This window comes from Mya arenaria, chromosome 3 (assembly GCF_026914265.1).
Source record: "Mya arenaria isolate MELC-2E11 chromosome 3, ASM2691426v1".
Classification (NCBI taxonomy): domain Eukaryota; kingdom Metazoa; phylum Mollusca; class Bivalvia; order Myida; family Myidae; genus Mya; species Mya arenaria.
Window position 1 is genome coordinate 83,105,995 of NC_069124.1, and position 108,706 is coordinate 83,214,700.

Here is a 108,706-nt window from a genome sequence, read left to right on the forward strand (position 1 = left end):
ACTTGACATTTAATATACTAGAAATAGACACTTTTATTTTATGTAGACATGGAAATCTATAAATATTAAATGTTATTCTAAATAAAATAGGCGTGTCTTCTTATTGGAGTTCTAACCACCTTATTGGTTAGAAAACACACATATACACACGGAAACATCCATGTCAGATAATTGTCTATATATGTGGATAGATTACCAAATACTTTGGAAGTGTCTGTTTCAATAGAAGTCAATTCAATTTCAATTCGAAGTCAAAACATAACCGAAGTGATGTTAGTATAATCTACTGTTGCTTTCGTGTATTTGTTTTGAAACACACCTGCTGACTATAAATTCTAAACGCCATTGTGACTGATCTAGATACAGGTTGACTAAGACAGATCGTGTTTCTTTGAATGTGCCCATATTAGAATCAACAAAAACATTTGTCAAGCAATAAAATAAATTCTTTTTCCATCAAAACCTTGAGAGCCTTTCCGCATCTAGTGACAATATGGAAGCAAAAACCGCATTGGACCTGTCGTATTCCATTTATAAGTATGACAACCTATAGACGCAACAGAGGTCACATTCTTTCTTTCTGTTTGTTTTACTCTGATACACATAAATTGAATAAAAGAATATGACAGAAAATGACAGTTAAGCATATTTTACTTTTAATAGATAAATGAAAGTTCATTTATGGTTCGAGATAGAAAAACTGCAGCTTCGCTGGCATAGTGACGTTGACGTTCATAACGTGACTTGGTCACGGTGCGTTGCCGGGCTTTACAAATTAAGGTGTGTTTGAAATCATTCAAATGAGAAATGAGATGAGAGTTACAAATCCGAAATTTAAGTGGCTATAAAATGATTAATGCTTTTGTTTAAAACACGGTCCATGTTGGTCAATGTTAAACCTTGAAGTCATTATTGGTTTATTGCAAACATGGGTTGTGAAGGCTCAAAATTAAAACGTTTCAAAACTGTTTAATTTGGTTTGAGGAAAAATATTTTTAAGGAGAAAAAAAGACATCCTTTAAATATTTTAAGGAGATAAAAAAAAACATCCTTTAAATATTTTTAAGGAGAAAAAAAATACATCCTTTGTATCATGTTTTTGGGGAATTAGCAGTTGGCCAAGCTTAACGAAAGAAGATTTTTATCAGATTTTGGACCAAAAAGCATTTTCTGAAAATTCTGTCGACAATATAATTATGTTTTTGTGTCAAAATGCCCTGGACTAATCAGCAATGCCTTATGGTCATTTTGACAGTAAGAGAATGTTCCAGATGATGAGAATAAAATGCCAATACATGCGTGGGTTATTACATGCTTTATTTCGTTGTCCTTATAGAAATTCTGAGTATTTGAAAACTGGCCTTTTATGGAGAATCTGGCAATGTTAGCCTTATTTAATATAACACTTAGACCATTGCTGTTGCTATACTGTGAAAGTTTATTTAGACAACCTTGTAGTCCCTTTTGACTAGTTGATAATAACACATGATCAACATCGAAGTCGACAGTTCAAGTCAGCAGATTGAAGAGATACCTGGTCATCTGTCTCATTAAAACTCTGTGGTAGAACATTTAAGAAAAGTTTAAAAAGATTGGGACTAAGGTTGTCACCTTGTCTTAGACCTATTTTAGATTTTTTTTAGTTAGGATATCATTTATTCGCATATGTAGGTAATTTTAATGTACCTTTTTATTGTGTAGTTTCCAGTACGAGCATATGTATAGTATTCATATTGATTTCTTGGCGCAAGTCAAATGACACATTAAACATGATATCACTTTAACGGACAGAAAACAGTGGAATGACCTTTGCCATATAACCTTCTGTAGGCAGTAAATAATCTAAGAATTCAGCTTTTGTATTCAAATCCTCTGTTTAGAGAAGATTACACAAAGTTCTTAAAGGGACTAAACACCAAACGTTCCAAAAATTGGCAGATAAGTATTTCCTCAAAACGAGCCTAACGAGACTGTCAATGTGAGCTAGAATGAGGCCGATATAACATCATCGTACATGCTTAAAGAATAAACGCAATGTTACAGCTGAGTTTTCTCCGTTTAAAATAGCGCTTAATGGTTTTCCAGTTATAAAAGCGCGGAATAGTTCTTCCAACAGCTTGCAAGTCATGTGATCGTTTCACACACTTAACTGTCAATAAGCGTTTCAGCATTATGTTGTCATTTCCAGCAGAGTAAAGCTCCTTTAAAAGTTTCCTTTGATCAAAATCGTCACCGATGTTGATCTGTCAGGCTCTGTGTCTACGTTGTATCGCAGCAGTTTTCCGCAATGTCCATTCCTCCGGGAAGCAATGAAATGTGTATATTTAGCTTGTGAAAGTCACGTGATTAGTACAGATACATATACCGACGTTATTTTTAAACCGACTGGATTTAACGAGGTAGACAACCCCAGTAAATTTCGAATTGGAAAAATGTGCAAAACGCTGCAAAAGATGCATGTGTCTTAAGCCATGTAATACATCAGTAAGTAAGATTCAATTAAATTGTACTCAACACTATCAATTTTATCGTGGTTTTCGACAATTTTCGTTTTTTTTCTCTTGCAATTGAAACAACTGGTGTCTAAGTCTCTTTTATTAATAATCGCAGACATATCGCTAAACATAAAGTTAATCGTTGAAACGGGTGAATTCACGAAGGCTCCACTAATTCTCCAAAAAAGATCATTTTGGTGTTCTAAACATATTTTTAAAAATATGATAAACGATGCACATATGACTAGTGTTATATTTTCTATCGGCAAACAATGAAGAAGAAATGAAAATAAGGTACAGATTATAAAAAAAAAGTTGTTTTTTATTCCCGTTATCCATCACCGGCTTAATTTTAAACGTTTCTAATGATAAGTATGTGGTTTAAATAATTTTGATGGTTATATATCAATTTCTCTATTAAACTGATTAATAACGGCAAAAATTGGCAAAATTACTAATTTTCATCTTTCAAAATTGTTTTTACAAATTGTAAATTTAAATATTTTAAGATTTTTGTGTGCATTTTATATTTCATGAGGCTCATATTATAATTTGCAATTTTACGGGTTTGAAAATGAGTCGGTGATTATCATCAATTCTCCAATAGCAATACAAACCTTCATTGAGAAGGGCATTGAAAAGGTAAAACGACCAAAGCTATAATAGTAGTACCTTTTCTGTAGACAAATGTTCCGATTAAACTACATTGGAACAACAGGTTTCAACAACGTCAACATACACACAGGGTAACATCCCTGAAATAGTTGTATTTCGTAGTCAAAATAATTATGTCCATTTCAAATGTATTTTCGTTCACTTTCTTGAAATTTTACTCGGTTCAAGTTCGAATTAATTTACTTATGTTTTAGTTATGGGGCATCTGGACAGACAAGACGCATGTCCATGCAAATGTTAGCATGTTTAGGAATTATACATATACTAGTATCTTTTAAAGTACTAGTATTATCTTATACGCGTGTTAAAGAAACAGACATATAAATGTGTCATACTTGTGTTAGAAAGCATAATGGACAATGATGGAACCCTCACCCCAAGGTCCCAGGCATGTCCAAGAAGTTATAACAGCTTTTTACAAGCACAACTTTTGAGCTGTTGATTATGTTGTTGATACACAGACGACAATGATGAATGGTAATCGTACATGTTGCAGCTTCTGGTCGCCATGACGCCGAACTTATAACAATTAAGACGACATTAAGAATATAATGGTAAAGATTACATATTGCGTTTTGATTCTGTTCGAAGAGCTTTATATCATTATGCATATGCTGTATGTTCATTATGACAAACGTTGTTCTTGATGTTTTGTAAATTATTTCGCTCTATCATTGTTTTGTTTTTTTCTCATTATATTTTGTTATGACTGTTTGTAAAGCCTGGCCTAATATATCTCTTTATAATTGTGTTCTTGGCCTATATAATTTTGTTATGACTGTGTGTACGGCCTCTTGTAATGACTATATGTATGGCCTTTTATATTTTGTTATGACTGTGTGTACGGCCTCTTGTAATGACCATTTGTACGGCCTTTTAAATTTTGTTATGACTGTGTGTGTGGCCTATGATATATTGTTATGACTGTGTGTATGGCCTATTAAATCTTGTTATGACTGTGTGTATGGCCTATTATATCTTGTTATGACTGTGTGTGGCCTTTTATATCTTGTTATGACTGTGTGTGTGGCCTATTATATATTGTTATGACTGTGTGTATGGCCTATTATATCTTGTTATGACTGTGTGTGTGGCCTATTATATTTTGTTATGACTGTGTGTATGGCCTATTATATCTTGTTATGACTGTGTGTGTGACCTATTATATTTTGTTATGACTGTGTGTATGGCCTATTATATCTTGTTATGACTGTGTGTATGGCCTATTATATCTTGTTATGCCTGTGTGTACGGCCTATTATACCTTGTTATAACTGTATGTATGGCCTAATATATACTTTTATGACTGTGTGTACGGCCTATTATACCTTGTTATGATTGTGTGTACGGCCTATTATATCTTGTTATGACTGTGTGTGTGGCTTATTTTATCTTGTTATGGCTGTGTGTACGACCTATTATATCTTGTTATGACTGTGTGTGTGGCCTATTATATTTTGTTATGACTGTGTGTACGGCCTATTATATCTTGTTATGACTGTGTGTATGGCCTATTATATCTTGTAATGCCTGTGTGTACGGCCTATTATATCTTGTTATAACTATGTGTATGGCCTATTATATATTGTTATGACTGTGTGTGTGGCCTATTATATCTTGTTATAACTGTGTGTATGGCCTATTATATATTGTTATGACTGTGTGTACGGCCTATTATATCTTGTTATGACCGTGTGTGTGGCCTATTATATTTTGTTATGACTGTGTGTACGGCCTATTATATCTTGTTATGACTGTGTGTATGGCCTATTATATCTTGTAATGCTTGTGTGTACGGCCTATTATATCTTGTTATAACTGTGTGTATGGCCTATTATATATTGTTATGACTGTGTGTACGGCCTATTATATCTTGTTATTACTGTGTGTATGGCCTATTATATCTTGTTATGACTGTGTGTATGGCCTATTATATCCTGTTATGACTATGTGTATGGCTTATTATATCTTGTTATGACTGTGTGTATGGCCTATTATATATTGTTATGACTGTGTGAATGGCCTATTATATCCTGTTATGACTGTGTGTATGGCCTATTATATCTTGTTATGACTGTGTGTGTGGCCAATTATATCTTGTTATGACTGTGTGTATGGCCTATTATATCCTGTTATGACTGTGTGTATGGCCTATTATATCCTGTTATGACTGTGTGTATGGCCTATTATATCTTGTTATGACTGTGTGTATGGCCTATTATATCTTGTTATTACTGTGTGTATGGCCTATTATATCTTGCTATTACTGTGTGTGTGGCCAATTATATCTTGTTATGACTGTGTGTATGGCCTATTATATCTTGTTATGACTGTGTGTGTGGCCTATTATATCTTGTTATGACTGTGTGTACGGCCTATTATATCTTGTTATGACTGTGTGTACGGCCTATTATGTCTTGTTATGACTGTGTGTACGGCCTATGATATCTTGTTATAACAGTGTGTACGGCCAATTATATGTTGTTATGACTGTATATGGCCTATTCTATCTTGTTATGACTGTGTGTACGGCCTATTCTATCTGGTTATGACAGTGTGTACGGCCTATTATATATTGTTATGACTTCGTATGGCCTTTTATATCTTGTTATGACTGTGTGTGTGTGGCCTTTTATATCTTGTTATGACTGTGTATGACCTATTATATCTTGTTTTGACTGTGTATGACCAATTATATCTTGTTATGACTGTGTGTATGGCCTATTATATCTTGTTATGACTGTGTATGACCTATTATATCTTGTTTTGCCTGTATGACCTATTATATCTTGTTATGACTGTGGGTATGGCGTATTATATATTGGTATGACTTTGTATGGCCTATTATATCTTGTTATGACTGTGTGTACGATCTATTACATCTTGTTATGACCGTGTATGACCTATTATATATTGTTAAGACTGTGTACGACCTATTATATCTTATTATGACTGTGTGTACGACCTATTAAATCTTGTTATGACTGTGTGTACGGCCTATTATATCTTGTTTTGCCTTTTATGACCTATTATATCTTGTTATGACTGTGGGTATGGCGTATTATATATTGGTATGACTTTGTACGACCTATTATATCTTGTTAAGACTGTGTATGACCTATTATATCTTGTTAAGACTGTGTACGACCTATTATATCTTGTTATGACTGTGTGTACGGCCTATTATATATTGTTATGACTGTGTGTACGGCCTATTGCATTTTGTTATGACTGTGTGTATGGGCTTTTATATCTTGTTATGACTGTGTGTACGGCCTATTATATATTGTTATGACTGTGTGTACGGCCAATTATATTTTGTTATGACTGTGTGTATGGCCTATTATATCTTGTTATGACTGTGTGTACGGCCTAATATATCTTGTTATGACTGTGTGTATGGCCTATTATATATTGTTATGACTGTGTGTACGGCAAATTATATCTTGTTATGACGGTGTGTATGGCCTATTATATCTTGTTATGACTGTGTGTATGGCCTATTATATATTGTTATGACTGTGTGTATGGCCTATTATATCTTGCTATGACTGTGTGTATGGCCTATTATATATTGTTATGACTGTGTTTATGGCCTATTATATCTTGTTATGACTGTGTGTACGGCCTATTATATCTTGTTATGACTGTGTGTACGGCCTATTATATATTGTTAAGACTGTGTGTACGGCCAATTATATCATGTTATAACTGTGTGTATGACCTATTATATCTTGTTATGACTGTGTGTATGGCCTATTATATCTTGTTATGACTGTGTGTACGGCCTATTATATATTGTTATGACTGTGTGTATGACCTATTTTACATGTATATTGTTAAATGGGCGGTTTGTTAAGTTCCTTTTATATTTAATTTTGTACTGTTTTTTTTATTATTATTGTTACGACGAGCAGAAAAGAACGTCTGACGTGAAAAAATGCAAATGAAAACAGTTTTTTGAGATCTTAGTTTTGTGGATCGGATTAATTAATTTACTTGTTTGCCGCCTGTCAACGCATCACTTTTTTCTATTGGCAAGTATTCCATTAACGAAACTATGACCTAAGGATATAAAATCATGCATCAATTATTCTTTATTTAAACTATAAGCAATGACCGCTCGGCTGAATGAGCGCATAACAATGAAAGCGCTCAGAGATTTAATGGAAAAGAGTGACGTCAGATATCACAGTGGAAATGAGCACAATCAGGGGTTTGGGATGCTGCAAGCACCGCGTGTGTCGTTCAGCCGCACGCATCAGGCTCGCGCATCCCGGAAATCGGCTTCAGAAATCAACCTTTACTGCAGGGAGCTTTATTCATTTCCAGTTTGTCTCAGAACTGTACTCAATCGTCTACGCCTTCATAACATAAGACCGCGACGCCATGCAAACCTCCATGTCTGACGTCAACAAGCGAGGTTAGATTGGTTTGAGCAGCATCTACATGTACTTTGCTAGAAATGACTTGTCTGGGGCAAGATTCATGTTCCCTGATAAATGTCGATTTCATTTGGATAGTAGTGACGGCCGCAGGGTGTATCGACGTTCTAGTAAATGTTTTAGTGAACCCTTTGTCGTACAAGTCTGTAAGCTGCTTGGACGGCGGAAGTTCTACGGTGTAGGGAGTAACTTCAACACATGGCATAACCCCTCTTTGAGTCATACCTCTTCTTTTAGGCATTCCAATGACTTCGGTGGGGGATCTCTACAGGGATAATATTATTCGGCTTAATCACTGATTCGTGTGATGGACGTCACAAGGCGCTTCAATACGACAATGCAGGACCACACTCTGCGCTTGTAGTAAGACAGGTCAGTAAGGAACTTTACATTGATGTTCTACCAGGGCCTGCTGTCATACCAGATCAGTTACCAACGGAACACGTGTAGGACAAAATGGAACGACGTTTACGTCAACTACCAACAAAGCCCGCTACGTTCGACGCATTGCGTCAATCGTTAATTCAGTTATGGGACAGAACGTCTTCGCAAATCAATTCAGATCTACGAGATGTCGTGGCCAAGCGTACATTGCGGATCATGTTCGGCATTCCAATATCGAATTTGTGAACTGATGATTACGAGGGTTTTAGCTTTGATACTCATTAAATGTGTTATAGTATAAATTGAAACTCATTAACGTATGAATAAATAAGTCATGTTTCAAATTTCAACCATAACTAGTATTGGCTACTTTAGAATTAATAGCTCATTTGCCGAGGAAAACTTTCTTTTCTCCGTTATTAGTTGTTATAACATACCAAAATGCTTTACAGTGATCTGAATGAAAAAAGGTTCTAATATATACAGTAAGTTTTTAAATGACAAACATTTGCACACGAGGAAAATCTGACAAATTTGCCTCTAGGGTATTTTTTAGACAAATGAAAAAAAATATGAATCAAAATGGTGTTTTAGACTGTTTAACATCAAAAGTTCAGTGTATTGACGGAATAGAGGGCCGTAGTTTTGAGCATATTGAATATTGGAAGGCTTAAACACTACATTTTGATACGTTTATACATGCCTCATTGAGACCAAATAACTACGCAATATGTAGATGCGAAAAAACATCGCTTTTAAAAACCTTTTTTCCCAAGCAAGTTCGTAAAAATATTGATTAAAATAAATTATTTTGTGTTTATAAGTTCGATTTATTTTTAAAATATATGCTGAGAACCACAAAAATCGAAATACCTCCGGAGCCAAATTAGTTTGCTGGATTTAAATGACATGAAATACTTCAATGAAATATTTACTGCACCTCCAAACATGGGGCAAATTCGCCCCGAAGGTAAACTTTCCTCAGTGGTTATTTGCGTTTATATGCATATACTTGCCCTTGGGGTAAAATTGTCCCCCGATGGTAAAACGCGTCATATAAACGGCGTAAAAGTGTAACGTATTAAATGAAATATGCAGGACTGTTTAAACGGAAAACATTTTTATGAACGTAACAATTAGTATATGGTTGTAAAGCAATCTAGACAGCTATCAGTATTGTAACTCTCCATGTGTACAGTTCAATACTGTCAACGTATGAAACAGTAAATGACAACACTAAACATCAAACGACGAATGTAGTTTGTTTTGCATAGCATGTGTTAAAGGTAAGGTAATCATCAATCCCAAATAGTTACGCTTCATCTTATTTAAATTCTCGAGAAATCTTCGTTGAGGTTCTTCATTTTACATTCGTGTACATGTTTTCAACTAACAAAACATCTAACTCATTGTTACGATAGGTAAATAATGAGGCTGAACTTGAATCTATGTACATGTCTTGACCGGCCTGCCATTTTTATGTTGTTGTTGGTGGTGCATGGTTGATTACGATGATGATGTTGTTGTTGTTGGTGCATGGTTGATTACGATGATGATGTTGTTGTTGGTGGTGCATGGTTGATTACGATGATGATGTTGTTGTTGGTGGTGCATGGTTGATTACGATGATGATGTTGTTGTTGGTGGTGCATGGTTGATTACGAAGATGATGTTGGTGTTGTAGTTGTTGTGGTTGTTACACGAAACCTATGAATACTCGTAGTACTTATATCTTCTTTTGTACACCAATAACGTATAACTTCGGGAAGTGACTCCAAATTAGAACTAGTTTAGGCTTAGAACAGTATCTAAATAGAATTAATAAAATAAAAATATTACCCTTAGAGTTCAGGTACTGTTCAGTGTGCATATTTTACAAAGAACATTTCGGCCCTGTGAATCATAGGAAGGGACATGTTATTAAAGTTGTTGTACAATATTGCACTTGTTATCCTCAGGACCTCTTAAGAACATTGTGGACAGGCTAGCTTGAATTGACGTGATCAAACTCACACGATATTTTTTTTCTCAGTATCAGTACAAGTATTTAATAAACCATTTGAATAGCAGATCTGGTTTTGTTATGAAAACAAACTCATTTAACACAATAACAAAACATATTCCAAACATAAGTTTTGTTTAGAAACACATGTACATGTATTAAACTGTTTTGAGTGTCATCTTGTTATATCTTATCTGACTTAAATGGTCCTTAAATAAAGAATAAGTTAAACATCCATAACTAATATACAACTTACTGAGAAGTTATCCTAAGCACATAGTTCCGCGAGGGTTAACACTTATTCCGAGCGATTCTGATGACCATTTGAACGTAAGAAACGCTCATCGGCAGAGTTACAGTAGAACGTTACCGCTTAACGTAAGGTGGCTTCCGTCACGACTCAGTGAGCCGCGGCCGTTAACGTGATGAATGGGTCATTCGTCACTGTCAACCGAACAAACGCTTACTTTAAAAAACTTGGTATTGCAACTTTAATGGTCATAAAACATTCCTTACCTTAGTACCGCCATTTATTTCATGCTTAAAGTAACTTCAAATTTATGTCACAAACAATAGCTGAGCATTATTCAACGAGTGTTTGATAAAGGCCGTGAAGCTTTTTAGAACTGATTTCATGAAATACGGAGGTTCTAAAGCGTTTCTTTCATTCGGGGCAAAATTTAATTACTACTGTATCTGTTCCATACCTAGATATTGCTCATAGCTTTCCAACAGCCTCTGATAATTAATTAGGAACTGAGGGTTGTTCCAATAACAACTTTTCACCCACCTCAGATAAGTAGATCCAAACATTTTACCATGCTAGAAATTCTTATCATGCCCACGGGCAAAGATAAAACAAGTACCCGTATGGAACTCCTTTTTTATTGTCCTCACTCATTTACCTCCCTTGTTGAAGACAGTCATCTATTACATCATGGGAACCTTGTCTTGTGGCAATATTTAGAATGCTAATTAATTATTTCTCAAATGGCACCATAAAAAGGTTTTCACGCACCATTTAAGAAATAATGCTGCACTCTCCTCAGAACTATTTAAAGACCGATTTGACTATTGATATAATCTGAACCACTTCGCGCAGATCCATGACAACCACGTATTACCACATATCCATACGCATTTGTGTTCACTACGCTCAAAAGAGTTCCAGCAAAAAATACATTTTTACTTTATTTTGTTTAACTGAGGTGGGAGAAAAAGCATCTACCAAAGCCGCTCGTGTCAGACATATTCATCCCAACCCTGGCGCAGGGTGTTTTGCTAAACACCCTATGCTCGGGTCAGGATGAACCTATCTTGCACTCTCGGAAAGACCTATATATCACTCCATGGAAGATACTAATAATCCTTCAGGGGCGCCCTTTTGGAATTTATTATTAAAGGCGCATTCATACGAGTGAGCAGATATACTCACAAGTTCAATGCATGCGAAAAATACCGCCAAAACATAGCTGCAATTTGATACATACAAGTGTATGTTACTTGTACACGGTCATCATAATATTAACTGCTATGGATTTTGTGAAGGATTGTAGAGCATGAAACTTACTGTAATACAGTATCTTTTATTTTCTAGCTACAATTGTTTTACAAAATCACTCTTTTAATGAGTGATTATTTGTTATTATTTTACCTCACTTCTATAGAACATACAGTAAAAACGCCAGGGCAATATAGAAACGCCAGGGTAATATTTTCGACTATCACCCTGCACTATCACCATCTGCCGCACTGTCACCCTCTGACGTCATGACAGTGTTAATAATGTTCGGTGTAATAAAATATAGATATTGACTGCCCTGAGGGTGCCAGTGCATATTCAGTGTGTGTATACCCACAGGCATCTGGATCATTGTCACTTAAATGTTGTTTAAAACCATTTGGGGTAGATACAATGAGATAAACAACACATCTGAAGATATTTAGTCTCTTTGATATACAAAAAAGAAACAAGGTATGTAACTCAAACTTACCCGAGTTCACGGTAGAGTCCAGTTTTATGCAAATTTCTCAACCAACATATAAGCAATCCATTTTTAAATAAGTGACATGGAAAGAAGTCAATTACCTTTAAAATGGTGTGCGATATGTTGGTAAAACTATATTGTCTTTAGACAAACAAGCATGATTCAATGTCCAATTCTCGTGTTTTTCTTTAGTCGGAAAGAGTACAGCAAATTCAAAACTTCAATTTTCCCCGTGTAAACAGTACTAATCACAGACCTATTGAAGTTATTTTATGCTTCAGTGTACAGATAAATTAATTCCATTCCATAATATCACGAACAGACTAAAATCACAATGTTAGAAACAACTGTATCAGTCTTTAAAGGGCCAGCAATATCCCTATTTCTATAATGAAGCAGTACCTATCACACCAAAAACAATCAATTCCGATATCAATGTGCAAATATTTTTAGTGTTTTACCCGTTGTGTTTACCCTTAAAAGATGATCTCTATTTCATAGATAATTCGTTCGCGGGGAAATAAACTTCAAATTATTACTGATCAGAGATCTAAGGAGCTCGTTTCTTATAATCATTTGACTAATTTTACAATGACCAACAGGATTTCTACTTTAAGATTACAATGACCAATAGGATTTCTACTTTAAGATTACAATGACCAATAGGATTTCTACTTTAAGATTACAATGACCAATGAAAATCCAGTGGTTTGCAGCGAGTAAACCATGATTTTGCAGCAATTTTGCCACAACTATCAAAACGCCCCTCGTTAATTGCAAATTGAGTTAAAGGTTCAATTTCATTTTGAATATTAGAAGTGATCATTACATGCACATAATGCACAGTTGTGATGGTTGACATGTCCACCTTGCATGATTGACTTGTCTTACCTTTTCTTCAATGACTCACCCAATATTTTGGCTACCTTTCAATGAAAGATGTTGAATTTTAATTAATTGAAAGCAATACATCCGAATGGAATAGTAATTTATCCTTCTAACCTTTGAACAATAAGGATCCATCAACACAACTTCAACAGCGCGTGATTGATGTTTCCCGCATCTAAACTAACTTACTGTCACTGGTAACAATACAAGTGAAAGCGCCTAATTGGAGGTATGCACACATTCAGTTTGGTTTCAAATTGAAGGTCTACTTAATGACTAGGCAAAACACAAATGGATTGAAGGCCAATACAGTTGAATTTACATTTTATTTAAATTCAATATATCACAGACAATTACAAGAACACACCTTAGACATGAATGCTTAATGCATGCAAAAAAACAATAACAAGGCTGGAATTGTAATACTCTTATTTTAAATATAGATACACACTGGACGGAATCATGTCTTTCTGATATCATACGATATTTATTCACATAAGTTCAGTCGAGCTCAGAAAGAACGGCAGTTCAGGCCACGGAGTGGTTCGCTAGAGGACGCACCGGCAGTTGGGAGGACCCGGGAATCTGAAACACACACAGCGAGTGTAAATATCACCATATCCATTAATAATTGTAAAATTAATATACTGAATTGTGACGGTCTATTTAGGATCGATAATGCGTTTTCCGTAGAGAATAAACTATGAGATATTTATACGAAGTCGTCAAAAAACTTATATGAGGTCGTCAAGAGGCTTATATGAGGTCGTCAAGTGGCGCTTATATGAGGCCGTCAAGAGGCTTATATGAGATCGTCAAGAGGCGCTTATATGAGGCCGTCAAGAGGCTTATATGAGGCCGTCAAGAGGCTTACATGAGGCCGTCAAGAGACTTATATGAGATCGTCAAGAGGCTTATATGAGATCGTCAAGAGACTTATATGAGGCCGTCAAGAGGTTTATATGAGATCGTCAAGAGACTTATATGAGGTCGTCAAGAGACTTATATGAGGCCGTCAAGAGGCTTATATGAGGTCGTCAAGAGGCTTATATGAGGCCGTCAAGAGGCTTATATGAGGCCGTCAAGAGACTTATATGAGGTCGTCAAGAGACTTATATGAGGCCGTCAAGAGGCTTATATGAGATCGTCAAGAGGCTTATATGAGGCCGTCAAGAGGCTTATATGAGGCCGTCAAGAGGCTTATATGAGGCCGTCAAGAGACTTATATGAGGTCGTCAAGAGGTTTATATGAGGCCGTCAAGAGGCTTATATGAGGCCGTCAAGAGGCTTATATGAGGCCGTCAAGAGACTTATATGAGGTCGTCAAGAGACTTATATGAGGCCGTCAAGAGACTTATATGAGATCGTCAAGAGGCTTATATGAGATCGTCAAGAGGTTTATATGAGGTCGTCAAGAGGCTTATATGAGATCGTCAAGAGGCTTATATGAGATCGTCAAGAGGCTTATATGAGGCCGTCAAGAGGTTTATATGAGGCCGTCAAGAGGTTTATATGAGGCCGTCAAGTATGAGGCCGTCAAGAGGCTTATATGAGGCCGTCAAGAGGTTTATATGAGATCGTCAAGAGACTTATATGAGGCCGTCAAGAGGTTTATATGAGGCCGTCAAGAGGTTTATATCAGGCCGTCAAGAGGTTTATATGAGGCCGTCAAGAGGTTTATATGAGATCGTCAAGAGACTTATATGAGGCCGTCAAGAGGTTTATATGAGGCCGTCAAGAGGCTTATATGAGGCCGTCAAGAGGTTTATATGAGATCGTCAAGAGGCTTATATGAGGCCGTCAAGAGGTTTATATGAGATCGTCAAGAGGCTTATATGAGGCCGTCAAGAGGTTTATATGAGGCCGTCAAGAGGTTTACATGAGGCCGTCAAGAGGGTTATATGAGGCCGTCAAGAGGTTTATATGAGGCCGTCAAGAGGTTTATATCAGGCCGTCAAGAGGTTTATATGAAATCGTCAAGAGACTTATATGAGGCCGTCAAGAGGTTTATATGAGGCCGTCTCTATATGAGATCGTCAAGACACTTATATGAGGCCGTCAAGAGGTTTATATGAGGCCGTCAAGAGACTTATATGAGGCCGTCAAGAGGTTTATACGAGATCGTCAAGAGGTTTATATGAGGCCGTCAAGAGGTTTATATGAGGCCGTCAAGAGGCTTATATGAGGCCGTCAAGAGGTTTATATGAGATCGTCAAGAGACTTATATGAGGCCGTCAAGAGGTTTATATGAGGCCGTCAAGAGGTTTATATGAGGCCGTCAAGAGGTTTATATGAGGCCGTCAAGAGGTTTATATGAGATCGTCAAGAGACTTATATGAGGCCGTCAAGAGGTTTATATGAGGCCGTCAAGAGACTTATATGAGGCCGTCAAGAGGTTTATATGAGATCGTCAAGAGGCTTATATGAGGCCGTCAAGAGGTTTATATGAGATCGTCAAGAGACTTATATGAGATCGTCAAGAGACTTATATGAGATCGTCAAGAAGCTTATATGAGGCCATCAAGAGGTTTGTATGAGGCCGTCAAGAGGTTTATATGAGGCCGTCAAGAGGTTTATATGAGGCCGTCAAGAGGTTTATATGAGATCGTCAAGAGACTTATATGAGATCGTCAAGAGACTTATATGAGATCGTCAAGAGGCTTATATGAGGTCGTCAAGAGGTTTATATGAGGCCGTCAAGAGGATTATATGAGGCCGTCAAGAGGCTTATATGAGGCCGTCAAGAGGTTTATATGAGATCGTCAAGAGGCTTATATGAGGCCGTCAAGAGGTTTATATGAGGCCGTCAAGAGGTTTATATGAGGCCGTCAAGAGGTTTATATGAGGCCGTCAAGAGGCTTATATGAGACCGTCAAGAGGCTTATATGAGATCGTCAAGAGGCTTATATGAGACCGTCAAGAGGCTTATATGAGATCGTCAAGAGACTTATATGAGGCCGTCAAGAGGTTTATATGAGGTCGTCAAGAGACTTATATGAGACCGTCAAGAGGTTTATATGAGGTCGTCAAGAGACTGATATGAGGCCGTCAAGAGGTTTATATGAGGCCGTCAAGAGGCTTATATGAGATCGTCAAGAGGCTTATATGAGACCGTCAAGAGGCTTATATGAGATCGTCAAGAGGCTTATATGAGATCGTCAAGAGACTTATATGAGGCCGTCAAGAGACTTATATGAGACCGTCAAGAGGTTTATATGAGGTCGTCAAGAGACTTATATGAGACCGTCAAGAGGTTTATATGAGATCGTCAAGAGGCTTATATGAGACCGTCAAGAGGCTTATATGAGATCGTCAAGAGACTTATATGAGGCCGTCAAGAGGTTTATATGAGATCGTCAAGAGGTTTATATGAGGCCGTCAAGAGGTTTATATGAGATCGTCAAGAGACTTATATGAGATCGTCAAGAGGTTTATATGAGGCCGTCAAGAGGTTTATATGAGATCGTCAAGAGACTTATATGAGGCCGTCAAGAGGTTTATATGAGACCGTCAAGAGACTTATATGAGATCGTCAAGAGACTTATATGAGGCCGTCAAGAGGTTTATATGAGATCGTCAAGAGGCTTATATGAGATCGTCAAGAGGTTTATATGAGATCGTCAAGAGGCTTATATGAGATCGTCAAGAGGTTTGTATGAGGTCGTCAAGAGGTTTATATGAGATCGTCAAGAGGTTTGTATGAGATCGTCAAGAGGTTTATATGAGGCCGTCAAGAGGCTTATATGAGGCCGTCAAGAGGCGCTTATATGAGGCCGTCAAGAGGCTTATATGAGGCCGTCAAGAGGTTTATATGAGGCCGTCAAGAGGCTTATATGAGGCCGTCAAGAGGCGCTTATATGAGGCCGTCAAGAGGCTTATATGAGATCGTCAAGAGGCGCTTATATGAGGCCGTCAAGAGGTTTATATGAGGCCGTCAAGAGGTTTACATGAGGCCGTCAAGAGGGTTATATGAGGCCGTCAAGAGGTTTATATGAGGCCGTCAAGAGGTTTATATGAGGCCGTCAAGAGGTTTATATGAGATCGTCAAGAGACTTATATGAGGCCGTCAAGAGGTTTATATGAGGCCGTCTCTATATGAGATCGTCAAGAGACTTATATGAGGCCGTCAAGAGGTTTATATGAGGCCGTCAAGAGACTTATATGAGGCCGTCAAGAGGTTTATATGAGATCGTCAAGAGGTTTATATGAGGCCGTCAAGAGGTTTATATGAGGCCGTCAAGAGGCTTATATGAGGCCGTCAAGAGGTTTATATGAGATCGTCAAGAGACTTATATGAGGCCGTCAAGAGGTTTATATGAGGCCGTCAAGAGGTTTATATGAGGCCGTCAAGAGGTTTATATGAGGCCGTCAAGAGGTTTATATGAGATCGTCAAGAGACTTATATGAGGCCGTCAAGAGGTTTATATGAGGCCGTCAAGAGACTTATATGAGGCCGTCAAGAGGTTTATATGAGATCGTCAAGAGGCTTATATGAGGCCGTCAAGAGGTTTATATGAGATCGTCAAGAGACTTATATGAGATCGTCAAGAGACTTATATGAGATCGTCAAGAGGCTTATATGAGGCCATCAAGAGGTTTATATGAGGCCGTCAAGAGGTTTATATGAGGCCGTCAAGAGGTTTATATGAGGCCGTCAAGAGGTTTATATGAGATCGTCAAGAGACTTATATGAGATCGTCAAGAGACTTATATGAGATCGTCAAGAGGCTTATATGAGGCCGTCAAGAGGTTTATATAAGGCCGTCAAGAGGTTTATATGAGGCCGTCAAGAGGTTTATATGAGGCCGTCAAGAGGTTTATATGAGGCCGTCAAGAGGTTTATATGAGGCCGTCAAGAGGTTTATATGAGATCGTCAAGAGGCTTATATGAGGCCGTCAAGAGGTTTATATGAGGCCGTCAAGAGGTTTATATGAGGCCGTCAAGAGGTTTATATGAGGCCGTCAAGTGGTTTATATGAGACCGTCAAGAGGCTTATATGAGATCGTCAAGAGGCTTATATGAGACCGTCAAGAGGCTTATATGAGATCGTCAAGAGACTTATATGAGGCCGTCAAGAGGTTTATATGAGGTCGTCAAGAGACTTATATGAGACCGTCAAGAGGGTTATATGAGGTCGTCAAGAGACTTATATGAGGCCGTCAAGAGGTTTATATGAGGCCGTCAAGAGGCTTATATGAGATCGTCAAGAGGCTTATATGAGACCGTCAAGAGGCTTATATGAGATCGTCAAGAGGCTTATATGAGATCGTCAAGAGACTTATATGAGGCCGTCAAGAGACTTATATGAGACCGTCAAGAGGTTTATATGAGGTCGTCAAGAGACTTATATGAGACCGTCAAGAGGTTTATATGAGATCGTCAAGAGGCTTATACGAGACCGTCAAGAGGCTTATATGAGATCGTCAAGAGACTTATATGAGGCCGTCAAGAGGTTTATATGAGATCGTCAAGAGGTTTATATGAGGCCGTCAAGAGGTTTATATGAGATCGTCAAGAGACTTATATGAGATCGTCAAGAGACTTATATGAGGCCGTCAAGCGGTTTATATGAGATCGTCAAGAGACTTATATGAGGCCGTCAAGAGGTTTATATTAGACCGTCAAGAGACTTATATGAGATCGTCAAGAGACTTATATGAGGCCGTCAAGAGGTTTATATGAGATCGTCAAGAGGCTTATATGAGATCGTCAAGAGGTTTATATGAGATCGTCAAGAGGCTTATATGAGATCGTCAAGAGGTTTGTATGAGGTCGTCAAGAGGTTTATATGAGATCGTCAAGAGGTTTGTATGAGATCGTCAAGAGGTTTATATGAGGCCGTCAAGAGGCTTATATGAGGCCGTCAAGAGGCGCTTATATGAGGCCGTCAAGAGGCTTATATGAGGCCGTCAAGAGGTTTATATGAGGCCGTCAAGAGGCTTATATGAGGCCGTCAAGAGGCGCTTATATGAGGCCGTCAAGAGGCTATATGAGATCGTCAAGAGGCGCTTATATGAGGCCGTCAAGAGGTTTATATGAGGCCGTCAAGAGACTAATATGAGGCCGTCAAGAGGTTTATATGAGACCGTCAAGAGGTTTATATGAGGTCGTCAAGAGACTTATATGAGATCGTCAAGAGGTTTATATGAGATCGTCAAGAGGTTTATATGAGATCGTCAAGAGACTTATATGAGGCCGTCAAGAGGTTTATATGAGATCGTCAAGAGACTTATATGAGACCGTCAAGAGGTTTATATGAGATCGTCAAGAGACTTATATGAGGCCGTCAAGAGGCTTATATGAGACCGTCAAGAGGCTTATATGAGGACATCAATGTGCTTATCCCTTTGTACAGACAGTATAACAAAGTTGCTCATTTAAAGACTGATACAATTATATAGTATTAGGTTGTTGATAACTTCGATAACGTCGATTAACTATTTAAAACCATTCCATGAGTGGTAAATGAGAAATGTGTATGATGGTTTGCATGCAAACCACATCATGAACAAGAGTTATATTAAACCTCCTTTTGACTCGCATACAGGTTTTACCCTCATCACAACAGTGGTTAATGGGGGTTGTACATCAACCCGAGTGCTATATAACTTGTCATTACCTTAAAATGCAACAATAACAATGACTCTATTCTATTCTGCCAACTATAAATAACAGAAAAAGCAACACTTCATATTCTATATCTTCCGTTATCATCAATTATTATTCTAATTATGGTATAGGTCAATTTGACAGATTTCAATAATGCGTTTTATAAGGTATAGCGCGTAAAAATTCTAAACAAAAAAAGTTTTACTTAATTTACCTCTATTCAAATCATAATTAATGTTATAATAATTATTATTATTATTATTATTATTATTATTATTATTATTATTATTATTATTATTATTATTATTATTTTATTATTATTATTATTATTATTATACAGGGAAAATGGTTGGCGCGAATTTGGGGACATTAAATACCCGTATGGCCTAAATATAAGTCTGTTCCGGCTTATAGGTCATAATTGTTTTTTTATCAAATACACCAAAGTGTTGCTTTTTCAACAAACGTCATGCATGTATACTCATGAATAGTAATGATTCATAACACGAAAGAGAACATCAACAGAGAAGCAAATTTGATGCCAAATGAAACAGGGAGTATAAATGAAGTGCATGATTATAAGAAAGATAAAAAGTGAATGATGGTTAAAAAGCATGAGGGTCCAATTTAAGATTCCGGTCGGCCCCTCCCGATATTTAAGCCAATTGAAGATAGAACAACTATTTGGAACATTTGTTATAACGAAGAAGGTGAAAGTTTATTAAATCGTTTAAATTAAAAGAATTAACAAGAGCTGTCACAGAGACAGCGCGCTCGACTATTCCGCCGCTTTTCAATGTAAGGATTGAAAAGTTTTGGCGAAACATGCATGGATCACTGTTAGATTAGATTTCAATGCAATACATGATGTGCTGAGATATTAACATAAATGTGGTTCCATGCAAAATTTTAACGAGATTTCTAAGTCTATTAATAAAGGGCCATTATTTGCAAAATACAGTTATCTAACTTGGTTATTCAATTAAGTTGGGTGGTTGAATACCATTATATAAAGTCTCAACGCAATACATCAAATAGTTGCTGAGATATTATCCTTTGTGTGCTAACATGCAAGACCTTAACCAAAATTTCTTAGTCGCATAATAAAGGGGCAAAAATTATATATTATAAAAGATAGAGTTATCTTACTTAATCAAATAAGAAGGTTAAATAGATGGGAGCCTGTGTGTAAAGTTTCAATGCAATACATGATGTATTCGCTGAGGTATTGACTTAAAAGTGGTTACATGCAAAACCTTAACCAGAATTTCTATGTCAAATAAAAAAGGGGCCATTATTTTAATTTAATGCAAACCTGAGTTATCTTACTTGGTTATTTAAGTAGATTGGATGGTTGAGTCTCAATGCAATCCATCAAGTAATTGCTGAGATATTAACCTATGTGTGCTTCAACATGCAAAACCTTAACCAGAATTTCTAAGTCAAATAATAAAGGCCCATAATTTGCATTATATTCAAAAAAGTGTTATCTGGGAATACATATCTAATGTTTCAATGCAATACATGATATATTTGCTGGGATATTGACTTAAATGTGGTTACATGCAAAACCTTAACCAGAATTTCTAAGTCGAATAATAAAGGGCCATTATTTTGCATTAAATGCAAACTAGAGTTATCTAACTTGGTTAATTAAGTAGGTTGGATGGTTGACTACCATTGTATAAAGCCTCAGTGCAATATCTCAAGTAGTTGCTGAGATATTAACCTATGTGTTCTTACACGCAGAACCTTAACCAGAATTTCTAAGTTGAATATTAAAGGGCAATTATTAAATGCAAACTAGAGTTATCTAACTTGGTTAATTTAGTAGGTTGGATGGTTGATTACCATTGTATCAAGTATCAATGCAATACCTTAACCAGAATTTCTAAGTCGAATAATAACGGCCTATTATTTGCATTATATTCCAATAATTGTTATCTAACTTCATTAATTTAGTATGTAAGATAGTTGGGAATACATATCCAAAGTTTCAATGCAATAACTGATGTATTTACTGAGATAATGACTTAAAGGTGCTTACATGCAAAACCTTAACCAAGGTGTGACGCCAACGCCGACGCCAGGGTGAGTAGTATAGCTCTCCTTATTCTTCGAATAGTCGAGCTAAAAACTATTAAAAACACATAAATATTCCGACCCAGGCTCATCAGTGAGTTCTATAATGGCAATTGGATACACAGTGTTCACACCTGAACCTGAACACCCTACACCAAGAGTACTCCACTAGCACATACACGTTAACAGTAAAAAAAAAGGGAATGAAACCCTCAACCAAATAGTTAAGTCAACAAACTATAAAAGCAAAGACAGGTAGAAATTTGTAGAGGCATCAACAAAACTACTGCAGCTAGAAGAAATCAGTTATATGTAAGAATATGTGAAGCATGCATGACATGGAAGCGGACACACGACTACATGCGACTCGATAGAGCTAAAAAAAATAATTATGAACATGTTTACCAGGGCGTCTCTCCCGGGGGTCTAGGGCAGGGGCAGCTGAAATTTATAATAGCAAGCATGATTATCCCCATGTTGAGACTGGCATGTATACATACCCAAGTACCAACAATCTGCATAAACTAGAAAAAGAAACAAGAGACCCAAGAGAGTCTATGCTCTACTGGCATGGCTCTTGTGGTCATTTTCAACCCAGAGCATGTACGTACGAGTAATAGGCAACAAATATATAGTTCACATTTTGTGTTTGGGTTAGCTGAAAGCGCTGCACGTTCAACATCTAAGGACAGAAAGTGTTTAAGCAGATTAGTTGCATGCACTATTATGTGCCAAGTAAAGGTAATCTGATGGTAAAATATATTTGCTTTCAAAACTGTACTCATGGTCAAAATTTCATTTCATTTCTGTAGCTTTAAAAATAAAATCCGAGGCCAACATTGGTGCTCGTTTGGAAGACTGTACACATGGTCAAAATTTTATTGCTGTAGCTTAAAAAATTAAAAAGTAAGTCAAAATGGTTGGGGCCAGCTTTTGCCCTAGGGCTCCCGGCATAATTTCAAATGTTTTGCTAGATGGTCATCATATGATGCTCCACAACAAATATCAAAGGTATGGGCCTTGTGGTTTGAAACAAGAAGATTTTGAAAATATTTCTTAAATAAGTCCCTAGGAAACTTGTGACCCTCGGGGCAGTGCCAGTTTTGACCCAAGGGACATAATTTGAACAACCATGGTAGTGGACCACTAAATTTTTATAAGTTTTTTAACATTTCCCAATTTAAGTATACCAAACCTGTGAACCCGGGGGCGTAGCCAGTTAAATGATCCAAGGGGCATAATTTGAACAAACATTCACAAGCAATTCTGACATCACATGTAAACTTGGCTAAAACAAGACTTCGCTCACGTAGACTTGGCTAAAAATAGAATTAGCTTTAATGGATATCTAAATACTGTACAAGTTTTATCAAGATACAATCAAAACTGAAGACTGTATTGTGTTCACAAGCAATTGTTTACAGACGCACGGGCGCACATACTACGTACACATTACCATCGCATAAGCTCTTCTGACCTTTGGCCAGTAGAGCTTAAAACAGGTCAACAATGGAGGAATTAAATTCAATCAAAATCGTAACAAAATTACCCTTTATACGCATGACCATTTTAACAGTTCAGTTTGAAAGGTCATTTTCCCAACTAGAAAAAGTGTTTCAAGCTAGAGATTCTTGTGAAACTTTGAATATAATGTATAAGAGGGCAGCGTCTTCAGCTTAATTCACATGACTTTTTTATCCTGGAGCCGCCTATGTGACTATAGCCCTCACATATTTGCCCATCAAACAAAACAACAATTATTATATGCCGAACTTGAGCATAACCACAAAAAAATGCATATATCACAAAAATACTCGAGTCGGATCTCAATCTCTGTTTTAATTCATTTTACCACATAAAAGCAAACAATGATTCACAATTGTATGGTTTTATTTCTTAGAGTGTGTTCTGTATTGTTAAAAACTTCGTCTCAATATTTCAAAGAAAATAGGTTTTAGAGCAAAAATGTACTTGAATAATTGCTCAAAAACAATGAGTTGTTCTCAATTACATATTTTCGCTAGAATATTATTTATCTTTGGAACCTTAAACAAAGTTTGTACTCAACTAATTTTACCAGAGAATGCGCTTTTTAAAAAGGTAGGTAAGATAGCTGGGTTACATAAGCTCTGTAGAGCTTTTCAGCGACGAACGTATTTACTGTTTTAAAATCTGCTATGGCATGTGATTAAAAATAATTCACCATCCCTTGGTGATGATCTGTACTATCATTGACAAAGCTACGGGTGGGATGAAACCCGGGATCCTCTGACTCAGACTTCAAAACATGGGTAAAAACTATTAAAACCATTTTCAATAATTTAATGTAATGTGTTGAAAAGTGTTAAAGGTTTTATCAATATGATGAGATTTGACTTCAGTATTGTTTGTGATACTTGGGTGAGGAAATCATCATACAAACAATAAAAGTAGTTTTTAAAATTAATAATCTTACAATAAATCATTTATTTCTTTAGTTCTGTCTAAAACTCTAATTTGTTAATTTCTACTGATTAAATAGTTCATTATATAATTCAGTGAAATATCAAACAAAGGCCAAAGAATCTCGCAAACTCCATACATCATAATTATGTGGACTTGTATTGGGCAAATTGCAACATAATATCTCTCTCCTCCATATAGTAATCATTTACTGTTATAAATCAATGGAAGAATGTTGTGGGATCATACTTGCACATGTATGTGGTAACACTCCTTATTTGGGCGAAAGGCTGCAATAAGCAGCTTATGCGTCAACAAATAAATGTGCAAACTATCATGTATACTATTTACGTGTATCAATAAAATGATATCATAAGCTAGGGGAAATAATTCATTTTTTTTTCTCAATAACTAAAAAATGAATAAAAATAAAAATATTACAGTGAAAATTGCAATCTAACTGAGACTTAGTGTAATGCAATCAATTACTGAGAGATTTAAAACAAATAAAAGCTTTATATTTCTGGCACTCTGAATACAATCGCATGCAAATCCAAATACATAATATTAACTATACACAATTGCATGGACAGGGTAAAAACCTGACATTCCAACACCAGAACACACGGTTCAGCACGTTGATTTATACAAGACTTACAGACTAATACATACATTTGTAATACACTGTCATGCCATTATTAGTACATTACAGCTCTACACAATCACATACAGTTTACCTGATAGTGCGGATAAGGAATCCTTTCAAACTTCTGAAGAAATCATTACATACATGTACATTGCATATATGAATACATCATTGGAAAAATAGGAACATAATTATATAAAGGTTCTTAAAAGAAGGAGATGTGAATTACATGGATTTTGATTCGGCTATGTTAAAGCTCTGATTATTCTAAATACTTTGAGGAAAAACATTCCTTTGACACCCTTGTTCCGAATGTTCTTTAACAACCTCTCATTAGTCGTGTTAGTCGGGGCACAGACTATGTAGCTTTAACTAAGGGACCAGTTCATAGTTTGCAGAAGAATGATTTTGAAAATTTCCACTTTGCATGATGAAATGTGAAGTACGGTGTGTTTTAAAAAAATATATACTTTAATTGATAACATAGTTTAAATCATAACGGCCCTAAATATTGTTTTTGTTGAAAATATTGATTTTAAATACCCCCCCCCCCCCGAATAGATGAAGGTAACATGGTACTACAACAATTTTCTATATGTTTCTCAATCGCCTACGCAGTAGTCTCCATTGACGAGCAGCGGCAAGTAAAACACTAACATTAAGCTTAATTGTTTGTTTTGCAAATGTCATTAAAAATGAATTCTAGATTATTCCCTTCTAATGCATAATGTTTTTATCCCCGTTCATATTTCCTCATAACTGTGGTTATAAAAACAAATACAGCTGTTCCAGTATTATCAACAATAATGTCTTTCGAACACATCATTGTTTACTTAACATGTTATCATTGAAGTAAATAACAATTTTTTTTGGTGATCTACATGCATGATTTTATTCTATTATCATCACGCCGACATGATGCTATGCATCCATTTTTTCTTGTCTGTACATGATGTATCTCAGGCATTATATATATAAACATACTAATGAAAACAAACTTTTTATTCAAACTTTTCCAAGGCAGACCACGTACACCCAGGTAGACCAAAGTAGACCCTGGAAGACTCAGGTTATTCCAGGCAGACCCAGGTAAACTCTCGCACACGCAGACCAAAGTATGTAGACCCAGACAGGTAGACCCAGACAGACACTGTAGACCTTTGCAGATACAGTAGACCCAGGTAAGCCCAGGGAGACCAAGGTAAACATAGGAAGACCAGTGTATAGACCCTGGCTGTCCCAGGTAAGCCCTGAGCCAGTCCAAGGTAGACTAAGGTAGGCCCAGATGGGGCCATCAAGACCAAGGTAGGCCCAGAAAGAACCAGGCAGACACAGGAAGACTGACTTTGACCCAGGTAGACTGAGGAAGACCTGTCTGTCAGTGCATGTCTTAATGCGGCCACCTCCTTCAACTGAAGAGAAAGACCCAGGAACACTAAGGTTGACTTAGGCAGACCCAGGTAAACCCATACAGCTTGACCCAGGCAGACCAAGACAGACCAGACAAACCCAGGTAAACCCAACTTGACACAGTCAGACAAGCAGCCTGTCAGTACATACCACAATCTGGGTTTTTTCAGCATTCATCCTTGCCACCTCCTTAAGCTGGTGAATGTTGGCAATCTCATCCTTCATTTGCGCCCACCTCTCTTGCATGCGTGCCTTACGCATTAACTGCTGGGACAACCTGCAGCAAAAAAAAAAATAGGTCAGGGCTTGAATTGAGAACAAGATAAAATTATACTTATACCAGTCATCTGACAGTATTTCATATATAACTGTGTACTTCAGTTTGCAAATACACTGAGCAAAACATACTTGTCAATCATTTAAACAAATCATGATCATACTACCTATGAGATGTACAAATTGCGCTGGCCTAACAGCTTATTTAAAAAGAGTTTCCGCACTTCAAAAAGCTACCTTTTGTTTGGTTGAACAAAAAAAGAGGAGGGAATAGTAAGCCGACCTCTACAGTTGTTAGTTCCACATGATATAACAAAACAGACGTTTATTTGAAATCAAACACATAGCGCATACACTCAATGAATCAGGTCAAGTGACCCATGTCACTTTGTCCATGCCAAATCCTTGAATGCTGCATTGGCTCCTTTGATATTGGAAGTGGAATGACAGGCCATAGATTTCGCACTTGATTTGAAATTCACTGGATTGATCAGGGAAGTTTTAACGCCATGATCATCCAAGCCTTCAAAACTTGAAATGCTAAGTTTATTTGCAAACGGTAGAAATCATCTGACTCAAAGCTTTCTCAACAGTGCCCTCGATATGGGCATTGAAAAATACACGCATTATATATGTGTATGCTAAGCTAATATTAAAACTAATCTTTTGAATTTAATCAGGTATTATAAAAGGATTGAAATCAAGATCCAAGAAATGAGAGGGAGAAACATTAGGTACGTAACAAATAAACAACTCGTTGTAAGTCAATTAGTAATAAAGAATTAAAAAGATTGATAACATTTCATCACTCTATCACAGGGAGTGATTGTTCTGTCAGGTAAACTTACTGTGCACATGAATTTAATTTAATGAACACATTTTTAACTAACTATCACTGAAACATAACTATAAAATCTAAATTGCACCTGTCAGAGAGAATGGCCTGAGCGCGCTGGTCTATGGTGACATGTACAGTAAGGGGCTGATGGGGTCGGGACGTCTGCCAGTATTTGTCTAGGGATGGGAAGGAACGCAGCTGGTACACAAATACCAGCCCCTCCTCGCTCTCCGTGGCCCCACCCAGGGGATCCTCACTTTCCTCTCCAGCCTTGAGCCTCTCTGAGCCTGCAGGAACAATCATAAAAAACAGGTTATATAATTTGTGTAACTGAAGTCTAGTCATGCACAATTCATTAAGACTCTGACTGTTCCTGTTGTTACGAAAGGAAAATTGACTTTTGAAATATTTTTTACAAAAAATAACAACATTAAAAAATGAAGCTGTCACGTCAGCCTGTCCCAACTTGTCAAATATATGGATCATTTCAAGTGAAAGTATAAAACTTTATACATTTATTGCACAATTAATTCTACTCTTTACCAAGTGGTTTATGACCTAGAGCTGTGAAGGTGGACAAAACACACATTCTGATGGAAGAATGTTAATAAATTAATGACTTCAAGTTAATTTTAACTGTTATCATGTATAAGAAAACCTACTAATAGGTGGTGATTTTAATACAATTCTCGATTTTAAATATGATAAACTAAATGGTTGTCAGAACACACATATCAAATATTCACATAAATTAAAACAAATAATGAACGCCTACGATTTAGACGATATTTGGCGGGTCTTAAACCCCTACAAGAAAATGATTACATGGCATTCAAATACAAAGCCATCAATATTCTGTATATTAGACTATTCCTTGTCATCATCAGAGCTAACAAACATCACTTCAACTTGCGAAATAAAACCTGGTTTTAAATCGGATCATTCAATTGTAACATTAGCCTTAAATGAAGTTCAAGATAACCGCGGACCAGGCTATTTCAAAATCAACAATTCATTATTAACAGATTAAATTTATATAAGTAGAATTCGGCAATCAATTATTGAAATTGTAGAATGTAACGGAAATTCGAACCCTAATACACTCTGGGAGGTTATTAAAGGAAGAATCAGGGACGATTCTATAAAATATTCAGTCTTTAAAAGAAATAATGATTTAAAAGAAGAAAACAAAATATTGCAGAATATACGAGATATGGAAACCGACCTTCATAGTTCACAAACAAATGAAAATCTAGATAAATTAAACAAAGAAAAAGAAAAATTAAACAAACTTAACGAAGAAATGATAAAAGGGATATTAATTAGATCAAAAGCCGAATGGATCGAAGGGTTTGAAAAAAATACTAAATATTATGCAAATTTAGAGAAAAAACGATCACAACAAAAACAATCAACCAGCTAAACATTAATGGTAATCTTGTATCAGAAATAATCTAGTTCTACCTCATGCAAAATCATTTTATGAATCACTTTATAAGAAGGATGACTATATAGAATATCCAGAAAATACCTCCTTCTTTCAAAATGAGAATAACTGTCTTTCAAATGAAGATCATAGGCAGGAAGATCTTACTGAATATGTATGTTTTAACACTTTAAACGCAATGAAAAATAACAAAAGTCCCGGGTCGGATGGTCTGACGGTGGAATTTTATAAAACTTTCTGGAACGAAATAAAAAAATACTTAGTTAAGTCTTTAAATTATTCATTAGAAATTGGAAGTTTGACAGAATTGCAAAAAAAAAGTATTATCACCATTCTTCCAAAAAAGATAACGATAATACTCAAATAAACAATTGGAGACCAATTTCGCTTCTTAATATAGATTATAAAAAAGCTTCAAAGTCAATTGCCAATAGAGTAAAACCATTCTTACAGAAGATTATAAGTTGTGATTAGACAGGTTTTATCAAGGGGAGATATATTGGGGAAAATGTCAGAATTCTTCAAGAAGTAATTGATTTTACAAATGAAAATAATAAAGAAGGTTTGATATTCTTTTCTGATTTTAATAAAGCTTTTGATAGCCTCGATCACAATTTCCTAACAAAATGCCTTAAAATGTTCAATTTCGGCAACGATATAATAAAATGGGTTCAACTATTTTATTCAGATGCCAAAGGTGGAGTTACTAATAACAGTTTTTTTATCCGAGTTCTTTAATATACGTAAAGGTGTGAGACAAGGATGCCCTCTTTCACCATATTTATTCATTTGTTGCATCAAACTATTATCTATTGAAATCAGTAAAAATGAGAATATCAAAGGTATAAGGGTAAACAATATTGACCTAAAACAAACTCTATTTGCCGACGATGCTAGTTTCATTTTAGATGGATAAAAAAAATCCTTCGACACTCTTATTAAAACTTTAGATAATTATAGAAGTATATCAGGATTAACTCTAAACAAAACAAAGTGCTCAATTTTAAGGCTAGGATCACTGAAAACTAACAAAACAAGAAATCAGATTATACAAAGTTATGAAAATGGAGTTTTAAAAATGCTAGACATATTAAAATTCGAATGTGCAATAAAAACAAGTTGGGTTAAACGAATGCTGTTTCAAAAAAAATCAAAATGGGTATAAATATATGATAACATGATGGTTAGAATTGGAAAAGATTTTATTTTCAAATGTAATCTAGACCCAAATAAAATTGATAGGCTTGAAATAAAATCGAAATTTCTTCGTGATATAATTAAATCATGGGCAAGTGTAACGTTTAGAAAAGAAGTAAACTTTATAGGAAAGAAATTATTTGGAACAATAGTTACATTAGACAACAAAACGATGACACATTTTTCTATAAGAATTGGTACAGCAAAGGTGTACAATACATTGAGCATCTGTATAACTTTCAACAAAAACAGTTTTACAATGTTGAGGATCTACACAGACTATACGATATAAACCAACATGATTACATCAAATATTACACGCTTTTGAAGTGTATTCCTCAAAATTGGAAATCAAAAGTAAAATTAGAGGAAATGAATTAAAATGTACCTACGTTGTTTTTTTTAAATAAGGTGACTGAAAATACTAAAATATGCAAGCTGGTATACCAGAAACTCATTTTAAACCAAAAACCAGTGCAAAATGGAAAAGAAGGAATATGGGAGGCAGAACTAGGCGTAAATGATCTAAATTGGAAAAACATTTATACCCAATCATTCAAACTTTGCATTGATACCCAATTACATGTAAGAGCATTTCAGTAGAAATTTCTTCTTAGAATACTGCCTGATAATAGTAAACTTTATCGATACAATACTAATTCTTGCAGTCTTGGTGACTTTTGCTCAATGTACATAGATTCGAACAAACATATGTTTTGGGAATGCCATTCCACCCAAATATTCTGGAACAAAATAACACGCTTTCTTACAAGCATATTTGAGGTTGATATTTCGACAATAAATTACAGTGAGGTAACTTTTTGTAACTTTAAGTCTTTAAATGGAAATTATGAATATGCAATTAACTTCGTTATACTTCTTGCAAAATACTTTATCTTTAAATCAAAGTGTGAAGGAAGTAGCCTATCTTTGAGGCTTTTGTTCCATATTTTTCAAATAGACTGCAATCTGAAAAGATAATAGCTATAGCCAAAAATAAATTGCATACGTTTCATGGTAGATGGATCCTAGTACTAAACAAGCTTAATTCTTGAATACCACAAGTTTACACCAATGTAAGAATGTAAATTTCATCCACATTGCTTTCTTGCCTTCTTCTATCTAACATTTCTTACTTTCTTAACTAACACCCAAAAAACAGAAAAACCCAAATATTTTCTTCATGATTGAATTTAAAATACAACTTTTGTATACTTCATGAATATATGTATGATGTACATGTATATTTGAGAAAATAAAATTGAAAAAACAAAAAGAAAACCTGCTTAATACAAAGAATAAAATTCATATACCACCTTAAGTAAAAAATAATTGCATTAAATTATCTTAAGAGAAACTCATTTCATATTATAGGATCATTATTTTTAGAGATATGATATAATGATATCATATGATTAAATATAGTTATATAATTAACTACCGGGTATGTATTTCATGTATATGCAATCTGACTCATCAAGGGCGAATGCAGAATGCGGACATAGGTAACAAGGCTTGCCAATCTTGATGTCATAAGATGAGTGATATGGTACTTTTTCTCACACAGGTTAAAATTTCATAAAATTTTATGTTAAACACAGTTATTGTTCAATTTCACCAAAGCAGAGGGTGACACATCTGCACCCTCTGAAATCCTGAGTATTTCTTATATTTGGACCACTAACCAGAACACTGCTTGATTTAGAACAGACATCTGGAATACTAATAAGTATAAATATTGCTTGATTTCATATATTTATAAATATCTGACTTTTCTGGCCATTCCTTACAATAACGAGATATAAATAAAGTGTATCAAGATGAAAATATAAATGTGTAGGCTGGTTATGGTAGGGCTTAAAGTAATTATAAATTTAATGATGAGTTTAAGATATTTGGGCAATAATAAGACAACTTTAATTCCCAGCTAGTGTATGCCTATGTTGCTATAATCCAGTGCAAGTAAGAAGTAATATTTATTACATAAAAACATAAAAATACCTTTAGTGAGCAAAAATTTATTTGATTAATACATTAAACTAGAACTCCGCGAGTCGGACGTGTCGCCTGACGAATTATTTACTGTCGACATTATAGCTGTTAGATTGGCATTTTATTCATTAATAGACAATGATGTTGCCATTTAACTTTCAAGTGTAGGTGGCATTTGAACCCTCAATCAGATATACAGAATAAGTTTCAGGTTGAAACCTCCTATAGTTTACAAGATATGCCACAGACAAAACCTAAGCAAGAAAATTAACAAAGGGCATGACTCTAAAAATATGGCAGCAAGAGTAACGGTTCTTGTGCACTGCACTTGCCATCAATGAGATCTATCTAGCTATGAAGTTTCAAGTTGATACCTCTTATATTCTTCAAGATATGCCCCAGGACAAAACTTTAAGAATGAAAATTAACAAAGGGCAATAACTTTACAACTAAGAAAGCAAGAGTTACTGTTATTGTGCACTGCACTTGCCCTCAATGAGATATATCTAGCTATGAAGTTTCAAGTAGATACCTCTTATATTCTTCAAGATATGCCCCGGACAAAACTTTAAGCATGAAAATTAACAAATGGCAATAACTTTAAAACTAAGAAAGCAAGAGTTACTGTTATTGTGCACTGCACTTGCCCTCAATGAGATCCATCTAGCTATGAAGTTTCAAGTTGATACCTCTTATATTCTTCAAGATATGCCCCGGACAAAACTTTAAGCATGAAAATTAACAAAGGGCAATAATTTTAAAACTAAGAAAGCAAGAGTTACTGTTCTTGTGCACTGCACTTGCCCTCCATGAGATCTATCTACATATGAAGTTTCAAGTTGATAACTCTTATATTCTACAAGATATGCCCCGGACAAAACTTTAAGCATGAAAAATAACAAAGGGCAATAACTCTAAAAATATGGAAGCAAGAGTAACAGTTCTTGTGCACTGCACTTGCCCTCAATTAGATCTATGTTCATATGAAGTTTCAAGTTGATACCACTAATAGTTTAGGAGATATACCCCGGACAAGCGAAAATGGGACGCGGACACCGCCGCCGACAAAAGTAACCCCGATATGTCGTCATTTCAGGCGACACAATAAATGGAATGCGAGTGGAGCGAGCTAGAAAGCTTGCAACTGAAAGTTTATGCATTCCACACCCTAACAAATACGGTAGTGCTTTTCATTTTGGTGTTTTTTTGGCGCTTCAGGCTATTGAGCCTAGTCATTTTTCAGAATTGTGAGGACATTCTATACCCAAAAAGACTACATTAAATTATACGTTCACTAAAGGGCCAGGAAATAGAGGCAAATTAGGCATATACCGGTAGATGTTACTCTATTCATTGTGCACCCACCTTTGACAAAGAGAGACTGTCCCTGTCCCCCAAGAGTAATGATGGGTTCCCATGGTGCGGTGAGCTCGTGCGAGCCTGGGAGGTTCACCTGGCAGACCACATTACCCTGAAGACAGTCCCGCACCTGGACAGACCCGTCACGTGTCACTACCAACATCTGCATGATATTTCAACATATGTGACATGGAATAAAACAAATTTAATTTTACTTATAACATAAACTTTTTTTAGCTGCTTTTTTTTCTTATCCTATAAATTTTAAGAGCACAATTTGGAATCAGATTAATTCAAACCTCAAAAATTAAATCATTAAAAAAAGCATTTGTTTTTAGACATAGTCTGCAGTTTATTTATCCAAGCAATATTGTTTTATGTTGTAAGCAAATATTTGACAACACTGTACAAGATATTACTGCACATGAAAGCTACAACATATTGCTGAAGGAATGCAGATGCTAAGTTTGGGATAGGCTTTGGTACGGCCTTTTATACATGATCACCATCTAACATGATCACCTCACTCAACTAGAGCATTCTCACCATGTGATTTATACATAGTCAAAGTAAATTCCTAAATAAATATTGATTCTTCAGTAAATTTGAAATTAAAACTATTTTTTTTTAAAATAAGACAATCTTTTGTTTTATTTATTTCCTTCAGAATAACTTGAAATTTTAGTTAAACTTTAAAAGTTATCAAATGACATGAACACAGACTTAAGCAATTTCATTGGCTTTCTTGTGAAAATACTTTTTACTTCAATCAGAAGTTGATTGTGTCTTAAATGTTTGATATGAAGTAATTAGTTTAGCAAACTTTAAGAATTACAATGAATGGATTTAATAAAAACATATTTAAACAAATTACAGTCATCAATGTGTGTAGACAGTAATGTTGGAAATTTACCTTTTATTAACATGATTAATGATTTACTACAATACATTTTGCATTTATCCTTAATGTTTCATCTCAAATTTTAAATTAAGTTTTATATATTGAATTTTTATATATTGTTATTGATCAGTTAAGTAAGATTGATTTATGCCTGCTGTAAATGTTAAACAGTTTGAGCTCATCCAATGGAATGTATGGCAATGTGGAGTGCATCCGGTATGCCAGTGACACTGCATTATCCATTACAATAATAGTGTAAATACCTCTTGCATGCTCTAAGGAATCCAAAATAAAACATGCCAATTTAGTGGAACAATAAATCATATATATAATATACATGCACATATCTTTATAATATAGGTATATCGTTATGCATAGATATCAAAAACAAGTATATTAAGGACCAAGAGCATAATTTTTTATGCACTAGCAACCCCACTCAAATTGTCCCAGTTTAATTTTTATATCAATATTTAATGGGAGAAAAAAGTAATATTATAATGCACCATTTCTGATTATAAATTGTTAAAATGTTCTTGAGGGAGTTACCCCAAATCCCCATGCAAACAGTTTATGCCATAAACTTTCGGTTCTGAGGAGGGGCACGTGCCAAAAGGTTTTGCCCTAAGTTACACCCTCTCTAACAAGACTTTCTGGATCAGCCCCTGCAATGTTTATAATATAAGATGTCCTAGCAGCTAGCAGGAATTCACGGCTATAAAGGGAGGTAAACAGTGTGTGTACTCACGAGGTCTGGGTGCTTGTCAAAGGGCTGCAGCAAGGTGATGCCATCATCATCCTTCTCCACTCTGCAGATGTGAAAAAAGCGACTTCATTATTGTTTTAAAGGTTATTTTGTTGTACTTATCAAAGAAAAAAAATACCTTTGTCCAGAATATTGTAAAACTTTGATTCTTTTTGTTTAGGACCTAAATTAAAAAATGTTTTTCAATTTAATTTGATTTTAGTTGATATTATTATGGATTACTAAATTTAAACAATTTGCATTATAGTTTTCTTATTTGCAAATTGCTGGTAACATACAGTTCATAGAAATAGATGAAATCATTTGTCCTTACGAGAGTGAGACTGTGTTGAGCTGGAGAGTTTGGTGGGGCTTGTTGTGATGGTGTAGAGGGCGCTGTTGGCGCAACGTGCCAGCACGTACGTTGAGGGGGGCTGTGGGTAGGGCGGCCAGTCCCCAGGGTTCTGGGGATACAGGGCGGGGTCAAGGAATAACAGCTGCACCACAGGGGAATCATCTCGCACATTAACCACACCCCTACTTATACCTGCACACAAAGGCAATTATATACATGTTGTTGTTTTTTGCAGAATAAGACATGTCAATATTTTACAATATTTCAATTTATTAGCTTACAAAGAAATATGTATCATATATAACTGTGTATATAACTTCCAAAATGGATACTGGTCAGCTACTGTCAGGACTGTATTAAAAATAGTATGCATAGTAATTAAACATGTAATAAGGAAATATATATTTGAACAACTTACATGTTTCCAAGCCTTACCCATATATCTGTCCCAGATTAGCACATTGCCATTCTCCATGCCAATGGCAATGAGGCTGGTATCCATGGAGACCTGAGAACAAGTGATCTTTGACGTGACCGGCCACACTAGGTCAGCCTTGAACTCTACATCTGAAAACAATCAAGGTAGACTATGACTAGCATTATATTTTCTTTTAACACTGTTTTATTATCAAATTATATGTCTGATATATCAATGAAATTCCTTTTGACAATTGCAAATATTTCCCCGATGAAAGCTACATCTTTGGATATGTCTGGAATGAGAATCATGACATCATAATATACATGTAAGTATTGTAGGCCATGAAAAACTTAAAAGTGAGTTAAAGAGATTATTTTTTCCCACGTTATGGTAACGTCATATGACAAACTGTTTTCCGTTATGGTCAGGTCTATCTATTTACAAGTATATTTTTAAACAATTCTTGAAATAAATAATTAACTATTGGTGTAAATATGAGTAATGAATTGCATGATTAGGTGTCATTATTAGGCATATGAACGCAGTTGGGCTGGTTAACGTAACTCTTGAGTCCTTCAGACTTCACACTAACCAGTCCAATTGTATTCATACTCTGATAATGAATTCAATCCTGCATTTTATTCCTTAAATGATATTATTTAAACAGATATGAAGGTTACAAAACCTTCATTATCAATGCTGAACCAATATGTTGACTGACAAACCAAAAAAATAGCATTTGAAAAGAAATAAAGGTACACAAAACCTCAACAGGTTGACAGTTTTTACCTTTAATTCAGACTGTTGTCAATATTTTGTCACTGTTGGAAACCACATAAAGCTAAATGAAACTGTTCTTTAATTGTTTTGAAATAAAAACCTTCTATAATATATAAGAGAAAAGAAAAAAATGTCTTATTGAAGATGGCACACCTATTACAAATGAACACAGACAAAACAAACTTTGTCTAGTGTAAAACAATAAATATCCATCTATACATATATCACACAGTATAACAATGTAAAATTCATTCATTTTTTTTACAAAGATGTATTATCCAATGGTTTTGCTGCAATTTATTAACAGACTTGATATACTGGACTAATTTTTTACATATTTATAGTGAGTTTGATTGATATAATTTCTAGGCATGTTTCATGTACAAATGTTTGCAATATTTTAACCCGAGTGTATACTTGCAAACAACCCAAAACCGAAGATTAATTCATTAAAACTGTCTTGAAAACACATTGTCGAGAATTAACATTAACCTTACTATTTATTTACTAACTTTCACCAAGTCTTTCAAAAAATTTTTTTTATAAAAAATATACAAATCTAGGTCTTAGAACCTTTGCGCTAGATGAATGCATCCATTCTATTTAATGAAGCCTTTACTTATAATAATATCAGTATATTAAAGGAAGGTACAGTGCTGGAGAGTACCTTTGGCGGTCTTGATGAGTGAATACTGTAGGAGGTTGGAGGTTCCTGGCCACCACACAGCCACCACTGTTGGACGACCTGCAAACGGAAACAAATAACAATCCTAACCCATGATTCAATCATCCAAAATATATTGTTTCCTGCAAGTGATATAACACTTAAATATAGGACCGCCTTCATTTATTACCTTCAGCTTTCAACAAAAATTGATTGAAACCACATCCACGTGCATTTGTTTTCCAGGGTTATCATGTTACTAGTTAATCTCCTCATTGTTGAACAGTTATGTATGTTTACATCTGAATGGTTCCGCATCACTTTAATTACCAATCTGATAATCAGTTAAGTATGTCTCATTTTGAACTGAATCTATGACCAATATTGATTATAATTAAAGAAAACATTAACTCAAATGTACCTGTATGTTTTCGACAAGTTTCAATTCTTATTTGGTCACCAATTTTGCAGTAACTGGTTAATGAAGCTACATTCTACATTTTAAACAGTAGATATTTATCTGTTTTGGTTTATTGGGTGTACCTTCGAGGTTTGCCTGCTCCAGGCCCTGTGGTGTCATCTTCCCTGCGCACAGGAAGTGGAAGTGGGGGCACCTGCGGGATGACTTACATGTACAAATTATCCCTTACATGGCTTATGTCATCATAGTCTTTAGCAGCTATCATGGATTTCAAAATAACATAACAACATGTACATATATAACAGAAACAATTTAACCATTCAAAGATCATACTGATATGGCAATGACAATAAGGACTAATGCATCACCTTAACACTGGAGCGTGTTTATTGAAATGTTCTATATAGACATTAAAGCATTAAGAACAATGGTTATAACTCTGCAGAGCACAGCCACAAACAAAACCCACATGCACAAAATTTCATGCTTTATATGCCATTTTGAATAAGCCAAGGGCAATAACTCTCATTTAAAGGCTGCAGCTACACTCTATTCCACTGGTGCACAACTTCACACGTTGTCAGTCAAAGGGGAGACTTAATTCACTTACAATTCATTTGTTCTTAAAAGGATAAATGTATGTCATTTGATTCATGATTGATTAAATAAACTTAAACAAATTTTAAATATCAAGCCGACTTTGATCCTACAGAAATGTTGAAGTAGTTTCACCACAATTTGTTTTTTAGTTTCTCCTTAGGTTACTGATTAGAACGCATTTAACATAAAGCAAATAAGACATTACCAAATGCATGGTAATGTTTGAAACAGAAATGATGACTTGCATTTTACAAATAATCTAGCAAACATATAGGTACACAAAACCTTTATTTATAATCAAGACTGAGCTACAGTAACATAAACATGAAATGCTGCTTTTTCTTTGAACAAACATTTCTTTCTTTCCTGGTGACTCAATGATTACTAGTTTTTGATTATCATCCAAAGCAAATGATGATATTACAACAAGGGCTTGTATTCATAAATAATCTGAAGTCACTTCCTTATTTAAGTCATTTTCCTCACTGGTCATTTAATATAATAACTAAACAATATGTGAAATAAATGTGATATACATACTTCAAGTTATAAATACTCAAACCAGTGACAATTTGACTATGAAAATGTTAGGAACTGGAATTAAGTTAAGAAATGACTAAAGATTCTTTATGAATACCGGCACAGGACTGTAACTCAGTATTGAACATTGAGGTTGATACCACCCCTGGACTGTAACTGCAGTATTGAACATTGAGGTTGATACCACCCCTGGACTGTAACTCAGTATTGAACATTGAGGTTGATACCACCCCTGGACTGTAACTGCAGTATTGAACATTGAGGTTGATACCACCCCTGGACTGTAACTCAGTATTGAACATTGAGGTTGATACCACCCCTGGACTGTAACTGCAGTATTGAACATTGAGGTTGATACCACCCCTGGACTGTAACTGCAGTATTGAACATGAGGTTGATACCACCCCTGGACTGTAACTGCAGTATTGAACATTGAGGTTGATACCACCCCTGGACTGTAACTCAGTATTGAACAATGAGGTTGATACCACCCCTGGACTGTAACTGCAGTATTGAACATTGAGGTTGATACCACCCCTGGACTGTAACTGCAGTATTGAACATGAGGTTGATACCACCCCTGGACTGTAACTGCAGTATTGAACATTGAGGTTGATACCACCCCTGGACTGTAACTCAGTATTGAACATTGAGGTTGATACCACCCCTGGACTGTAACTGCAGTATTGAACATGAGGTTGATACCACCCTGGACTGTAACTGCAGTATTGAACAATGAGGTTGATACCACCCCTGGACTGTAACTGCAGTATTGAACAATGAGGTTGATACCACCCTGGACTGTAACTGCAGTATTGAACAATGAGGTTGATACCACCCCTGGACTGTAACTGCAGTATTGAACATTGAGGTTGATACCACCCCTGGACTGTAACTGCAGTATTGAACAATGAGGTTGATACCACCCCTGGACTGTAACTGCAGTATTGAACATTGAGGTTGATACCACCCCTGGACTGTAACTGCAGTATTGAACATTGAGTTGATACCACCCCTGGACTGTAACTGCAGTATTGAACAATGAGGTTGATACCACCCCTGGACTGTAACTGCAGTATTGAACATTGAGGTTGATACCACCCCTGGACTGTAACTGCAGTATTGAACATTGAGGTTGATACCACCCCTGGACTGTAACTGCAGTATTGAACATTGAGGTTGATACCACCCCTGGACTGTAACTGCAGTTTGAACATTGAGGTTGATACCAGCTAAGGACTGTAACTGCAGTATTGAACATTGAGGTTGATACCAGCTAAGGACTGTAACTACAGTATTGAACATCGAGGTTGATACCACCCCTGGACTGTAACTGCAGTATTGAACAATTAGGTTGATAACACCCCTGGACTGTAACTGCAGTATTGAACATTGAGGTTGATACCATCTAAGGACTGTAACTGCAGTATTGAACATTGAGGTTGACACCAGCTAAGGACTGTAACTGCAGTATTGAACATCGAGGTTGATACCAGCTGTGGACTGTACCTGCAGTATGAACATTGAGGTTGATACCAGCTAAAGACTGTAACTGCAGTATTGAACATTGAGGTTGATACCAGCTAAGGACTGTAACTTCAGTATTGAACATTGAGGTTGATACCAGCTAAGGACTGTAACTGCAGTATTGAACATTGAGGTTGGCACCACTTACTGGTGTATCTGTGTCTCCTCCTCCGTTGAGTACTTAGCTAGGTTGTCATGAAGATGTTCAAACACGGAGCGCCGCTGCTCCAAGTGGGTTGCTGTGAAAAGAACATTGTTGCCTGTTGCAACCACCTCCCCAGCCTCCACCTTCCCACAAGCTGCCTGTAGGCTACTTACACCCACTCCTGTGTTAAGAGAGAATGGAAGATGTTGATTTTGTTTATAGCAGCTGCATATGTCAAAATATTTAAGGACAATGAGCTACACAACCCATTGTATAAGCTAATTCACTCAAAGTTGTTTTCAAATAATTTGGAGATATTGCTTAACACAAACTGACTACAAACTTGCTTCTCCGCAAGGCATGCCATGTTTGATTTTCATTCTGAGCGTATGTGACAGTTAAATTTACTGTTTAGTTGGTGGACACAACTGTTCAACCCAGGCAAGCTCAGTTACAATATTACCAGCTACAGACCATATTGTAGCATTACATGATGTCAATTGAAAAGTATGAAAATTTGTGCAATAACTAGTTTCATAATTGTACAACGGTACAGTTGAGGTTACCTGTGATTGGCTGAGGTGGTTTGACCTTCATGATCAGCTGGGGTGCTCCGAATTTGTACTCTCCAGAAAGGGGGTCCTACACACATAAAAACATATACACATACATACATATACAGCCAATACTCTTAGGAAAAATATGCATCAATAATAAATCATTTATGTGCACATTTAAATGATCATAAAAGTACATAAAATATGAGTATACAAGTCTAGGCACATGTATTCATTAGTCATAAAAAGGTTTTTTGTAAAAAATAAGAAAAACACTAATGTCTGAAGGAAGTAAATGACATATAAATGTTATCTTTATGAAAGAAACTGTGCAAACACAACAACCTGGGAGTTTTCCACTTACATTATGATCACATTTACTTTGGTTCAAACCATTATACATTTTTGAACATAAAAGGTATGTATATTCCATGCAGTTAATTGCTTTGAAGAACAAGTGTAGCAATAGTTTTGTAAGGTCCTTTAAATGTGAAGTTCCAAACATTTCTATAATGTCCTCCAGTAAAGATAAAGAAAATATGTCAGTAAATGAAATTAAATTCATAACAAGGAAAAGTTTGAAAATGTGTACACAAATCTAGCATCCTAGAAATACAAAGTAGACATATTTTACTAAACTATCAATGTAAATAAAGCACTTTCTTTTCTTAGAACTTATTATTTTGTGTTAGAAGTATCTGAAATGTTAACACACACTATCTAAAGGTATTTCAACTGGTGAATTAAGATCAGGAAACATGACATTGAAATAAAGGAAAAGGCTTGGAAGGCACAACAAAAGAACAATAAAAAATATTTCAAGGAGAGCCCAACCAAGAGATGATGTGTGCTGTGATTAAAGGTGTCATGTGTACATTTTCATTCCAAACACCAAGGTGACTTCAAACAACCAAGCTGTTACACTTGACCAGTGAACGGAATGTCTAATATCCTGAGTCCCTCTATAATTTTAATGATACTTATTATATATATATAAATAAATATATAAACTTACTAATAGAATTATGAAGTTTAATAACCCGCAGTCATTTCAAATATTACTCAAGAAGGAAAAAGGCAACAGTTTTTATCTCTTTCCGTCACAGCTGATAATGAAGTATTTTAAATGATGATAGTTTATATAATTCTAAAATGTTTAATTACTGCTTTTGATTTTAATGATATCATTCTTTTCACTGGAAAAAGAACATTTAACAAATCAGTGGAGGTAAAAAAGGATGAGACAGACTCAGTGGGCAGTTAGGTCAATGATGTGGAATTGTTGGAGGGCTAACTTACACTCTCCCGAGACTCAAGATTGAGTACAGAGGGGTCACCACTTGCTCCGGACCTCTCAGAGTTGTGCATGGAGGCCCCGCTCTCTGGCCTTGACAAGGGGCCAGGCTGGGGGCAGATTGACAACTTTACACTTAGTATAATGTATGGTTAACTGACCTTTAAGGATTAGTGTATTCCTCACATACACAATCATGAACTAAGCATAATTACTATATTGTGAAAGGGACAAACCCATGAAGGCTACTGTGTACATATGACTTTGCAACTATTCAAATGGAAAGGGCCAATTACAGGTAGAGATCAGTCAGAGACATGTTTGCAAGAGAAAGTCTGGCAACCAATCAATTCCAATTACAGAAGTTCTCTTGTCACAAGAAACCACTCTCTTTAAGATTAAAATAGTTCCAATCACAACAAAGCAGAGGCTTCAATGATATATTATTTGCAATACAAATCAAGATTCACAGTTACAATATATGGTATACATATATATATACATGTATATATATCACAACTTGAAGCTGCAGAATAAATTTTTTAGAGCCAGAACAAGTATATAACTAGAGGTTTTCATTTCTATATTACACAATGTATACAGTTAAATACATTTGACTCTTTCCCTTTTCTACCGCGGTTGGGTCTGTCAGTTCGCTGAAACACCGGTATGATGCTAAGTGAGTCCTGCATATGAAATTTACAAGTCTGTTTTATACCAGTTAGGGAACTAAGATACCAGTTTATAGTTCATTATACTGTCCAAACTCACTGGTCATCTTCGTTACAATGTCTGCATAGCAGGAAATATACATGAGCAGCACAAGTGCATGCCAGTGCTTAGCCGTTTTTTCTTAGCTAGTCAAGGGACATAACTTAACGATTATCAAAGCCAGAGATATACCTTGCTATATACAAATGCATATTGTCACTGGACATATATGTACTAAATTTGATGTGAATATCTTGAACAGTTTGTAAGGCTAATTGCCAAAGTTCAATGTTTTGCACAAAGACCCCGACACTGACAACACTAAGGCATTCACAAAACTTTTTCTGTGAAAACAGACAAGTTACACAACTTGTATCAGCTGAAGTTCTTTCAATCTAGTACTGGTAAATGACTACCATCAAATTCCATTCAATTTCAGAGAAAAAAACAATTGCTGTTAAAAGTACTTTTTTTAAACTTTAAATATTTTGAACCCAGTGCATGCAACTGTCACCAAATGCATTTTCATTCTGTGCAGATTTCTCACATAGTCTTGTTTCATCCGAGAGGGTGGATTATTTCGTGTAAAAAGATTAAAGCGCACTGAGCGACTAGAGCTAGATCCTAGGCTTTGAGCTAGCCCAATCTAAAACAGTTGTAATATAAAATAATGTAAATAAAAAAAATTCATCAGGCCAACAATGTAATACTGCTTGGTTCCCATCCCGCTACCTATAAAAATGTGTTCGGTAGATTGGTAGGTTAAAATTTATTTTATTATAATATTTTCATATATATCAAAGGACACTATTTGATTGTTCTTTACAGTGTACAGATTTATTAAGAAAGGACTAGGCATTCATTTATCCTGGGTTATCATGGTTTAACATTGGTTTAACATTTCAGAATATATTGATCAGGAAGGTTGAGCATAATGTCAATTAAATAAAAAATAATTCAGATGGCAATCACAATTTATTGATTTGCTTCGGTAGTAAATATAAATACATATTATAAAAAAACATTGATGAAGTAATGCCAAAAATTGTTTGTGTTGTGACAGTTTTTGTAGGTTTGTTGTGGGAGGGGAACCACACAATATTTTATTATTGGCCTTATTCTTATTACACTTTATCAACCATAAAATGTGCTATCTTAAGACTTAATGAATTCTAAGCAAAAATGCCACATCACCAGAGACAAAATCTATATGATTATTCAGAAATAAATGGTAAATGTTCTCTTTTGTATACATACAGGTGCTTTTGGAATAGATGATTTTGGTACTGGTGATTTTCGAGCCTATAAAAGCAAACGATGAACAACATGGAAATTGCTACATTCTAGCGCATGGGTACCAAGAGAAGCTTGGCCTTGGATTGCCTGCTTGGAAGGTTAAAGGCCACTCTAGGAGTACGCTCAGAATGTGCAGGTTTCTGATCTAAGGATGGGATCTTAGACACTGGTGCACGCTAAAATAGGATACTATGTAAGGATGGACAATAGAGATTTAGAATATATAAAAGGCTTGAAGACTTTCATAATTGTATAACAAAATTCTAAAAATGAACATCAAATGATACCGAATGACATTGACGCCTATAAAATCATTTCTAATATAAAGAAAATAATGTCTGATTGCATCGTGAAATGAAAAAGATCTAATTATGATGATCAGTTCAATTCAAGGGAGACTACAAAGCAAAAACTTTTTAATTGACATGCAGATTTGTATTCCACTTGCACAGATAAGTTAGCATACCTGTGACTGGTCGCCAGTGTCAATGGGAGGCACAGAGTTGGTCACCGACACTGCGCTTGGTCCACCATCCTCTGTCTCAGCCTTGCTTGGTGCAACGTCTGATGGCGCTACTGACTCCGTCTCCTGGCAGAATGAATATTCTTGTGATCATGATGATGCATGATACAAGCCAGTTTTTTTACAAACATTATAAGAATATAGAATATCATATAGTGTTACTTGAAGCAACATATACAACAAGAAGACCCAAGACCCTAGATGGCTCACCTTATATATGGAACTCTAGCCAAAGCATGTTCTGGTAAATCAAGGACAAGAATTCAAAAAGTCAGAATAGTCAGGGCTATAATCATACATGGCAGGGATCTTCTGGTCCCACATTTTTATTCTTAATACAAATGGGAGCAGCTAAGAGTTGTTTCAATGTTACATAAAGTATGTTTGTATAAATCCAGGGCAGTGAATTTTGACCTACTAGTCAGATTTGGCCAACAACTGAACAAAGTTGAGATTTTGAGGCCATACAAATTTTACAAGTTTGAAAAAAAGCAGTTTAGAAATGCAGATGGTAAAGTGGTAATGATCTCATTGTGGACAACAGACAGTAGACGACAAAAAAAATCACAAAAGCTCACATTTAACCACTTTGTGGTCAGGTGAGCTAAAAAGTTATTCAAAGCCTTCAGCTAGCACTGACCTCTGACATTGCCTCATCCCTCTTTTCCTTCTCCTCCTTCTTTTTGATCGCTGTGACAATAGTGTCAAGGTCACTGACCCAGGTATCCCGTGGCAACTTGTGCACCTCCAGCCACATGTCATGTGTCCCAGCATCTACAATCATACAAAAGCTTTAGATTTTAACAAAACATGTCAAACAAATGATGACTCTCATAGATTGTTAATATAAAAATAAATTATCTATTACAAGCACAATACTTAAAATAAATACATTTAACATGTTTTCTTTCAGATAAAAATTGTTCTTGGCCAAAATAAACCTTTTTTCCAGCAAACATAATCATCACATCAGGAATTACCTGTTTATAATTTATTGCTAGCACCTGCAGTATTGTCAAATGATTTATTGAGACAGTAGTAATGTATGGTCAGCTGAACATGCCTGTAACAGGCCTTTATTTATCCCAATTGCACTACTAGTGCAATAAAAATTGACAACTTCAAAAACAAGATTTGATCATTAATAGACATTTTCTGCATGCTGGAAGCTTTCAGTAGCTCAGATTTTCTACTTCAAACAAATTGTAACACTTAAATTCTGTCCAGAATAAAAATCTCCTAAAGTTCCTACTTGCCAATCTATGACAAAATCTCTTCAATTCTTAAACAACAAACTGTGTGGCTTGACTATATGGTGCTCACTTTCTTTAAAACTAATATTTTCAGCTCTGTCAATCCTAAGTGAATAAATCACAAGTTTGTCATCACATAGTACATGTACTCATCGTACTTTGATAAAAATTTAATCAATATTTTATACTCTTTTATTATAATCATTACACCAGTAAATCCTAAAGTGGTGACATGCATACAAAAATTATAATTATTAATAAGTGGGCAGGTGAATCTTGATTTGAGAGTTACGAAGGCTGTAATACTTACTCTCCATGACAACTCCCATGTAATCTCCACAGGTAGATGCTTCTAGTTTGTTTACCAACAGCTTGTTTTCAGATTCCTAAGCAATAAATGCAATATTGGTAGATATGTAAAATATCTGGTCCACTGAGAAACCATTCTACTCAAGTATTTATCCATTGAATTTTAAAAAACACATCTCCATATTATTACTATGACTGATGCTTCATACTGAAGCTCCATAACAAATATTTAATACTATTATTTACTAATTCAGATTATCAATATGGGTAATGCGCATGTCATCTGCAAAATCTTACCGGGGATGGATTTAGGACCTTGATCAAGAAAAGTTTGTTGTAGGTAAAAGCAAATAGCCTTGCCACCCCTGAAACACATTCTTTATAATTTCCTGTTTTATCACATAATAACGTCTTAAGACTTCTATATTTACTGATAATTACAATCTAAATAGAATAGAATGTTTGTTCCTTTCACCATGAGTTTACAAATTACATAATCAGTTTTTAAGATTATTTAAAATGTTTATACTACACAATATATTTCCTTTATGCTAGATTTTCTAAACATGTCTCAAAGTTAAATTTCTCAATATGAGCCATATGTATACAGAAAAAGATTAAACAGTTAATGTTTAAACAAGTATGCAGTTATTGAAAGACCAACCCATATCATCAATGGACGTAATCATGTGGGTATCAGGGCCAAGCGTGTAAGATTTGAGGGAAGCCATTTCTGCCCCATCTTCTTCCCAGTTGCACACAATGCCATGAGTCTGAGAGTCCACCACAACTAGACCACAGGGCAGCCCAACAAAGATAAACTGTCCATCTCCACTATTACAGATGCATGTTGCATAACTTAATTTCTGTAAAGACAAAAAAAAATATGAGCCCCAAATTTCATCAATTTTAAGAAAACTTTATCATATTGTCTTTTATTTATAATAACCATTACAAATATATGACTGACAATATTTGTATACAAACATAAAGATAAAACAGCATTTCAAAGATTTAAACATTATGCTTTTTATTTTCTGCCAACAGGATTGCCGAACAGATTCTGATTTTTGCATTCAGAAATCCTCTGTGGAAAACAATCACCAGATTTCCATTAAGTTATTACCAGTATTTGGTTTCATTAAATTGGTTATTTTAAGCTGTTTGTTCATGTCAGCTGCCTAGTAGATAGAGAGACATTGCACCATTTTAACACTAACAAAGATATAATTATTTATTTTTGCTACACAATCAATTTGGCATCCAGGCTGTGCACGCCTATGCCAAATTAATGGTTTAGTAAAGAAAAAACAAACAATAACTATAACTGCTATGTAGAAATACACAAGGTTGTTCAATGAAGGCTTTATTTTGACATTAAGACATTAAGTGTCTACCAAACAACATTTTAAAGAATCATTATATCCCAATGAACCAGAGTTTCCGCCATGGCTTTATGGCTTGTCTGGCCAAGGTGCCTTCTGCTGGCAAGGCTAACTATGAACATGCATTAATTGTGCTAACATGTTAAAACGCACACATCGACAAGCCACATCAAATCAATCACCAATTTTGAAAAATGTTTCTGCTGCAAAGTCAATGGTCAACTGACAGCCAGAAGGCATGTCGGGAGTATTTCAATATTTGTATCAGCCAATCAGGATCGACAACTGCCTGTCAAGGTGTCAGTCTGTAGATCAACAGTGCTGTTTACCCCTAACTACTCCTATAGTTTATCACAACAGGAAGGTGTGAAAAACACCAGTCCATCTTTATAATTGCTTATGATTGCGAAGTAAATAATAAGTGTTTTCCTTATTTGGGTAACATAAATTGTGTGCCGTATAATTTTGTTTGTGTGCCGTATAATTTTGTTTATCAATCCAGAGTCTGTTTCGAAAATGTCCTTTTGGTTACCAATTATCAAATTGTAATTAAGAAGCATTATGTAGGAGATGAAAATAAACACCTATCATTCTTCTACCTTTAAAATTTTGAATAAGGATAAATAAATCTGATAAGACACATTTGCAAACGATGAGCTGTTGCAGCTTTATATATAATTATATGCAGTCACCTTACAAGAAGAGTTTAAATTGCATTGTATTGTTGTCATAATATTGATGATTTTACCAAAACCCATACTGGTAACAACCTAGATCTCATAACTCACATGCTCTGGACTCCTTTGTGTTCCAGCATGAAGACACTGTGTTTTACACATGTGAACTTGTTTAAAATACATGAAATCGAACCGTTTTGATTCTAAGATCAAAAAAATATATTGCAGGAGGGGACACCTGTTTTGATCCATCCCCTCTCACCTTCTGGCAGAAACCCTGCTATGAATGTATTCTTAAAAGCTATCTTTTGGACTTCAGTGTTCATATTAAAACTGCATAAACTAAGTATACCTTTAAACAGTGATAAACGTAAAGCTTCAATGCATACATGTACTGTCAATGGTACATTCTCGATCTTTGAGTTTGATATATATATGTAATAAAAATAAATGAAAATCGTGTTAACGATTAAAAACAATCTTTAAGAAAACTCATGCTTCATTTTTTACTTGTTTTTCTGGGTGCTGAGAATTGGGTACAGCTGTGTTCAACTGAACTGATGGTTTATACGCTGGTGGTCTGACTTTATTAGCCTCGGCTACCCTTTCTTCTTCACGTTTTGCAATAACCTCCCAAGTGTCATCAAACAAACCAATAAGAGTTTTGTCAATCATTCGATAAGGTTGTGGGAGACTGTCTTTTTGCAATTCAGGATCAAGATTGTAGTCATCTTCCGCCTCATGCTGAATCTTATCCAGTGATGGCGGTGTGTAACTGACATTTTTTCGGATGTAAACAGGCATTTTTAATGTTCACACTAACTCACACTATAAGGAAGAAATTTGTGCTCTACAAAATAAATTGTATATATATTTCTTCTTTAAAAATGTAAAGTTTCAAAGAACTTATAAGATATCAGGACATAACTTTTTTTATGCGTTTTGTGTCTACAAAATTGTTTCCAAGTCCGCCATGACACCGGAAGTATAAACAAATCCTAGAAGTAGAAACGACGATACAATCCGTTAGAATTTGTTTCCGAATTTGAGCAGGTGCTCGTTCTCAATTTTGACTCTAACGCAACACAGACTTCTGTTTCTCAAGTGTTTCAATCTAGATTGTTTTAAATATCAATCAAAATGACAGATTTAATTTCAAATATAATCAAATTTAATGCTCAAACTAATGGAAGAGACAAAGTTTGCAGGTAAGTTCTATCTTAGATATTTAAATTTGACTGGCTAATGGCATGCACCAGTCAATTGTTACCACGGCCACCTCAGGTCCGGGGATAGCCGGGGAAATGGGCTGTGTTTTTACTTTCCAGGTGGCCCCACAGTGCCATGTGAATGCGATGGTTTTGTCTATGCGCACAGTATAGCGGGGAATGGGCCTTACCTAGGGTCCCTGGGGTGCAGGGGCATTTGGCGGGGTTTTTACCAGCAGTTCGTTCCCTCAGGACAGGGATTTTGCCAGGGCTTGGCTTAACAGAAAGTCAAATTCCCCGCTATTCCTGGGAGCTGGGGGGTAAAGTATCAGTTTAATTGAAAATTTCAGAGATTTATCAAATTTTACATACTGAAAAGCTAATGCACCAGTCAATTGTAACCATGGCCCCAAAGTCCGGGGATAGCCGGGGAAATGGGCCGTTTTTACCTTCCAAATGGCCCCGCAGTGCCCGGATGAATGCGGTGGTTTTGTCTTCGCGCCAAATATACCGGGGAATGGGCCTTACCTAGAGTCCCTGGGGTGCATTTGGTGGGGGTTTCAGCAGCAGTTCGTTTTGCTGGACCGAAAGTCAAAGTCACCGCTATTCCCCGGACCTTGGTGGAGGTGTTGCTGTGGTTACAATTGTCTGGTGCATTACCTTACTAGAGTAAAATAACTTTTTAGACTCTCCCTTCCTCACAAGGCTCCAATCAAGTCTATGCTGATTGCTCTTTGTGAAAATAGTATTATGTTTGTGTAAACAAAGAAGAAAATTGAATGATTTTTGGAACAGTACATAACACTGTTTGTTTTTTGGTGATATTTATATGGGCCGCCCCCATAGGGCAGTGGTAGAGCGTTCACTGTGGGTGCGGAAGATTAAACCCCGGACGTGTCAAACCGAAAGATGCTAAAATATGGTACCCATAGCTCCCTTGCCTAGTGCTTGGCATTGAAAGACTAGTGCTGGGAAAATGGTGTACTCGATCCTGGTTTAACCCAGGAAAGTTGTAAACCTAGTATTTGTGCTTCAAACAAGGATCTAGGGTATTAAATCTGAATGTCTCATATCTCACTCTGTTTCTTCCAATGTCTAGATTTGACTGCAAATTGCTGTCACTTCTATCTCATGTCACTTATGGCATTTAAACACAATTTAAGTCGTAATGGCATCACAGAAGGGTCAAGTCATAGTGCAGCCTATGGACACTGGCAGACCTTGATAAACTCAAATTAACAAACAAACAGAGGTATTTTTAAGGCCTCAAGCTAAAAAAAATCACTATGAGAGTGTATTTCCAAAGATGTTTTATTTACTGTCATAACAAATACCTGTGCATTATTAAAACCGTTAAATCACTTTTGTTGCTGTCGAAAAAAATATTGACTGTCGGGTTGTGAAATGTACTCTTTCCATTTGTCAAGACACTATTTTCAACTTTCAGGACCGAAGGTCACCCTTCTCAGAAACAAAAATGGTACAATTTGAAGGGGTTAATGTAGTAGTCCCAGGTTTAACTGAAGCACATTTGATGCACACAATGGATATTTTTTTTAAATGCACTGATTTTTTGCTCAAAATTAAGCACACCTATTCCAATATACCGGTGTAAATGAATACAACAGTCTACAGCTCAATTTTCCATCAAGATTTATATGGAAAACTGAAAAGTAATGTCATTCATAAAATGTAGGGGAGGGACATTACATTTTTTATGAACAAAAAATACCAGACAAGCATAGAATCAGTTCAAAGAAGAGCTCCCATTATGGCACAAGGGATAAACTAGATATTGTGCCGTTTTCAACACATTTCCTAAAGAAAAAGGCATAATTTAACTCATCATTAATTTATAATTCGACATAATTATTGAAATGTATTTTATTAAGTATGTATAATTTAATTTGCAATGGTCTACATAATTATCGTCTTATACCCCCTGTGGTTGCTGACGATGTGGTCTTCAAAGAAAGTACTCCTATTAAAATTGAAAGCTGATATTGGTAATTATTTACGAAAATTAAACCATCAATGGATTTGTCCCTATCTCTCATTTTATTTTTAAAAGGCTTCTTTTTCGATACTAAGGTACATGTACTAAGGTTTTAAAAAATAAAATTTTATTAAAAACTTTCTAAAACTAACTTTCTGAAACCCTTACATAGTCCCTCAGAATGCTTGAAGAAGATACCCTACTCTAATTTTTGGAAAGCTGCAATTTCACAAACTGGAACGGCTTATTTTGTAAACTCAAAGTTCATATTCTAGATTTTGTCAACTTATTTTCATTAGGAAAGTGCTCATGAATGATCTGATAAAAAAACTACCTGTGTCGTGTTTGCTTTTTGCGTAATTTGCAAACATAGGACAGCAGATAATGTATATTTTTATGAATGTCACAGGCAGACATTTTAAAGAGAAGGCTCATTCAATACTACTTAGTTATTCAGAATACATTTTAGTGTAAATCATAATTTTGTGATAGACTGTTGTTTAATTTCAGTGCAATACTTTATAAGTTTCAGTTAAAAATTAATGATTAAAACTTGGATAATATTAAGTAAAATCTTATTGATTAAGAAGAGTCGAGCACAGCGAGGAGCCCTCATCTTAACCAATAAGATTTTACTTAATCTTCGAATAAAACCTACATTTTGATTTCTGCCATATTCAGTTTACAACTTTGATCATGCTGCATGTCATGGATCTGCGGGTGTGATGTTTGAATATTGGCGTCTCTGTAATTATGTTGCATTGCATATGTTGTATACTGAAACTTGATTGAAAGTTGTTCTGAAAAGACAGAAAAACGATTAATTATTTTAATAACAGTTCAGACTTTGAAATTTTATACTGTTTCCTGTCATTTAAATTCACAAGTTTACAGTGATTTTGATTTAATTGAAAAGGTTAATGCGATAATGTTATTCTAATTTCATAGACCATAACTGAATTTATTATTTAAGCAATGAATGTAGTAAGTTAGTCAGTACCTGTTTATTTGTGCCATTGGAAGAAGACATTGTCACGATATACGAGGGTTGCCCGGAAAGTTTTGAGATTGCATTCATAAAAACAAACCACTAATAGGATGCATTTACAATTTTATCAGCTGACAGTTATATCTAATATAAACAAATCGTGAAAATTTCAACAATTTACTATGAAGTGAACGTATACAACAATACTTGATCATTAAAACTTTTGACTTAATTCATGTATTGAGGAGTTAAATCCATTGGATAAAACACAGACGTATACACTTTAAGGCTGCAAATTTGCATAAAAAATCCATCTACCGGTATTGTCAATCATAGCTGCAAACAAGAACTAAAATGTTGGCCATATTATAGTATACATGTACATGCTTGTAATGACAATTTAATGTACCAATTAGGTCCCTGTGGCGAGCATATTGTTTGAGTTTTGTCCCTAGGTCAGCAAATATGATCTTTATTAAGAAAATCAGGGATGTGTGCCAGCATTTTACTATTGGCTTATTTAAAAATACTCTTTGATAGTAAATTTTGTTAATTGAGAATAGAAATGTACTTTTTACATGAAGTTTTTAAATAACATTTGGTAAGATAATGATGATCACTAAATGATCACTAAATATCTCCAATATGAACAATCTAAGGATCAGTATGAAGTACAATATTTATCATCAGTTACACTTTTATTTAACATAAATCATGTTGACTGTTTTTCAGATTGGTCCAGTACAGTTGCCGACTGGCATGGGGGCGTATACAGGACACAGACAAGAAAGACCTCCTGCAGACATTGAAAACTGTGGAGGGGATGCTGAGTATGACCAGAAAATGTGAGTTTGATTCCATCTAATGGACATAGACACATTAACAGCCTTTTGTGCATTCACCTTTATATGAAGCCTTAAAGGTCAAGGTCACAGATAGAGGTTTACCATTATTAAATGCTGGTATATTAATATGCAGTTTAGTTGGTGTGTCTGGGTTGTAACTGTGTCATGCACAGAGGGATTTAAAATAAATTGGCACCTGTGTTCAGTTATAATAGCTCTTCCTGAATGTAGGCACGCAAGTTATTGGCACCTGTGTTCAGTTATATTAGCTCTTCCTGAATGTACATTTAGGCACGCAAGTTATTGCATAATCCATTGCACTTTGGAGCCATTCATCACTACCTGTTACAGCTCTTGTTTTAAATAATGTTGATGTTTTTATTGTTGTTGTTGTTGTTTAGAGAGTGGGGTCAGTGAATTGTAAGAATAAAGTTTTTATATGATTTTATTTATAATGATTAATTTATATTCCCTATAATTATTTTCACGTAAAACATTTTGTATATGATTATTTTCAGTGCTTAGATTTGGTAAAAGCTTGGACTTTATACAAGGAGCATTGAAAAGTATACATCTGAAGGATAGTGTTTTACGATTAAGCATCACGCTATCGAAGATAAACCAGGCATTCTATCTCCTGTTTGATCACTTCCTATGGTTCCACAATGTGGGGGCAGTGAAGCTTGACAAGCAGTACTGGTCGGAAGTGTCGTCTCGCTTCTACCTGGCCACCCTGCTCCTCAATCTTGTTCGAGATGTGTACGGCATCTACTGCGTCATTATGGAGGAAATCAACTCTGCGAAAGAGCGAACCAGTTCCAGCACTTACAGAAATGGTGAAAGCAACCATAAAACAGTAACAAGGCGACAGATAAGTGCTCTTGAGATCCTTAGGATGAATATTCCACTGATGTTGGACACTGTAAAGAATGTGTTTGACCTTGCTATTCCCATGAGTGCCCTACAGATGGTCAAGTTGTCCCCGCAGAAGCAAGGCATGTTTGGGATAGTTTCTTCCTTGATAGCTGTGGTTACAGTCTGGAACCCAAACCTCAAAGTTGTTCCATCTTGAGTGACAGTTTATTCTTTAAATAGGCAAAAAATGTGATACAGTTATTGCTCATACTACTGAGGAAATTATTTATTCACAGGACCTGCAATTTTGTTTATGACATGAAAGCAGTGAGAAAAGAATTGTTCTAATACTTGTAAACTGTACAGATTTTAATTTGACAAGAAATCGTGAATATAAACAGAATGAACAATTATTTATTTTTAGATAAAATGTAAAATATTTTTTACCGTGATTTGTAATGCTTTTAGTCTGATTGTCTACTCAGCATGGCAAAAATTATCACGATCGTAGGAGGAGAACACAGGCTGATGTAGCTAATGTTGTTTATTCATTTTAATTATGTACATGTAATTTATATGCTATACGCTATAAATCTGATTTTATTCATTTTAATTGAGCATCCATTCTGCAGCATGATTAAAGTTTTTATGTAATCATATTTTTATGTTAAATGTCTGTTCAAGCATAATATGTTATCTGATAAGATCATCCTACTGATGTCATTTCATTATCTTCTACATTTTAACACATACAGCAAACATTTAATACTATGATGTGTGAAACTTGTGATCTTCTACGATTTTCCTGACTGCATATTCGATATCAAACCTTAATTGTTATACTTTAGATTTAAATGTACAGTAGCTTACATGTATATTAAAATTAATAAAATACCTATTATATTATTAATATTGTTTTAGCAATGCTTAATTCTGATATCAACAAAAAGTAATATTAATACCAATAACTGGCTTCTATACGACTAGAACTACTATCCCTTTGTCTCAAATTGTAAGTCATGTAAATAATTGACTACATGTTGGTTCATTGTATTATTTCACCTACTGAATTGGCCATTTGAAAAGATAACAACACAACTAACGAAAGGTGGAGTATTCTTTTAACTTGTCTTGGTGTTTTTTGGCAAAAATGGTGTTGGCATTGTCATGCAAAAAATGAATTTTGGCCAAACATGTAACAAACACTGTTCATGATATTTAAATCACACTTTGCACAGATTTTGCCAACTTCCCAGAGTCAATAAGCACATGCATAGCAAGGCCCATAACTCTGGTTTTAGTAATCTTCCTTTATGTTAAATTTTACCCCTTTTACGACTAAACAACCGTACACTAGCATTGGCATTCCCTCAGCAGCACTCGTGTTTCATACAATTGGCTCATAAACAGTTAACCATTTTTAGCTCTACTAGCCAAAAGTAATGTGTACGTCGTATGTGCGTCCATGCATCAATGCGTCTGTAAACAATATCTTGTGAACACAATACAGTCTTCAGTTTTGATTGTATCTCGATGAAAACTTGTACAGTATGTAGATATCCATCAGAGCTCGATTCCTTGTGAAACCATCTAGATCCACCCATGCATGACTAGATTTTGTGCCCTTGAAAGTATAAAAAATACTATTTTTAGCCATGTCTAGGATTAAAGAGAGACAAACTTGTTTTATGTTGTACTCTCCCTTGCCCTTGTTGAAGATCCAAATTACAATTTAAAGGGTTGGTTGATTTTTAGCTCTATTGGCCAAAGGCCATTTTTAGCTCTATTGGCAAAAGCCCAGATGTGTATGTCATTCGTGCATCCATCTGAACCCAATCGTTTGTGAATGTTTGTTCAAATTTTGCCCCTGGGGTCATTGACTGACCACGCCCTGGGGTTTCACAGGTTTGGCATACTTTAATTTGGAAATATTTTTGTCTGACACCGCTTGGCAGACCCTTGCTATTTTAAATAGGGCATCATTTAGTGGTCCGCTACGATGATTGTTTAAATTATGCCCCTTGGATCGAAACTGGTTCTTCCCTGGGGGTCACAAGTTTCCTCGAGACTTTCAAAATCTTGTTTTAAACCACAAGGCTCAAACCTTTGATATTTGTTGTGGAGCATTATATGATGACCCTCTAACAAAACAAGTGAAATTATGCCCCTAGGGCCAAAGCTGCCCCCCCCCCCATCATTTTGACTTACTTGAAGATTTCGGGAGGGGGATATTGTTTTGGCATTGTCCCTCTGTCCGTCCGTCCGGTACCATATCTTGGTAGGCATTGATCAGAAAATGTTCAAACTTGGTCAGAATGTTTCCCTTGATCAAATCTCGACCACTTTTAAAAGTGGGTCACTTGGGGTCAAAAACTAGGTCACTAGGTCAAATCTTAGAAAAAAATTGGAACATACTAGAGGCATTATACATGGTCAAATATTCATTAAACTTATCAGAATGTTTTCCTTGATGAACTCTTTGTCGTAATTAAAACTGGGTCACATACGGTCGAAAATTTGGCCACTAGGTAAAATCTTGTCCAGAACCACATCATGGTAATGATTGGTCAAGTTATGTTCAAAATTGGCCATTATGTATCCCTTGTAGAAATATGGATCACTTAAAAAAGTGGGTCACATGAGGATAAAAACTAGGTCACTTGGTCAAATCTTAGAAAAATCTTTGGAACATACTAGAGGCATTATACATGGTCAAATATTCATGAAACCTTATCAGATTTTTTTCCTTGAATAAAACTGGGTCACATATGATCAAAAATTAGGTCACTAGGTCAAATCTTAGAAAAATATTGTCCAGAACCATATCATGGTAATGATTGGTCAAGTTATGTTCAAAATTGGTCATGACGTATCCCTTATTGAAATATAGACCACTTAAAAAGTGGGTCACATGGGGTCAAAACTAGGTCAGTAGGTCAAATCTTAGAAAAATCTTGGAACATACTATAGGCATTATACATGGTAAGAATATTCATAAAACTTAATCAGAATGTTTTCCTTGATGAAATCTTGGATTTTTATGAAACTGGGTCACATATGATCGAAAATTAGGCTAGAAGGTCAAATATTTCAAAAATCTTGGCCGAAACTATTTTATTGTGGTGATTGGTCTGATTAAGTTCAAACATGGTCAGAATGTTCTTTTGGGTTAAATTTCGACAGCGTTTTAAAAGTGTGTCATATGGGTCAAAAACTAGGTCACTAGGTCTTATCTTACAGAAATCTTGGGAGCACTCTAGATGCAATACATTTGCTCTAATATCCATGAAACTTAATCAGAATGCCTCAATGACTCTTGGAATAGTTGGAAACTAGTAGGTCATGTGGGGTCAAAAATGAGGTCACTGGGTCAAATCTTATAAAAAAAACTTGTGGACACTCTAGAGGCTATAATTTATGCAATATATCTGGACCAATCTTCATGAAACTTAATCAGAATGTTTGCCTTGATGAAATCTTAGATTAGTTTGGAACTGGGCAACATGGAGTCATAAACTAGGTTTCGTGGTCAATTCTAAATGTTACAATATATACAATTGTTTTTTTTATTTCAAACAGTTGCAATCAAACTCATACATATATATATATATATATATATATATATATATATATATATATATATATATATATATATATATATATATATATATATTTCATCAACAATTGATTTCCATTCCTTGACTTAGCCCAATCAGGCGGGGGATATCAATTCAACGAATTTGCTTCTTTTAAAGCTACAGCAATGCAATTTGGACCATGTGTACAGTTTTGCAAACGAGAAATGTTGTCCTCGGATGACCTTGGTCAAAGTCAGTGTCAACACTATTTGTAAAATCCTCACAATGAGCAGATAAGGTGCAGGTATGAGCATGCAACTGTAGTAGTACACCTATATTACTCTTGACCAGTCGATGGCCAATATGTATTGCGAGGTCGTTAGTTGATAGGCAAATATCAACCTTGTTCGAAAACCATGTCTGCACAATATCTGAAGAAGGGTTTGACACAGGACCTTCACTTTGAACTATTGTAACAGGTGCATTGACAAGTAATACATATTAGGAATACAGTATGTCAAAGGTCACAAACACCAAATTTTGTTTGATTAGTTTGTCCATTTGCAAGAAAACTAGGGAGGATGACCATGTAGAATCATAAAACTTTTTAGGTAGACTAGAAAACCAATAATTGAAAGTCACTGTGATCATGTTTTGGAAAGTTTGTCCGAGCAAGAACTAGAACTATGATAACGTTGAATCATGGATCATCTGTGGTAGGTAACACTTGATTCCATGTGATAAGGGGATGAAAAACAAACAGCTCTTGATTGAATTTAATTGAAATATAGAATACACATATACTTATAGTACAATGGCAGTGAAAAGGCAGATACACATTCAAAACAATGATCAAAACATAAGAAAGTGCCGACCCATTTATATGTGGCCTTTTCATTAAATTCACGCGCACTAAGAGCTTCATGACACCTTCCAAATGGATGAAAAATGTAAAGTAGACATTAGATGCGTCTGTTCAGAAACTGTTCTATAATATGACCGTGCGGTTGTCTTGCTTTGCATGAACGTCGAGAATTGGTGATGAACTTGATCGTGCATAGTTAATAGGATGACTAACATGAATATGGCCATGCACGACGAAAATGAGAGCGATATATTATGCTTTATATATGGACACAGAAACAAATTAATTTGTACAAAAAGCACATCTAATAATCTTGGTCCCAAAATATGCTTTCCTACTGCTTTATGCGCAATAAATAGTTTACTAAATTGGCTAAGAAATTAAAGCAGTGTGCTTATTGATCAGAGTTTGACCTGCTTACTTTCAAGAACAAAATGTTATTTTACTAGTGCGGTTTTTAACTACCATGCATACGTTGTTTATATAAAGGAAAAAACAACACATTAGACTTGTCTCAATTTTTAATTGTGATGATTGCCATTTTCAGGCATTGTTGTTATATTGTTATAAAATCGAACACAGAGGAAGGGTTAACGTTTGTGAGGATAACCTTAAAACGGATTTATAGCAGGACTTGTTTAATTTAAAATTAAATAATATATATTAAACAAATGTGAACTCGATTATTAATTTTGTTCACGCCGTTTATGAACCCCCTACTAAAAATAGGTTGCCCGTCTCCTCGAGGTCAAAAAAGGCTCTCAGGCTTATTTTCAATGTTTTGATAGAACGACGACTTTGCGGGATTCTCCGGCCGCCCATAGCGCTCCACGTGCAGGCCTTGTGATGCGTGCTCCTGATTGTTTGGCTCGATCCTGACGGCGTCCCCGGAGCCCATGGCTGGGTCCTCATGGAAGTAATTAAAGGGTAGCAGCAGAAAGCGGAGGTCGAGCCCGACCGTGGGCGTTACCGGAAGGTCCTCCGTGTGGGGGATGTGGTGGACGCCCATCGTGACCCACGTAACCTGGTCCTGCAGACATTGACAATATTTCATACAGTTATTGTAATATTATTCATGTACATACTTTTAACATTAAACGCTATCTGATATATAAAGATGTTAAATTCTATGCTAACGGATTCAAGAAACTCGCTCATAATTTTGGACCAGAAATTATTCCCCCCCACCGCCGAAAATGCACTTATTTCATAATTTTTTAACTCTGATACCCCGATATTGCAGAAAAAATGCAATTAAAGAGAGCAAAAATATTGTTGTTTTTTATGTTTCGAAGAGCAAACCCCCGCCGGTACAGTAAAAAAGAAAAGAAAACTGACGCCTTAACCATTAGGCCACACTGTCCTTTATAATAGGTGATGGTTGTTTTAACCTTTATCGAATAGATTGCTAATATCACGTGATAACGCCCATCAACCAATCATGCTACAATCTTTTGTTGAATCTCGTTACTAAGACGTTTATCAAAACTTTGGTCTTTATAGACAATATCAATATTTGAGCAAATATCACCATTTGTTGACGGGTTCTTATTTTTAACACTTCAAATGAGTTGCCACATTTCGTAATATTTTTTTTCGTAAAAACTGCATTTTGCAGTAAAATGCACTTCAATATTACATTTAATAATGTAGCAAATTATTAGGAATGTTTAAATGAGGAACCCGTCAGCAATTTTATATATTTATATGCTCAGATATTGTCTTTGAAGACCACTATTTTCATTAGCGTTACTACCGGCTTTCAGCGATTTTGTTATTGCGTGATCGGTTGATTGACATTATCACGTGATGTTATCAATGTATTGTTAAAACGTCAAAATATCCATATTTATGTTGTTCAAGTCCAAGTGGGCTAGTAGATAAAGCGTCGGTTTTATATTTTTGATTGACTTTACCGGCGTGGGCTTGCACCCTACTCAAATAAATGCAATATTTAAAAAAAAAAATTGTGTGTTTTCCTCTAAAATTTCGATATCATAGGGTAAAATTAGTATAAAATAAATGCTTTCAGATGCATAACCGTGAAAGCTATTTTTTACCTAAACATGAGCGAGTCCCTTTAACATATTGCGATGTTGTAAATTGTTTGTCGGATTGCGAACTTTTTTTCCATTTGAACCATTTGTGAAGTATTTGATAAAACAAGTTAAAGATTGTCAGAGTGATACACTGTACCACGTCCTTGATGACGTCATTATCGTCGATAAAGCTCTGGAAGTTGACGACGGGGCGGTTGGCGTCCCAGCACGCGTAGATGGAGCTTGGCTTCCGCTCGTCTTCCTTGTACTTGGTGACAGCCAGCTGGTGACGCGCTCATGGGATCGACGGCTCTTGCCCGCTCCCCTCCTTTATCATCTGCATGCATAAATCGAGAAACATGTATACTACTTAATAAGATATGCTGTGGATCACCTAAAGCTACTTCTAACATGACCTTAAATATGGCCATCATAATGGACGGGAAAACGCAGACTGTAAGGCCTTTTTCGTCTGTAATAAAGATGGGTGATATCTGTATTGGTGGTAACTGCTTATGGTGTGCTGGAATTTCAGGAGCGAGTGCATAGTTTATTAAACTTATCAGACTTAGTAGGGAAAGGGGATTTAAATTACATATTCTTCACTTATTACAATTTCACTGCCCATACAAATTGGAGGTGGATGTCATATCAACAAAACAATTAAATTGGGCTTGATTTGGTTTTTATTTTATTAATCATTTAACACTTCTATAAAAATACCCTCGTTTCTTAAAATCAAAATTATTACAGCTGACCCATTATATCGAGTGATCCATTATTACAGCTGATCCATTATTACAGGTGATCTATACCCAAGTTTAAGAAAACATACGTACAACATAAGCACACATTCGTTTTGCTAGTAATCAGGTTGCTGACATCCGTTGCTATGCTTAATATTATGATTGACTGACACAACCTATTCAAGTTATCTGACGGTAATGTTCTTATAAGTTACCTGTTTCGACATGCCCCTCACAAGTAGCCTGTACGCTTTGGGTACGCCGAGACTGTTCGCGGTGTCCTTGTAAAACGTCAGCAATTTTGGGGTGGAGAACTTGAAGTCGATGACCGCCGTTTTCTCGTAGCCCATGGTCTTGCGGACAATCTTCGTCTGAGAGTACTTGGCGTCCTTCTCCTTTGACCACTGACTGTTGTCCACTTCAGTTGGAACTATCTCGATGGTTTCAAACCTGTTCTCATGCCCGTTGATGTCCATGTCTACCTTGTAGTGAAACATGTGGTGGTGAATGTTTCCGGTCAGGTGATCCTTTAAGCGGAAGCCGTACTCGTCCTCCGAAGGAAATCGAAATGATGTAAGAATATACCCTGTAGAAGTAGCCTTCACTTCTAGAGCCCCGTTTTGGTGGAAAACAAAGTCAAATATATAGTCGTAGTTAGCTACCGTGGCGATCGTCCTGACCGTTAGCACAATGTCCATCATGCCTTCGTAGAATTTGTTCTTCCCTGAGCTGGTCAAGTGACGGCGGAGCGGCATACCAGTGTTAAGCTCAAACACACAGAACGCACGGTCAACAACCATCGGGTCTTCCTGGGACTCAATCACGTGATATGCACTCAGGAACGTGGAGTAGGCGGGACAATCCGCGCCCGCCACCAGGGACCGCGCCCGCGTTCCGATTTGCGCCACACTGTCCACATAATCTGCGAACCGCATACCAGGACTAAACGCTGAATAGAACACGGCGATTTCCTGCAGACTGAGTTCATACACGATACGTTTGTCATTGTATTTGATGTTCCACAGCTGTGGTCCAGATAAGGTGGACATCCTAACATCGAAATCCCAACCCATGTAGTTAACATGCCGCCCCTCTATGGAATACCGCTTACCATCAGGCTCGTACTGTAAAGGAGGACTCAGTGGCTCGGCGGGGAACAACGTGCCACGTCGGTTAATTGATGAAAATAGATTTCGATCTGCATTTGCGTATTTTAGGCGTGTTTTTACACATTAACCGTCGTTGTACGAGCGGACAAGTTCATCTACACTATAAAACGACTGGTTTGCATGGTATATTTGGTCAATGGAGTAATCACTTGTCTTGCTACTGGTCAGATCGACTCGAACAAGAAAGTCCAAGGCATGCAAAGGAAAGTATTCGACAGTCGGCCCAAGCCAAAACCACATCTTTCGTCTAAACTCTTCTCCCGTTGACCCTGAAGCCGTGGCGTCACCATCTGGAACTCCAGACAGTTGTCACTGCAGCCCTCGATTCGTCCGCCGTAACGTTCCATTAATATGTCGTTCATTTTCCCGCCAACTTCCGCGTTTAACATAACGATGGCCGCCACTATTTCCGGACCAGTGAGAGGCCGGTAGCGGAAAGGCAATGTGACCTTGTCTTTAAAATACACGGGATCGGGCAGGGGCCCGACGGTGTATTCTTCTGAAGTAGGGTCAGGGAGGTCTCCACGGAACACCACCACGCGAGCCTCCCGGTCCGGCCGTGCCCTCCCATTGTCCAGGTAATCCGTGGTCACTTGCTTGTTCGGTATATGGAGCTCAAACGAGAAAACGTAACTTTAGTTCACAGTAATTTCTGATGGTCGCACGAGATTAAGGTCCTTTTGACGGTATAGAAAATTCCTCACGGCTTTTATTTCATCTCTAGTGAGGTCCTGGAAGGGCGGAAGGTCACTCAGGGGTTCTAGGTCAATATTTCCATATGATGGACAGGCCCCTGGGACAGAACTTAGCTGTTTATGTAGGCGCGACACCACCACGCCAAATGCTATAGCAAGGGCGACAATCACAATCAATAGCAACGCAACCACAATTCGAAAACCCCCGATTATCCGCCTTTGTTTGCCTACCACCGACATGGTCTTGTCCTAGTCACGTGTAGCCTTAAAACATATACACAGAATTTGAATCCAGAAGCTGTGTGAAGTTAGCTAAACATACGACATTGGACATTGGACATTCAAAATCGAATGTTGTGCTGGCACGACATTGGACATTGGACATTCAAAATCGAATGTTGTGCTGGCACGACATTGGACATTGGACATTCAAAAGTGAAAGTCGTGCTAGCACGACATTGGACATTGGACATTCAAAATCGAATGTTGTGCTGGCACGACATTGGACATTGGACATTCAAAAGTGAAAGTCGTGCTAGCACGACATTGGACATTGGACATTCAAAATCGAATGTTGTGCTGGCACGACATTGGACATTGGACATTCAAAAGTGAAAGTCGTGCTAGCACGACATTGGACATTGGACATTCAAAATCGAATGTTGTGCTGGCACGACATTGGACATTGGACATTCAAAATCGAAATTGCACGACATTGGGCATTCAAAATAATTTGTCGTGCTGGCTAGTTGTCTTGGTAATAAATTTAAATTTTGGACCCATGATAGACAGAGACTTCAAATGGTCCTTTAAGATAGATTTGAGCAGTTCACGCGTCCATTAGCTGAATAATATGTGGCCAGTATTGTAGTCGAATTGAACTGCTTGTTTTATATTTGAACATTTATTGAGTGCGACATTTATAAAATGTTGCAGATGTTAGCATAAATTGAAATCCAAATTGTACATATAGTCATTGTATACATAAAGGCGGTAGATATATCACTAAATAATGATCCTTTACAATTGTAATTGTATAACCTCAATATGAATTATTGTTTGGTGGGACGCAATTTTGCAATCGATTGTGTTTTCTTTTACTCATAAATTGTGTTTATTGCTTTAATTGTTGATATACAACATACGCCTTATTTCAATTTGGATATTTTTAAAAACCTGATATTAAAAAGGAATCGGCCATTTTGTGAACAGATCTAAGTAAACCTCAGAGAATGAATGAGTGTCCAGCGGATGATTTCAAACCGTTATTAAGGTCCAATGTCCAATGTCGTGCTAGCACGACTTTCACTTTTGAATGTCCAATGTCCAATGTCGTGCCAGCACAACATTCGATTTTGAATGTCCAATGTCCAATGTCGTGCTAGCACGACTTTCACTTTTGAATGTCCAATGTCCAATGTCGTGCCAGCACAACATTCGATTTTGAATGTCCAATGTCCAATGTCGTGCTAGCACGACTTTCACTTTTGAATGTCCAATGTCGTGCCAGCACAACATTCGATTTTGAATGTCCAATGTCCAATGTCGTGCTAGCACGACTTTCACTTTTGAATGTCCAATGTCCAATGTCGTGCCAGCACAACATTCGATTTTGAATGTCCAATGTCTAATGTCGTGCTAGCACGACTTTCACTTTTGAATGTCCAATGTCGTGCCAGCACAACATTCGATTTTGAATGTCCAATGTCCAATGTCGTGCTAGCACGACTTTCACTTTTGAATGTCCAATGTCTAATGTCGTGCCAGCACAACATTCGATTTTGAATGTCCAATGTCCAATGTCGTGCTAGCACGACTTTCACTTTTGAATGTCCAATGTCCAATGTCGTGCCAGCACAACATTCGATTTTGAATGTCCAATGTCGTGCTAGCACGACTTTCACTTTTGAATGTCCAATGTCCAATGTCGTGCCAGCACGACTTTCACTTTTGAATGTCCAATGTCCAATGTCGTGCCAGCACAACATTCGATTTTGAATGTCCAATGTCCAGCTAGCACGACTTTCACTTTTGAATGTCCAATGTCCAATGTCGTGCCAGCACAACATTCGATTTTGAATGTCCAATGTCCAATGTCGTGCTAGCACGACTTTCACTTTTGAATGTCCAATGTCCAATGTCGTGCCAGCACAACATTCGATTTTGAATGTCCAATGTCCAATGTCGTGCTAGCACGACTTTCACTTTTGAATGTCTAATGTCCAATGTCGTGCCAGCACAACATTCGATTTTGAATGTCCAATGTCCAATGTCGTATGTTTAGCTAACTTCACACAGCTGAATCAAGATGTATCCCTCGGGAGTTCAGGATTAAGTGATGTGCAGCCATGTTTTACCTATGGCATGAAGAGGCTTTAGTTTCTTTTCAAACGAAAAACACAGTAAACAAAAGCAAAAGGTGACACTTCCTTTTTGCAACGGAGTATCATTTAAAAATATTCAAAACCGCCAAGTTATTTTCAACACTATTTATCAATTGGAATTATTTCACCTTGCATTAAAATACTGAATGCATAAACGTTTGCTTACTACTGAATGCGCCTACATCCCTGGTTATCCAGATTACTCACAAAACAACCGCAATTATATCGAGATATAACGCACTTGAAATGTCAGCATTAATTATAGCTCTTTCATGCAATTACACTATATTTGCTACTTCTCGATTGCAAGTTTATGATTAATCGCGAATAGTACAGTCATCATGTACAGACATATTTGAACCCTACTTAAATTGGTAAACAAAGTTCACTTCACTATTTTAAGCATTACGGTTCAATCAAGTTCTGGATGGGTCATAGCGGGTCTCCTGAATGGGCGGAAGTGTGTTCCCTATTTCTTTGTTTCGAATGGGGATCCCGTTTTCGAAATATTTCGAAATATGTAATGTTCTTAGAAATATTAACTTATCCTATAAACCGATTTCTTTATCAAATTTAAGACATCCCAGCAATACAACATTGTGCAAATAATAGACAACAAAGGAAATATGTAAAACATTTATCTCCAATAATTTTTGCATATTGTATAAAATAGGCAAAATTTACGATGAATTTCCGACGTTATGAAAAACAAATACTTTTACCTTGTACGGGGTTCTTACAAAACAAACTGTATATAGTGTATGTCCGTGGATACAGGTTAACTTGGAACTTGGTCGAGATATGATACACATAAACGTTTAATCAAATTATCTAAAGATTTGGGTTTTAAAATAAATGTAGAAGTCGAAGCAGACAATGCGACTTGGTCAATGTTTGACAAAGAGTAAAACAAAAATGAAAGGTTATAAACTTTGGTTGAAATATGTAAATGCATATTGTTGCTAAGTTATTGTTTTGAGGAGCGAGGTTAGTATGTCAAAGGTCGATGTCAGTGCCAACACTATTTGAAAAATCCACACAATGAGCAGACAAGGTGCAGGTAGGGGCATGCAACTTTAGTTGTACATGTATATTACTCTTGACCAGTCGATGGCCAATATGTATTTTGAGGTCTTAAGTTGATGGGCCAATATCAACCTTCTTCCAATACCATGTCTACACAATACCTCAAGAAGGGTTTGACACAGGACCTTCACTATGAACTATTGTAAGAGGTACTTTGACAAGTAGTGCACATTAGGAAGACAATATGTCAAAGGTCGCAATTACCATTTTTGTTAGATAAGTTTGTCCTTTTGCAAAAAGAACTATAGAGTATGACCATGTATAATCATTAAACATAACAGTTCAAGGCCATTGTTATCACGTTTTGGGAAGTTTGTCCAATAAGAACTAGATGATGACTTTGGATCATGAAACAGTGGTGATAGATTACACTTGATTCCATATGAAAATTGATGAAAAACAAACAGCTCTTGATTTAATTTAATTGAAGTATAAAAATTACATATATGCATATAGTACGATGGCAGTGAAAAGCAGATACACATTCAAAACAATTCACAAAACATTAGAAAGTGTTGACCAATGTGGCCTTTTCATTACATTCACGTGCACTTTCATGCACCTTCCAAATGAATGCAAATGTAGTTGGCATAAGATGCGTGTGTTCAGAAACTGTTCTATAGTTTGACAGTGCTGTGAAAGATGATAACAATATAGCAGTGAGCAGACAGTGCTGTGAAAGATGATAACAATATAGCAATGAGCAGACAGTGCTGTGAAAGATGATAACAATATAGCAGTGAGCAGACAGTGCTGTGAAAGATGATAACAATATAGCAGTGAGCAGACAGTGCTGTGAAAGATGATAACAATATAGCAGTGAGCAGACAGTGCTGTGAAAGATGATAACAATATAGCAGTGAGCAGACAGTGCTGTGAAAGATGATAACAATATAGCAGTGAGAAGACAGTGCTGTGAAAGATGATAACAATATAGCAATGAGCAGACAGTGCTGTGAAAGATGATAACAATATAGCAGTGAGCAGACAGTGCTGTGAAAGATGATAACAATATAGCAATGAGCAGACAGTGCTGTGAAAGATGATAACAATATAGCAGTGAGCAGACAGTGCTGTGAAAGATGATAACAATATAGCAGTGAGCAGACAGTGCTGTGAAAGATGATAACAATATAGCAGTGAGCAGACAGTGCTGTGAAAGATGATAACAATATAGCAATGAGCAGACAGTGCTGTGAAAGATGATAACAATATAGCAATGAGCAGACAGTGCTGTGAAAGATGATAACAATATAGCAATGAGCAGACAGTGCTGTGAAAGATGATAACAATATAGCAATGAGCAGACAGTGCTGTGAAAGATGATAACAATATAGCAATAAGCATGTAAGGACACGTCTTGCTTTGCATGAACGTCGACTATTGGTGATGAACAGGATTGTGCCATGTTAATAAAATGACTAACATGAATGTGGCGATGCACGACGAAAATGAGGGCGATATATTATGCTTCATAGATGAACACAGAAACAAATTAATTTGTACAAAAAGCACATCTATTAATCTTGGCCACAAAATATGCTTTCCTACTGCTTTATGCGCAATAAATAGTTTACTAAATTGGCTAAGAAATTAAATCATGCAGTGTGCTTATTTATCAGAACAATGCATAGATAACACGAGTTGCACATGTTAACTTGCATGAACAAAATATATAATTTAAATAGTGCGGTTTTGAACTACCATGCAGACGTTGTTTATATATAGGAAAAAATATTGCACTTGCCTCAATTTTAATTGTGTTGATTTCCAATTTCTGGCATAGTTGCTATATTGTTATAAAATCGAACACAGATGAAGGGTTAACGTTTGTGGGGATAACCTTAAAGGTGCACTTCCGTCAATCATTTAAAAAGTTTTGCGTTTTGTGTTTTAGATACACGGTTACAATCTCATTATCAGTAATAATTAGTTTCCCTTAATGCATTATTTAGTAAGAAGTTTAAGGTTAACCACTCAAAGTGTATGTTTGTTATACATGCATTGTATGTATTGATTTTGAAGAGTGTCACTTTAAATGTGATTTATAACAATACTTTTTTATTGATTTCAAATTAAATAATATTTGTGACAAATGTGAAATCGATTATAAATGGCATTTGTTCACGCCATTTTTTAACTTCCTATTAAAATAGGTTTCTTCTCATATTCCGCCCATCTCCTCGAGGTCAAAAAGGCTTTCCGGCTTATTCTCAATCTTTTGATAGAACGACGACTTTGCGGGGCGGCATTGGGGATTCTCCGGCCGCCCATAGCGCTCCACGTGCAGGCCTTGTGATGCGTGCTCCTGATTGTTTGGCTCGATCCTGACGGCGTCCCCGGAGCCCATGGCTGGGTCCTCCTGGAAGTAGTTGAAGGGCAGCAGCAGAAAGCGGAGGTCGAGCCCGACCGTGGGCGTTACCGGCAGGTCCTCCGTGTGGGGGATGTGATGGACGCCCATCGTGACCCATGTTACTTGGTCCTGCAAACATTGACGATATTTCATACTGTTATTGTTTTATTATTCATGTTCGTACTTTTAACATTAAACGTTGTATGATTTATTAAGATGTTATATTCTAGAATAACGGATTAAAGGTACTCGCTCATATTTTTGTCCCAATTTTTTTCCCCGAAAATGCACTTATTTCATAATAATAATATTTTACTCTCTGATACCGATATTGCAGGAAAAATGCAATTAAAGAATACAGATATATTGTTTGGTTTTTGTAGAGCGAACCTACGCCGGTACAGTAAAAAAGGAAAAGAAAAAGTATGGCCATAATGAATTATATAATAGCGGCCGGGAATTTTTACCTTTATCGAGTACATTGGTACCATAAAATGATAATGTCCACAAATATCACGCTACAACCTCTTTCTGAATCTTCCTACTAACGTTTTTAAAGCGTTGGTCTTTAAAGACAATATTCATCAAATATCATCATTTGTTGAAGAGTTCCAGCCTTAAGTATCTTAGTTTCAACACTCATGAATTGGAACAATTCGTAATATTTTATTTCGTAAAAACAGCATTTTACAAACCATCTTCACTTTTTCGGCGTGGGTTTGCACCCCACTAAAATCAAAATATCTTATTATACTTTAATTTTCTTTTCTTTTTCTGCATTTTCGAAATCAACGAGTAAAATAATGATAAAATAAGGGTTTTCAGATGCATTACCCACCGGGAATACTAATTTTTGCTCACAAACACGAGCAAGTCCCTTTAACATTGCGATTATGTAAAATGTTTGTCGCATTGCGAACAATTTATTTTCATTTGAAATTGAGTAACCGTTTGTGAAATATTTGATAAAATAGATTAAAGACTGTCAGAGTGAAGTATGTTTACACTGTACCACGTCCTTAATGACGTCATTGTCGTCGATGAAGCTCTGGAAGTTGACGACGGGGTGGTTGGCGTCCCAGCACGCGTAGATGGAGCTTGACTTCCGCTCGTCTTCCTTGTACTTGGTGACAGCCAGCTGGTGACGCGCCCATGGGATCGACGGCTCTTGCCCGCTCCCCTCCTTTATCAACTGCATGAAATCGAGAAACAATTAAGTATATGACCATCATAATGGAGGGGAAAACACCGACGACTGTAAAGCCGTTTTCTTTCTTTAAAAAAAATGGGTGATAGCTGTTTTGGGAATATTGCTTATGGTGTTCTGGAATTTCAGGAGCGAGTTCAAAATTTATAATACTTTTAAGACTAAGGACTATTGATTCAAATGACATTTTCCTCACATATTACCATTTCACTGCATAAAAATAAAAATTAGGGGTGGATGCCAATTCTAAAAATGAAACAAAAAAAATGAAATTGGGCTTGATTTGCTTTTTATTTAATTTATCACTAAGCAATTCTTTAAAGGCAGATTCGTTACTTGAAATCACAATTATTACAGGTGTCATTTTTACAGGTGATCCATTGTCAAGTTTTAGAAGTATACATACAGCATAAGCAAACATTCGTTTTATTAATAATTACGTTGCTGTCATCCGTTGCCATGCTTTATATTAAGACTGACTGACACTTCGGATTCAAGCTACCTGACGTGAATGTTCTTATAAGTTACCTGTTTCGACATGCCCCTCATAAGTAGCCTGTACGCCTTGGGTACGCCGAGACTGTTCACGGTGTCCTTGTTGTAAAACGTCAGGTATTTTGGGGTGGAGAACTTGTAGTCGATGACCGCCGTTTTCTCGTAGCCCATGGTCTTGCGGACAATCTTCGTCTGAGAGTACTTGGCGTCCTTCTCCTTTGACCACTGACTGTTGTCCACTTCAGTTGGAACTATCTCGATGGTTTCAAACCTGTTCTCACGCCCGTTGATGTCCATGTCTACCTTGTAGTGAAACATGTGGTGGTGAATGTTTCCGGTCAGGTGATCCTTTAAGCGGAAGCCGTACTCGTCCTCCGAAGGAAATCGAAATGACGTAAGAATATACCCTGTAGAAGTAGCCTTCACTTCTAGAGCCCCGTTTTGGTGGAAAACAAAGTCAAATATATAGTCGTAGTTAGCTACCGTGGCGATCGTCCTGACCGTTAGCACAATGTCCATCATGCCTTCGTAGAATTTGTTCTTCCCTGAGCTGGTCAAGTGACGGCGGAGCGGCATACCAGTGTTAAGCTCAAACACACAGAACGCACGGTCAACAACCATCGGGTCTTCCTGGGACTCAATCACGTGATATGCACTCAGGAACGTGGAGTGGGCGGGACAATCCGCGCCCGCCACCAGGGACCGCGCCCGCGTTCCGATTTGCGCCACACTGTCCACATAATCTGCGAACCGCATACCAGGACTAAATGCTGAATAGAACACGGCGATTTCCTGCAGACTGAGTTCATACACGATACGATTGTCATTGTATTTGATGTTCCACAGCTGTGGTCCAGATAAGGTGGACATCCTAACATCGAAATCCCAACCCATGTAGTTAACATGCCGCCCCTCTATGGAATACCGCTTACCATCAGGCTCGTACTGTAAAGGAGGACTCAGTGGCTCGGTGGGGAACAACGTGCCACGTCGGTTCATTGATGAAAATAGATTTCGATCTGTATTTGCGTATTTAATGCTGGTTTTGACAAAATCACCGGCGTCATACGAGCGGACAAGTTCATCTACACTATAAAACGACTGGTTTGCATGGTATATTTGGTCAATGTAGTAATCACTTGTCTTGCTACTGGTCAGATCGACTCGAACAAGAAAGTCCAAGGCATGCAGGGGAAAGTATTCGACAGTCGGCCCAAGCCAAAACCACATCTTTCGTCTAAACTCTTCTCCCGTTGACCCTGAAGCCATTGGCGTCACCATCTGGAACTCAAGACAGTTGTCACTGCAGTCCTCAATTCGTCCGCCGTAACATTCCATTAATATGTCGTTCATTTTCCCGCCAACTTCCGCGTTTAACATAACGATGGCCGCAACTATTTCCGGACCAGTGAGAGGCCGGTAGCGGAAAGGCAATGTGACCTTGTCTTTAAAATACACGGGATCGGGCAGGGGCCCGACGGTGTATTCTTCTGAGGTAGGGTCAGGGAGGTCTCCACGAAACACCACCACGCGAGCCTCCCGGTCCGGCCGTGCCCTCCCATTGTCCAGGTAATCAGTGGTCACTTGCTTGTTCGGTATATGGAGCTCAAACGAGAAAACGTAACTCGAGTTCACAGTAATTTCTGATGGTCGCACGAGATTAAGGTCCTTTTGACGGTATAGAAAATTCCTCACGGCCTTTATTTCTTCTCTAGTGAGGTCGTGGAAGGGCGGAAGGTCACTCGGGGGTTCTAGGTCAATATTTCCAGAGGATGGACAGGCCCCTGGGACAGAACTTAGCTGTTTATGTAGGCGCGACACCACCACGCCAAATGCTATAGCAAGGGCGACAATCACAACCACTAGCAACGCAACCACAATTCGAAAACCCCCGATTATCCGTCTTTGTTTGCCTACCTCCGACATGGTCTTGTCCTAGTCACGTGTACCCTTAAAACATAAACACAGAATTTGAATCCAGATGTATCCCACGGGAGTTCAACATTTAGTGATAATTGCATTACGAATTCGTTAACAAATACTGTCGTTGCCGTTCTATCAGTACATTCTGATAAAAAAGGGAACATGCAGCTGTAACGTGCGACGTCAATGAAACATTTTTTTGTTGTTTAACGTCGCACGTTACACAGCTTTTAACATGGATTATCATTAAGGTATTTACCTTGAAATGTTTTTGTTTTACGTATCTAAATATAGAGAAATGTGTCGCCATGTTTTACCTATGGCTTGAAGACGCTTTAGTTTCTTATCGGACGAAAAACACAGTCTTTTTACTACGGAGAAGTATTAAAATTTAAATCCGCAAAGTTATTTTGAACACTGTCCATCAATTGGAAATATTTCATCTTTGCATTTAAAAAACTGAATACATGAACGTTTGCTTACCTATAGATGCGCATAAATCTCTGGTTTATCCAGATTTACTCACAAAACAACTGCAATTATATTGACATATAAAACGCACTTTAAATGTCAACATAAATTGTACCTCTTTAAACCAATTGCACTATATTTGCTACTGCTCGACTACAACTTAATGATTTATCTTGAATAGTACAGTCATCATGTTCAGACAGATATAAACCCTACTTCAATTTGTAGACAACGCTCACTTCTATCGTTTAAGCATTACGATCCCCTGATACAATAATAAAGTTCTAGATGGGACAAGGTCGGTTACATGATACAATAATAATGTTCTGGATGGGGAAAAGTCGATCACAAGATACAATACTAAAGTTCTGGATGGGGCAAAGTCGGTTACACGATACAATACTAAAGTTCTGGATTGGGAAAAGTCGGTCACATGAAACAATACTAAAGTTCTGGATGAGCCAAAGTCGGTCACACGATACAAAATAAAGTTCTGGACGGACCAAAGTCGGTCACACGGTACAGAATAAAGTTCTGGAGGCCAAAGTCGGTCACACGATACAAATATAAAGTTCTGGACGGGCAAAGTCGGTCACACGATACAATAATGAAGTTCTGGACGGGCCAAATTCGTTCACACGATACAATGATAAAGTTCTGGACAGGCCAAATTCGTTCACACAATACGATAATAAAGGTCTGAATGGAACAAAGTCGGTCACGCGATACAATAATAAAGTTATGGATGGGCAAAGTCGGTCACACAATACAATTACATGTATAAAGTTCCGGGTTGCGCGAAGTCGGTCACATGATATAACAATAATGGTCTGGATCACACGGTACGATAATAAAGTTCTGGATGGGACAAAGTCGGTCTCCTGATACAATAATCAAGTTCTGTATGGGCCACCATAGTCGGTTCCTTGATACAATAATCAAGATCCGGATGGGCCAAGGTCGGTCTCCTGATACCGCTGATTTCGAGATATGTGAAGCTGTAAGAAATATGATCTTATATCCTAACTAATTTCTTTATCTTATTTAAGAATCCCTTCAAAACAACTTTGTCCAAATAATAGGCAACAAAGGAAATAAGTAACACACGTTTCGCCAATCTTCTGGACATTTCACACGAACCGGGTTTTTGAACTCAATAAATGTTTCTAAAAAATCAAAAAAAAATCTTATAATTCCATTTAAAAATAATAATACCGAAAATGTGAAAAAAATATTGAAAATTATAAATTTATATGTATATACAGTAGAAATTGCATGTTTTAAAACAAAATATTTTTCCCTTTTTCGGTATTATAATTTTTAGTTTTATAAGATTTTTTAATAAAAAAAAAATTGAGTTTGAAAATCCGGTGCCAGTGTGGCAGTTATGTAAAAAAATATGCAAAATTTACGCCTGACGTTAAATAACAAATAATAATGTTTTTTACCTTGTACGGGGTTTACAGAATTGCCATAAAAACAGACTGTAGCGTGTATGTTCCATTAACTGTAAATGTCTTTATGTTAAAACAGTACAAAGTTAAAAATGGAGAAAAAAAAACCTGTAGATAGTGGTAAGCTGGTACATGTATAATTATTATCTGCGGGGCATTAATTTTCAAATCTTAATAAGCTAGCTCGTAGCTTTGTTGAATGGGGGTCTTCATTTCAGCAGGGTTTTAACAAAAAGCATGGTTAAAAGTGCTGCATACACACTTGAAAAGATACATTTGAATGTACAATCAGTATCGACGATCACATATGACAAGCTAACATAGTTATTTTTAACATCTCGATTTATAAATAATACAATACTCTAGACATGTCATCATATTTACTGGAGCATTTTTCGCTCAGGATAACCTGTAAGATATTTTAGGAGATTTTTTTTCCAAAACATAAGATTTTGTTATCATGATGTTAACATTAAATGAAGGTGAACAATTAAACCCAAAGGAATGGATACCTGCCCGTATATCTTTCTCGGATCGTGTGTGCGATCAACAACATCAGAATGCTAAATGCCCCTAGGTTTCATTCCGATGCGACCTTTCCAGCATGATAAAAATATAATAACTAGCTATCTGTCCAGATATTTTGTTAACTCGAAATTATATTTATGTATTTGCCGCAAGGCAGTGTTTTTCATGACCCGGTTTTCACCGTTTAGACGGCTGTTAGTGTCAATGATGTTAATTTTTAACATTTTCATCACATACATAATTTGACAGAACAGAATCCATTCTGTTGTGACAATGTTTGATATTCTTGCACGTAACCACAACTCTAACTATGAATCCCCCTTAGATTATAATGTTATCATTAAGACCAAGCTTGTAGAAAACAAGAACAACCAGATTCTTGCTGTAACTGAACAGTTGGTAGAGATTTACCCGAAATGAAATAAATGTATGGATACTTAAATAATGTGCATCCGTACGTGCGCATATTGTATTTAAACATCACCTTTATTATTGACAAGTTTCATGCAGGCTAGTACCTTTAACTATCTTCTCCCGGATGTCCTGGGGATTTGTTTGTACAAATGTTGCAATTTATCTATCTTGTCTAAAACCCAAACTTAAGAAGATTCATGATCACACACATTTTGAGGATACACGTTGTACATTAGGCCCGTTTTGGACAATACCCGTATGTAATTTCTGGGCTTGATAAGGCTTATCATGTGTCAACAATACTCGAGGTTGATACAGCTTTAATCTCATTTTAGTGCATAAACATGGCCAACGTTGTACGCCGCTTGCCAATAATTTACGGGCTTATTCGAGTGATAAATTACGTGTACTTCAATATATCCCATATTAAATGATAAGAATGAAAATCAATATAAAGGAACACAGAAAACATCTGAGGAAGTACGTACTTATATCCAGTACCAACCACGGGACAAGTGTTCTTTGATGTCAATATAAATCATATTTGAACGGGCTTTCGCATAGCAAGGCGAACTTAATTGTTATCAAGTGTACATACTTATGTATGTATGTATGTATGTATCATTATTGTTTCGCCCCCATTTGTACATGAACTTATCGTTGAATATTATTTATGAGAATAAGAAATTGACATGCATGCAGATAAAATGTGGCCGTCACTCGCGGTTGTCCATCGCTGTTTGCTTAAGGTCGATGGATCCCTAAACGACCATACAATACTATCATATAATATGAGCACAATGAAGGCCAGTTCACCATACATTGTGGGACAATTGTGGATTTGAAATGACATACCTAATTAATATACACCACGAAAAACTGCCCGAAACTGAACGGCTGTGATGGGCACATTTAAGGCTTGTTAGCTCATTTTCATGGAGAAATTTCACATCCTGTGATTGAATTTACGAACACAAAGCAATTATTAACACAGTCGGGAAATATGATGTAGGTGGCAATGATAGCCATCGTTCTAGCGTACCGTTGACAGGATAACATACAAACGTCCTTGAGGTCCGTCCGTCAGTGGCCGCGGGCTGTGACCGAGAGCGCGGTGTCCTCGTGTAATGTTTAGGCTGTGTCTGGTTGGGAAATTGGGCAGTCAGTTGAACATTTGGATATGTGTATACTCTTACTTTATTACGAATTTGTGATTTTATCTGCATTTGTGTACATTGCACTTGATAGTGTCGTGTTTTAAACAACGTAACCGGTGTGTGTGAGAGAGAGTGCGTGAGGACAACCACCTTTAACTTTGCCATTAATTAACTTCTCCTGGCTGCTACTGTTTAAGTGATGTTGAATGCTTCTTTTAAGGTCGGATTAAGTGCTAGATTCAGTCGGATATTTTAGGAAAGAATGTAGGATAAAGAGATTTGCGGACTGATCATCGATCTACGCTTCCCTAAGATGTTGTAGAAAATACGAGTATTATTTAGGAATTATAACACTGAAGCTGCAGAATCCATTAAACTATGGAAAACGGTATGTTTTTTTTTATTATTTGAAAACATCATTAATTTTATATACTTTTTGTTCTATTTGTGGTAATGATTTAAATAGAAAATAGATAACGTGTACATGTATGTGTTTTATTAAACCATTTTCATTTATACATGCTCATTGTATTCAAGTGCTGATTTACATAAGTCTATGTCATTTCGTTAAAACAGGACTGTGAACATGCATAAATCATATATTCAATGATGTGTTTGTTGGAACACACGGTTATTGTACCGCACCACAACGCGGAGACGGACATGTGAATCATGACAGCGGATGTCATATTTTAATGTCACATTCCTTCATTAGGTTAATTTGCGTGCGTTCGAATGCAAAACGTGAACAGGAAACATTTTCTACGTTCAACCATAATTCTGCTTATTAACTTTGTAAATTGCTGTGTTCATCTACTTAAATCTACTTTAAGCATACAATAACCTCTAATATTGTCCAATGACGAAGATTTACGATGTCCTCGGCATGATTTGTGTTGATTGCTGAAGTGCACAATGCACTTACAGTATATATAACAACATGCATAACGAAGTTAACCGTTTGTAACAAGACACATAACCTCGAACCATTATTTCTCCGTGAATGTGGTTACATTTCCTAACCCCGTGTATATACCGTTGCAGGGTCGGGAGCAAGTGTTGGGAAGCCGAAGGAAGAACCTGTGGTAACCTACAGACGCACTATCGGGCTCTTTCGAATAGTGGTGTGTGTCCTTGCAGTTCTAGTTGTCGCTCTTTCAATCGCGTTCGCTGTCGTTGTGACTCAACTGAAGGCAGAGATCTCCGCCCTTCCAGGCGACTGTCCGGACACCGCCAACATAGACCTGAACCCGCCAAAGGTGCTGCCGCCTTTCCATGATCTCACCCAGGAGGAGATTAGTCAAGTAAAAGAGTATTTATATGACCAGACAGACTTAGGTTTAGTAAGACCAAAGAATATATCCACAAGTCTTAGCTACATATTTTTGATAGATTTGCACGTCCCCAATAAAGACCAAGTGATAGGATATTTAGACCACGGGCAAGCCCAGCCTGTGCGAGAGGCGAGGGTGACGCTTTTCATGGGTGACCGGCCGGAACCGTTTATCCAGGAATATACCGTGGGGCCGTTACCGAACCCATATTATAAAAAAGATCAGACTACATTCCCTTTCCGCAATCGCCCGACCACGGCTCCGGAATTAAAGGCAGCGGAAGAGATGATAACAGCTCATGTTAATAACCTCGTACCGCATATTTTAGAGGAAAGCTATGATGGAAAACTAGGCGATTGTGGAAAAAAGTGTTTGGCTTTTAAAATGATTTCTACGTTATCAACAGCCACAAGTAGTGATCCAAGAACGCGTAAATTATGGTTTGGGCTGAACCCAGTTATAGAGTTTGAAAGTCTTCATTCGTTAGACTTTGCCGTTTTGATAGATGTGACTAGCAGTAATATAGAAGACTACAAAATTGATAAAATATACTACGCTGGAGATAAATTTAACTCCCTTGAAGATCTGAAAAATTCGTACGAATATGGTTCTGTTTTGAAAACCAGAATACCATATCCGGAAGACAGTAGGGTGCTGTATTCCACCGCACACAGACGTGGCCCGCGCTTTCCGGAGCAGCCGCAGCTACCGCCCCGAGCATACGAGCCCGACGGTAAGCGGTACTCGATCCAGGGCCGCCATCTTGGTTACATGGGCTGGCAGTTTGACCTCCGCATGTCATCGGCATTCGGACCGCAGTTATTCGACATACGATATCAAGGTGACCGGATTGTGTATGAATTGAGCTTGCAGGACATTGCCGTATTTTATTCAGCAAACAATCCTACAATCCGATTTGCAGATTATGTAGACAGTGTTTCTATGATAGGTTCTAGTGTTCGGCCGTTGATAGCAGACACAGACTGCCCTATTCACTCGACGTTCATTGGAATGGACTATTTTAGCGAAAGCACGGACGACCCCGTCCATGTCGATCGCGCCTTTTGTGTGTTCGAGCACAACACCGGCATGCCCCTCCGCCGCCACCTGACTAGTTCAGGGAAGAATAAATTCTATGAGGGCATGATGGATATTGTGCTGACGGTTAGGACGATCACTACAATAACCAATTACGACTACATATTTGACTTCATCTTTCACCAAAATGGTGCTCTCGAGGTAAAAGCCGTTTCAACTGGTTATATCCTTACGTCATTCAGATTTCCTATGGAGGATGAGTACGGCTTCCGGTTGAAAAATCACCTGACCGGAAACATTCACCACCACATGTTTCACTACAAGGTCGACATGGACATAAACGGACGCGAGAACAGGTTTGAAACCATCGAGATAGTTCCTCGAGAGGTAGACAACAGCCAGTGGTCCACGAAGCCGGATGCCAGGTACGCACAGACGCGGATGATGCGGCGCCAGAGAAAGACGGAAGTGGAGGCGACCGTGGACTACGACTTCTCGGCACCCAAGTACTTGACGTTTTACAATGACAAGCACAAAACGGAGACCGGGCTGCCGCGGGCTTACCGAATCCTCGTGGACGGCATGTCCAAGCAGGTGAGACTACAGTCGCTGTTAGTTGTACAGTGTCAAATCATTAATTAATTTTCAATCTACTGGTTCGTTTGGTTTCAATATTAACCGGTTGTTCAATAGCATGCGTGTACGGTGGTATGACTTACAGTGGTAATAAAATGTACGCCCACAACGACAAGCGCGTAGCGTTTCACTTAATGAGACAATGATTTAGGAATGATTGAAAACGATGTACATACCGTGTTGGATTGGGTCAAGCTCGCCATTTATATTTCTTAGTTCTAATGAACTTTTAAAAGAACTGACTGGGCTTTTTTTATTTCTGTGTTAAATACATATCAATTAAAACAAAACAAATACAAAAAGGTACATGAACAATTGATGGTTGACCATACTCTCGAAGATTGTTGTCAATGTCGATTGATGTTATTGTTTGAAATTGTCTCTATGCCGGTCGTTCACTCCGTTCTCTCCCCTCTGCAGATGTTGACAGTGGGTCGCGGACAGGAGGCGTCGATCCCATGGGCGCGGCATCAGCTGGCGGTGACGAAGTATCACGAGACTGAGCGCCGATCCAGCTCCATCTTCGCCAACTTTGACGGAGAGAACCCCACCGTCAACTTCCAGGCGTACATCGACAATGATGAAGTTCTCACTGACCAGGTTTTATTCTTATGTATTAGTTTATTATGATATATTTTTAAAAGGTAACTGACTGTAAATATGGTATAATACGATATATCATTGAAAAAGATTTCAAAACTGTTCAAATTAACCAGAATTTGAGATTTTTTATCGTAGCTTGCAATGACATTTAAATCGATAAGTATGCAATCATTATGTTTCTTAAACCTGCGTTTACATACCATTAATGACTTTAAACATTTGCAGGACCAAGTTGCATGGGTCACCATGGGCGTCCACCACATTCCCCACACGGAGGATCTCCCGGTTACGTCCACTGTCGGGCTAGACCTTCGCTTCCTGCTGCTGCCCAACAACTATTTCCAGGAAGACCCAGCCATGGGGTCCGGGGACGCCGTCAGGATCGAGCCAAACAATCAGAACCACGTGTCACAAGGCCTGCACATCCAAACGTACGGCAAGAGCGAGAATTCGAGGTGCTTTCCCAGGAAATCAAATTTTTATTCCATTATTCAAGAAAGGCCAGGAAGTGTATTTACTAGAACATGAGGTGCAAAACGTGTTCAGTATTAATGTGTTGCCTTCAGGGAATGTATATTGAAAGCGTATGACTGAAAAGTGTAGCAGCATTTTTTTGTTTCGAGCGGAAGAGCTTTCAAGACGGTTCATCTTTATTCATCATGTTGCACGTGTCACTTAAAGGTTAAAACCTATTTGTATATGTTTAAGAATTGAAGACTGCTGTAACTTAGTGAGTTCTTATAAGAGAGTACTTATATATAAGTATCTGATGTCGGAGAGGAAGATGGGTGTATGATGCAACCCGAGTGCAGGATATTTAATACCGGAGGGTTGGTATACATCTATCCTCCATGACGACCAATTGGTAGATGGTTTTTCTCTCACCCCGTTTCCAACGTTTCAACAGAAAAGAAATATTTTAATATATAACAGCCATGCCAGAGTAGAATGTTTGAACGGTTCAAGAACACTAATATAACAAATAATGAGAGTGTCTTTGTTATCAGTTCCATCCCTATTAAACGAAGGTGTGGGAGGGGCGGGCATATCAGTCGGAAATAACATTATGAAACAAAATAGATACAGCGTAAAATGACGGATGTTGGAGACAACTTTGTGCAAAACCTTGTCCCCAACATCTTAGTTTTTTATCGTTTACCCGTTGGTGAAGATACCTTCATCTTTCATGGTTGAAATGACCGGATATCCAGGTCTGGGGTGGACGATCTGTTGTCAAAACCCTATTGTATTAACTGTTACGTGACAAAATGTGCAAGATTGTATGTCATCCCATTCTTAACTTCATCAATTGTAATGTGTTTTATATGATTGTCATCGCCTTTATTCTCCTAATGCCATGTCTGTATGAAAATAAATCTATGAGTCTATGATACTATGAATATCTCGCATTCCATGATTTCATCTGCAGAATTTGTTACCTTCCTTCTGTATTGTAGTACATAATGCTGCTGTTTTTCAGCATTTGTAACGTGTTTTATATGATTGTCATCGCCTTTATTCTCTCAGAGCCATGTCTGTATCAAATTAAACGGAAACTATGAACATTGCATTTAAGGATTTCATTTGCATAATTTGTAACCGTTCTTCTTTGGGGTTTGTCAATGATCATGTTAACACGCGTAGTATTACTGATAAAGGTAAAACAATATTGAACTGTTGATACTGTTGCAAAGGTGTTCTGGTAGTTATGTTGAGGTCATTATCATTCTCATCTTCTTTTAGAGTCTTCCAAAGTGCAAATGTCATTTGATGAACAAAAACAATGATTTTGAGGATCAATTTTTAGCAAGCATAATGCGTATATCTGTATAAACATGTGTAGCTGTAATAAGGAGTTGAGCAAATTTTACGAAAGAAGACTTTATTAGATTTCAATCAAAAAGCGTTTACATTTTCTCCGTAAATTTCTTTTTACAATGGTTAGGATACAAAGTCAGTTCTACCTAATCAACAATGTCTTGTGGCTTTGTGGTGAATGCAACTAATTTAAGAAAGATATTTGAAAAGGTATCTCAATAACGCACAATACATTGTCGATAAGGTAGTCTGGGACTAAATCTAACAGATGCAGAACACACACATTTGTAGAACACACACAGGTGTAGTACACATGCAGGTGTATAACACACTCAGGTGAAAAACACAAACAGACGTAGAACACACACAGGCGTAGAACACACACAGGCGTAGAACACACACAGATGTAGAACACACAAATGTGTAGAACATACACAGGCGTAGAACACACACAGGTGTAGAACACACACAGGTGTAGAGCACACACAGGCGTAAAACACACACAGGTGTAGAACACAAACAGAGGTGTAGAACACACAGGCGTATAACACACACAGGTGTAGAACGCACACAGGTGTAGAATACACTCATGTGTAGAACAAACTCAGGTGTAGACCACACACAGGTGTAGAACACACACAGGTGTAGAACAAACTCAGGTGTAGACCACACACAGGTGTAGGACACACACAGGTGTAGAACAAACTCAGAGGTAGAACACACGCATGTGTAGAACAAACACAGGTGTAAACCACGCACAGGCGTAAAACACACACAGGTGACGAACACACTATTGTAGAACACAGACGGATGTAGGTCACACACAGGTGTAAAGCACACACAGATATAGGACACACACAGGTGCAAAACACAAGCAGATGTAGGACACACACAGAGGTGTAAAACACACGAAGGTGTAAAACACACGAAGGTGTAGAACACACACAGGTGTAGAGCACACATAAGTTTAGAACATACGCAGGTGTAGAACACACACGTGTGTATAACACACACAGGTGTAGAACATAGACATGTGTAGAACACACACAATGTGTAGAACACAAGCAGGTGTAGTACACATACAGGCGTAGTACACACACACAGGTGTAGAACACACAGAGTTGTAGAACACAAACAAGTGTAGAACACACACAGATGTAGGACACACACAATAGTAGGACACACACAGATATAGGACTACCACAGGTGTAGAACACACGCAAGTGTAGTACACATACAGGTGTAGAACACACACAGGTGTAGAACACAGAGTTGTAGAACACTTGAAAGTGTAGAACACACACATGTGTAGAACACACACAGGCGTAGAACACAAACAGCTATAGAACACACACCGGTGTAGAACACACACACAGGTGAAGAACACACACAGATGTAAAACACACACACACACAGATGTAGAAGACACACAAGTGTAGAACACACACAGGTTAGACCATACACAGGTTTAGAACACACACACCGGTGAAGAACACACAGAGGTGAAGAACACACGCACGCACGCACGCACGCACGCACGCACGCACGCACGCACGCACGCACGCACGCACGCACGCACGCACGCACGCACGCGCACACACACACACACACACACACACACAGAGGTGAAGAACACACAGAGGTGTAGAACACACAGAGGTGAAGAACACACACAGGTGAAGAACACACACAGATGTAAGACACACACACAGGTGTAAACACACATGTGTAAATCACATGAAGGTGTAGAACACACACAGGTGTTGAGCACACACAAGTATTGAACATACGCAGGTGTAGACCTCACACAGGCGTAGAACACACGAAGGTGTAGAACACACACATGTGTAGAACACACACACATGTGTAGAACACACACAGGTGTAGAACATACGCAGGTGTAGAACACACACATGTGTAGAACACATGCAGGTGAAGAACGCACGCAGGTGTAGAACACACACACAGTCGTAGAACACACACATATGTATAAACACACAGGTGAAGAACACACACAGGTGTAGAACACACACAGTCGTAGAACACACACAGGTGTATAAACACGCAGGTGAAGAACACACACAGGTGTAGAACACACACAGGTGAAGAATGGACATAGGCGTAGAACACACATAGGTGAAGGACGGACACAGGTGAAGAACACGTCTATACTAGTTATTACCTATATGGTTGTCTTATATTTGGAGATGTTTAACATGATCGCGTGCATGACTTTGTTATGAGTGGACTCGTACTAATCAAATATGGAATGGCTTGTCGGTCAATAGTTAACACTGATTGCTTGAGGAGCCGGTCAATAGTTAACACTAATTGCTCGTGGAGCTGGTCAATAGTTAACACTAATTGCTCGAGGAGCCGGTCAATAGTTAACACTAATTGCTTGAGGAGCCGGTCAATAGTTAACACTAATTGCTCGAGGAGTCGGTCAATAGTTAACACTAATTGCTCGAGGAGCCGGTCAATAGTTAACACTAATTGCTCGAGGAGCCGGCCAATAGTTAACACTAATTGCTCGTGGAGCTGGTCAATAGTTAACACTAATTGCTCGAGGAGCCGGTCAATAGTTAACACTAATTGCTCGATTAGCCGGTAAATAGTTAACACTAATTGCTCGAGGAGCCGGTCAAAACTAATTGCTCGAGGACGTGGAATGACTTGTGAAGTAATACCCGTGATAGGTATAAATAGCAATTTGTATATACAGGTTTCATACGGCATCGCCCTATAAGCTTGTACAAAAGTTTACCTTATCTGAAATAATTAATTGACCCATTACACTTCGTAAAGTAAAATAAATAACAAATGACAAGACCGATATGGGCATCTTCGCCCCAGTTAGACATATGTAGTTCTGATTTATTTCAATACCAGTCGCACTATTATTACACATTATTACATGACATTTTCTATATAACCGGTCAATAGTTTTAAAGACCAGTCAATGGTTCGGTAACCGGTCATCAGTTCCGAGTATTCTTGTGGCTAAAATAATTTGTTATAAGACAAGAAGTGTTTGGTATATTTTGCCTATAAGAAGGGAAGTAAATTGAGAATATTGTCTACAGTTCTGCTTGCCGATGACCGGTTGACTTTAAGCCGCAACATGAAACTAATAATCGAATATTAGTGTAAATACTTTCATATAATTGTTATAATGTCATGTAATAAAACACTATCATTCAAGAGTTATAACATATGCCCTCGGTCGAGAAAGGACCAAGTACGAATTCACTATTGGCCATGGGCAACGGAACTTTTCTTATCGAGTATTAGTGTGAATACGTTCTAATGTAGTTAACACTGATTTACCGAAGTCTAACTACCCCAAAGCCCCGCCAGGCCGGGGCACTTCATTTCACTACCGGTGTTACCCGAACTCACGTACGGCCAGGGTCGCTCTCCCCCCTGATGCGGTTTACTGGTATCCTCGTCAGTGGAAAACGCGAAATTCACATTACCGAATGTACTCATGGCGCTGTCGTTGTTATTGGCAACATCAATGTCGTTAACAGTCGAAGGGCGATTCACTTCCGGAGTGGCAGGAGGGTCTAAACGACCGTTAGATGTATTAACATTCCCGTCCCCGGGTTGCTCGTGCGTGTCCCTCCCGGCATTTGTATCGTCTGGTATTTCGTGGATGGTTGGCCCGTTCTGTCGCCGCAATAATCCGAGCGGCTGCATTAGGCGGTTATCACGCCTATGCACATCAAACATGTCGTCGTGGGCGGGGTCGATGATACCAGGGAGGAATGTTTGCGCAGTCGCAGGCCTCGCGGGGTTGGCATCTACCCGCATAGACTGTCGGTTGCGTTCGTATGGATTTTGCCGTTCTATATCGATCGTTATTAAACAAACCCCTGGTACTTCACCTTGGCGCGGCGGAAGCTGTTGCTGCTGATGCTGCTGCTGCTGAATAATTTGTCCTGCCCCTGAAAAAAATGCATTTTCGTACAACAAAACGTATGAATATCAATTGTCCTAGCATATGTCTAATAGAACTACTACTAATGCTGCGTTTATATGACAATGAGCGTAATGACAATAGAGGCAGATATATATATATATATATATATATATATATATATATATATATATATATATATATATATATATATATATATATATATATATATATATATATATTGCATATAAACTCAAATAGCCAACGGGGTAAATTTATCATCGAAGGCGAAACTGCCCCAAATCCGGAGATGGGGTAAGTTACCCCCGTGGATAATCCATGTCATAAATCCTTCAAGAGCTTTGTTGTTTGAAAGTGTATTTCTAAATATTGCATTTCCATTTCCACAAATTTCTTTTCTATCCTGAAATGACTGCAACATACTTACACTTATTGAATAAGAGTAGTACTAAATACAGATATTAATACGTTAGTGTATTAGCTTCATCAGTGTATCATCTAATGCAGTTTTCAAGCAAAATATTAACCTTTTATTCAAATAATTAAAATTTCTAAATTTCCATATAGACGCGTCCAAAAACAACCCAAAGGCAACTTTGTCCATGTGTATATATTTTCACTGGAGGCAGATTTCCCACATAGCAAATGTTCGACATATAAACGCAACATAAAACCATATTTATTACATTGGATACATTGTGTATTAGTTTCATTAACATTTAACCATTGTGTGTATACATTCTTTCTAGATGTGTATGTTTATTTATAATTTCTTTTGTATGTATTTTCTCCATTTTTTTTATCTTAATTGGACCAACTGTAACGGATTTTGTCACTCAATTCAATTGAAAATGGATATGCATATGTATATCTATATTATAGCATCGTATAATTTCCAAATGACAAGGTCCATGACTCACCGTATGCCTAAAAACTACAGTATGCAACTTAAAGAATGTTATTTGTTATCAGTAACCACGTGTTTTTCAAGTGAGTAGTGAAATGTCGACCATGTTAACATTTTTATCTGGTTGCGCACTCGCTTCTCACCCTTAACACTCGATCAAGCACACGCTCTCAACTTGCCCGTACCCTCCCAGGCTTCGATTCCCGAACAGGGCGCGTTGTTTTTGGACTAGGGCACTTGTAGCCTAGTTCATAGCCATACCTGCATTAACAAGCCGCATCTGGGGGTTCACTGACGTAATGTATTCATACGCTGTATTTTGATTGGATTGCGGTTAGTGAATTTGAATAATCAAAGTAGTACCAGAACTGATTACAATGAAAACATCCAATAAAAATAGTTCTCCTAACAATTCAAGCTAACTGTATGTTCTTTTAATGAAGCGCAAGAAATTCATACGTAGCGAGTGAGTTAATCGGGTTAACTACATGAATGTTCTTGCATACGGTCAGATTATATGCAATAAGAATATGAACATATTGGAAAAGTACGCATCGAAATTTTTCTTCAATGCTCTGTATTGATAGACTGGTACCTCTTTCTCTTTTATCCGAAATGAAACCAGTATCAGCTAACCGCGGTGGCCGTCGCGCATTCGAAATGTCTTGTGAATTCATACGTAAAGCGTGCGGTTTAAGTAGAAAACAACCAGGAAAGTTGGTTTAAAAAAGTATTGTTATCCTTTGTATAGAATGTTGGTATTCCGAAGTCGGTCCCTGTTCTTTTTTTTCGACATAATATGCATGTTTCCGTGATATTTTCTTTTCGATACAAAGTTTTTTTAACTAATCATCGCATGCCATATCGCATTTTTTTAAATACAACATGATTTTTGGTATTTATTGTTCAAATACTATTAATGTTAACTAAAAACCATATGCCGCGTAACTTTATAACTTTATATTTTTTAGGAAAAGTAAATCAGGGTACCAGTCTATTATTGACCTCAAAATGTACTCTGATCAGAGCGTCCGAATGATTCAGACATGTATGTTATCACTACTTCCGGATGCTGATGATGTTAATTTCATAGTGTTTTATTGAGGAAATAAAGCCGACATTGAATGATTACCACCATCAAACGGATTTATTTTCATCTTACCGTGGGTAGCATTTTTAATTTGACACGTAAATTTTCAAGCAATACAAGTTTGTTTGAAAAAAAATCATGTAATTTCAATTTCGCAAAATGGAGATAAAAATCAAGATAAAAAATATTAAATATGCGCATACTTATTTATGAAGTTTCATTCTAAATGAGGCCAAATGTATGAATATGTGCATGATTGAAGATGATTGTTTACCTATGTGCATAAAAAGTCTTGGAGCCACTCTCAGTGTAAGTACATAATTACTTTATACATTTTGTTAAATGATATGGTGATAAGCCATTGCCATTGATAAAACAATCTTGCATGCTCAATTTTGATTTCCTCTCTTATAATGCACCAGTCAATTGTTACCACGGCCCCCTCGGGGATATACCGGGGGAAAGGGCTGTGTTTTTACCTTTCAGGTGTCCTCGTAGCTATTATATAAAAGAACTTCAGCGAACACATTATATATTACCTTCTTGGACGTGTTGTAAACATCAAAAACATAAATATCAGCAATGCCGGATGATTGCGGTGGTTTTGTCTACCCTAAGAATATATCAGGGAATTGCTCTTACCTAAGATCCTCTGGGTGCGGGGACGTTATTCACGGGATTTTACCACCAGTTCGTTCTCCCAGGGCAGTGATTTTACCGGGGATTGGCTGGTGTAACTCGGCTTCGTTCATTTTTCTAAACTTTCTCTCAGTGATGAGGAATAAATTTTATTCACTGCAGTTGTTTTCTAAGTTTATGAAAATAAGAACAATTGAAACAATTCATTAACTACTGTTGATCAGTGCAGATTGTGGAAGATCATGGTTGATTTCAATGAACCACCAATAAGCCCTGCCAAAATTGGATACTGATTGGTCAGTCAGGTGCTTTTGGTAGGCATTATTAGCATGAATGTTCATTTTAACCATCATTAATGAATGTTAACAAAATCATTGAATATTGAAATAACAAGCAAAATGTTTGAATGATGAAAGCCATGAAATATCCCGGGGGGGGGGGGGGGCGTGGTTACAATTGACTGGTGCATACTTTACAAGTTCTTTTCTGAAGACGCTTTGTGCTCACTTTTTGTTTTCTAGCAAGAATGAAAATCAAAAATGTATTCCAAAAGAGACAAGTTTTCCAGCTTGTGTAAATAATGAGAAAATTGTTAAGTAAAACTATTTATTGTTTATCAGGAAAATGTTGAAATCTCATGTTTAGGCCTATAGTGATCATACTTTATTGCTATGTTATTGGCACTTATTGCAATATGTTTTATTCATTGCAATATTTATGTAAAACATTAATTATTATGTTGACTTAACATTTCACATAATTCTTATTTTTTCCAAACTACTTCCTTAAGCATCTTGTATGTAGTTGTCTTTTACAATGATTGTTCAAAGTTACAATGGCCCTGTGGGTTAAAGATGATCTGTCCACGGGGTAACATGTTTTGTACATAATAGGGTTATAAGTACTGCATTTTGATCCAGGAGGTTGTATTCAACTCAAGTAGATTTTTGCAGATTTGGATTTCACAAGGCACAAGCCGAGTAAAATCAAAATCTACAAAAAAACTACCAGAATCAAATATGACATTCGGCCATATCCGGATCAAAACGCAGTACTAATAATCCTTTTATTATATACATTACTGATTAGATCACTTAGAAGCCACATCTTTGCATAACAAATTTCATTTTAAGGATGCACTCATTGCTTTAATGACGTCAATTTAATATTGCGCAACATACTTGTTATGACGTGTCGTCACAAGAGTGGTATATATGGCCATATTGCACTGGAGCGGAATATGGGTTAAAGTATTTTGTGATATGCATGTGGATTGATGATGGGTATATAATAAAGAATAAAATTATGTTTGGTATTCCATTCTCACTAGCAGCGTGACTAAATGCTGACACCATCTTATGAAATTTGATGGTCAAAGTATTTAAAATACATTTCAATATTTCATACTTTAAAAACGTTATTCATCTCATCTTAGTCTACTCAACTTGCTTTGCTATGTACAAAAGTCTGCAGCAGTAATATGAATAGCATTAGACAAAAGGCAGTGCTTAGTATTCATCAACAGCACTAAGTTATCATGGTAACATGTCATATGAATTGAATACCAAGCACAAATTAAGAGGGAGAAAGCAATTCTTCACTTTAAATGAAAACTACTTCCTAATAGCATTGTGTAGTCTGACATAGGTGTACAATGTAGATGTATTTTACAAAGACTGTTCAAAGTACGGCCCTGTGGTTTAAAGCTCCCCTGAAAAAGAGGTGACAGATTTTCTATATAGTATATAATTACATCATTGAAAATCTTCTCTGAAACTGCAAATAACAGACCTTTGATATAAAGGATTTGGTCAAATTAAACAGGTATGTGTGCCAATCACGTAAATTAATTTGTACATGTCTGATTTAACGACTTTGAGGAATTCAAAAGAACTATGACTTTATCTGATTTAACGTTTTAGCCCCCCCCCCCCCCCCCCACACACACACACCTCACTCTACGCACTAGATTTTTCAAATTTCCTTTGCAGCTTGCAAGCAGTTTTAGTCTAAAGTTTAAGCTAGCCCATCAAACAGTGACCCCTTGTGATGTGAGCCGATTTTGTCAATGCTTAGAACATGGTTGTCAACATTCCCCTAAATGAGCCGGACCCGGTTTCACCCCAAATAAACGGCCTGATCTTCGCGTAACATCGTGCCAAGAGAGTGGTTGATAGAATTTTGTAATAGCTTGTTTTCACAATCGTGGTAAAATAAGAAACAAGTTAACTACCAGCTGATAACAAGTATATACAGTATCCATGTAAACGGTATTCATTAGGTCTTACCGCTGTGCCTTTCTTATTAAGACACCTACTTTTGCGTCTGTTCCTAGCGGCCTGGCAGCCGCGACCGATCAAGTAATAGATTATGTAGAGCACCATGAAGCCGCCCACCACCCCACCAACCACCGACAGGGCGATCGTCAATGTACTGTAACATTGGAACAAGACATAAGTTCATATACTTAGTAGCAGGATACATGAAGTAACATTTTAACGATTAAGAATCGGCGGATTGAGCGTAATTTCTTAATCATTGAAATATTACTTCAGGTCATCATACTGTGTTAAACTGCTACTTCATTGGCTGAAACATTGTCAACACAGATCTGACGCACGCAAATGACAGTAGGCGGACACCCGCGCACGTTGAAATTCTTAATGATGAAGCCTAGAACATAATAATTGCCAATCTGCAATTTCATTGGCTGAAAATGAAGGTTGTATTTTAATTCTTATTAGCTGGCAGTAAGCCACTTACTATTTATTGTTTGCGTCATTCTCCTCCGACTGTTTCTGTGTACAATCTCCATGCACTGTGTTGAATCATATCTACTTTATACATATTTGATGGCTATTACGCCACTAGGGGTTTGTTGTCTGCGCTATTCTCCTCCGACTGGAAGATCATATCTACTAAATTCATATTAATTGACAGTAAGCCACTTACTGTTTGTTGGCTGCGTCATTCTCCTCCGCCTGTTTCTGTGTACAACATCCATGCGTACAGCATCCAAACTCGCACTCGATCGTGTCGATAAAAGTGTATTTGCAGTAAACCATCTTCACAACACTTTGTTGCTAAGCTTCACTCTCGTGAGAACATGTCGTTGTTAAATGCTTTCTTCTCCATTTCATATTGTTGATTTACCTTATCAGGAATTTTTACCATATATTGAATACCTGAAAGGGTTTTCCCCCAATGTTTCGACTAGCGGTTTTGAAATAGTTATCTTACATCAATACGTCATTAATCTGTAAGATAACGATTTCAAAACCGCAAGTTGAAACATTGGGGGAAAACCCCCTCATTCAGCGTGAGAATAAGGCCGTATTTATATTTTTTGCTCACGCTCACTTCATATGCTCTGCACTTCTTTATTAACGATATACGAATATGTGCTTTCCTTGACCATTCATGAAAACATTTAATGTAATTTATATATTGCTTCCTATTTGTTTTGTGCTCACAATCAACACCCAACAAATATATAGGGGTGAGATTCAGAGCTGTGTAGTCCAAGATATAAAGCACACATTCGGATGAGGTGTTCATTAAAAATAAATACATCGACTTTATTTGAAGGTTTTTATCGGAATTCAGACGTAAGGTAATCTATCTTTCATTAATACAACACATTGCTAATGGTAACGTTTCATTTTAAAGTAATAAAATGTTTTAACATTTAACATGTTATCTATACCAGCCGACCAATTGTTTCAAAATTTGTTTTGCTTCAAACGTTTTTGACTTGGATAAAGTTCTTAAAAAGGTTGGTACGAATATTAAAATAACAAACGTAAAAACGCCAAGCATACAAAAGAAAGGCTTTACGCAATGTATGTGACTATAACAAATGAACAAAGATATAGTAAAACAACATCATCATGTTTTAGAATCTATGCAATATACATTATGCACATCCGTTCCGACATCGGAGATATCATGTACCATATTATTCAAAAGTCTTTAAAATTAAAAAAAGTCAAAATTTTAATAAACGGAGAATGGGTTATCGAAAGTTTTATAGTATTATTTTACAGAATAGAGCAAACTTTATAAAAAAAAAATATCCTATCTTTGTTATTCATTATTGTGTATATATTTGAATGAGTTATATTATAATGTTGTAAGTATTTCTTATTCATCAGCCTAAGAATTACTGGCACACAGGTGGCAAAAACGATCATTCCTTTTAGTATTAAAATGTTTACATTTTTCTATTGGTAAACTACTCGTATACTTCAAAGTTCGAAATTTACACAGACACACAGATAAACTCCTAGGAACCATATCAAGATATCCCTCAAAACAATGTTGTTGTTTTTAAATACAATCTATAAATTAAACACTTTTTGAAGTATTAGACACGCTGCTACTCCAGTCTTGCAAAAACTGGTCACACGGCCTAGACACACATATATATAAATACATAAAGAAATCTGACAAACCAAGTTCGTCTAAATATGACATAACATATGAAATCCATGGACATTTAACCACATGAGTATGCAAATTATAAGCAGTATTGTACAATAACTTACAAATTATATTATCTTTAGCAGTAATCACTTTTCTCTAATAGCACACCAATTTAGCATGTTATATAATTGGTTTTATACCCAAGTCACCAAAAACCATACAATTTGGTGTAGACATTTTCATTTAAGTATAAATGTACAGTATTTCAATTGAAACTGCTCAATAATTTTAATATTTTCGAAACCCCATACTTAGATACATACAGCAAAATATGAGTTATCATAGAATCAAATAAATGTAACTAAATGGAGATAGGTAAATTTATTTTTCTGACTTTAGTCGTTAATGCAAACAAAGGTTTTCTGGCCTCTTGATCAAAAAGACGTGTCTTTGTTTGTTTTTTTAAAAAAAAAAATCCCATTGTAATTTTACTGTACCCCAAGGTATGAAAAGTTATCAACAATATCAAGTACGGTATTATCATAAAAATCGTATTTGTTATTGCCAACATTAGATTTTGTAAAAAAAAAACGACCTTTGTTTTTGCAGCATTTTCACTTATGTTTCTACAATGAACAATAGTCATACATAGCAAATAAAGCCTTCAGTAAATCATCCTGACTCTCTGTTAAGATAACTCTATTATCAGCATACAGCAATATATAGAATCTTAAATATATTTCAATGTCCTCACTGCTTAAATGATCAAATGTTTCTCGTGACAAAGTTGATAAGCCTTCAAATATTGAAGACATATATTATGTAAGATAATTCAAAAACAAAGAAAATAAAACGGGTGACACTTGTTCACCTTGTCTTACACCCTCATGGCTAGCAAAGAGGTTTTACATGACATCACCCACTTTAACAAGATTTAGCAACAAAATGATATCATGAATAATTTTCAGACATTTACCATCTATATTATTGTTCAACAACTTATGCAAAAGAACCAAACTATTAACAGACTGAGTCAAACGCTTTCTTGTAATCAATCAAAGCACAGAATATGTCTTTTGCTCTCGAAGTTAATAAAATGTATAATTAACTTAAATGAAATATATGTTAAATTGTACTGTATCCTTTACGAAAACCAGCTTCACAAAGCATATTAATATCTTCTAGAAAACAGTTCAGTCTATTGATTAAGACAGAAGTAAACAATTTACCAAAGCAAGTCTTAAAATGGCAATGACACGATAGTTATCTGGATCATTTATATTGCCTTTATTTTTAAAAGTAGATAAAATAATACCTTTACTCTACATTTTAGGGAATATTCCAAAATCAAGAATAATATTAAACAGCTTGCAAATTAAATCTATATTTTCATGACTATTACAATATTTTAAATATTCATTTCGAACAGTATCGAATATTTATAGCTTTTATTATTCTTAAGATATTTATATATTCTAAAATATTTATATCATAAAAGCACTCATCCTAATGATCCATCGAATGACTTAATTTGCCAAAATGATCATAAAATACTTGGCTCGATATATTTGATATTTTTTTTTTTCTTTTCACTTGTAAACTTATTCAACAAACTATTGTATATTTTAGTAACAGTTGTACGCAGGCATTTTATCTTTTAATTAAATCGTTTTATTCAACATTTTCTTGCATGATTTTCTACTATTCATTATACCATTATGGCTATTCGTAGTTCTAATTTCCTATGTCTATGCTTATCTTTATGATATTGCCTCCTTGAATCTTTATAGTTATCACCAAACCATTGTTAATAGACATTTTATAATAGATATTACAAGCAGTAGGTAAAGCAAAGGTAAACAATGGCCAATATTATACTTAAGAAATATTACACACCACTGAGGGTCATATGACATTATAAAGACCGGCCAGTCAGACACCAAAGGGGGCTGACTGACCGGTCCTTATAATGCTAAAAATGGCCCGAAGTGGTGTGTTTCATTTCTTATATTATTCCGAACACTTTTCATTACTAGAGAATATTTTTAAAGCGATTTAAATGTGTTTTATTTAACAAACCTGATCATGTTTACATGCGACAAATTTTCGCCGTTGCGAAAATAGCAAGCCGCACTAACCAATCGTATGACGTCATCGGTCCATATTACATTTTTGGCGAGGTCTGGACCGGCCAAAAATATAATATGGACCGCTGACGTCATAAAACTGGATTTTCAACAAAATACAGTGATATACGGACCGATCGAGATTATATATATAAAGAAAGGACAAATTTATGTGAGGTATAATATTTTATAATAGTAGTTAGAACGCGACAGTTTTGGATATCGGAGTGTTGTCAAACCACATCATGGAAAATGAAATTGACACGGTGTTCAGTCTTATGGAATGTAATATGTAAAAAGGCATTTCAAGACAAACTACGGAAAACAATAGATATTTTAGTACAGTCTGGGACCAATAAGTGTACTTAATATACAGTGATCAACTTTTGTCTCACAAGGTAGAAATACCGTGCTTTCTTCCACACAATATCTTTCAGAATAAATAGTTTGCGATATTTATTATTTATTCTTTCTTTTCGATAAATTAAAATAATTGTATATATATTTATGTATATATATATAGATATATATATTCGCAATATACACATATATAACCCAATTTCTATTGTCATGGGTTATTGTCAGACTCTTTATTTCAGATGGTGTTTTATCATGGGTGCGAGTTTGAGATGTGGCAGTGATGTCTGACTCTTTATTTCAGATGGTGTTTTATCATGGGTGCGAGTTTGAGATGTGGCAGTGATGCCTGACTCTTTATTTCAGATGGTGTTGTATCATGGTGCGAGTTTGAGATGTGGCATTGATGTCTGACTCTTTATTTCAGGTGGTGTTCTATCACGGGTGCGAGTTTGAGATGTGGCAGTGATGTTTGGCTCTTTATTTCAGGTGGTGTTCTATCACGGGTGCGAGTTTGAGATGTGGCAGTGATGTTTGGCTCTTTATTTCAAGTGGTGTTCTATCACGAGTGCGAGTTTGAGATGTGGCAGTGATGTTTGGCTCTTTATTTTAAGTGGTGTTCTATCACGAGTGCGAGTTTGAGATGTGGCAGTGATGTTTGGCTCTTTATTTCAGGTGGTGTTCTATCACGGGTGCGAGTTCGAGATGTGGCAGTGATGTTTGGCTCTTTATTTCAGGGGGTGTTGTATCACGGGTGCGAGATTGAGATGTGGCAGTGATATCTGACCCTTTATTTCAGGTGGTGTTCTATCATGGGTGCGAGTTTGTGATGTGGCAGTGATGTCTGAATCTTTATTTCAGGTGGTGTTCTATGACGGGTGCGAGTTTAAGATGTGGCAGTGATGTCTGAATCTTTATTTCAGGAAATGTTGTATCATGGGTGCGAGTTTGAGCTGTGGTTGAGTGATGCCTGACTCTTTATTTCAGGTGGTGTTATATCACGGATGCGAGTTTGAGCTGTTGCAGTGATATCTGACCCTTTATTCCAGGTTGTGTTCTATCATAGGTGGTAGTTTAAGCAGTGGTGTAGTGATGTATGACCCTTTATTTCTTTATTCCAGGTGGTATTGTATAACGATTGCGAGTTTGAGCTGTGATAGTTATGTCTGACTCTTTATTCCAGGTAGTGTTGTATCATGGGTGCGAGTGTGAGCTGTGATAGTTATGTCTGACTCTTTATTCCAGGTAGTGTTGTATCATGGGTGCGAGTGTGAGCTGTGATAGTTATGTCTGACTCTTTATTCCAGGTAGTGTTGTATCATGGGTGCGAGTGTGAGCTGTGATAGTTATGTCTGATTCTTTATTCCAGGTAATGTTGTATCATGGGTGCGAGTTTGAGCTGTGATAGTTATGTCTGACTCTTTATTCCAGGTAGTGTTGTATCATGGGTGCGAGTGTGAGCTGTGGTATAGTAATGTCTGATCCTTTATTCCAGGTAGTGTTGTATTATGGGTGAGAGTGTGAGCTGTGATAGTTATGTCTGACTCTTTATTCCAGGTAGTGTTGTATCATGGGTGCGAGTGTGAGCTGTGGTATAGTTATGTCTGACTCTTTATTCCAGGTAGTGTTGTATCATGGGTGCGAGTGTGAGCTGTGGTATAGTAATGTCTGATCCTTTATTCCAGGTACTGTTGTATCATGGGTGCGAGTGTGAGCTGTGGTATAGTAATGTCTGATCCTTTATTCCAGGTAGTGTTGTATCATGGGTGCGAGTGTGAGCTGTGGTATAGTTATGTCTGACTCTTTATTCCAGGTAGTGTTGTATCATGGGTGCGAGTGTGAGCTGTGGTATAGTAATGTCTGATCCTTTATTCCAGGTAGTGTTGTATCATGGGTGCGAGTTAGAGCTGTGATAGTTATGTCTGATTCTTTATTCCAGGTAGTGTTGTATCATGGGTGCGAGTTTGAGTTGTGGTATAGTAATGTCTGATCCTTTATTCCAGGTGGTGTTGTATCATGGGTGCGAGTGTGAGCTGTGGTATAGTAATGTCTGATCCTTTATTCCAGGTAGTGTTGTATCATGGGTGCGAGTTTGAGCTGTGGTATAGTAATGTCTGATCCTTTATCCAGGTAGTGTTGTATCATGGGTGCGAGTTTGAGCCGTGGTATAGTAATGTCTGATCCTTTATTCCAGGTAATGTTGTATCATGGGTGCGAGTTTGAGCTGTGATAGTTATGTTGACTCTTTATGCCAGGTAGTGTTGTATCATGGGTGCGAGTTTGAGCTGTGGTATAGTAATGTCTGATCGTTTATTCCAGGTAGTGTTGTATCATGGGTGAGAGTGTGAGCTGTGATTGTTATGTCTGACCTTTTATTCCAGGTAGTGTTGTATCGTGGGTGCGAGTTTGAGCTGTGATAGTTATGTCTGACTCTTTATCCCAGGTAGTGTTGTATCTTGGGTTCGAGTTTGAGCTGTGGTATAGTAATGTTTGACTCTTTATTCCAGGTAGTGTTGTATCATGGGTGCGAGTGTGAGATGTGGTATAGTAATGTCTGATCCTTTTTTCCAGGTAGTGTTGTATCATGGGTGCGAGTTTGAGCTGTGGTATAGTAATGTCTGATCCTTTATTCCAGGTAGTGTTGTATCATGGGTGCGAGTTTGAGCTGTGGTATAGTAATGTCTGATCCTTTATTCCAGGTAGTGTTGTATCATGGGTGCGAGTTTGAGCTGTGGTATAGTAATGTCTGATCCTTTATTCCAGGTAGTGTTGTATCATGGGTGCGAGTTTGAGCTGTGGTATAGTGTTGTATCATGGGTGCGAGTGTGAGCTGTGGTATAGTGTTGTATCATGGGTGCGAGTTTGAGCTGTGGTATAGTGTTGTATCATGGGTGCGAGTGTGAGTTGTGGTATAGTAATGTCTGATCCTTTATTCCAGGTAGTGTTGTATCATGGGTGCGAGTTTGAGCTGTGGTATAGTAATGTCTGATCGTTTATTCCAGGTAGTGTTGTATCATGGGTGAGAGTGTGAGCTGTGGTATAGTAATGTCTGACTCTTTATTCCAGGTAGTGTTGTAGTATGGGTGAGAGTGTGAGCTGTGGTATAGTAATATCTGACTCTTTATTCCAGGTGGTATTGTATAACGATTGCGAGTTTGAGCTGTGATAGTTATGTCTGACTCTTTATTCCAGGTAGTGTTGTATCATGGGTGCGAGTGTGAGCTGTGATAGTTATGTCTGACTCTTTATTCCAGGTAGTGTTGTATCATGGGTGCGAGTGTGAGCTGTGATAGTTATGTCTGGCTCTTTATTCCAGGTAATGTTGTATCATGGGTGCGAGTGTGAGCTGTGATAGTTATGTCTGACTCTTTATTCCAGGTAGTGTTATATCATGGGTGCGAGTGTGAGCTGTGGTATAGTAATGTCTGATCCTTTATTCCAGGTAGTGTTGTATTATGGGTGAGAGTGTGAGCTGTGATAGTTATGTCTGACTCTTTATTCCAGGTAGTGTTGTATCATGGGTGCGAGTGTGAGCTGTGGTATAGTAATGTCTGATCCTTTATTCCAGGTAGTGTTGTATCATGGGTGCGAGTGTGAGCTGTGGTATAGTAATGTCTGATCCTTTATTCCAGGTAGTGTTGTATCATGGGTGCGAGTGTGAGCTGTGGTATAGTAATGTCTGATCCTTTATTCCAGGTAGTGTTGTATCATGGGTGCGAGTGTGAGCTGTGGTATAGTAATGTCTGACTCTTTATTCCAGGTAGTGTTGTATCATGGGTGCGAGTGTGAGCTGTGGTATAGTAATGTCTGATCCTTTATTCCAGGTAGTGTTGTATCATGGGTGCGAGTTTGAGCTGTGATAGTTATGTCTGACTCTTTATTCCAGGTAGTGTTGTATCATGGGTGCGAGTGTGAGTTGTGGTATAGTAATGTCTGATCCTTTATTCCAGGTAGTGTTGTATCATGGGTGCGAGTGTGAGCTGTGGTATAGTAATGTCTGATCCTTTATTCCAGGTAGTGTTGTATCATGGGTGCGAGTTTGAGCTGTGGTATAGTAATGTCTGATCCTTTATCCAGGTAGTGTTGTATCATGGGTGCGAGTTTGAGCCGTGGTATAGTAATGTCTGATCCTTTATTCCAGGTAGTGTTGTATCATGGGTGCGAGTTTGAGCTGTGGTATAGTAATGTCTGATCCTTTATTCCAGGTAGTGTTGTATCATGGGTGCGAGTGTGAGCTGTGGTATAGTAATGTCTGATCCTTTATTCCAGGTAATGTTGTATCATGGGTGCGAGTTTGAGCTGTGATAGTTATGTTTGACTCTTTATTCCAGGTAGTGTTGTATCATGGGTGCGAGTTTGAGCTGTGGTATAGTAATGTCTGATCGTTTATTCCAGGTAGTGTTGTATCATGGGTGAGAGTGTGAGCTGTGATTGTTATGTCTGACCTTTTATTCCAGGTAAGTGTTGTATCGTGGGTGCGAGTTTGAGCTGTGATAGTTATGTCTGACTCTTTATCCCAGGTAGTGTTGTATCTTGGGTTCGAGTTTGAGCTGTGGTATAGTAATGATTGACTCTTTATTCCAGGTAGTGTTGTATCATGGGTGCGAGTGTGAGATGTGGTATAGTAATGTCTGATCCTTTTTTCCAGGTAGTGTTGTATCATGGGTGCGAGTTTGAGCTGTGGTATAGTAATGTCTGATCCTTTATTCCAGGAAGTGTTGTATCATGGGTGCGAGTTTGAGCTGTGGTATAGTAATGTCTGATCCTTTATTCCAGGTAGTGTTGTATCATGGGTGCGAGTTTGAGCTGTGGTATAGTAATGTCTGATCCTTTATTCCAGGTAGTGTTGTATCATGGGTGCGAGTTTGAGCTGTGGTATAGTAATGTCTGATCCATTCTTCCAGGTAGTGTTGTATCATGGGTGCGAGTTTGAGCTGTGGTATAGTGTTGTATCATGGGTGCGAGTGTGAGCTGTGGTATAGTGTTGTATCATGGGTGCGAGTTTGAGCTGTGGTATAGTGTTGTATCATGGGTGCGAGTGTGAGCTGTGGTATAGTAATGTCTGATCCTTTATTCCAGGTAGTGTTGTATCATGGGTGCGAGTTTGAGCTGTGGTATAGTAATGTCTGATCGTTTATTCCAGGTAGTGTTGTATCATGGGTGTGAGCTGTGGTATAGTAATGTCTGACTCTTTATTCCAGGTAGTGTTGTAGTATGGGTGAGAGTGCGAGCTGTGGTATAGTAATATCTGACTCTTTATTCCAGGTAGTGTTGTATCATGGGTGCGAGTTTGAGCTGTGGTATAGTAATGTCTGACTCTTTATTCCAGGTAGTGTTGTATTATGTGTGAGATTGTGAGCTGTGGTATAGTAATATCTGACTCTTTATTCTAGGTAGTGTTGTATCATGGGTGCGAGTGTGAGCTGTGGTATAGTAATGTCTGACTCTTTATTCCAGGTAGTGTTGTATCATGGGTGCGAGTGTGAGCTGTGATATAGTGTTGTATCATGGGTGCGAGTGTGAGCGATGGTATAGTGTTGTATTATGGGTGGGAGTTTGAGCTGTGATATAGTGTTGTATCATGGGTGCGAGTGTGAGCTGTGGTATAGTGTTGTATCATGGGTGCGAGTTTGAGCTGTGGTATAGTGTTGTATCATGGGTGCGAGTTTGAGCTGTGATATAGTGTTGTATCATGGGTGCGAGTGTGAGCTGTGGTATAGTGTTGTATCATGGGTGCGAGTGTGAGCTGTGGTATAGTGTTGTATCATGGGTGCGAGTGTGAGCTGTGGTATAGTGTTGTATCATGGGTGCGAGTGTGAGCTGTGGTATAGTAATGTCTGATCTTTTATTCCAGGTAGTGTTGTATCATGGGTGCGAGTTTAAGCTGTGGTATAGTGTTGTATCGTGGGTGCGAGTGTGAGCTGTGGTATAGTGTTGTATCATGGGTGCGAGTTTAAGCTGTGGTATAGTGTTGTATCATGGGTGCGAGTGTGAGCTGTGGTATAGTGTTGTATCATGGGTGCGAGTTTGAGCTGTGGTATAGTGTTGTATCATGGGTGCGAGTGTGAGCTGTGGTATAGTGTTGTATCATGGGTGCGAGTTTGAGCTGTGGTATAGTGTTGTATCATGGGTGCGAGTTTGAGCTGTGGTATAGTGTTGTATCATGGGTGCGAGTGTGAGCTGTGGTATAGTGTTGTATCGTGGGTGCGAGTGTGAGCTGTGGTATAGTGTTGTATCATGGGTGCGAGTTTGAGCTGTGGTATAGTGTTGTATCATGGGTGCGAGTTTGAGCTGTGGTATAGTAATGTCTGATCCTTTATTCCAGGTAGTGTTGTATCATGGGTGCGAGTGTGAGCTGTGGTATAGTAATGTCTGATCCTTTATTCCAGGTAGTGTTGTATCATGGGTGCGAGTGTGAGCTGTGGTATAGTAATGTCTGATCCTTTATTCCAGGTAGTGTTGTATCATGGGTGCGAGTGTGAGCTGTGGTATAGTAATGTCTGACTCTTTATTCCAGGTAGTGTTGTATCATGGGTGCGAGTTTGAGCTGTGGTATAGTGTTGTATCATGGGTGCGAGTGTGAGCTGTGGTATAGTGTTGTATCATGGGTGCGAGTTTGAGCTGTGGTATAGTGTTGTATCATGGGTGCGAGTGTGAGCTGTGGTATAGTGTTGTATCATGGGTGCGAGTTTGAGCTGTGGTATAGTGTTGTATCATGGGTGCGAGTGTGAGCTGTGGTATAGTGTTGTATCATGGGTGCGAGTGTGAGCTGTGGTATAGTGTTGTATCATGGGTTCGAGTGTGAGCTGTGGTATAGTGTTTTATCATGGGTGCGAGTGTGAGCTGTGGTATAGTGTTGTATCATGGGTGCGAGTGTGAGCTGTGGTATAGTGATGTCTGGTCGTTTTTATTTCAGACTGTGTTGTATCCCTGGTGGGAGTTTGAACTGTTGTAGTGATGTCTACGGCTAGCGATGTGGGTAAGCAGGACTGGGTGAACTGCCTGTACTACAGTGTGTCCGGCACTAGTATCACCATTCAGTGTCAGTACGCCTGCTGTGAACACGCCTGCTGCACCAAACAGGAGGCTGATGAGATGGCCGCGAAAGATAAACTGTAGGATATCATTTGAACTATTTTCAGAGTAAATTACAGCTTTTACAGAGACTTAATGTTAAGGTCAATGAAGAGGTTAAATCAAAGTTTTATCAGAAAGTACCACTGTTCATACAAGAGTCATCTTAGGCCATAACAAATTAATTTGAGGTTTAGCGTCAAGTTCAACAATACCTACTTTACCAACCAGTTAGGACAAAACGAACAAATGTCGTTAAAAAACAAGAACATAATCGTCTTTGAGATGAATACCGTACACAAAACGCTCATGTTGCAGAAAGATCACTAGTTTTTACTGTTAACCACATATCTTAATTTGCTTACAGTGCTTCTTGGCAGATAGCTTTGGTTGTCGTCATACCTGTGGTGTTTGGACTTCTTCTTTATGCATTAACCTCCTTCTTCCAAAGACGGAGAATGAAGAGAATAAGGACAGGTAACAGAACTACATCCTTAAATGAAACAAAACGATTAAAGAGAGTATTCGCTAGAATTATATGTTGTACTCTGAAATCTTATCGAAAATTTAGTGTTTCATTTCCAATTAAAGGGTGGGTTTATTTAAAATGTCAAAGAAACATACACATATTAAATAAATTCATTGATCTTGCAAGACGTTTTTATCGTTTGTTCGCTCTTTGATAGATGTTATCGTTGAATTTAACTATAAAATATTGTGTATATGTTTATACGCGTATGACGTTGATGTGTCCTGTCTGCTGACATGTTGTCATCGAGACGTGAAGCTCTATATAGAGTAAACATAAATTGCATTTTAACATTTCTTGATTTAAGCTCTGAATGCGGAATTACAGAGAAAAATAATTGCAGGCGCGTTAGCGCATGCGCGGGTTAACGCACGAATGAATAATTTGGCTGCGGAGCGAATGGCGCGGGAGAGTCGGGGTCCGCAGCCGCCAGAGGACACCATGCTAGATCCCCCGTATGATGGGTCTCTAGCGGAGTCAGGCCTGCCCACCAGACGGGAGGATCCTTCAGACATAAAACAGTCCCACTGTTACCGGAACCCTATTGATGACTTCGATAAACTCAACTTTAACTAAACAGTTTCCGAATAGAACGTTATGACTATTAAACGTAAATATTAAATATGTGTGAATAAATCCAACGAACGACACCGAGAGACTAATGCTTTGAATACGTAGATTTCTACACTTAGTATATTCGCATACCAAACTTGCAAGTAATACATTATGCATAATATATTTATCCGTATTCAACAAAGTGCAATACTGCCGTATTTCACTTTGCTGGCGTCACGTGAAGTATTATTGCGCGATGTTTAAATGCCGTCACAAAACAAAGTAACACGACATTAAAATATTTATCTATTTAGTAACAACGTGTCATTCAAATCCTTTTGCAAAATTTGAAATTAAATACTGATATGCAAATCAAAAACATTGGAAAGCATTATAACACCGAACAAAACACCGAACAAAACTCATAATTACATTCGTCTAGTCCTTTGTATAGGTGAAACTTGACATTTATATTGCATCGCACGCAAGGAGATATGACGTCATTGTTTATTTCAATATTTCGCTACGTCATTTAACCAATGATATACGACGTTAAAAGATCGGCTGTTCTTTTAAACAATTGCAAAAGATAATGCTAATTTTTAATCATATTAAAATGAATAATTATTTAAAATTCAAATATAGATATTTATCGCATTTTGTCTTGCGTTTATGCTGTATAAGCGCAGTAAGACAAGCGAGCAAATGACCCAAAATCGCTAGCTTCATGGAATTTGTTCGCGTGCCCTACTGCGTTCATACAGCATAAAGGCAAGAAAAAATGCTATCAATCCTTAATTGGGCGACACTAAGGGCGACATAAATTCATTGATACTCCAAAAGACAAAGACTTTGTATAAGTTTTAATTAATTAAAAAAAATATTTTGCAGAAAATGCCCGTCCGTTATCTAATCATTATACAATTAAGTCATTACACAGAAATAACTATACGCCGCGGCCCAATGCCATTAATTCATTTTAACAACAAAAAAATGTGGTAAAAGAAAAACTTGATAAACTTTTCGAATAACTTAAGGACAACTTGGACGATTATCCACTATTGTTGATGCCAATTAGAGGTCAAAGTTCTTTACCCAACATCATTAATGTAGGAAGGGCAAATCAGGGTACGGTGACATTTTGTCTGTGTAACATACACAATGATAATGCATAGCGGATTCTTTCTGTAATTATTTAGCATTTGTATGACCGATGCGGAATCTAATGATGAATCTGACCTCACCGTGCCTCAACACAGGTGGGCACAACTCAGCGCAAATTTTCAATTATTTACAACTATCTTCTGGGTTTTTTAGAAACTATCTTTATTTTAAAGAATGGGCAGATTAATCTTAATTAATTGGTTTTAAAAATAGTTTACTATCGTGTCAAACTTACCAAACGAAAAAGTATGAAAATAGGTGACCCTCAGAAACTGTTTTTTTGTTTGTTAATTTTGAAATAACTCTCTCATTTTAACCCAATGAACACTCGCATAGCATTTTTATCCATCTTAATACGTTGTTTAATCGTGTTTTAAGGAATAACTGCCTTTTAAAGAGCCATTGCGGTCACTGGATTATACTGGTATTCGCATGTTGAATGTATATGAGCCAATGCTAGAGAATATTGTATAACTTTAATTAAGGTGTACCCGGGAACATTCGACTAAATATCGTGTTCAGCCTGAAAAATGGACAAAACAACGATTAGGTAAAGTTTTAGGTTGCTAGGTTATCGGGTTGCCCTGTTGTCGAGTGTTGGTTGCTTAGAGAGGTCGGGTAGCCCTGTGGTCGGGTTTAGGAGATATGGGTTGCTAGGTAAGATTGGGTTGCATTGTGGTCGAATGTTGTGGGATGTGGTTTGTTAGGTAAGGTCGGGTTTCCCTGTGGTCGGGTGTTTGGGGTCGGCAGTTGGGTGATGTGGATTGTTTAGTAAGTTCGAGTAACCCGACGCGTGCTGGGGGTGTGGGTTGATAAGTGATATCGGGTAACCCTGTGGGCGGGTGTTGGGGGGTGTGGGTTGATAAGTGAGTTCGGGAAACCCTGTGGTCGGGTGTTGGGGGATGTGGGTTGCTAAGCGAGATCGGGTTGCCCTGTGGTCGGGTATTTGGGGATTTGGGTCTATATGAGGTCGGGTAACCCTGTGGTCGGGTTTTTGAGTTGTGGGTTGCTAGGTAAGGTCGGGCTGCCCTGTGGTCGGGGGTTTGGGGATGTGGCTTTCAAGGTAAATTCGGGTTGCCCTGTGGTCGAGTGTTTAGGGATGCGGCTTTCTAGGTAAGGTCGGGTAGCCCTGTGGTCGGGTGTTGTGGAATGTGGGTTGCTAAGTGAGGTCGGGTTGCCCTGTGGCCGAGTGTTGGGGAATGTTGGTTGCTAAGTGAAGTCGGGTTGCCCTGTGGTCGGGTGTTGGGGAATGTTGGTTGCTAATTGAGGTCGCGTTTCCCTGTGGTCGGGTGTTGTGGAATGTGGGTTGCTAAGTGAGGTCGGGTTTCCCTGTGGTCGGGTGTTGTGGAATATGGGTTGCTAAGTGAGGTCGGGTTTCCCTGTGGTCGGGTGTTGTGGAATGTGGGTTGCTAAGTGATGTCGGGTTGCCCTGTGGTCGGGTATTGTGGAATGTGGGTTGCTAAGTGAAGTCGGGTTGCCCTGTGGTCGGGTGTTGGGGAATGTGGGTTGCTAAGTGAGGCCGGGTTGCACTGTGGTCGGGTGTTGTGGAATGTGTGTTGCTAAGTGAGGTCGGGTTGTACTGTGGTCGGGTGTTGCGGGATGTGGGTTGCTAAGTGAGGTCGGGTAACCCTGTGGTCGGGTGTTGCGGGATGTGGGTTGCTAAGTGAGGTCGGGTTTCCCTGTGGTCGGGTGTTGCGGGATGTGGGTTGCTAAGTGAGGTCGGGTTGCACTGTGGTCGGGTGTTGTGGGATGTGGGTTGCTAAGTGAGGTCGGGTTGCACTGTGGTCGGGTGTTGTGGAATGTGGGTTGCTAAGTGAGGTCGGGTTGCACTGTGGTCGGGTGTTGCGGGATGTGGGTTGCTTAGCGAGGTCGGGTAACCCTGTGATCGGGTATTGGGGGGAAGTGGGTTTCTAGGTCAGGTCGGGTAGCCATGTGGTCGGTTGTCAGAGGATGCGGGTAACTAGGTAAGGTCAGTTTGCCCTAAACACAGAACATTTTGTTTTGGCCTGAATCTCATATTTGTATTTTAGGAGAGTTATTTCAATGCTCATTTTTGTTGCAAAATCGTCTGACTTGTATGTCTATACAAGGTACAAGTAACTTAACTGATATGATCTTCCTTGTTTTCACATACAAATATTAAAAAACAGTCATAAACAGGGTAGAAACGTCATGTAAAAAGAAAGCAATTTGTCAAAGAGTGTCGAGTTTATCTGATACATAAAGTCTTGTTAGTTTACATACTACGACCAATAGAGTATTGCAATGTAGAAATTAACGTTATTTTAGACTATTTGTTTAAGGTAGAAACGTCATGTAAATAGAAAGCAATTTGTCAAAGAGTGTTGAGTTTATCTGATACATAAAGTCTTGTTAATTTACATATTACGACCAATAGAGTATTGCAATGCAGAAATTAACATTATTTTAGACTATTTGTTTAGAAGACCAAAGCTAAATGCATGCACATGTGCTAACTCTTAGATAGCTCACTTAATAAAACCACTTAAATCTGAAGGTTGTTTTCGCAGCTAAATTTGCTCAATGGATTGTCAAGGTCTTCTGAAGGACATGTGCGTCTGTCCGGCGATCCTATCAGCGGATGCATGAGGATGAACGTTTAACAGTGTTATCTCTTGAAAAAAGGCCCTTTATGGACTTTGTGGGGTTTTGCCTTTTATGTTTAATTACGGTTTTTATTAATAGAGATAACAAATTGCATGAAGAACATGTTGGAAAACCATCGAGATAGTTCCCCGAGAAATGGAAACCGGATGCAAGGTACGCGAAGCGCAGACACGTATGTTCAATATTTAATGGTTGTGCAATAACATGCTGTACGACTGTATGGATTAACATTACGCGGCCTGTCAATCAAACTGGCCGGACGATACGCGACTGAACAATCAGCCTCCAGATTAGGCGGGGCTTATCAGTTGCCCGTTGCTATCCGCCATGACCTCCGTCAATCTGCACATATTAAGAGTAATGTAATTACTCTGTTTTCTAAATATTAAACACAACATATGTTTCTTATAAATGAGAGATAGTAAAGACAATTAAGTAAGTCCATAATACTGATATTGTTTCTCCTTCTTGTGCGTATAATTTAAATCCAAAGCATATACATTTGCTTTAAGTTTGTTTAGACATACTGTTCCTGAAAAAGACAATTCAGTTAATTTGATTTACATTTTTGTTAATAAATTTAGATAAAAGATCAAATATCATATAGCTAAAGGTCACAAAAAATATACAGTATACGTATAGATAGAACAAAATCATCTTCGTAAATGACGCAAACCAATGTATAAACCTGCGCATTGATAATGACTATGATCATTTCCATCTCCTACATGTATGTTGCTTGATAGAACAGGTTTGCATTTCATTCTATACGGATATTATTTCATTGAGAGAACAGTAAGGTAGTTATATCAATAATAATAATAATAATAATAATAATAATAATAATAATAATAATAATAATAATAATAATAACTCACTAAACTTGTATAAAAGGTGATTTTTAATGGAGAAAGTGAGGAAAACAGCAAAATCCTTTGATCTAAACAAACGTCGTTTAAATTGTTGACTCTCGTAAAGGAAATTAATACATCTTTTTTTTCAAAATATTGAGCTTTAATTATAGACTGCCTTTCTATTGCAACAAAATTTTGGTGTTATTTAGAAATTAAGTATTTTAAAGTTTAGACATTAAATTATTTCTAC

The 108,706-nt window shown here is 37.2% G+C and overlaps 5 protein-coding genes and 2 pseudogenes across 5 annotated transcripts; 3 read left to right on the forward strand and 4 right to left on the reverse strand.

Annotated features, from left to right (window-relative positions):
- Positions 1-13,189: 13,189 nt before the first annotated feature.
- Positions 13,190-49,273, reverse strand: LOC128229013 (WD repeat-containing protein 93-like; annotated as a pseudogene).
- Positions 49,274-49,342: 69 nt separating this feature from the next.
- LOC128229014 (peroxisomal membrane protein 11B-like) lies at positions 49,343-55,082 on the forward strand. Its single transcript, XM_052940636.1, has 3 exons — positions 49,343-49,488; positions 53,205-53,317; positions 53,836-55,082. Exons 1-3 carry the CDS (start codon positions 49,421-49,423, stop codon positions 54,387-54,389), a joined length of 735 nt encoding a protein of 244 aa, XP_052796596.1. The 5' UTR covers positions 49,343-49,420; the 3' UTR covers positions 54,390-55,082.
- Positions 55,083-58,530: 3,448 nt separating this feature from the next.
- On the reverse strand, positions 58,531-65,843 carry LOC128227830 (putative amine oxidase [copper-containing]; annotated as a pseudogene).
- A 1,299-nt stretch (positions 65,844-67,142) lies between these two features.
- LOC128227829 (putative amine oxidase [copper-containing]) lies at positions 67,143-73,331 on the reverse strand. Its single transcript, XM_052938703.1, has 4 exons — positions 73,196-73,331; positions 70,823-72,739; positions 70,100-70,279; positions 67,143-69,216 (listed from the first exon to the last, which is right to left on the reverse strand). The coding sequence occupies exons 2-4, from the start codon at positions 72,713-72,715 to the stop codon at positions 68,899-68,901; spliced, it is 2,391 nt and encodes a 796-aa protein (XP_052794663.1). The 5' UTR covers positions 72,716-72,739; positions 73,196-73,331; the 3' UTR covers positions 67,143-68,898.
- A 3,003-nt stretch (positions 73,332-76,334) lies between these two features.
- LOC128226535 (putative amine oxidase [copper-containing]) lies at positions 76,335-81,738 on the forward strand. Its single transcript, XM_052936461.1, has 4 exons — positions 76,335-77,124; positions 77,781-79,702; positions 80,165-80,344; positions 80,573-81,738. The coding sequence occupies exons 1-4, from the start codon at positions 77,115-77,117 to the stop codon at positions 80,873-80,875; spliced, it is 2,415 nt and encodes an 804-aa protein (XP_052792421.1). The 5' UTR covers positions 76,335-77,114; the 3' UTR covers positions 80,876-81,738.
- Positions 81,739-85,001: 3,263 nt separating this feature from the next.
- On the reverse strand, positions 85,002-91,956 carry LOC128228413 (uncharacterized). The gene is made up of 3 exons (XM_052939717.1): positions 91,697-91,956; positions 91,062-91,177; positions 85,002-86,115 (listed from the first exon to the last, which is right to left on the reverse strand). The coding sequence occupies exons 1-3, from the start codon at positions 91,807-91,809 to the stop codon at positions 85,502-85,504; spliced, it is 843 nt and encodes a 280-aa protein (XP_052795677.1). The 5' UTR covers positions 91,810-91,956; the 3' UTR covers positions 85,002-85,501.
- Positions 91,957-92,230: 274 nt separating this feature from the next.
- On the forward strand, positions 92,231-103,905 carry LOC128228414 (uncharacterized). The gene is made up of 4 exons (XM_052939718.1): positions 92,231-92,357; positions 102,569-102,767; positions 103,094-103,203; positions 103,563-103,905. The coding sequence occupies exons 2-4, from the start codon at positions 102,610-102,612 to the stop codon at positions 103,829-103,831; spliced, it is 537 nt and encodes a 178-aa protein (XP_052795678.1). The 5' UTR covers positions 92,231-92,357; positions 102,569-102,609; the 3' UTR covers positions 103,832-103,905.
- Positions 103,906-108,706: the final 4,801 nt, after the last annotated feature.

Bases quoted from the DNA above. Each gene is read 5' to 3' on its own strand.
- LOC128229014 (XM_052940636.1), top strand. From the start codon at position 49,421: ATGACAGATTTAATTTCAAATATAATCAAATTTAATGCTCAAACTAAT. The intron at 49,489-53,204 runs GTAAGTTCTATC...ACTGTTTTTCAG, and splicing joins GGAAGAGACAAAGTTTGCAG to ATTGGTCCAGTACAGTTGCC. The intron at 53,318-53,835 runs GTGAGTTTGATT...GATTATTTTCAG, and splicing joins GCTGAGTATGACCAGAAAAT to TGCTTAGATTTGGTAAAAGC.
- LOC128227829 (XM_052938703.1), bottom strand. From the start codon at position 72,715: ATGTCGGAGGTAGGCAAACAAAGACGGATAATCGGGGGTTTTCGAATT. The intron at 70,280-70,822 runs GTAACTTATAAG...GATTTCATGCAG, and splicing joins TGAGGGGCATGTCGAAACAG to TTGATAAAGGAGGGGAGCGG. The intron at 69,217-70,099 runs GTACAGTGTAAA...CAATGTTTGCAG, and splicing joins ATGACGTCATTAAGGACGTG to GACCAAGTAACATGGGTCAC.
- LOC128226535 (XM_052936461.1), top strand. The intron at 79,703-80,164 runs GTGAGACTACAG...TCCCCTCTGCAG, and splicing joins TGGACGGCATGTCCAAGCAG to ATGTTGACAGTGGGTCGCGG. The intron at 80,345-80,572 runs GTTTTATTCTTA...AAACATTTGCAG, and splicing joins ATGAAGTTCTCACTGACCAG to GACCAAGTTGCATGGGTCAC.
- LOC128228413 (XM_052939717.1), bottom strand. From the start codon at position 91,809: ATGGTTTACTGCAAATACACTTTTATCGACACGATCGAGTGCGAGTTT. The intron at 91,178-91,696 runs GTAAGTGGCTTA...CCAATGTTACAG, and splicing joins AATGACGCAGCCAACAAACA to TACATTGACGATCGCCCTGT. The intron at 86,116-91,061 runs GTAGGTGTCTTA...CATTTTTTTCAG, and splicing joins CGCTAGGAACAGACGCAAAA to GGGCAGGACAAATTATTCAG.
- LOC128228414 (XM_052939718.1), top strand. From the start codon at position 102,610: ATGTCTACGGCTAGCGATGTGGGTAAGCAGGACTGGGTGAACTGCCTG. The intron at 102,768-103,093 runs GTAGGATATCAT...ATTTGCTTACAG, and splicing joins ATGGCCGCGAAAGATAAACT to TGCTTCTTGGCAGATAGCTT. The intron at 103,204-103,562 runs GTAACAGAACTA...TCTTGATTTAAG, and splicing joins AATGAAGAGAATAAGGACAG to CTCTGAATGCGGAATTACAG.